At 40.3% G+C, this 103,821-nt stretch overlaps 3 protein-coding genes and 1 long non-coding RNA gene across 4 annotated transcripts; 1 reads left to right on the forward strand and 3 right to left on the reverse strand.

The window, feature by feature from the left end:
* Positions 1-10,994: 10,994 nt before the first annotated feature.
* Positions 10,995-11,261, reverse strand: LOC124263195. The gene is made up of 2 exons (XR_006894791.1): positions 11,153-11,261; positions 10,995-11,120 (listed from the first exon to the last, which is right to left on the reverse strand). It is a non-coding gene; the product is annotated as an uncharacterized LOC124263195 (long non-coding RNA).
* An 8,207-nt stretch (positions 11,262-19,468) lies between these two features.
* Positions 19,469-34,952, reverse strand: LOC124263013 (thyroid peroxidase-like). The gene is made up of 13 exons (XM_046697661.1): positions 34,847-34,952; positions 31,711-31,792; positions 29,968-30,089; positions 29,231-29,395; positions 27,668-27,725; positions 26,903-26,991; positions 25,072-25,179; positions 24,033-24,128; positions 22,943-23,407; positions 22,283-22,481; positions 20,913-21,082; positions 20,286-20,388; positions 19,469-19,584 (listed from the first exon to the last, which is right to left on the reverse strand). Exons 1-13 carry the CDS (start codon positions 34,896-34,898, stop codon positions 19,527-19,529), a joined length of 1,767 nt encoding a protein of 588 aa, XP_046553617.1. The 5' UTR covers positions 34,899-34,952; the 3' UTR covers positions 19,469-19,526.
* Positions 34,953-43,826: 8,874 nt separating this feature from the next.
* On the reverse strand, positions 43,827-63,003 carry LOC124263353 (protein LTV1 homolog). The gene is made up of 11 exons (XM_046697987.1): positions 62,895-63,003; positions 61,187-61,321; positions 60,212-60,367; positions 59,190-59,295; positions 58,430-58,586; positions 50,511-50,694; positions 49,913-50,040; positions 49,555-49,676; positions 48,304-48,362; positions 47,564-47,758; positions 43,827-46,854 (listed from the first exon to the last, which is right to left on the reverse strand). Exons 6-11 carry the CDS (start codon positions 50,640-50,642, stop codon positions 46,741-46,743), a joined length of 750 nt encoding a protein of 249 aa, XP_046553943.1. The 5' UTR covers positions 50,643-50,694; positions 58,430-58,586; positions 59,190-59,295; positions 60,212-60,367; positions 61,187-61,321; positions 62,895-63,003; the 3' UTR covers positions 43,827-46,740.
* A 213-nt stretch (positions 63,004-63,216) lies between these two features.
* On the forward strand, positions 63,217-98,403 carry LOC124263251 (solute carrier family 17 member 9-like). The gene is given in 12 exon segments (XM_046697874.1): positions 63,217-63,305; positions 66,493-66,619; positions 69,586-69,805; positions 79,508-79,607; positions 81,467-81,540; positions 84,789-84,901; positions 84,903-84,955; positions 89,614-89,710; positions 95,644-95,731; positions 96,854-97,060; positions 97,673-97,702; positions 98,075-98,403. Coding segments are annotated over 12 exon segments (1,338 nt in total). The 3' UTR covers positions 98,215-98,403.
* The last annotated feature ends 5,418 nt before the right edge of the window (positions 98,404-103,821 follow it).

Here is a 103,821-nt window from a genome sequence, read left to right on the forward strand (position 1 = left end):
AGGGCAACCTGACAGCTCAACGGTACTGTACTAATCCTACGCCCACACCTCCTTCCAATCATTGATCGCCAGAGGGATTTGTTTCAACAGGACAATGCCAGGCCCCACACAGCACGTCACACTAGAGACTTCCTCCAGAACCACAACATCAATGTGCTCCCCTGGCCCTCAAGATCACCGGACTTAAACCCGATCGAACATCTGTGGGATGCCCTGGACGGACGGGTGCGACGCCGTAACCCTCAGCCCCAGACACTTAGCAACTCGCACAGGCACTACAGGCAAAGTCGGCTGCGATTGGGCAACACGAGATTCTGAGACTTATTCGTTCGATGCCGAGGTGATGCCGTGCAGTTCTGGATGCCCACGGTGGTCACACGAGGTATTGACTTCAGCGCCACCACACGTCTCCATGTGACGTCTCAAACTGACTTTCCTCGAGTTGGTGCCAAAGACGGATAAGTCTGCATTCCCAGTGTGCAATTTCGCTATATTTCATTGACTCATAAACCCTACAAGATGTTCCAAAATAAACTTAAAAATACAGTTGAAATTCCTATATGCGTTTCTTTTTTGGGAGAGTATATCAAATATATCAAATTTAGACTTGGTTTGTTAGATTTAATGATAAACGAAGGCAGGAAAATTTCCATAGATAAGAACAGGAGAATGTGTCCGTTATCTAAATCCGCAGTTGAGAATGAGATCCACTTTATGCTAGTTTGTCCATCCTACTCCATTCTAGGAAGCAAATACATTCCACACCCGTTTTTGTCAAAACCACCTGCTCTAGCTTTTACATCCTTAATGTCTTCTCAAAATGATAATGATATTCTTAATCTGTCATTATTCATCAAACATTGTATGAGACTAACAAATGAACTGTTAAACAATTTAAAACGCTAGAACGAAATCTTACAATAGCCTCTCATTTTGTTCCCTCCATTATATGTATTGTATATAACCTGTGTATTGTATATTATTTACAAATGTTTATTTGTATGTGGGCCGGAGGCCTTAAATATAGTGATGTCAAAAAAAGAAACTTCACAAAATGTAATTTGAAAAATAATGAATAATTTTTCTCTGATGATACATTTATGTATCCGAAATGGGATCCCTATCTTTCGACTCTAGAAAAACGTTAGCAAAACCCACTCAAACCCATCCATTCGTCGTGCAAATGACGTAAGTGCCAAATCAGGTTTTGCACGTGCAGTCGATCACGTGATCTTCGCATCGAAGTTTTCTTCATATGCACGTGTTTGCATTGGCTTCAAGAATTGAAAAAAACACTTTTAAACCACAGTTCTAACGGTACTTGAAATGCCACGATTGTCAAATGTGCAACGTGAACGTGCCGTTGGCATGTTGCAAGCGGGAAGATCAGTTATTGACGTCGCAAGAGCAATGGGATGCAACCGTCGTACTGTGTATGACTTGCGAGGTCGTCTACAACAAACTGGCACCACTTCTGATCGCCCAAGGTCGGGTCGTCCACGTGTGACGTCACGAGCAGAAGACCGTCAAATCGTCCTACGTCACCTACGTGAGAGATTTCTGCCGGCTACACGAACCAGGGCTGAGATGTTTAGAGGTCGACTGTCCTCACAGACCATTCGAAATCGGTTTCGGGCTGCCAATCTCTATGCTCGACGTCCATATCGTGGGCCAATATTGACGCCGTTTCATCAACGTCAACGTCTGCTGTGGGCCCAACGTCACCTCCGATGGACCCAGAGAGACTGGAATCGAGTCGTCTTTAGCGATGAATCCAGGTTTACCCTCAGATTCGCGGACGGCAGGCATAGAGTCTGGAGACGACGTCGTGAACTGTATGCCCAATGTTGTGTACAGGAAGTCGACAGATTCGGGGGCGGAAGTTGCATGGTGTGGGGTGCTTTCTGTGGGAACAACCGTTCCCGACTTCTGGTCATCCGTGGAAACCTCACAGCTGCTGCTTACCGCGACCAGGTGCTCACCCCTGAACTCGTTCTTTTCCTGGCGGCTCATGGCCCAGGTCTACAGTTCCAGCATGATAATGCTCGGCTGCATACCGCGATGTTGACACGAAATTTCCTTCAAAACGCTGGAATCAACGTCATGGACTGGCCATCGAGGTCCCCTGACCGTAATCCAATAGAGCACGTTTGGGGTGCACTTGGGAGAAGGCTTCGTGGTCTTAGGAACCAACCTCAGAATTTGCAGGAACTTGGCGCTGCCTTGCAAGAGCAATGGCGCAGAATCCCCAACCACGTGTTCACAAGCATCAGGCAGTCGATGAGGAGATGGTGTTCGGCAGTGGTGAATGCGCGGTGCGGCCATACACTATATTGACCTGAGAAATTTCGCATTTGTATTCTTGTGACTTGACATTCTGTATACCCATGTTTTGGAACGGCGGTGTAGCCTAATGGAACTGATTATGGCACTGTCAGTGTATCGAGTACATCACACAGATCTCAGCAATGAAATAATAACAATTTAACCATCTTACCCCATCTTGTTCTTTTATAGTGCCCTGAAGAAAGAATGTGAAGTTTCTTTTTTGACTCAGTATACATTAAACTCTTTTGACTTCACTTGACTTAGCCTTTGCTAATATTCCAGCAATTCCAGACACAACATATGGGTTTCACACATTATATTATTATATAAGAGGAATCGAACCCAGGTGTCCGGCGTGACGAGCGAACGCTTTAACCACAAGGCTACCCCTACCGTCTCTGAAGAAGAGGATTCAGGGTTTCACATGTAAGGCAGAATAAATAATGCAAGACAAATACAGCCAGACACTGCTGTGTCGACATTGAAGGGACCTACGGAATAACTTCGAGTTATCCGTAGCTCGACACAAGCGAAAAATTGTGAATACAGTAGGAATGTGATGGGACCTAGCTTAAACTTCGAGATAACCCGAAGGTTGACACAGCAGTCTTTCAGTCTGCTTAATCAGTGAAGTGCGATGATGTAAACAATTAATTTGTTCACAAAAGAAAAAGAGAAAGACTTACGAGTACACTGAAGAAGCGCATGAAGGGACGGTTGGTGTTGTGATTGAGATGGAATTGTCGGAGGCGAACTGGATCGCCTTGTCCCTGAAGGCCTGGTAGGATGGGAGGCCATGGTCACGGCCTCGTTGAATGTTGAAGGACGCTAGGTCTTTGGCCCCGTTTGCTGTATGGACGTGCTCAAAGAGATGATCGGACACACCTGCCAAAACAATATGTCCATGAGCAAGGAAGCCTGTCGATGTTGCTACCTCATTTTAGAGGCCGATTATATATGTCATAGAAAGGATTGGGCAAGGAAGTGAGATCCAAGGAAATCAGGGGATATTCCTGAAAAAACATTTAAAAACCTAAAACAATCTGACAGTCCGTAGGAGGAGGTCATGGTATATGTGGGGAGTTTTTTCAAAATGGACACTTTATAATGTAACCATAAGGCGCTATTTTGCTTGTCCTTTTCGTCTTCATCACGATCATCCAATGTTATGACAAGCAGTGGGGAGTCGCGTTGTTTTAGTATATTAGTGCAATAAACACATCTAAATCCTAGAGAAAGCATCCAAATCACATAGAAATATCAGATATCATCATCTTACAATTTTTATCTATCTGCTTTCTGACCCACCATTAGTAATCTTGTCGTCGGCCTTCTGACTATTGTCCTTCAAGAGCCCTTCGAAGACTTCTTTGATTCCATTGTTTGCATAGAATACATCCATAAACATATCCTGTATCTTGAGATTGGTGAAGTCCTTGACATTGTACGTTGCGCGGATCAGCGAATGACCAAATCTGTTAGCAGCAGTAGCAAAACTGTTGTAGAGACCAGGATTAACAGAAGCATCATAGGCATAAGTACTGCCTAGGTCAAAAGCATCGTAGAAATCGTCACCTAGGATCAGAGGCAACCATTCTTCGTAGGCGATGCGCTGTATGGCTGCAATGACAATCCTGCGGGCTTCCTGGAAGATAATTTCATCGTCCCATTCCGGGTGCTCTTTACCAAGACCAGTTGCAAGCCTATTGTGCTGCTGAACCCACAGTGTATGCATGGCTGTTAAACCAGGGAAGACACTGACCCGAAACTCACCTGAAACAATATTGTTTGGCTGGGGTTTATTTGTTTGTTTAACGCCGCACCGAGTCATTTTCCAGCTTTGGTTTGATATATGTATCCCGGAATACGCCTATTTGTGACAACTAGTCACCGGTCAAGACACAGATTGTTTCAATAACTACCGTCTGGTCGTATGAGAATCACTTATTTCATAGTGTCATAAGTAAGTGCACAGATACGTGACACTGATACCCTGCCAAAATGGTTTTGTTAATGTCAGGAAAATAAGTCTATGTTACTGTTATAGAAGCGCATGTTTTACTCCATAGGTATGAAAGACCGAAATAATGAAAAACATCTATACTGCCATACATACTGATCATATGAGAATCATATGAAAAAGAAACCTACCTGCAATCGGGCACTTAGTATCCCCGTTTCTCAGTAGGCAAAACGACTTCTCGGAAGTTGGGAGCCGGTTTCCCCCAGAAGTAGTTTTCAACAAACCTACATAATGACAAAACATTCGGGGATTTACAGCAACAAAATCGTTCTCATAACCAGAGGAAATATCTGCTTATTCAAAGCAGAGTCCGTTATACGGTCCCAACTAAACTATAAACTTGTGTTTACGAATCCCTATCAAATGGCGATAAGACCAGACATTCATGTGATTAAACCAGGCATTTGCTGAAAGCTGAGAATATCTAGCCTTACCGGTGACATCCGTCACACACACATGCAAAGGCAAGTCAATTGTTCATCTATAAACACCTCAGCGTGAGACACAAGTCAATGGAGGAAATCACACATATTGTTTTCGTCTAATTTGGCAAATAGACACATGCTAGACACTTTTTAGCAAGAATGGTAACAGTTTTGTGGTAAGAGCATGCCCGGTTGCATCACAAGAAGGATGAATTCATCCCTGAATTCAATCAAGGCTGTCACACAGCCTTCGTGATACCATACTGTCACGCTGAAGACAGATGACGTAAAGACAGATGAAACCTCGCTCTGTGTCGGCTCGGGTAACCAGCATAGCGAGCCACTCTTAGCCGAATGAATCACACAGCCTCCTGATACTATACCGATGACAGATAATTTGAAGACAGGTGAAACCTCGCTAAACGGTAAACTTGCTCTGTGCCGGCACGGGCAATAAGCTTAGCGAGCTACTCTTAGCCGAATGTATATATGATCCTGGCACACATGCTCATCATCAGCTCAGGGCCCTTGCCCCTTCTACACGCAGCCCAGACAGCGAATGGGACTTCCCCCAGGAAACGCTGCCTTGTCGAACCCACCAAGAACTTTACGGGGATATGTAGACTCCCCAACACTGCAGCTATTATTATTATTATTTTTATAGATTAAGATGAAAATGCAGCAAAGAGGGTTCGGGTGATCCTGGCACAGTCAGGCTGCTAAGGCTCATCATCAGCTCAGGGCCCTTGCCCCCTCTACACACAGCCCAGACAGCCAATGGGACTTATCCAAGGAAGCAATGCCTAGTCGAACGCACCAAGAACATTACGGGGATACGTAGACTCCCCAGCCTTGTGCATTACCCAGAGTGTCAGCAGGGCTTTGCTCCCGGTGGAGACCCCGGGCACTTTCTTGATCCGGGCACTCTTGGATCATGAGATACCTATACCAAACCAAGGGCACCGAGAACAAGGGGAAGCCTGAAGACAGTATACTTGGAATGCAAGCGAGACATTTCAAAGGCGAGGTCTGCACATTTAGCCTGCTTTTCCTGAATCTTGCCAATCACGTTGCTGTCAAAAGGGACAGAAAATTCAATGATATATATAAAGTCATTCCGTTATCAAAAGGACAAGATCAGGTTTGTTGGCTGGAATTCTTCTGAGGCTGTATACGGGCTGTTCCAAAGAAGCTTAAAAGCATCATTTTCCATGACACCCTGGATATGTTCAGGGTCGTACCATTGATGGATGGACCTCAGAGTCAAAGCCACAGGCATGGCGAAGACTATAGTAGAAGGAACGAGCCATGCCATCGTGTCTTTTAAGAAGTGTGCCAAGGAAGGGCATCCACTGACAAAGTGTTGGACGGTCTCTGTAAATTCATTACATAATCAACATTTCAAGTCAATATTTTCTTTCAGAATCACATTTAGGCGATTGCGAGTGGTAAGTGAATAAAAGCCCATTGTTTCACTCTTAAGATCTGTCGACTTCATCCAGGCGAAGGAGTCGGTTGGATTGCTATTCTGTTCCATACACTGCATGAACAAACGAGGCAATGACTTGATGAATCATTTCACCTGGTTTACTCCCATCGCTGTACCATCCAGCAGAACATCACCACCAACAAAATCAACCTAATATTTCAGATTCTGTACAACAACCTTGGCACACTTAATATAGCTGCTGAATTCCTTGGTTTCATCATGAGTCTTGACATGCATCACAAGAGGATCGTCCGATAAATATAAATATGTGCAAAAGAACACAATGAAATTCTATCATGCAGAGCATCCACATCCATCAAACCCCGACCTCCAGATCTGATTGGCATATATAAACGGTTAAGAGAGGAACGAGGGTGGTGGGCTCTGTTATCAGACATGACCCTTCTGGTCAGGCGGTCAAGACTCTGGATGGATGTCCTGTTTTGTCCAATCAACTAGTCCAAAGGAATAGGAAAGGACTGGCACAGCAAAGGTATTGGTGGCTTTGACCTTATTTCGAGCATTTAGCTCTGAGCTCCAGATTTTATTTAAGCGAGTTTTATACTCGGCCCGATGTTTGTCCTGAATTTAGGCATTCTGGAGCTTCTCTCGAACTTGCATTTCAATAACTTAACCCATCCACCATTAGTTACCTTGACACGTTTGAGATGAAGAGTATTCTATTTTTCGAGTCCAAATGTCATGCCAATATCGTTAGAAAAGGACTCGACAAGGAGAACCTGTTCTTTCAAACTGGTATCTCCGTTAATTTGGCAAGGAGCTCGATGTCATCCATGTAACGGAGATGAGTAAGCGGTGTTGGGGATCTGTGCTGAGGATGGTAACCCTCCTCTATATTGAGAAGAAAGCTCAAAGGGTTTAAAAACAAATAAAAAAGCGAAGGACTGAAGGAGTCCCCCTGGAATATTCCCTTTCTGATAGGAATACATTCAGAAGTCTGCACGCGCGCACCTGTCCTTGCAAGTACATTTCAAGTTGAGTTGACCAGCAACTCATTAAAGACTTGAGTAAATCAAGTATTCGTTTGTAACCGGGTGCAAAATACTGTATTTATTTTGGCATTGTTTTGGTGTTTGGTTTTAATTATAAGCTTTAAAATATTTTTAATTTCATAATGAGGTGGTGACCCTCAGGACCACTCATTTGGAGCCTTGCCACCTATGTAAGGATAGTTCACAGTTCATATTTTATACCAACTGTGCTGATTGGCCTTAAGTTTATGAAGAAGCCTTGAAACTTCTCATTGGCTGTAAGTTGCTGCTCATGCTTTTCATGCAAGGCAAGATGCTCAGTATTTTGCATTCTGGCTGGCAACTTCACCAGGGACACATGTTTTGGTCTTGAAGAAACTCAAGGTTAGTTTCATGTATTATAATGTATTTTATTAAGGATAAAAAATACAAAACATTTCAATTGGTTTATGGTATTTTAAAATATTGTTTAAAGTATACGAGCCACATAAAGAAACTGTGCATTGTCAAAATATTATCCCAGTTGATAAGTACGATAACAATGTCAAAGGTACATATAAACTTTAATGGAGGGATCATGAGACCATAACAAGTCGGGAGAATTTCAATTGAAAAGTCAATCACAATGACGTCCACAAGCGGGACAGGGGGTCAAACGACCATGTAACAAGCTCAAAAAATGGGTATGTCCACAATCGGCATTGAGAACAGCAGTGCATCGACGACGCATAGAGCCTATCAAACGTGCAAGGAAGGCTTGTGGGATGTCACGCTAGATTCTCTCAAGTTCTGTTGCAAGGTCAAGGACGTTATCTGGCGGATGAGGAAGACGGCGTAGACGTCGATCCATCTCGTCCCAAACATGCTCTATCGGGGAGACATCCGGTGAAGTTGCAGGCCAAGGCAGTAAGTCAACGTTGTGGTGTTGAGCCGTATGAGGGCGGGCATTGTCCTGTTGGAATGTTAACCCAGGGCCATGACGTTGCAGAAAAGGAATTGCCACAGGTCGAAGAATCTGATCCCTGTAGCCCACACCAGTTAAGTTGCCCTGAACAATCACCAGAGGAGTTCTTTGGCGTGCTGTTATTCCACCCCAAATCATCACGGAACCACCACCAAGGCGATTCCTCTCCAAGACACAGGCCTGTGCATAACGTTCTCCCACGCGTCTATAGGCACGTTGACGTCCATCACTATGGGAAATGTTAAACCTGGACTCATCTGTAAAAGCAACATTTCTCCACCAAATCAAGGGTCTGCGGACATGATTTCGGCACCACATTCGGCGAGCTTGTCGATGACGTTGTGTCAGGATAGGCCGTATGGCGGGACGTCGTGGTCTGATCCCGTGATGACGTAAACGTTGTCGAACTGCGTTGGGGTGGATACGGCGAAGTCCTGGGATGGTTCGGGCAGTCATCACTGCAGTCTGAAACCTGTGGCGAAGATGGGTCACCCTTATCCATCTGTCCTGTCTTGGCGTTGCTGCACGTGGACGTCTAGAACGTGGCCGATCGATGACGTCATTTGTGTTCTGGTAGCGTCTCACCAGTGCAGAAGTGGTGTTCCGGTGGCAGTGGAAATGTGCAGCCACTTGTCGTTGAGACATTCCCCCACGGACCGCCCCAATTGGCCTCATGACGTTGTGCAGACGTGAGCCTTGGCATGCTATGCGTTTCAATAGCCGTTTAATTTTTTGAACGATCGCAAGGGCAGGGGTTGAGCTTTCCAAAGTGACAGTATTGTGTGACATTCATTTGCTCTGTTTCTCTTTCCTGGAATGCACGTGCAACAACGTATTGCACGTCTTAAGGACGAACCCACTGACGTCACGGAACGTGGCACGTGCATGCATGCATGGATACATGTCACTAATCTCTGAGTTTAAATCCTTATGTGTCTACACAGGTTTGATAAATTTAGATTTTAAATTTTTGTATGCACAGTTTCTTTATGTGCCTAGTATATATGGAATGTTGAGACAAAATATTTTCCAATATCTTGGTGATGTATTTCTGCAAAACAATTTGTACTGCACTTGTGATGTATTTTATACTAGTGTTTTGCATAGTAGTTATAACTTTAATATTGTGTTTAGATATACTAGTGAAGGCGTTCTGATGAAGCACCAGCCATTTGATTCAACCCATAGCTGGTAATTATGTGTAATTTGGTAGTTTTATCCACAATGCTATTTTCAATAATTATGATAGCTGTCACTGGTCACATGTGTATTTATTTAATGTTAATGTAATGTTCCTTAAATATTTAGCTGTATTTATTTAATGTTTATGTAATGTTTAAAAGATTACGTTGTATTTAAATATTATATTCTGTGACACATGTACATGTACTATAACATGTTGCAGAATTGATCGCGGGTGTTTAACCCACCACTGGCTGGATAACTCTGCCCTACGGCTGGCCCTTGTCATCTATGGGACTACCCCGTTTACACGTTCAGGGAGGTCAATACAACGAAGAGACTACGGAATCCATTCATGAGGGACAGAGTCGTATGGTTTTTTGTAGTCAATCCAACACATGGAGAGGTTGCGGTGATATGTTTTAGCCTCTTCCAAAATCATTTTCTGTACAGGAAGTTGATCCTTGCACCCCCAACATCCCTTCCTCGCTCCCTTCTGCTCTCTATAAATTATGTCGTTAGACGATAACTTTGATGACACTAGACTTGTCAAACACCCTATGAAGATTTTATACTGAGTATTCAAACAACTGATAGGGCGGAAGTTTTGGGGATGAGTCAAGTCTCCTTTTTAGTGTATGATCAGTCTCAACTCCCTGGGGATCATACAACTCTTGCAGCCACTAGGCGCACTGGGTTGATGTGGCATTCCCACCCTTACGAGGTAGCCATTCATAGCTGGGTGGACTGGGACAAGTAGTCAAAAGTTTACTGCATGTTGCTGTACCCGCAACTGGGCGTTTGCGCGTATTCTTGTGGCCACCGTCTGGTCATCTACCAACGGATACGTGGGTTCTTTTAAGTGCACAGTGTTGTGTACAGTACACTGTTGGTTGTGACAACACTGTTAGAGTCTGTGCACAAAGTTGACTCCAAGGTTTTCACCCGGTCACATGCGGGCTCGATCCCGGCACCTCAAGCTCGCTGGATCACCAGCCTGGGGCCTTAGACAGTTCGCCCACCACACGCCCACCATATGTGGTACAAATAATACAGTATTCGGAATGTTTTGTGACTACTTAAAAACTAAATGAATGATGTCTCAACGCCTTACATATATACAATAATCACTGGTGTCCAAGATATATTTACCTCCTGATTTTGTTCTCAGTTCCTCCAACTCCTCATCGGAGCCTCCGTAGACGGTGCTGGCGTCGATGTAGGAGGTGAGGATGTTGAACTGTTCCCGAGGTGATGTATCTGGGGACATGACGAGCGGGTGAGTGGATATACATCTCAGATATTTGATTGATAAGGCTGCAGTATATCACTGTTTACAACAAGTTGTGGTTTACTGGCTTCTAGTAAAAAACTATGTACAAGAGCTGTAATTGTTGATTAATTGGGGTCCAGTACAATATTGTTTACAACACATGTAGTGGTTGAATGGCTTATAGGACAACACTGTTTACAACACCTGTAGAAATTGACTTACTACTAGTACAACACTGTTTACAACACCTGTAGAGTTTGACTGACTTCTAGTACAACACTGTTTACAACACCTGTAGTGGTTAACTGGCTTCTTCTACAACACATGTAGAGATTGACTGACTTCTAGTACAACACTGTTTACAACACTTGTAGAGATTGACTGACTTTTAGTACAACACTGTTTGCAACACCTGTAGTGGTTAACTGGCTTCTTCTACAACACCTGTAGAGATTGACTCACTTCTAGTACAACACTGTTTGCAACACCTGTAGTGGTTAACTGGCTTCTTCTACAACACCTGTAGAGATTGACTGACTTCTAGTACAACACTGTTTGCAACACCTGTAGTGGTTGCTAGGTAATACTTACTTTGTGGGGAGGATTGCGATCGGCTAAATGGTAGGCAGTCGTTAAAGTACCTGTCGCCGGACGGGATAAGGATTGGGAAGCAATTTCCGCTGAAAATAGAAAACAGTTTGGTGACAATGAAACTGTTCCCTTCTATGCTGAGACGACATCTTTATTTCTTTATTGCGTATAACCTTTCAGAAACATCTTTCTTGGGAACGAATAAGGTCACGCTAAAACAGGTGTCCTGTACTCTACATTCATACTAAGGGGGGTTAAAGTATTGTAAAATTATTGTCCTCCTGAGAGGGTACGTAAGTCCCGAAACATTCAAAGAAAATTTAAATCCAACAGATTTTTCTAATGTAGTATTTTTGTCATATTACTTTTGACTACATCTGACAGCTGCTGAAGGGTTGATATAAATCCGTCTTGGGTCCATGCAGGTAGCAAAGGTACTGCAAGTCCCAATGGTCTCTAGTATGGATATCAGCCTTCAGTTGCTGGTAATCTATGTTGCCCACTTTTGTATTGTACTGTTGTCTATAGAGATATATCTTTATGTAGCGTACTAGTTTTAAATGAAGGGCTGTGATACTCTGGTAGTTGTACTGTCCTTCGATGGCAGTTTTTACGTTAAAAATTTATTGATTTTAATAGTGATATAATCTAAATCATTCTCGTCACGATATGACTGAAATATTGCCGATGTGACACTAAATATTAACTCACTCACTCACTCTCTATATCCATATTCTGGATATAATATATTATTATCAAGTAAAATGGTAATATTTTTGTATGGTGAGTGGGTATATTCTCCAATGTCGCATATATAGAAATGCCTCACTCTGAGTCATAGTCGGGATGCTTTCCGCTGCTGTCCATTCCTGTACAGCATCCGTGCGCTGTAAACAGATAATGACATGCCAATGAAATGGTTGTAGCAACTCCCGGACCCGTTGGTTAGTTTGAGTGTGGGATATTTTATAAGAACATGATAACAAGCTAGAGTACTACTTGAAGTACACGGAAGTACAACATTGTTGCAGGTAGAAAGAGAACGGGTTGAAGAGACTACTGTTTTGGTGAACAAAAGACAAAACATAGAGACATTTGAAAGACATTGTAAGGGAGATAGAAAGACATATAGAGAAAAGATTTGTAGACAGAAAGAGATAAAGAGAACAGTGCTGTAGACAGAATTATATAATGATAAACAGAATTCTGTTGTAGGCAGGATTAGATAATGATAAAGGGAATAGTGCTGTAGATAAAATTAGATAATGATACAGGGAATAGTGTTGTAGACAGAATTAGATAATGATACAGGGAATAGTATTGTAAACAGAATTAGATAATGATACAGGGAATAGTGTCGTAAACAGACTTAGATAATGATACAGGGAATAGTATTGTAAACAGACTTAGATAATGATACAGGGAATAGTATTGTAAACAGACTTAGATAATGATAAAGGGAATAGTATTGTAAACAGACTTAGATAATGATACAGGGAATAGTATTGTAAACAGACTTAGATAATAATACAGGGAATAGTATTGTAAACAGACTAAGATAATGATACAGGGAATAGCATTGTAAACAGAATTAGATAATGATACAGGGAATAGTGTCGTAAACAGACTTAGATAATGATACAGGGAATAGTATTGTAAACAGACTTAGATAATGATACAGGGAATAGTATTATAAACAGACTTAGATAATGATGCAGGGAATAGTGTTGTAAACAGAATTAGATAATGATACAGGGAATAGTGTCGTAAACAGACTTAGATAATGATACAGGGAATAGTATTGTAAACAGACTTAGATAATGATACAGGGAATAGTATTGTAAACAGACTTAGATAATGATACAGGGAATAGTATTGTAAACAGACTTAGATAATGATACAGGGAATAGTATTATAAACAGACTTAGATAATGATACGGGGAATAGTATTGTAAACAGAATTAGATAATGATACAGGGAATAGTGTCGTAAACAGACTTAGATAATGATACAGGGAATAGTATTGTAAACAGACTTAGATAATGATACAGGGAATAGTATTGTAAACAGACTTAGATAATGATAAAGGGAATAGTATTGTAAACAGACTTAGATAATGATACAGGGAATAGTATTGTAAACAGACTTAGATAATGATACAGGGAATAGTATTGTAAACAGAATTACATAATGATACAGGGAATAGTATTGTAAACAGAATTAGATAATGATACAGGGAATAGTATTGTAAACAGAATTAGATAATGATAGAGGGAATAGTATTGTAAACAGAATAAGATAATGATAACGATAATGCTGAACTTTCTTACGGTTCGTCCCGGGTGTTCCAGAATATTCGTGAGCCATGAACTGCCCCCACTGCATGACCAGCTGGTTCAGCGAGGCCTCCAGGGTGCTGTCACTGTCGTCGGGGAAACACGCAACGCTAACCGCTCTGGCACTGGGTAGACCATTTGACCGAGGTTTACCGGTAGCTGAAAGTCAAATCCTTCAGTTGTATATGGAGATCCTCATGCATGTATGTGTTATTAAACATGGTGAACTATGTTGATGTTGTTGCTTTGAAACGTTTTGAAATCTTTGAAGTTTATTTTGAAATATTTTGAAATTGTGTTTCACAGACAGTATGTCCTATGCATGCAGTATATTTATTCATACATACTATTTAATGTGATTCCATGTATGGGTTTAACAATATTTTGAAATATTTTAAGTTTATCTTGAAATTGTGTTTCACAAAAATTAGGTGTCATGTATACATTAAGTCGTAAATAAAAAATATTTAGTGTGATTTCATGTATGGGTCTATCAATGCTAAATCTACATTTAGAAACATACCATCATCGTAAACGGCATCGATGAGTCTCCGCAGGTCCTGTAGAGGAGCTCCCCATCCTGGGTTGTCGAGGTTGTTGCAGATTCCACTCAGGGGGCGGATGGTGAAGTCGTCGGTACATGTGCTAGAACCGTAATCAATTTTCATATGCATGATTTAAACTAGAGTACAAAAACGGTGTACTTCCGGAAAACATGATTAGTCTCGTATTTATTCCCGTTTTAGAAAACAATCCAGTATGAATTAACGCCACTTGGTGATCAACAAATTATGTTTTCTGGAATTTCGCGAGGGGCTGGATATTAGTTCAATCAAGCCAGAGAACAATAACTCTTTGTTTCTATTTTTTCTAAGCTATTTATATTCATGTATTTTCAACAGTCTTAAAATAGCTACCGTACCATCGTAGCGCTAAGATGCAGGTAGGGATAACAAATAATGCAATAATAAAGGTGAAAAGTCCTACTGAAAGTTTGATAGTCACATTACCATTTCATCCTAAGATTCTTGTCTTCAAAGATTAGACAAATCTAAACGAAGAAAGTGACTTTATGTATTTTTATTAAGATTTCCATCTTTCAAAGCAATGGATACAAATTGTTTCGCGAGAGGATGATGATTTCCATTATCTTCGTGATGTTTGCTTGCTTGCATGTTTGTTTGTTTGTTTGTTGAATGCCAAACTTAACAATATTCAAGTTATATGACAGCGACACGTCAAACTGGAGTTGCGACAATACAAACCCGTTCACTGATTAGTTTTGTCGCCTCTCACGACCAATATAGGTTCATAGGCCCTTCTCTCGATATCAAACACAGAAAAATCTTCAAGAGGAGCTATTTATAATTTTTAAAAATAATTCTGAATTGAAATATGAAACCTTTCTGGATTTATTTCATTATAATGATCGATTGGCGTTACTTCATTTCAGAACGTCAAACCATTATCCACCAATTGAAACAGGACGATGGATCAAAACTCCTCCAAATGAAAGATTATGTACTCTCCGAATTTCACTTTTTTGTTTATTTGCCCTATCTTGGCCCAAGAAGGAAACAATATATAAACAAGTATTTCTGTAGAAACCCGAATATGCACAAAATGAACCAGCTTTTTCACTCTAACAAACTAAGAACAATTAGGAAATTAGCAATATTTTGCAAAATAATAATGTTTCATTTTAAGCAACGCCCTCCTTGTAGCTCTGAATTACTCTGAACAGGTGTCCGTTTCAAACGGCTTTGTCCTTGGCTAAACCTTTCCACCTTTCAAGGGGCATTTCAATGTCAGACGATGCACGTATACATTGGTATTATTTCAACAGTACTATAGATGGTAGTTTAAACAGTATCGATGCGCGTGGCTTCACAAAGTGATTTAAGTACATGTGCACCAGATGATGGGTAGGTTCGTGTTGTAGTTTTAAGGTCAATACATAAAGTGAGTGTATTATGTGATTATATTTGCAATAAAACAACCTTATCAAAGCGGAGATTGGGAAATCGAGACCTGGTTCTTGACATGATACATTTCTTTTGTTTAATGTGATATCTAATTTTCTGTTGATTTAAACGAACATTGTATATTTTATGTTTTATATTCATTACAATCGGGCTTAGGTGTTATTTGGGAAGTCACACGAACATCACATCAGCGACTTCCGTTGAAAATAGTGTTATATATATTCCATGTTAGTTTTGAAAACCTATCTAAACAATTTACACGAGTTTATAATAGCGCTGTTCATAATCTGACGTAACGTATAAAACAATCTACCTGACCCTTGAGCTGAGGTCAGCCTTCTCCCGAGTCAAAATATCCCTAATTTGGGGTCCCGGGTGCCACACCCTAGCAGTAGCTGGGAAAGACAAAAAAATATAAAAGCTTTAGGATGGAATAACAAACAATAAACTGATCTATGAAAACACAATGCAGTTTAGAAAGTGGTCAGATGTAGCATATGTTATATTTGGGATTACAACTGATCGGTGAATATTCTTGTCCACAACCAGGAATATCTGGGGTTGTGTTTACACTCATTAGAAGGGTACACGACCACCAGTTTTCCGAGTTCCATTTCTGTCTACACCGGGAAGCCTGATTCGGTTAGATCGCTGACGTTGTGTGCTGACGATTAGGTGCCTGGCTCTAAGTGTGCTGGTTCGAATTCCGACTGGGACTCAACCCCTTAAAGAACTTACATCTGTACTTAAGTGAGAAAACGTAATCCCAAATTCCACATTTGTTACATTATACAAATCTGCGTTGTACTCATCAAATCGGAAATCGCCGTTTTCTTACGTCTTTCAACTGACTTTACACAAGGAAAACATGCAGGTTTTTTCGCCGTGATGTAGCTGAAGTTTTGGTTTACACACTTCGGCTGACGTACGGATATAATCTGATACCAAAGACAAAGAAACAAGTTAGTTTCTAAACATCATTCTAAGATGCTTAGTTAACAAACCAAAGGCGCACACTGCCACACTTTTTGAGTTTGGTCTTAATGGGATTGACGTCATGAGATTGTTAACATGACCTCCCCGTGAAATAACATGCGTGGTATCAACGTTCTTTCAGTCGTGTAAAGCAGGATTGTGCATCCACAAAGGCATGGATTATTGATAACGAGTGTTTAAAGTGATGTCATTCCATTGTGTGGTCATAGTACTTATTACGTCACAATGGTTTGCAAATATCTGTGCTACTCCTAGTATCTAGGTATCACTTTATTCGCACAAGATAAATCTTCACATCAGGGCAAATGCTTTTTTGTCCAATGGTCAGAAAAAAATCATTTCGATTGATGAAAATTTAATTAATACGACAAAAATACTTACACGCAGCAACAACCTCTAAGAGGAAAACACCGATGAATACGTGGAACATCATAGTGCATAAAGTCTGCAACCACTGGGAGAGGTAAATTCACGCTGCTTATATAGTCTTTAGACAAAAAGCCAAAGATAACGTATCAGTTCATTAAAACTATTTTTTAGCTTATATCATATTCAAAATAATCTATTTTTCTGGGGTGAACAAAATCATGTTTCATAACGAAATATACATATTGTTTTGGAAAGCTGAAAGGACTGATAACGGTGATCTCTAACAATGCCATATCGAATTACTGATGTGTGTGTAAGTGTTCGAGAGAGAGTATCTCTGACATCGCACTGTATGCACCTGGGTTTATAAAGTTCATCAGGGAGGAGATTCGTGCGTTCACATACACAATTGTTGAGCAATATCGTCAGTATAAGTTGTGTAATCAGAGTTCTAAACTGTTAACTAAATACACAAGCTGGTGCTGCTGGTCGCCCAGGACATGATCAACGTTATCGTGAACACCTGGTGTTATCGCTGATTTCGGTGGTCCGTACATAAAAGTTTCATAGCTATATACACATGGAAATAAATTAAATACCGTCTAATATATTCATCATAGTAATATGCGGCTATCGATGATGTTGATCTGGTAATGATGTCATTGTTCAGTCAGGTAATGAAACACAAGGATTCAGTTTAAAAGGGTTTTCCCAAAACGCAGCCTAAATGCACATGAAGCATGCTACCGGCTCATACCATGAGCAGCACTGTCTCGGCATGACTGTTCAAAGGTATAAAACTTGTGAATATGCCATCCGTTTCATCCATACACGTTACCATGGCAAGGAGAAGAGTATAATTGGGACTGAGATGGCCGATAGTGGGTATGCAGGCAGCTAGCATGCCAGTCAAGGCCATCGAGCGTCATCTGGGTTACTGCCACTCTGCCTACAGTAGACGTATCCGGAAACACAATAAAAAAACCAAAACAGGCACTGCCAAGAATCGTTCAAAATAATTCTCACTAATGGGTTTTGTGGTTAATGTTGAACAACTCAGAGAAACAAACTCCGTATGATGGTTAACAGTTGGCACCCACCTTACCCTATTCACGACCTGTGACACCTCTTCATACCTGTCACGTGCATAGCTGACCTACATTGACGAACGTTGACCTTTATGACCCAACACTTCCGCTGTTACAGGTCATTGGCTCCCTCCCTCTGCAAGCAGTCTGCGGTCTGCTGTTTATTTTGTTGACAGTTACATAGACAGATTCTTTAATACAAATGCATAAAATCGGTGATTTACAATGTGATTAGGTTGTCTGACAAAACATCCACTTGCACAGTTTGAGACCGATTGGGTCATTGGCTGAGGAGATATTTACAAAAAACCGGGTCCACATGAATTCATGCCAAACTATAGGTGCCCAACAGACGTTAGTCAACCAAGACCGTGCCTAACCGTTTCAAGGCCCTTGGCCTGACGTGCTTAAGGCGGAGGCTCAGTAATTGAGTGGGGATGTGTCGCCCATGATTGTAAGTTGATATTTGTTTCAGGGAAATCTTAATAGTCCAGCGCTACATCACGGACTTTCTCGAGCAAGTTGCTGGGCCTCATTCTGATAACCAACCATTGGCTACCAGCCCCATATTCATGAACAATGTCAACACCTGGGGAGATTTCATAGGCAGACAGAGAAATCCGGCACTATCTCATCATGCGTCGTGCTTATACTTATCCAATCTTCCATCAGATAATCAGGCATTACTGACTTTCTAGAAGTATTAAGTTCTGACACCTTTCTGTTCAGATCACCGTTTTAAAACAAGGGGAACCCATGTTTGTCACGAGAGGCGACTAACGGGGTCGGGTGGTCAGACTCGCTGATTTGGTTGTTTCGACTTCTCAATACTAAATGAATGAAGATTTTGCCCTTCTTTGTACTTTTGAACTGGTCCTTTTGGCTACTAATCAATGCCTTAGTTGGCACATTGTAACTATATAAACACCTTACACTGATCAATTGATTTACATGTCCGTACAAAGAGACATGTATTGCTGGGTCCAGCAAATGTACCCCCAAATCTCTGTTTCAAAGATTTACCAGAATCCTTAATACTTTCGGGGATTTTCTCTACATTCACAAATAGTATGGAGACAAGCGGAATAGATACCATGAGGATCTCCAAGGATTGTCTTAGATTTGTACAATCTCAGAAACGCAACGAGTGCTACCCTTCTGGTGGCCATGACTTGGGTGTTTTCACGCAAATTACGGGGTCGTGGGGTAGCCTGGTGGTTAAAGCGTCCGCTGGTCACGCCGAACACCCGGGTTCGATTCCCCACATGGGTTCAATGTGTGAAGCTCATTTCTGGTGTCCCCCGCTATGTCAGTGTTGGAATATTGCTAAAAGCGGCGCTAAACCACTCAATAACTAGCAATAACCATTGACAAATTGTTTCATTTCCTGTGCACCAGCAGGTGAAAACCTCACAACACAAAGAATATTTGCTGCTGAAATAGTTTTATTTCTCCGGATTATACATTACTGGAGATTCTGGACACTTAAAACTTGGTGAAGTCAAAGTAGCCAAGGCTGCTGCAACTGGCCTCGATGTTAGTCCTGAAATGAACCAAATTTTGGTCTTCGTCATCAGCATCAAACACTGGCATCATCCACATCGACATAACTATGTACGTGAGTGTCCGTCGGATCTTACAATGACATATTTCTAGGCATGTTTAAAGCCAGTTATAAATAGATTAGTACAAGATCAGTCATTTTTTTTTATATGTTATCATCACCAGACCTGTTATTCACACTTAACAAGGGGTAAAAAAGTAGCCCTTAAACGTTGCAACATATGCAACATACTTTCGATCCGGGACAACACGACGGTGAATTTAACCACCGGCACAAACCAGGTATACTGAGAGGTGAGGTGAGGTGAAATTGGGTTTAACGTCGTGCTTGAGAATATTTCGCTCATATGACGACGTGCATGCGTGTGTATGTGTATGTGCGGCTGCTTGTACTAGCCCAGACTTAAGCTGGTTATATAGTGCTAGCCCACTGAGATACCATGCCGCAGTGAAGCATGAATACCCCACTCAGACACATTATACTGACTCCGAGCCGACCAGTCCTTGTTGTACCCATTAATGCCGAGCGCCAGGCAGGGACCAACAAGTACCATATTTTAACGTCTTTTGGTATGACGCGGTCGGGGATCGAACCCGCGCCCTTCCGCTCTCTGGGCAGACGCTCTAACCACTACAACACGGAGGCGGTTAGGTATACTGAGAATAGTAATAAACGCTTACGCAGCGTCTGTGACGAAGAAGGCGTCGGTCTGGATAGTGTCAATACCGACGTTGTTACAGATCACTTGAGACAGCGTTAATTTCGAGATTTCGTCCCGTTGATCTGTAAAACAGTACAACAATATCTGCATTGAATGGCTTATATACTGAGATGATTCAATGAAATACAACGAACAGTTAGACAAATTATATGCACTGAATGGGATACATGGGGAGAAGGCTTCGGTGAAAGTTTATGAATTTTAGTGAGGATTGCCAAGAAACGACCAACCCACACCAATATATTGGATCTGGGTGAACGTCGATTAGTCGTAAAAACATCCCAGATCTGTCACTCGCGAATAGTGTAACAAAGGGCACACATTTCCTCAAAGGTGAAATACTCGGACCCAAATACATATAAATCATATACTTGAAAGATTATAACTATGTAAATAGGTTTTGCAAACAATCCTTCTCACATTCACAGAATACATATGACTATATTGCCACCTAAGTTACTGAAGATTGAAAATATTTCTTAAGATGCTGAAATCATTTATGTGGGTGATTGTGAAGCAGTATGAATATTCAAATCTTATGTAGGGGACGATTTTAGCGTTTGTCAGAGAAACCTAATGGACCTACCTGATGTGAAGCCAATAGTTGTGTTGGTCGTTTCGTACCAGAATCGATCCCCGGATCGGATTTCACAAAACTGCAGTCCCATTATATAGGCAAACGTTGGCCCAACCAGACCACCAGGTACAGGGGTCTCGCTCATAGCTCCTGCGTATAGGTCTATGCTGGTTGTGTTTCTGAAAGTAAGAGTGAGTTATTAAGTAGGGTTCCACTGCTTGTTTCTGATATTCCAGCAACATATACGTTTCACACATTATATCCATGATGGGAATCGAACCCAGGTGTTCGGCGTGATGAACCAATACTTTAACCACTTAGCTACCACACCGCCCCTGAAAATAGGAGTGAATTGGAGAGTTTGGATTACGATAAACAATATCACAGCAGGGATACGGGTGTCACATACTATTGTCATGTTGGGAGTCGAACTGAGGCCTTGGCGTAACGGGCCTTACGCTATGCCACTGACCCATGAAAGTGAATGTGAAGCGTGTTTAATTAAACTGGTGTCAGAGCGATATAACACAGTTCAATCATAAATCAGTTCAGTTGAAATCAATCGAGCGCCTGCTGAAATAGATAGCACCATCATCGACGCGAACTTCGGATTCGAACCTATAATCAGGAAACGCAATAAACGCAACGACAACGCCCCTTGTTTAAAAACTTCAACCCTTAAGTAGGTTGTTTGAATAAAAAGAAACCTGTGCAAAGCAGGCAGTGTTAATGCTGCTAAAAGAAGTATAGACAGGGTTCAGATTGATAAAGATATATCGCAGAACAAATACAATATCAAATACAGCCAGACACTGTTGTATCCACGTTATAACTTCGAGTTATCCGTAGCTCGACACAACAGAAAAATGGTGAATACAGGAGGAATATGATGGGACCAAGCTTAAACTTCGAGATAACCTGAAGGTTGTTGACACAACAGTGTTGAACTGTTTCAGTCTGCTTCAACAGTGAAGTGTGATATTGTGAACAATTACTTTGTTTACAAAGACAGTGAATTAGAACTTTGATGTGTTCATATACCAAAGTTCCAACTGAATGTGCAGACATTACCCCTTGGAGCCCCTTGGAGCCCCTTGGAGACTTGGGCGATAATGCGACAATCTTGGGTATTATCATAAATAATAATATTTTAAGGTGTGTTTACATTATTTTTCAAACATATGAATCAATAAGATTTAAAACATAAACAGAACCATAAATACATAATGCCATTTAGAAATATGTAAAATGTAACATGTTATATTTGGGATTACTCTTCTCAACCCAGCAAAAGTACTAGAATCTGTACTTTATTGAGAAAGTGTAATCCCAAATATAAAAACAGAACCGCTTTTAAAAGATAAAAGAAAAAGACTTACGAGTACACTGTAGAAGCGCATGGAGGGACGGCTGGTGTTGTGATTGAGATGGAATTGTCGGAGGCGAACTGCATCGCCTTGTCCCTGAAGGCCTGGTAGGATGGGAGGCCATGGTCGCGGCCTCGTTGAATGTTGAAGGACACTAAGTCTTTGGCCCCATTTGCTGTCTGGACGTGCTCAAAGAGATGATCGGTCAAACCTACCAAAACAATATGTCCATGAGCAAGAAAGCCAGTCGGTTTGGGCGGTCAAATGAGGTGGTAAAAGGAAATCAGGGGGTATTCCACAACATCTCTGACAGGTTGTAGGAAGCGGTCGTAGAATATATTCCACACATTTTGGGAGGTTAATCAAAATGGACATTTTATGATTTAACCATAAGGTGCGTTTGTCTTTTAACACGGTAATCACGGTCAACTAAAATTATGATAAGCAGTGGGAGAGGCGAGAGATTTCAATACATTAGTGCAAGAAACACCTCGAAATCCCAGAGAAAGCACTTTAACATATAGCGAGAAATACCAGATCGAGGGTGGAAGCGCAGTGTTTTGGGACATTAGTGCAATAAAAACATCTAAATCCCCACAAAAGCATTCAAATCACAGAGAAATATCAAATATCATCATCTTACAATTTTTATCTAACTGCTTTCTCACCCACCATTAGTAATCTTGTCGTCGGCCTTCTGACTATTGTCCTTCAAGAGCCCTTCGAAGACTTCTTTGATTCCATTGTTTGCATAGAATACATCCATAAACATATCCTGTATCTTGAGATTGGTGAAGCCCTTGACATTGTACGTTGCGCGGAGCTGAGAATGGCCGAATCTGTTAGCAGCAGTAGCAAAACTGTTGTAGAGACCAGGATTAACAGAAGCGTCATAGTCATAAGTAGTGCCTAGGTCAAAAGCATGGTAGAAATCGTCACCTAGGATCAGAGGCAGCCAATCTTCGTAGGTGATGCGCTGTATGGCTGCAATGACAATCCTGCGGGCTTCCTCGAAGAGAATTTCATCGTCCCAATCCGGGTGCTCTTTACCAAGACCAGTTGCAAGCCTATTATGCTGCTGAACCCATAGTGTATGCGTGGCTGTTAAACCAGGGAAGACATTGACCCGCCAGTCGCCTGAAACGAGTTGGTTTCTTTGGGTTTTTTGTTTTTTGTTTATTTGTTTTTTTAGCGCCGCACCTAGTCATTATCATGTGACACGATCTGAGCAATTGCTATACGATAACATGCATCAACCATGTAAGAGAGGCTATCCAATCTATAAGTGACTCTTACGACAAGCATCGGTCCCAACCTTTGTCTTCAAGGAGGGCCTATAACAATGGACTGAGTATCTGAAAATATGCTATTGGGTGTGACAGATTTTTACCGGAATACGACCATCTGTGCAAACTTGTCACCGGTCCAGAAAACTAATCGGGGCGGTTGTTTCGAATGCAATTGTGTATTCGTATGAGAATCTGGCCAAGTGATTAAAGCGTTCGCTCGTCACGCCGAAGACCTGGTGCAATTCTCAAGATGGGTACAATGCATGAAGCCCATTTCTGGTGTTCCCCGTCGTGATACTGTTGGAATATTGCTAAAGACGACGTAAAACATTCTTCACTCACTCATACGAGTCCATGTAACTGCTTTAGAAGCGCATGTTGTACTCCACAGGTACGAAAGACAAAATAATTAGCAAACATCTACACTGCCGTACATACGGATCATATGAGAATGAAATGACAAAAAGACCTACCAGCATTCGGGCACTTAGGATCCCCGTTTCTCAGTAGGCAAAACGTCTTCTCTGAAGTTGGGAGCAGGTTTCCCCCAGAAGTGGTTTTCAGCAAACCTACATGATGACCAAACATTTTGAGATTTAAAGAGACACAATCGTTCTCATAACCAGAGGAAATATCGTCATATTCATAGCAGAGTCCGTTATACGGTTCCAACTAAAATATAAGCTTGTGTTTACGAATCTCAGGCCAGGCATTCATGGTGACAAAACCAGACATTCAGGGTGAGAATATCTCGCCTTACCGGTGGCATCCGTCACACACACATGCAAAGGCAAGTCAATTGTTCACCTATAAACACCTCAGCGTGAGACCCAAGTCAATTGAGTACATTGTATCAGACGTAACGGTTGCATCAAATTTGGCAAACAGACACATGCCAAAAACAGTCTTTTAGCAAGAATGGTAAATGCTTCGTGGATGGAGCATGTCCGGTTGCATCACAAGAAGAATAAATTCATCCCTCTCGTCATACGGTCCTCATTATACTATACTGTCACGCTGAACCGTCGCATGGATCTAAATACCATACTGATGAGGCGGTTCCGTTTGTTTCTTTGATTTAAAGCCATTTGAAACCTCGCTATTTAAATGGTAAACCGTATTCTGTGCCGGGTCGGGCAACCAGCTTCGAGCAACTTTTAGCCAAATGTCGACGATACATGTGATTCAAATCGGTACCGTATTCGGATACAGACGGATATTTCGATGTTATTCTATTAATGTTGGTGCCGTGTTATGTTACAAATGGAATAAATGGTGTCATAACGCCTCACATATACACAATAATCATAGGTGTTCCAGATTGTACTTGGGACGATGGGGTAACCTCGTGGCTAAAGCGTTCGCTCGTCACGCCGAAGACACGGGTTCGATTCCCCAAATGGGTACAATATGTGAAGCCCATTTCCGGTGTCCCCCGCCGCGAGATTTCTGGAATATTGCTAAAAGCGGCGTAAAATCATTATACTTACTCACTCACCAGATTGTACTTACCTCCTGATTTTGTTCTCAGTTCGTTCAACTCCTCATCGGAGCCTCCGTAGACGGTGCTGGCGTCGATGTAGGAGGTGAGGATGTTGAACTGTTCCCGAGGTGACGTGTCTGCAGGACATGGCGAGTGGGTGAGAAGATATACATCTCAGATATTTCCATCATGATGATTGGTTGTAAGAGCCATAATCGTTTGATTCACCAAAGGTAAAAGGTCCAGGGTGCCGCAATAGAAAACCACCTTGGCGCTAAGACTGTCGTAAGTCTATGTTTTATGGCATGGGTGTTACGATAAAGCTAAAATCGCTTTGTGCAACTGCACCTACGACCTGAGTGACCGTCCCCGTAGTGTAACGGATAGAGAGTCTTCCGGGAGAGAGGAAGGTCCGTAGTTCGATTCCCGGTCGCGTCATACTAAAAGACGTCATAATATGGTACTTGTTGTAACCCTGTCGACCACGTGGCATGCCGGGTTAAAACAAGGACTGGTCGGCTCAGACTCTGCATTTTTGGTCCGAGTGAGGAATCTTAATAGTCCGTAGCAGTTCAAACCCAATTTCACTTCACCCGGACCTGAGTTACAGTGGGGTCACCCGAGATACGCTGACACTAATATATAAAGTCATGCTTACAGTATGATAACCTCACTAGCGAGTTCCCCCTGTAACACAATTGACAACACTTTTGCTTGTTAAGGGGTTATTGATATATTGCTAAAAACTCAACAGTACTGAACCTGTAGAGGATAATTGACTGCTTCTAGTCCAGCGCTGTTAACAACACCTGTAGAGGTTAAGTAATTGGGGTCCAGTACAACACTATTTTCAACATTTGAAGTGGTTGACTGGATTCTAGTACAACACTGTTTTCAACACCTGTAGTGGTTGCTATAGTTTGGCATGAAATGCACGTGGACCCGGTTTTTTGTAAATATCTCTTCATCCATTGACCCAATCGATCTCAAACTGTGCAAGTGGATGTTTTGTCAGACAACCTAATCACATTGTAAATCACCGATTTTATGCATTTGTATTAAAGAATCTGTCTATGTAACTGTCAACAAAATAAACAGCAGAACCCAGAATGCTTGCAGAGGGAGGGAGCCAATGACCTGTAACAGCGGCAGTGTTCGGTCATAAAGGTCAACGTTCGTCAATGTAGGTCAGCTATGCACGTGACAGGTATGAAGAGGTGTTCATTTCTAGAAAATAGCTGTCGAATGACATCTCTGATGACCCTGATGTCAAAAGAATCTAACTTTGGATGCCTACCTTTTTGTACAAGGTTTTGTTTATTGGATGTTTTTTTTATTTTTCACAATTTTTAGCACGATGTTCTTTTTCATGCCAAGAGCAAAAGTTGTACGTTTCATGTAATCCGACACCTTATAAATCGGTTTGCTACGTTTGCTCTCTTTTTAAACAAAATTCAACACATTTCTAATTAAACGTTCAGCATCATCTGAATAAACTTTCATGATGGCAGCTAGAAGTAGTCAATGTGAATGATCCAAACGGTCGACCACTGTGCAGTGCACATGTAACCATCATGAACTGCACGTGCATTGACCTTTATGACCCAACACTGCCGCTGTTACAGGTCATTGGTTCCCTCCCTCTGCAAGCATTCTGCGTTCTGCTGTTGATTTTGTTGACAGTTACATAGACAGATTCTTTAATACAAATGCATAAAATCGGTGATTTACAATGTGATTAGGTTGTCTGACAAAACATCCACTTGCACAGTTTGAGATCGATTGGGTCATTGGATGAAGAGATATTTACAAAAAACCGGGTCCACGTGCATTTCATGCCAAACTATAGGTAATACTTACTTTGTGGGGAGGATTGCGATCGGCTAAACGGGAGGCAGTCGTTCAAGTACCTGTCGCCGGACGGGATAAGGATTGGGAAGCAATTTCCGCTGAAAACAGAAAACAAAACAGTTTGGTGACACTGAAACTATGCTGCGAGGAAATATTTAGGAGATAAATTATAGCTGCATTATATATCATTTTCTGGAAATATTTAGGCGATAAATTATAGCTCCATTATATATCATTTTCTGGAAATATTTAGGAGATAAATTATAGCTCCATTATATATCATTTTCTGGAAATATTTAGGAGATAAATTATTTCTCCTTTATATATCATTTTATGGAAATATTTAGGAGATAAATTATAGCTCCATTATATATCATTTTCTGGAAATATTTAGGAGATAAATTATTTCTCCATTGTATATCATTTTCTGGAAATATTTTGTCTTATGAACGAATAATGTCACACGAAAACAGGTGTTCCGTCCTCCATAGCGGAGTGAGTGAGTGAATTTAGTTTTACGTCGCTTTTAGCAATATTCCAGCAATATCACGACGGGGGACACCAGAAATGGGCTTCACACATTGTACCCATGTGGGGAATGGAACCTGTGTCTTCGGCGTGACGAGCGAACGCCTTAACCACTTGGCTACCCCACCGTCCTCCATGGCGGAGGTGGTAATGTATATGAATATATCATTATCAAGTAAAATGGTATATTTTTGTATGGCGAATATCTGTATATTCGCCAATATTGCATAAGTAGAAATGCCTCACTCTGAGTCATAGTCGGGATGCTTTCCGCTGCTGTTCACTCCTGTACAGCATCCGCTGCCTGTGAACAGATAATGACATGCCAATGAAATGGTTGTAGCTACTCGATCATGACGTGGCCGATTAGTTTCTTTAAGTGTTGGTTTCCATAAGGGGCAATGTAGGGAGACAAGAACACGAAAAAGGGGAGAGTACTACTGAAGGTACACAGAAGTACAACGTCGTTGCCGACATAGGGGTTTGGGCTGATATTGTTGCCAGTAGAAAGAGACAGCGTTAAAGAGACTATTGTTTTCGGTAGAGATACAGGGATATCGTTGAATGCATGGAGACATAAAGGTAGTAACAAGGGAGATAACTAGGCATAGAGAGAAATGTTTTGTAGATAGAAAGAGGCAAAGAGAATAGTGTTACAGACACAATTAGATAAGGGTAAACGTATGGAGATAGAAGAGGTAAAAAGAGGTATGTGGAATTGTGTTGCAGATATAATTAGATAAAGGTAAACGTATGGAGATAGAAAGAGGTAAAGAGAATAGTGTTGCAGACACAATTAGATAAGGGTAAACGTATGGAGATAGAAGAGGTAAAAAGAGGTATGTGGAATTGTGTTGCAGATATAATTAGATAAAGGTAAACGTATGGAGATAGAAAGAGGGGAAGATAATAGTGTTGCAGACAAAATCAAATAAAGGTAAACGTATGGAGATAGAGGAGGTAAATGGAATAGTGTTGCAGACAGAATTGGATAAAGGTAAACTTTTTGTAGTTACAAAGCGGGAAAGAGAATAGAGTTGCAGACAGAACTAGATAAAGGTAAACGTATGGACATATTTGGAATTTGCAGAGACTGTCCAACACCTTGTCATTGGATGCCCTTCCTTGGTACAAAAAGCATATCTTAATAAACATGATGGCATGGTCCGCTGCTTCTACTATCGTCTTCGCCATGTCTGTGGCTTTGACTCCGAAGTCCACCTATGGTACGACCATGAACATGTCCAGGGTGTCATGGAAAATCATGCTTTTAAACTTCTTTGGAATAGGCCAATATACACAGCTTCAGAAGAATTCCAGCCAACAAACCTGAACTTGTCCTTTTTGATAAAGCAATGAATTTTCTGTCCCTTTGACAGCAACGTGATTGGCAAGATTCAGGAAAAGCATGCCCAATATGCAAACCTCGCCTATGAAATGTCTCTTGCATCCCAAGTACACTGTCATCAGACTCCCCATTGTTCTCGGTGCCCTTGGTTTGGTACCTCCTGATCTCTTGGCGCCTGGAGTGCCTGGGTTCTCCACCGGGAGCACAGCCCTTCTGACACTCTGGGTGATGCAGAAGGCTGCAGTGTTGGGGAGTCTACATATTCTCCAGGAAGTTCTTGGTACGTTCGACTAGCCACGAAGTCCCATTTGCTGTCTGGGCTGCGTGTAGAGGGAGCAAGGATGATGCGTCTTACCAGCCTGACTGTGCCCAGATTTTCCGACACCCCCTCTGATGCATTTTCATCTTAATCTGTAAAACATAATAAAGTAATAGTTGAATAAATATGTGAACTTTCTTACCCTTCGTCCCTGGTGTCCCAGCATAGTCGTGAGCCATGAACTGCCCCCACTGCATGACCAGCTGGTTCAGCGAGGCCTCCAGGGTGCTGTCACTGTCGTTGGGAAAACACGCAACACTAACCGCCCTGGCACTGGGTAGTCCATCTAACCGGGGTTTACCTTTATCTGGAAGTCAGATCCTTCAGTTGTACATGAGTGAGTGAGTGAGTTTAGTTTTACGCCGCACTCAGCAATATTCCAGCTATATGGCGGCGGTCTGTAAATAATCGAGTCTGGATCAATCCAGTGATCAACAGCATGAGCATCGACCTGCACAATTGGGAACCGATTTTATGTGTCAACCAAGTCAGCGAGCCTGACCACCCGATACCGTTAGTGCCTTTTACGACAAGCATAGTCGCCTTTTATGACAAGAATGGGTTGCTGAAGACCTATTCTACACCGGATCTTCACGGGTCCAGTTGTACATCAAGTTCCTCAGGCATGTACATGTATATGTTATTAAACATGGTGCTTATGAACTATGTTGATGTTGTTGTTTTGAAACGTTTTCAAATATTTGAAGTTCATTGTTAAATATTTAGAAGTATTTGAAGTTCATTGTGAAATATTTAAAGTTTATCTTGAAATTGTGTTTCACAAAAATTAAGTGTCATGTATACATTAAGTCGTAAATAACATTTAGTGTGATTTCATGTATGTGTTTAACAATGCTTAATCGACTTTTAGAAACATACCATCATCGTAAACGGCATCGATGATCCTCCGCATGTCCTGTAGAGGAGCTCCCCATCCTGGGTTGTCGAGGTTGTTGCAGACTCCACTCAAAGGGCGGATGGTGAAGTCGTCGGTGCATGTGCTAGAACCGTAATCAGGTGTGAACACAATTTAAACTAGCGTACAAACACTGTGTATTTCTGGTGAACATGATGGGCACATACGTTGTGCCTGTCGAAAAGTATTATTCTCGTATTTATTCACGTTTGTGTCATTCATTTACGTTTGTTTTCATACTTTTACAGTGTTGTTACAAAATCAAGTATGAATTAATGTATGATCAACAAATTACGTTTTCTGAGATTTTGGCGCAGGGCTGAATATTAGTTCAATCATGCCAGAGATCGATAACATTTTATTTCTAAATCCTGCGCCCATGTTTTCTCTAATATTTAAATTCATCTATTTTTAACTTAAAATGGCTACCGTGAAAGAATGTCAAACTTTAACATAGGCTAACAATGTAGCACTAAGACTGCTTTGTGCACGAGGATCCACGTAGGTGTGGCAAATAATAGAATAATATGGGCCTTGGAAGTTATTCACATTTCCTTCAGCAAGTGGTGTGATGGTGTGACATTGTTATACCCTTGTCAGTGTAGAGCAGTGTGCGCTCGATTGCCATTCTATGATCCCTTGGGAATCTACAACTCAAGCTGCCTGTGAGGCGTTTGAAGGTTGATAGTCGCATTGCCAGTGTTTCTTGTCAATCAAATTTAGAGAAATCTAAATTAAAAAACTGACTTTAAGCTTTTAAAATTTCCTTCTTTTAAAGCCATGGCCACAAAATTGATGTATGAATGATATTTTCCATTATCTTTATGACGTTTGCTTGCTTGCATGTTTGTTGGTTGGTTGGTTTGTTGAATGCCGAATGCAATATTCCAGTTATACCACAGCGACCTGCAAAAACTGGAGTTGCGACCATACAACCCAGTTCTCTGTAGAGCAACGTGAGACGCTGTCGAGTACAGAGATACGTCATCAACTTACATCAACAGACTGACTACCGATCAGTTTGACGCCTCTCACAACCAATATAGGTTGATGGGCCCTTCTCTGACCTGAATACCGATGGGGAGACAAGCCTGGGTTTCTGGGGGCATATTCAATTCAATGAAGTGGCAGTTGCGAATTGGCAAGGATAAACGGGCATGACTGACATGGCTATTGTAGCTCTGACTTAAATCATGAACAGACCTCCATAGCAAACGACTTTGTCCTTGGCTTCTTAGCTTCAAATGTTGGCCAGCCACGTTGAATGTTTCACCTTTCCATTTTTCAATGGGTTTGTCAATGCCAAACGATGCACAGATACATTGGTATTATTTCAACGGTACTATAGAGGGCAGTTTAATCCGTATCGCTTATCATTTTTTCCCAAATTGCATTAACTATATACATATCAAATGCTGGATAGGTTTGTGTTGTTGGCCAAAAGGTCAAAACATCAGGTGAGTAAAAGTAGTCCTTTTGCAAAAAAACCACCAAATCACAGCGGAGACTGGGAAATTGAGCCCTGATCTTCGACGTGATACCTTAAAGCAATGTATTGTATTCATTATGATGTCTAATTTGGTCTTGCTTTAGAAAACCGAACAGTTTATACATAAATATATATTCCATGTTTTTGTCAAGCTTATCTAAAACAATTTTTATAATGGCATTCTTCGTAATCTGACGAATTGTACCCAACAACTTACCTGACCCTTGAGCTGAGATCAGACTTCTCCCGAGTCACAATCTCCTTAATTTTGGTTCCGGGGTGCCACACCCTCCCGGTAGCTGCAAAACACCAAAGACCAAAATAAGCTTTAGGGTTGAATAACGAGCAATAAACTGATGGGGTCAACTCTTGTCCACACCCGGTAACAACTACTGGTATCGCTCAATATGAGTGTAACCGAGCTCGAACTTCCCATGTGGAGTATACATTTTCTCCACACCCGGTAATCTCTCTGAGTAAGAATATGCGACATGGCATAAAGCAGGCGCATATCCTGGGTATGAATTACCGTGTTTGTCCCGATTATTACCCTCTATCTGGACAGCTACATTAAACAATGAATACATAATCCCAGTTAGACATGGTCAAATATATTTATTATTTTCTATTATATATATTTATATAGCGCTAATATCCAGTCTTCAGAAGGCTGCTCAAAAGCGCTGCTGAGCTCCGAATGCAATGCTGAACAAATGAGGTCTTAATCTGGATTTGAATGTACTGAACGTCTCTACTGATCGGAGAGATAGGGATAATTTGTTCCAAGCTGAAAAGACCTATCACCAAGTGTCTTAATCCGGCTGACCACTGTCTGGCACATGTGTTTTGGGATGACCTCAGATGACGGGTTGGTTCATGTTCTTGCTCAAGGTCTGAGAGGTACACTGGTTTCATGTCACCTATGTTATATTCAGGTGAGTGAGTGAATTTAGTTTTACGCCGCTTTTAGCAATATTCCAGCAATATCACGGCGGGAAGACCAGAAATGGGCTTCACACATTGTATCCATTTTGGAATCGAACCCGAGTCTTCGGCGTGACGATCGAACGCTTTAACCACTAGGCTACCCCTTGGCATATTTAGGATTACACTTTCCCGGTAAAGTATGGATTCTAGAATATGGAGGTTGACTTTACACTTGCCATAGGGGTACACAAAGTACGAGGTCCAGACTACCAGTTGTCCGACTATGTTTGTGAAAGCCAGGATGCCAGATTGCTGACTTTCTCTACTGGCTATTAGGCGCATGACACTGAGAGTATCGGTTCGAATCCCGGATGGGACTGGTACTAAAATCTGTACTTAACTGCGAAAGTGTAATCCCAAATTTAACATGTTTTACACTGTACAAATCTTCGTTGGATTCACCAAATTGGCAATCACCTTTTTCTTACTTCTTTCAACTGAGTGAGTGAGTTAATAGCAATATTCCAGCTATATGGCGGTGGTCTGTAAATAATCAAGTCTGGACCAGACAATCCAGTGATCAACAGCATGAGCATCGATCTGCGCAATTGGGAACCGATGACATGTGTCAACCAAGTCAGGGAGCCTGACCCCCCGATCCCGTTAGTCGCCTCTTACGACAAGCATGGGTTGCTGAAGGTTCAATACTAACCCGGACCTTCACGGGTCTTTCAACTGAGTTTCCTAAACAATATGTGTGGCTTACACACTTTTAGTCATTGTTGACTGAAGGAGAGAATTTTGATACCAAAGACAAAGAAACAAGCTAGTTTCTGAACATCATTCTAACTTGCTTAACTAAAACACCAAATGCACACACTGTACTTTACTGTCATAAAGTACACATTTCAGTTAGATCTTAATGGGATTGACGTCATGAGATTGTTAACATGACCACCCGTGAAATAACATATGCGTGGTAACAACGTTCTTTCAGCCGTGTCAAGCAGGACTCAGTGGTACATCCACAAAGGCATGAATTATTGATGACGAGTGTTTTAAAGTGATGTCATTCCATTGTGTGGTCATAGTACTGATAACGTCACAATGGTTTGCAAATAACTGTACTACAATTGTTTGGTACGGATATATCTAGATATCACTTCATATCGACCAAGTGATATCTTAAAGGTCACATGCAACCAAAAAAATCAAACATAATTAAAACACAATTATCACTTATTCATGACATATAATATACATTGCTGGTTATGAAAAAACATATAAACAAAATTATAAGCGTACAATCGCAAATCAAAAGTGCAATATTGTGTACTTCGGTTTACTTCCCAAGAAACGAAGCAGCCGGGATACCGAACCCAGTCAGAGCGGGTGGGTGTGCACTCAAGTGTAACGGCTGGTTCATTTGCAGATGCCCTCACGGCTGATTGTGTGTGTATATATAGAGATGTTGGGTTTTGTAAATACATGCTCATTTTTTTGTGTATAACATTTTGCAATCAACAGACATCATAACATGTCATGTATTCAAGTATCACACCTGCCTGTCTGTGTAATTACATAATGTGACAGAGACCGAACTCGGGCCATAAATCAATGCATTTTGTTTATGGTGTATAGCCTGATTGGTGTTAAGTTCAAATTGCATGTGGTCAGTGATAGCAGCTGTGTATTGAATATTGTCATTAGCAGACAGGCAGGCAGACACACAGGTGTCAATAAAACAAGACATTGAGTTTTGTCTGTGACAACGACATATCTATATCACAGTTGGAAATTCTGTCAACGCTAAATAATGGCATTGCTTTCAACTATCGAACTGAGAAAGTGACTCGGTAAGAAGAACGTGTGGTGAAATAGACAAATGAACTTATATAAACAGTTAATTTACTGTCATAACATAGAAAAAGCTCGCGCCTGTGAGATATCAAAAAATAGCTCACACCAAAGCCTTCACCGAGTATTCACCGGACAACCGCTTCCAAGCTGCGCGAACCTACTTCACTGCGCACGTGCTATAAGCGCTGCCCAGCTGTTGAAACCCGTTTTCCCCAGAAAAGTCGGGGGAAAATTAGTGAAACGTTTGAACTCCGATTTCGCGCGGTTTTTTTCATCGCGTTATTTTTCAACTTTATAAGTTGAATTTGCATTTTTGACGATTTGTTTCGGTAAGTCCATACCGAAAGGTATCAGAATCTGCAAAGTTGTGTTTTACGTTGCATGTGACCTTTAAGATAAATCTATATATCAGAGCTAAATGCATGGTTTATGTCCAATGGTCATCTAACGTAAGTGATACCCTAAGATAAACATTCACATCATGTAAGTCATGGGTTTTGTCCAGTGGTAAGGACAAAAACAGTTTCAGATTATAAAAATGAAATTAATATGTGAAAAATACTTACACGCAGCAACAACCTCTAAGAGGCAAACACCGATGAATACGTGGAACATCATAGTGCATAAAGTCTGCAACCTCTGAAGTAAATTCACGCTGCTTATATAGTCTTTAGACAAAACGCCAAAGGTAACACGTGTCGTTTCATTATGACATTTTCCCTTTTATCATCTTCAAACTATCTATTCTTTTATGACTTGAACATAATCATGTAATAATATGCGCTTAGAGCATGTCCCTGGGTGATGTGGACGAGGCGCTATAAAAGTACTCTTCTTCTTATTATTATTATTTATGTTTTATGACGAAATATATTATTGTTTTTGAGATCTGTAAGGATTGATAACGGTAATCTTTAACAATGCCATATCGGATTGCTGGACAGTCTGTCATACACCTTCGTGCCTATGAATAAATAATGGCAACATTCCGATCAATACTCATAGTACCTTTGCTAATTAGTGACAGAAGAAAAAAAGATATTACGCAGTACATTGTCTGCTGCTTAAATAAGTGAAAAGTTAAGACTTATTTAAAAAATATATTTTAAAAAACATACCAGTACCTTGTTTTCTGTCATTGCGCGTGCGCGTGGGTTTATGCTGTTCTCTCTGCGGTGTGTGTTTGTGTTGGTGTCTGCTTTTGTCTGTGCTTGTGTTTGGTTGTCCTTGTGTGTGTGTGTGTGTGTGTGTGTGTGTGTGTGAGTGCGTGCGTGCGTGCGTGCGTGCGTGCGTGCGTGCGTGCCCGCGCAATTTAATGTGCGATAATTAATAGTCTTCAGTATAATTAATGTCTAAATAGAAGCGACAAAAGCCTTCCACATCCATTACAAATTTCTAGACTATATTATGAAAATGCATGTATATTTGTTTAAGCAGGATTACAGCTCTGCGAAATTGTTTTTAAACAAATCGCGTCTGGACTAGACAATCCAGTGATTGTCACCATGCTATACGATGACAGAGCATGTGTTTATGTATCACCATGAATAGTGATGATACCAAAAAGGTCAGAGTATCCTGCCCCTCCGGTGGCACACGTCATAACATATGCTAAGTCTAGTCAATTGTTCACCTGAAATAATTCGGGAACGTATGGTATAAGTCAAAATAGGGAATTGCATCGGACATATTTTTTGTCACTGATGCATCAAATTTGGAAATTTCCTCTACATGTCTACCATAAAACGTCTTGAAAGCTTTACTGAGGTCTTGGGTATTTTTACCTTGATCAAACACCTTCTGAACAAGAGTGGTTTGACGCTCTTTGAAATCCTGATATAGAGAGCCCACTCGATTGTACCTCAAAAGCTGTGAAATGTAAACACCAAAGGCTGGAGCTGTTGGAATATTGCTCGACATGAACTGGAAGTTGACTATTGGAAAGTTGAAATCATCCCTTTTGTCATACAGCCTTGTGGAGAGGTTGTTGTCACTGTGAATCTTTATGCATAGATCTAAATATGAAACAGTTGAGGCGGTCTCACTTGTCTCCTTAATTTCCAGATCAGATGGCTAAATCGGTGAAAGGCCAGTGGCTATTTGATGGTTATTGAACGATATTAGATCATCGATGTACCGAAAGCTTAAGTTTTGATTTTGCCAACCCAAGCAGAAATTCTGATTCATATGCATAAAGAAACAGATCCGCAAGTAGGGGTGCACCATTGGTGTCCATGGGGATGCCTTCTTGGCGAAATGTGTACAACCAGATTTCACAAAGATGTTATCAGTGAGAAAGTCCAGCATTTCACATATTGTTTTCTCGGTACATTTCAGATCACGTTTGCTTTCATTTTTGATAAATTGTCCTGAACCTCTGAAGATAGATATGTAGGTATATCTCTGTTCTCCACGTTGGTTTACAAAACCCCCATGGATCAAGGAATGAAGTTTTCCCTAAAGTTTGTTATGGAGGATAGTAGTATGTATACAATGTTGAAAAATCAAATCTGTTGATGTAACGGAACTCGGTACGTTTCTGAGATTGTAAAAATGTCAGCAAATCCTTTGAGTTTTTAAGCATCCACATGGTATTAATTCCGCTTGTATCAAAAACTTTCTGTGAACATCAAGATAGTATTAAGGATTATGGTTAATCTTTGAGACGGGGATTTGGTGGAATATTTGCTGGAACCAGCAATATATCTCTCCTTGTACGGATTTGTATGTTGTTTTGGAATCCAGTACAATAGAGGAATGGACATGTCTTTAAGTTTAAGAGTCACCCCAAACGTTGATAGCACCTTGGAATGGTTTAGAAAGATTTCTTCCTCAGTTAACATACTGGCCTTGTATGTGGCATTATTTGATATGTCACGTATACCAAGCTCTTTGATCAAACAATTTATGTAATGATGTTTACATATAATGGTTATGTTATTTGAGACCTTGTCAGTGGGAATAACTTTTCATGTTGAGCAGGGAGACTTTGGATGACAGCAGGCTGGGACAGAAAGGGTTTGTTCCAATTCTGTTTTCTCTTTTTCAGTTTGTGCTATCTACCAATGACAACATCAGGTACTGACTTAACCCACTCTGAAAAACATTCCACAGGTTCTACGATATTGTTGGTCTAAAGACATACCATCGTTGAGACAAGACGTCTTCAGGCTGATATCCTACTGTGTACACCTGGCTTTATAAGGTTCAACAGGGGGGGGGGGGGCAGTTGTATACGTTCACGTTCAAGGTTATTAGAGCAACATCTTTAGCATTAGTTGTGTACTCAGAGTTCTAAACTATTAGCTAAATGCAGAAACTGTTTATAAAATCACCCAAGCATTTCACGGCGAAATTTAATATCAAATTCTTTTATTCAAACCTGCATAGCACACGGTTATTCAGTGTTGAGAGTATCTTTTCTGTTACACGAACCTTACTTTGAGTCAAACAGTTTTATCAGGTACGCAATACATTACCGACGACATCTAAAATATTGTTGAAAGCTGTGTAAATATTCAACAGCTCCATTTCAATGGAAAATGGTTTCTTTTCGTTCAAAATGTATGACGGCACAAAGGTGAGTGAGCTTAATTTTACTCCGCACTCAGCAATATTCCAGCTATATGGCGGCGGTCTGGAAATAATTGAGTCTGGACCAGACACTCCAGTCAGCAGCAGCATGAGCATCGATCTGCGCAATTGGCAACCGATGACATGTGTCAACCAAGTCAGCGAGCCTGACCACCCGATCCCGTTAGTCGCCTCTTACAAGCATGGGTTACTGAAGATCTAATTCTAACCCGGATCTTCACGGGTCGACGGCACAAAGGTACCTTAATAGGTAGACTTAATCGGTGGCCGGTTATTGTTGTATTCTGTACTGTATTTTACACAATTCACTTCTCTGAAAATTGGATGTGTGGCATGGCAGGTATGCAGCATTAGGCTGTAAATTCGTTGTCTGGCAAACTGGCCATGGTGCTACTGGTAGGGCAGGACATGAACACCTGGTGTCATCACCATTTTCGGTGTTCCATTGGGTATACTTTTCTTAGCTATATACCTTTAACACCAAATGGTATCTGTTCTAAGATAGTCAAGTCTTGGAGTTAAACGTTTCATATTTCAAGCCGTAAGAGTGTTTGAGTGCATGCATGAGTGAGTGAATGAGTTTGGTTTTACACCTCTTTTAGCAATATTCCAGCAATATTCCAGCAATATAACGGCGGGGGACACCAGAAATGGGCTTCACACATTGTACCCATGTGGGGAATCGAACCCGGGTCTTCAGCGTGACGAGCGGACGCTTTAACCACTAGGTTGTATTGGTGATGATGTGTGTAAAGACATAAAGTGAGGATGGTGTCAGTGTCGAGGTAATGTGTGTTGGTGTTGGTGGTGTTGTGTAACAACATGCCTGTGTGAATGGTGTGAGTGGTGCCTGTGTTGAAGGTGTTATGTATGGACATGCCTGTGAGGATTGTGTGAGTGTGAAGGTGTCTGTGTGTTGAAGGTGTTGCGTAAGGACATGCCTGTGTGAATGGTGTGAAGGTGAAAGTGTCTGTGTGTTGATGGTGTGTCAATGAAGGTGTCTGTGTGTTGATGGTGTTGTATAAGGACATGCCTGTGTGAATGGTGTGAGTGTGAAGTGGTCTGTGTGTTGATGATGTTGTATACGGACATGCCTGGGTGAATGGCGTGAGTGTGAAGGTGTCTGTGTGTTGATGGTGTTGTGTAACGACATGCCTGGGTGAATGGCGTGAGTGTGAAGGTGTCTGTGTGTTGATGGTGTTGTATAAGGACATGCCTGTGTGAATGGTGTGAGTGTGAAGGTGTCTGTGTGTTGATGATGTTGTATACGGACATGCCTGTGTGAATGGCGTGAGTGTGAAGGTGTCTGTGTGTTGATGGTGTTGTGTAACAACATGCCTGTTTGACAAACCGAAACATGTGTCTCATTAACCTATTCAGACAATGACCTACTTTTCAGCCGACCCAAATTTTCTCGTGTGAAAGTGAAAAAAGACATCACAAACAACTATGGTTACACTGAATTCCATTTCCTTGTTTAATAAGAAAATAGTATTTACAAATGAATTTAAATTTTAAACTTTAATAAAATCGTTTTTCTATATTTTATGGTGAGGTGTAGGCAGTATGACATTAACTAAGTCGTCACAGACTGCCCCTGTTTGATGAGGTCGTAAAATGATTCACAATGCATCTGGCTCACTGGTTACACCTGTTACGTGTTTTTTGCGCTTATTCGGTGTAGTTCTGTAACGCACAATATTATTGATATAATATCAATTGTGTACCAGACCGCCAAACTTTTCTAGCGGCAGAGCCTCGTTTTGAGATTTCCAGGTTTCCGTTTGTCAGTGCTCGCTGTACGACAGAGCACGCAGCACGACGTATGTGCAAGGTTTAGAAGGAGCGTAGTGTTGCAATATACAAGTTCTTAGATGTATGAAATAATACTGATAAATATTTATGTATCCAGTTAAATGAATTGGTCTCAAAATTCTGGACTGGTTATTGTACTAAGTTGCGCAATAGGACGGAACCCAGTCAACAGGAAACGAGACTGTTGTGTAATCAATGTTTCCACAAGTGGTGTGAGTGTGAAGTGGTCTGCGTGATGCATGTGTCAATGAAGGCGTCTGTGTGTGTGTGTGTGTCTCTCTCTCTCTCTCTCTCTCTCTCTCTCTCTCTCTCTCTCTCTCTCTCTCTCTCTCTCTCTCTCTCTCTCTCTCTCTCTCTCTCTCTCTCTCTCTCTCTCTCTCTCTCTCTCTCTCTCTCTCTCTCTCTCTCTCTCTCTCTCTCTCTCTGTGTAACGACATGCCAGTGAGGATGGTATGAATGAATGGTGTGAGTGTGAAGGTGCCTGTGTTAAGGGTGTTGTGTACAGACATGTTTGTAGGCATGGATGGGGCAGTGTGTGAATGGTGTGCCTGTGAAGGCGTCTGTGTCTAGTGTGAGCGTGGTAAAACGGTAACAATGAAACCTAGCCCTAACATAGGTAATGAAATGTCCGGTCAATAGAAACCACATCTGTGTATCACAAACGGCCTCCCGGATTTAATTTAGATTAAAACGACCAGCAACGCATAATACATGCAGCATTTATTACAACATGCATCGCCGCCTCCTGATATATAAGAACAATGGATCCTTTATCTAATAATCACATCCAACCAAATGTGACTTGCAACTGCATAATTCTGTAAAATTGAAAGTTCGCCTTCCACGTGATGTTTGGTATCATTTGAATAAGAGAAAAATGTTTCGGTTTAGCTATTGCTTGCAGGCGGAGAGAAATCCACTGGATTTTATACAAACCGTAAAATGTTGGCTTTCCAAAAATATATTTTCATTATTTAAATAAACACGTGAAGATCCGGGTAAGAATTGGTCGCCATAAATCTAACGGGATCGGGTGGTCAGGCTCGCTTATTATGTAAAGGCTGGTTTATGCATGACATCGTATCCCAGTTGTGTAGATCGATGCTCGTGATGTTGATCAGAATTTATCAATGCGCCTAGAAATGTGGCAATGCACCTCACAATGTGTCATTGCGCCTAGAAATGGTCTAATACACCTCACAATATGTCAATGCAACTAGAAACGTGGTAATACAACTCAGACTGTTTCAGTGCGCCTAGAAATGTGGCAATACGCCTCAGAATGTGTCAATGCGCCTAGAATTGTGGTAATACACCTCCGAATGTGCCAGTGTGATCAGAAATGTGGCAATACACCTCACAGTGTGTCAATGCGCCTCGAAATGGGGTAATACACCTCAGAATGTGTCAATGTGCCTTGAAAAGTGGCAATACATCTCAGAATGTGTCAATGTGCCTTGAAATGTGGCAATACACCTCAGAATGTGTCAATGCGCCTTGAAATGTGGCAATACACCTCAGAATGTGTCAATGTGCCTTGAAATGTGGCAATACATCTCACGGTGTGTCAGTGCGCCTAGAAATGTGGTAATACACCTCCGAATGTGTCAATGTGCCTTGAAATGTGGCAATACACCTCACAATGTGTCAGTGCGCCTAGAAATTGGGTAAGACACCTCACAATGTGTCAGTGTGCCTAGAAATGTGGCAATACACCTCACAATGTGTCAGTGCGCCTAGAAATGTGGTAATACACCTCAGAATGTGTCAGTGCGCCTAGAAATGTGGCAATACACCTCAGAATGTGTCAATGTGCCTAGAAATGTGGCAATACACCTCACAATGTGTCAGTGCGCCTAGAAATTGGGTAATACACCTCAGAATGTGTCAGTGCGCCTAGAAATGTGGTAATACACCTCAGAATGTGTCAATGTGCCTAGAAATGTGGCAATACACCTCACAATGTGTCAGTGCGCCTAGAAATTGGGTAATACACCTCACAATGTGTCAGTGCGCCTGGAAATGTGGTAATACCCCTGAGAATGTGTCAATGTGCCTAGAAATTGGGTAATACACCTCACAATGTGTCAGTGTGCCTTGAAATGTGGCAATACACCTCACGGTGTGTCAGTGTGCCTTGAAATGTGGCAATAGTCCTCAAATGTGGCAATGCGCCTAGAAATGTGGCAATACACCTCACAATGTGTCAATGCACCTTGAAATGTGGTAATACACCTCACAATGTGTCAATGCGCATTGAAATGTGTTAATACGCCTCACAATGTGTCAATGTACCTTGAAATGTGGTAATACACCTCAAATGTGTCAGTGCGCCTTGAAATTGGGTAATACACCTCCGAATGTCAGTGTGCCTTGAAATGTGGCAATAGTCCTCAAATGTGTCAATGCGCCTTGAAATGTGGTAATACACCTCAAATGTGTCAGTGCGCCTTGAAATGTGGTAATATTCCTCAAATGTGTCAATGTGCCTTGAAAAGTGGCAATAGTCCTCAAATGTGTCAGTGCGCCTTGAAATGTGGTAAGTCCTCAAATGTGTCAATGCGCCTTGAAATGTGGTAATACACCTCACAATGTGTCAGTGTACCTTCAAATGTGGCAATATTCCTCAAATGTGTCAATGTGCCTTGAAATGTGGTAATACACCTCACAATGTGTCAGTGCGCCTTGAAATGTGGTAATACACCTCAATGTGTCAGTGCACCTTGAAATGTGGTAATACAGCTCACAATGTGTCAATGCACCTTGAAATGTGGTAATACACCTCACAATGTGTCAGTGTGCCTTAAAATGTGGCCATAGTCCTCAAATGTGTCAATGTGCCTTGAAATGTGGTAATACACCTCACAATGTGTCAGTGCACCTTGAAATGTGGTAATACACCTCACAATGTGTCAATGCGCCTTGAAATGTGGTAATACACCTCACAATGTGTCAGTGCGCCTAGAAATTGGGTAATACACCTCACAATGTGTCAGTGTGCCTAGAAATGTGGCAATACACCTCACAATGTGTCAGTGCACCTAGAAATGTGGTAATACACCTCACAATGTGTCAGTGTGTCTTGAAATGTGGCAATACACCTCACGGTGTGTCAGTGTGCCTTGAAATGTGGTAATACACCTCACAATGTGTCAGTGCTCCTTGAAATGTGGTAATACACCTCAATGTGTCAGTGCACCTTGAAATGTGGTAATACAGCTCACAATGTGTCAATGCACCTTGAAATGTGGTAATACACCTCACAATGTGTCAGTGTGCCTTAAAATGTGGCAATAGTCCTCAAATGTGTCAATGTGCCTTGAAATGTGGTAATACACCTCACAATGTGTCAGTGCACCTTGAAATGTGGTAATACACCTCACAATGTGTCAATGCGCCTTGAAATGTGGTAATACACCTCACAATGTGTCAGTGCGCCTAGAAATTGGGTAATACACCTCACAATGTGTCAGTGTGCCTAGAAATGTGGCAATACACCTCACAATGTGTCAGTGCACCTAGAAATGTGGTAATACACCTCACAATGTGTCAGTGTGTCTTGAAATGTGGCAATACACCTCACGGTGTGTCAGTGTGCCTTGCAATGTGGCAAAAGTCCTCAAATGTGGCAGTGCGCCTTGAAATGTGGTAATACACCTCCGTGTGTCACTGCCCCTAGAAATGTGCAAAGAAATGTGGTAATATGCCTCAGAAAGTGGTAACTTTCCTCAGGTTGATGCATATACTCCAGTTATCAATCATCTGATCACATGCTGCTACAGCCTCTTGGGAGATCGTCTCAACTACTTCTGAAACTAACATTCATCTTATTTTGCCAGCATTAACCTCAGCCTTCAAAATCTACCATACCTGATGCCACATTACACAAATTGTATTCTACATGAACTAGCACATATTGTGAATAAAATCACTATGTAAAACTTAGGACATGACCATGTCTACTGGGGTGTAAGTTATATGAACTATAAAAAAAACCTTTGCTTCAAAATGATAAACATATAAATTCCAGAAAACGAGACTGGTTGACATGGAATGGTGTACAGGCAAAATGCATAACCATATCAACTCCACTTACTGATGACCTGTTCAGCAAAAAAATAAAAACAAAACACTTCGTTTACAGCGTAATTTTCCAGTATATTTTGTTTTATTCCATCTTACTGACCATACACACTACAAGTGAAAATGGGGCTGACATGGTTCAGCATAGTCATGAATCACGTGATCTGCATCAATTAACAACTTGTTTGAAAACATGTGTTATGTTCATGAGGAGAAAAATCACCAAAAACCAGAATTGGTTCAGCAGATAACTTGCCTTCTTTCAAAGGCATTTAGAAGTTGGAGCACTAAGGTAGATAACAATATTATACACCTATTTATCGGCTCATTCACTGTAATAGAGAAGTTGTTCATCCATATATTTTAGAAGCTGTTATGATGAACAAGGGAGGTAGTTCTGTCGACATACTTGCCATTACAATATGTGAAACATTTTGGTGGTGATCACTTGCTTGATAACGGTGATAGCGACTACACCGAAACACTGCATATATTGTAAACAAGTAGTTGCATATCCATAGAACTGTCTTACATGGTTCACCAGATATTTTACATTGCCAAACCAAGCGTATTATGTCACAAGCTCAATAAACCGTTAATCAGAATCGGTTTAGCAGGGGGCGGTGGGGTAGCCTAGTAGTTAAAGCGCTTGCTGGTCACGTCGAAGGCCCGGGTTCGATTCCCTACATGAGTGCAATGTGTGAAGCCCATATCTGGTGTCTGTCACCGTGATATTGTTGGAATATTGCTAAAAGTGGCAAAAAACCATACTCACTCACTTACTCAGCAGATAACTTCTTTGAGTGGCTTATAGAAGTTGGTGTGATGAATAAGGGACATATTTCTATGAATATACTTCTTTATTACAATATATTCAACATATTGGTGATGATCACTTGCTTGATAAAGGTATTAGTATTCAAACGGGAAAAACATCGCACATATTATAATAAAAAAATTGTATATGCATAGAATTATCTCCCCTTTCTCAGTAGACAGTTCACAACTCCCAACAAAGTGTATCATCTCTCAAGCTCCACAATGTGATATAGTGTACTACTGCATGGAGAATTGTTCCAGCGTCACTTACATTATGTACATTCTCCCTGGATACACTTCAGAAAGGAGAGTAACCGCAAACACATAGGTACCACAGCAAGTACTTGTTTATGTTATGTTTCAAACACAAATGTAATAGTCTGCCATTAAAAGTAACACTTTCTTCATAGACAACAAAAAAGACAGATTTCTTCTGACCACAACAATTATTTTGAGTGAATGACACTCAAATGCATATAAAAAGATTTCATGTTACTTAACAACCTAAAACACTCCATAAACCAATATAATATGATGCCTATCAATCTGTAATCGTGGCAATAAAAGAGCAAAATTAGGAATATGATAAATTTAGAAAAATGCATCGTTTCTGCATGCCGACCTGATAACAGTTATGAAACTATAAATGTCTTTAAAACCCCTGATGTGCAAAATAAAGAGAATAATGGGACATATCAAATATGTCATACAGTAGAGTTACAATAGGTGTTCTTGGTGTAATTCTGACTGTAAAATTCCTGCCTTAGGAAACTGGGATCAACACTCCTTTAAACACTATTTCACTCTTACAGGGTTTTAACCTAATGTGGGAGGAAAGCCCATCGGTACAAAGGTCATTAACATCTACCTCTTTGATGAAAGCCCCGAGCGTACCAATTCACCAGCGTGATCTTAGCGCTAAGATGGTCATAACTGCAATACTTTAACACAGACGTACAACAATCATAGCGCTAAGATGGCCATAACTGCAATACTTAACACAAACGTACAACAATCATAGTGCTAAGATGGCCATAACTGCAACACTTTAACACAGATTTACCACAATCATAGCGCTAAGATCTCTTTGTGGAACAGGGATCGAGGATCACAATCAGGGTGAATCAGTGATTTGTACAGAAGATCCTGGCTCATCTAAGGGAGGCAACTCTGCTCAGCAAACCTGAAGACTTTAGAGCACTATGTTATTTCAGTCCAACCAGTATAGCCTATGTGGTGAGTGTGTTTGGTTGGGTCTTGAGAATTATCATCCTGAGAATGTGATCATTCCCCCTTTTTCATGGTGAAACACTCCCACGGTTTGTTCCCACAAGCAAATCAACATACTCATGGCCTTGACCTTCCTAATTACCACTCTCACCACAAATAATGGTATTGACGCTGGAAGGGGCTGAACTGTTGAAGGCTAGTGATGGAGATCTCCAGCAATGAAATGTATTCAGCACTAATCTGCTCTCAACATATAATGCAATATGCCATTTGATATGAAGATGGCCAGAACAGTCACAATATGTAATTTGATATATATATAATTCACATAGCCAATTGTTGTTCACCACAAGATGACTATAATTTGTAAACTTTAACATAAAAGATTTGCATACATAAATTACAGATGAGTATAGATCTGTCCTTCTAGATAGTTACACCGCTGCCACAAACACCAAGGATGCATGGACCTGTAGGTTCTGTAGAGAGTCAGCCAGTCCACTGCCCTGCTTCATCATCGGTAATAGTGTCTTCACACCTGTAGCAAGAGTAGGTTCTGTACACATACTAGACAGGGTCAAAACCTCCATTCCAACCTGGCTGAAAAAATCTCTCTATTTCTGTAGTCTGAGATTTAACATCTTAATTTCAACCTGGGTTAAAGAACCTTCAACCCTGTGGGTTCTGTACAATCAGAGTGTCAAGAGCTCCATCGCAACCAGGGTTAAAGCACCTTAACCCTTGTCGGTTCTGTACAATCAGAGAGTCCAGTGCTCTGTTCAAACCACAGGTAAAGCACTTTCAAGCACACTGGGTTCTGTACAATCAGAGAGTTCAAAGCTGCCTTCCAACTTGGGTTAAAGCAGCTTCCCTACTGCGGGTTCTGTACAATCAGTCAAAAGCTCTCTCCATCCCTGGGTTAAATCATCTTCATCCCCTGCAAGTTCTGTTTCAGATTGTGCTGTTCTTTATCCTGGCGTATCTTCTCCTTTCCAAATGCCACCTTGTTAGCTTTCTTCTCCATTCTTCTGTCCTGTAGCAATACACAGAATGGTATTAATAGAACAGCACCTTCACCTACTTTGTATACAGGTCAAATTTGGGAATGTACTTTCTTGCTAAAGTACAAGCCTTCCACAATGGAAGTTTCACAATTTGAAGTCAAGATCACATACTTTGTGTACCTCTTTGATAAGTGTAAATTTTGGGAAACTCCAACTGCCAAAAGCTACGAAAATGTTTAGGATGTTGCCAAATGAAAAAACATCATGATCGAAACTGCTCTGGTTACAGGTGGTAGTAGCTATTTTATAATTAAACTAATTCTTGTCATACTCAGTACTGCACCAAAAGGAGAGGGGAATGAGAGATGTATAACAAAATTGAACCTGGTGTGCTGCAAACAAGTATTTTGATTGGGTAATTGTCGGTGAAACCATACAGCTTCTATATCAACTGACTTTATCAAAAATTCATATCACTGTATTCTTCCCTGAGATTATCTGTTTGTTCTTTTACCGCATTGATCAACATTTTGAGCATCGATCTACGCAACAGGGATCTGATGATGTGTCAACCAAATCAGCGAGCCTGACCACCCAATCCTGTTAGTCGCCTCTTACGACAAGCATGGGCTGCTGAAGACCAATTTTAACGCGGATCTTCACGGGTGTACTGGTATATATCTGAGCCCTGCACAGCCTATCTCTCTTGTACAATGTCAGGTAAGTATGTACACTGACCTTCCTCTCATCTTTAATGGCAAGCTTCCGGGCCTTCTTCTCCTCAGGCGTCTCTCCCCGAGGCCTGAACGTGCTGGCCCGGTCTGCCCTCTGTGAGTCACGCATCTCCTGCTCAATCTGCTTCTGTGTCAGTCCACGCTGTTCCAGCCCATCTAGCGGAATCCCCAGCTTTGAAGTTAACTTGATGTTCATATTCTGAAAATGGATTGATCCTTTTCTGAATATTCTGAGCTTGAACAGAGAGGCTGTACAGCCTGACCAGTAAACTTGATACATGAAAAACTTAATGTATTTAACTGAACTGGAAATTTGAAGTTTGCAGTCATTTGCAACATGATACGTGAGTGAGTTTAATTTTATGTCACTCTTAGATTTATTCCAGTAATATCACTTCGGGGCGTCAGTAATGGGCTTCACACATTGTACTCAGGTGGGGAATAAAAAACGGGTCTTTGGCATGACGAGCAAATTCTTTAACCACAAGGCTACCCCTCCTCCCCCAATATGATATGTGTTAGAGTGAGTGAGTAATAATATGGAAGCATATGTCAATTTAAATTTAAATGGCTTTACTGTTTGGAGCAACTATATTCATCTACAGAGCAAATAAAATGTTGACATTCTTGTTGTGTTACAGCAGAATGACGTCAGAAACTTCTCACTCCCAGTCTCAGTATCAGTACCGATAAATCAGACTATGGATCAAGCACAGTGAACATGATGGACAACCATCTACTTACATTTTTACTTCTTGGTTCTGATATCAACTTGGGATGATTGTAAAGATTGGAGTATGTGCCTGAAGAAGAGACGTATGCAGATTCTCAATCAACAACACATCGACAGGAGGGGGCTCTTACTCTTGTCTTGTCAGGACATAAATATGTAGTCCCCTTTAATTTAGAATAAAGCTTGCTGTACCCCAGGTAATGGATTGAAGTTTAGTTTCACCTTGTTTAAAATAGACACAAAAGAGACACAGGGCACTCCTATAACTATCATAATTAACAAAGAGCAGCAGGAGCTCAGGGAAATCCCAACAAAGAGCAGCAGGAGCTCAGGGAAATCCCAACAAAGAGCAGCAGGAGCTCAGGGAAATCCCAACAGAGAGCAGCAGGAGCTCAGGGAAATCCCAACAGAGAGCAGCAGGAGCTCAGGGAAATCCCAACAGAGAGCAGCAGGAGCTCAGGGAAATCCCAACAAAGAGCAGCAGGAGCTCAGGGAAATCCCAACAGAGAGCAGCAGGAGCTCAGGGAAATCCCAACAGAGAGCAGCAGGAGCTCAGGGAAATCCCAACAGAGAGCAGCAGGAGCTCAGGGAAATCCCAACAAAGAGCAGCAGGAGCTCAGGGAAATCCCAACAGAGAGCAGCAGGAGCTCAGGGAAATCCCAACAAAGAGCAACAGAAGCTCAGGGAAATCCCAACAAAGAGCAGCAGGAGCTCAGGGAAATCCCAACAGAGAGCAGCAGGAGCTCAGGGAAATCCCAACAGAGAGCAGCAGGAGCTCAGGGAAATCCCAACAGAGAGCAGCAGGAGCTCAGGGAAATCCCAACAAAGAGCAGCAGGAGCTCAGGGAAATCCCAACAAAGAGCAGCAGGAGCTCAGGGAAATCCCAACAAAGAGAAGTGCAGTAACTATGGCTATGACAAACTCAATGGGACCACTAAATTTAGTTTCTTATAACCATAACTCAGAATAGGCATTTCAACTAACATAAACAGGAAGAGTCCAGGACTGAAAAAAACCCATCAGTTCAGGATAAGCATCTTTGTTAAAAATGCAGTGCACAACAAAGGGAAGTAAGTGCTCCTTAATCCCAACAAAAGGGAGTAAGTGCTCCTAAATCCCAACAAAAGGGAGTAAGTGCGCCTAAATCCCAACAAAGGGAAGTAAGTGCTCCTAAATCACAACAAAGGGAAGTAAGTGCTCCTTAATCCCAACAAAAGGGAGTAAGTGCTCCTAAATCCCAACAACACAAGACAGGTTCTCACTAAGTATAGATTCACAGTCCCACTTCTCCCCAGGCTCCTCAATGACCATCTTCACCAGCTCTGTGTCATCATCGCTCTCGGAATCGGCCACTACATTATTCCCCACTACATCCGACAACTGCCTGCAAAAACAGAAACAGAAATCCCATAATAAAATGGTGATAAAAGCATTGGGTACAAGACATAATTTTGGGCAGTGGTAAAAATACGAACACGAGAAATGAAACATTACTCTCCTGCTGTTGCTGTTGTTGTTTGTGAATCAATGTACATCATTACTTACAAAAAAATGCAACATAAACTTTGATATCAGAACCAAGAAGCACGAGTGCAACATGGCCAAGTCTCCGTGACTCACACTTTAGTCTGCTCCTTCTCGAACTCATCTAGAACACTGTCCAGTATCTGACTGCTGGGTTCAACTCGGCCATCAATGTCCTCATGGTCCAGTGCTCCGATCTCACTCTCATCATACGCCTCGAACAGCTGGAGCAGATGGGATATGAATATACACTATAAGCATCAACAAGCTAATCATTATAAAGCAGTGAGCATGGTGAGTGAAATACCAGATATCCTTATAACATATCAAAATCAATAGATATTTACCATCAAATTAGGTTTCTCACAAAAGGGAATCATTTAAGCTGAAAAATAACATTTCCAAGTTACATTTCCATTGGTTGAGAAAGGGCCAAATTGACCTAACGTGCAGTGATCAAAAGTGTCTGATTATGCACTTGACTCTAAAGGGAGAAATATATTCAGCCAATCAACGAGAATATCACACAAGTTTTCTGTAAAACAGCATCTCCAATGTAAACACAATGACTACTAATTTGATGTCATAGGGTAAAAAAGACGTCCTTAACCATTGTCAGTTTCTTGGAGCCCTGAAACAAAGTTCTTCCTTCATGAGTTGTCAATAATTTATAAGCATTGCTAGGCTACTCCACCTTTTCAAATCTATCATCAAGCAGCGTAAGTCCCTCCGTTCTGCGAATCACAGAAGATGTCATGGAGTACTGAGTGAATCGGGACTTTGTCTCCTCATTCTCAAACATGTCACCATCGCCAAGCTGGTCCATGGCCTCATCAGAGAAATCTGCCTCATCAGATGCGATATCTTCATCATCTGTCCTGGAAAACATCAGTATCAAGGTGTCTTGTAGTGAGTTGGGTTTCATGCATCCCTCTGAAGATCCGGGCTAGAATTGATCTTCAGTAACCCATGCTTGTTGTAAGAAGCAACTAACGGAATCGGGTAATCAGGCAGGCCGACGTGGTTGACACGTGTCATCGTATCCCAAATGCATAGATCGATGCTCATGCTATTGATTGGATTGTCTGGTCCAGAGAGACAGCCGCCATATAGTTGGAATATTACTGAGTGCAGCGTAAATCTTAACTCACTCATTCAACAAGTGTTGACAAAGGAATATGCCATACTTGAAAATATCACTGGATTTTGAGTTCACATAACATCATTTTGAACTTGACATGTGAAATGTGAACCTGGGACGCCATCTGAAGACTCAACCCATGCCTTTTCTACAAATACATGCAGTAGAGTTGCTCAGTAAATGAAGATCTCTACATAAATACAGGTACACAAGGTGAGCAACCCACATCTGCTAGACACACAGAGTATTGTTAAACAACTGCTTTTTGAAGTCACTCCTGCATATTTGTCAGCCACTCATATTATATAAAGGCAATTTATTTGTCTATGTTTACACATACACCTATCTAAAGGTCTGAGTGAGTAGTTGTCTTATAACACTGTCACAGCAAATTCTCACATCTTATAGCATCAGCATGAACATGCCACCTTCCCAGGGGGGGGGGGGGCGGTAGGGTAGCCTAGTGGTTAAAGCGTTGGTTGTCACGCCAAAGATGTGGGTTCGATTCCCCTCATGGGTACAATGAGTGAAGCCCATTTCTGGTGTCCCATGCCGTGATATTGCTGGAATATTGCTAAAAGCAGCGTAAAACTAAACTCACTCACTCCTTCCCAGAATGAGCATGTATGGTTCTGAACAACTGTTAGCAATATTACAGCAGTATCGCAAGACAACCCAAAACTGGTTTCACATATTGTACCTATCCTAATTCTGGGTCTTCTTTGTGCAGCACAAACACTTTAACCCCCAGTCTACCCCACCAACCATCCTACTTCATCAGCCATTTTCATGATCATAACAACCACAATAGCTTGCGTTAAAACTAATGTGACACGAGATCAATATACAAAAAGGAAACCAAACTCCACATAGTATTTAGCATCAATAAGAATGTAATTTTTCAAGTAAAATTGATATTTTTTTATTTATCCTGACTCATGATCTTTTGCTTATCTCCCTTTCCCTTGCCAATGGTAGTGGAACACTTGAATCCCTTGAAGTTCCTGAAGCGGATGTAAAAATACACTCACCCACGAGTTACCTGTCTTTTGCCCTTTCCCGCACAAACAGTCATGTGACCAGCCTTACTTGTCAATCTCTCCTGATTTCCTGCCCATGCACTTGGATCTGCTGTGAAATCCGCAGTGTTTCCAGCGGGAAGGTTGGGAGGGCTTCTCGTCATGAGTCAGGATAAGTATAAAAATATCAATTTTACTTGAAAAATTACATATTTTTTCTTATCCTGACTTATGATCTTTTGCTTATAGAATCCGGCGGATTGGTGGTGGGTCAAGCCATATCGTGGATTCATCAGCTGTCCTTAGATACGTCCTGTATCCCCCCCATGGGAACTGTGAAACGGCATTTCCGTTATTCTTTCAACTTCCGTTGTAACTCGGGGGGACCACTTTCTTGTCTTACTTCCATCTCAGACAAGTTGAGGTGAGGTGAGGTGAAATTGGGTTTAACGTCTTGCTTGAGATAATTTCGCTCATATGATAACGTGCATGCGCGTGTATGTGTGTATGTGCGGCTGCTTGTACTAGCCCAGACTGAAGCTGGTTTTATAGTGCTAGCCCACTGAGATACCATGCCGCAGTGAAGCATGAACACTCAATGCCGACCAGTCCTTCTTGTACCCATTAATGCCGAGCGCCAGGCAGGGACCAACAAGTACCATATTTTAACGTCTCTTGGTATGACGCGGTCGGGGATCGAACCCGCGACCTTCCGCTCTCCGGGTGGACGCTCTAACCACTACAACACGGAGGCGGTCTCTCAGACAAGTTGAATCATCTAGATTCATGTGGCTTAAGATATACTACTATCTCCTTTTTACTAGATATCTATAACAACCCATAGATTATGATAAGGTCTTTATCATAAATGAGTTGTGACCCCTTCATGTACAGGTAAGATCTTTACCCGTACAGGGTCTTTAATCACTCATGCTAGTCTGTCCAGATGTTTTGTCAGGAATCGTTGCAGCGGCCTTAGTTGTAAGCTTCCTGTGCGAGTCAAGTCCTGCGCCAAGGTTAGTAGACCGAGCAGACATTGCCATGTTCGTAGTGTTAACGGAGAGATGACTGCTTGTGGAATCATGGCTTGTATCTTGACCCAATGATCTTCTGGGACCACAATTCGATTCTGTGTTGTGATAATTCTATTCCCAGCAATTGAAGATCTTGTTTGATTCTAACTCCAACTTCATCAGGTTCCCTAGCGATCCTAGTTGCGTGCAACTTAATTGTGAAGTTCAGCTGCTGTCTAAGATGATTGGCACTTTGAAGAACCTGTATGTTGTCGTCCAGATAACCGGCACTGCGTAGACCTCGATGCTGCAGATAGGTGCCGATAGGCTTGGTTATTCGTATGAATAATCATAGAGCCGACGATATTCCACATTATCGTGGTAGGACGTTCCATTGGAAGCGCTAACCTCTTATTGCAATGATGATATATCATTCTTCCCCTTATATACGCAGGTGATCTGTGTTGAGCAGCATACATCGAAGCATTGTCTATTTATAGCAAGGCTGGCTCCAGTGTAGCATCGCAGGGGACAGGTACTCATACCAACTTTTATCAGCGACAACTTCCAAATAAACATCGTTTATCCTGCTGTCAAGGCTAGACATCTATTAGATTCCCATGATGATAACAGGCCGTAGTTGTATACTATTTCCAAGGCTGCCGATGAAGTATTCCCCCGTACCACGGGTTTGTTTAGAAGTCAGTAAACTTGCTTGAGCCTGCTCTGTCCGTGGGAGGCGTTGTCTGACGTGGACCAATCAGCTTCCAAGCATGACGTCACCGGTGTTGTAGTAAGTTGGCCTCCCTAAAATTTGATGCAATTAGTTGGTTGAGTAGAAGCGTGCGTAATTCTACGCCGCTCATATAAACCGCTTGAATAAGGGTTGCTCCAACTGTAAAATCTTGTTCAGTGATATAAATCACGTATTCCCATTGTGGATAATATAAGCCAGCATGACGAAGGAGGCTGTCGAGACGTATGTCTGTATGGATCTTGAAGAAATACCGATGTTGAATCTAGTTGATAATTGATCCTAATCCCCATGCTGAGTGACGGAAGTTGTTAAGGCGTTGTTAACCTTAAGCCCTTTACAAAGGTCGTCTTGAGGTTCTCCAGTACTTGAGATATCGGCTACATAGGTGATATCATATTGGAGTTGAAGTCATCAGCGTATATGCAGTACGTCTCTGTTGGGTTAGAGTGAGTGAGTGAACGAAAATATCCGCAGGCCATCTGCTACCCAGTATAAGACCTCAGCATTTGTATAGATGAAGTGATTCCTTTCATCAAGTAGGTTGTCGTCCGAAACTGAACCTATAGAGGTATAAGGTTTGTGCAGGTTGTAGAGTTGTGCAGGCTGTAAACTGTAGAGATCGAACATGTTGTAGATCTTTTTGTTGAGTTATAAACTCTGACAAACCATCCGTTTTCATCCTTGTAGATGTCTACATAGCATGTAAGTCGCCGACCCTTCGCCCAGATGTTACCGCCACCAGAAATACGGCCTTCCATGTCAACAGCTGAATGGAAATAGCCGATAGACGTGAGAACGTAGGACCGGACAGCCAATCTAGCACGATTGACAAATCCCAAGGTGGGCTGGTTCGCCTGACAGCAGGTCGAACCCAATCCACGCCAGCTAAAAAGCGCTGCATAAGAGGGGGGCTGCCCAAGAAGAGCACCATCGACAGGGGTGTGGAAAGTGGAAATAGCGTGGAGTAGCCACGAATGGTCGAAGCCGCCAAGCCTTCTTCCAAACAAGCTTGCAAAAACTCCAATACTCCAACTAAATCAGCAGAAAAGGGATCTGCAATCCCCCTATCTGAACACCAGTGCTCATAGCAGGACCACCTATCCTCATATTGAACGTTTGTCGAATCCCGCCTCGAAGCCAGAATTGAGTCTGCAACTGCTGCAGGAATTCCGCGTGCTTCAAGGCTAGACCTGACAGAGGCCAAGCCACCCACTGAATCCTTGGATTGGGGTATGGCGCGTCGTTCTGAATGAGAATGTCCGGTCGCAAAGGTATTAGAACAGGAGGCTGAGACAGAAACCTGAGAATTAATGGAAACCAGCTCTGTGACGGCCATAGCGGTGGCAGTAGCACAAGTAGCCGAGCTGGCTGGGTGGACAGCTGGGAGAGGACCCGGGGAATGAGTGGTAGAGGCGGGAACGCCACAGCACCTTGCCCATCCAATCCAGCAGGAAGGCGTCGGAAGCCAACAACCTCTGGTCTGGTATTCGAGAGAACACCGGTAACTGATTTGTCCTGCCGGACGCAAACAGATCCACCTGGAACGATCCGTACAACTGGAAGATAACTCCGACTATCTGCCGGTCGAGCATCCACTCGTGCGGGGCCAGGATCCGGCGAGAGAGAGCGTCTGCTCGCACGTTCTCCAGCCCCGGGAGATAAACAGGAAGCACCTGACAGTCACACTGGTCACACCAGAGTAGAAATTTCCACGTCTCCCGAAGGAGCTCTAGGGACACTGTGCCGCCTTGCTTCAGGATGTATGTCATGGCCGTACGGTTGTCCAACTGAAGACGAACCACCTGGCCCTGAACATGCTCCCGGAAGCGCTCGAAAACCAACCCCACAGCTCTCAGTTCTAAGATGTTGATGTGAAGGCGGGCTTCGGCTTGGGACCAGAGTCAGACAGACTGCCCAGAACACACCCCCAATGGTATGCGCTCTATTGCGGACTTGTCCATCAAAGCCTGAACTTCCTCTCGCAGTATACCCGCCTTGACCGGACATGACGGCACCGGAGTGCGACATATGCCAGTGAACTCTGGCGGGCCTCGTTTCCACAGTGGTAGATGGCCGACACTGACGGTGGATAGCACCCAAGTGTTGCTGGTAGCCTTCTCCCACTCCGGCAGGAATAGAGAGAGGCGGCCCCCCACTGGGACGTGCGGTAAGAAGGCGTGAGTGGTCCCCTGCAGTTGAACTGACTGGGACGGACCCACGGCGACAGCTAGTGGAAACGGTGGAACTAACCGCCCTTGCTTAGCAGCCGAGCCTCCCCCGAGGGCGACCGAAGTGAACACGCACTCGTCAAACACCGGCACAAAGAACAGAGAATCATCCCCCAGCTGGTACCTCTTAACGAGTTCGGGTAAATCGAGGGGTGACCCAACCAGGAGGGGATACATCACGTCCTGCACCAAGGAAGGCAAGATACGGAGCTGTGTCTTCGAGGGTTGCCTAGGGGCAAACGCCTCGCCCGGCAGGCGAAACTCAGTTGAGTCCAAGCGACATGTTGGCACCGAGGCTTGGGGTATATACTCGGCAATACGTTGCCTAACCTCCCGGAGAGCCGATGAGAAACGGAAAGTACCCTCCGACTCCTCGACCTATCCAACATCCATAGACTCAGCACCCGAGCCAGAGTCAGAATTCGGGTCTCCTCGTGATGAGGACCGAACCCCGACCCGGTAGGAGGCCGAGCCACAGATGCCATGGGAAGGGAAGAGCCGAAGGAACTCCCCGCTCCGGCAACCGACACAACACTCGAACCCCGGTCCCGAGACACGGGAAGAAGACCGGGCAGAACCGGCTCCTCCGCTCTTATGGGGCGGGGTGGCGCAGGGACCGGAACCCCAGGAATCCTCAACGGACCCTGCGCCAGCACTGAGAGGGGGACTGGGAGCGAACCCTCCCCTTCCAGGGTAGCCGAGGCGTCTGAACCCGAAGCCAAAGGCAAAGGATCAACAGTCGCCTCCAGGCTAAGGGATCGAGCCGGGCTCGGCCATCCCACCCCCGGACTCTCAGTCCCCTGTTCAGAGTGGGCGAGGAACTCCTGGCGGAGACCTCCAACGGACTCATGAACAAGGGACTTCACGGAGTCCATGTGCTGCTGAAACAATTGAGTGATTATTGACATCAAAACCACTAGATTGGGATTGGGAATGCGACTTATGCGAAGACTTAGGGTTAGCTTGTTTAGCCTTTTTGGCTTTGGACTTGAAAAAGAAAAAGAACAGTTTTATTGACTTTGCAGTCTGTTATTTCTCATTTCTGTGACTTTGCATTAAATTTTTAAGCTAGCTTTCCCGTGTTTTACGCACATGTTGCTATTCTATGGCGGGAAGTTTAACCTCCTGGGTTAGTTCCCTTCCCGCCTCTCGCAATTCCTTATAAAAAAGGAAATCAGCCGCCTGTCTCTTCTGGGCCCAGGCGGAAAAGGCCAGAGAGAGTTCCCGGATTTCAGGGTTATGCCCCGCTTTCTCTAAACAGCACAAGCATTTGTCATGCCTATCAGCTCTCGGGATATTCTGCCCGCAGACAGTACACCCAGTAAACGCCTGAAAGCAAACACGCAAGCATGTAGCTGACGGCGGAACACAGCAGCATAAATATACACGTACAAAACATTGAAAATTACGTGAATGCGACCACGCGGCATGAAATACTTTGTTAATAACGCAATATTTCAACCACGTGGCACGCTAAACTTCCCGCCATAGAATAGCAACATGTGCGTAAAACACGGGAAAGCTAGCTTAAAAATTTAATGCAAAGTCACAGAAATGAGAAATAACAGACTGCAAAGTCAATAAAACTGTTCTTTTTCTTTTTCAAGAACGAATAAAAACCATACATACAGTTGTTGAAGTCTCAGACATTCTTCACAAGTGAAGTAAATCAGCTTAGTAACTTGGAACACGTGTGAACGCTTGAGTGACAGCAGAAGAAATGATGATATGGGCCTAGGTGCTTAACTGGTTGGCTGCGCATTCGTGGCAGGGAGGTAACTCCACGTGGTGGGGCCGTATAATAGATAAAAAAGATTTTATTTATTGTACTTTGTTTACATTTCATGAAATCTTGCAGTGTTGCAGGCACAGGTTATCCGTGGCTGATCCTCGCCCCCAATGCCCTTCGTGCATCAAACCATGTTCTTTCAGCTTGCTATACTTATTGTGTTGATTTATCAAATCTACATTCTTTTTCATAGAGATCATCCTTGGGGTACATATATGCATTTTCTGCGGCTGAAAATGCCATGTGACAGTTGTATCAATGTTTTAATAAAAATATTGTTACATAACGATGAAATTATGACACAAATACAAATAATTTGTACAAAATTTGTACATATAAAACATAGCAGTTATTGCCAAATCCATACACAGCGTAAGTTTGAAGAATAGGACCTTTATAAAAAGGATATAATGCTGTATACGGGACTCCAGTGCTCGCCCAAGAGTGAGTGACAAGTAAGGCTGGTCACATGACTGTGTGCGTGGGGAAAGGGCAAAAGGGAGGTAACTCGTGCGTGAGTGTATTTTTACTTCCGCTTCGGGAACTTCAAGGGATTCAAGTGTTTCCACTACCATTCGCAAGGGAAAGGGAGATAAGCAAAAGATCATGAGTCAGGATAAGAAAAAATGAGTGTTCATAGAAGAGGATTTATGATCCTGGACTTACCATTCACCTTCCTCCCTTTTTCCCTCCCCCTGTCCCCCTTCAACTGCATCATTAGCCTTCAAGACAAAGTCATCATCCAACGCATTCTCGGGGTCATCAAAATCGAAATCTTCATCCAAGGCTGCAACAATGTCTGGATCCCAGTCTAAACGTGGGCCTGAAATCGATCATCGAACATTAGCCGTCCATGCCAAAATGTTTAGTCTGTTCAGAATATCAAAGAAGTGTTCATGTTATAATAAAAAGCCTACTTACTGATATGCAACAGAAATTCACAAAGGCTGATAATTTGACAATAGTAACAGATCTAACTATGAGGTGATTGCTATTATATCATGACAATTTAGAGAAATCCTTCTGGGTATATTACCAACTGAGCCTTTTGACAGGTTAACTTATGCAATTGATCAAAAAGAATTCAGTGGAAACTACTACAGGAAGGGATATGACCAATGGTCACTGATGGAGCCTGGCCCCCTGTTCCTCTTTAGTCTGCTGTTATAGCGTGGAATATGAGGGGCCTACTGCTGCATGGAGATTCACAGGGAGTGAGTAAGTGAGTTTAGTTTTACAATTCTTTTAGCAATATTCCAGCAATATCACGACGATGGACACCAGAAATGGGCTTCACACATAGTACCCATGTGGGGACTCGAACCCGGGTCTTTGGCATGACAAGCGAATGCTTTAACCGCTAGGCTACCCCAACACCCCGATTCCCAGGGAGACGTTGATGTAGACAATGTAACATTAGGATCACCTGACACAGGGGCTGCCTTGTTGAGGAGGCCGACCTCTGTCTCAACTTGAGAGGCAAAGACAGTTGATGGTAGCTTCAATTTAGGATCCTTGGCTGTGGCATCAGACTAAGGGAAGAGAAAAAATTATACTTTAACTGTTAACAAGTTTAGTTGCAAATGTTGCATCAATTTTGGTACATGATAAAATAACAAAAGTTGAGCAAGTGAATAAGGTTTATGCCAACTTTGGGCATTCGAACCACAAGGCTACTTTCTGGCATGCCTATGATGTACATGTCAGTACACACCAATCGTGCCATAGAAATGATGTCTCAAATAAACTACAGATTGACATCACAGTCTTCCAGTTTTCAAAACTGAACAAGCTAAAGTGAGTGAGTGAGTGATTTTAGGTTTACGCCGCACCAGCTATATTCCAGCTATATGGCGGCGGTCTGTAAATAATCCAGTATGGACCAGACAATCCAGTGATCAACAGCATGAGCATCGATCTGCGCAATTGGGAACCGATGACATGTGTCAACCAAGCCAGTGAGCCTGACCACCCGATCCCGTTAGTCACCTCTTACGACAAGCATGGGTTACTGAAGGTTCATTCTAACCCGGACCTTCACGGGTGTACATGCTAAAGACATAAATCATCATACGTTCCAGGGGTCAAAACCCAAAATTACAACAGACAGACTTGAACACCATGACAACTCAGACATAATGTTTTGAGCTTAAATACAACAGACTGTTCATCCAATTAGAAAGATCTAATATTGTTCACAAGTTATAGATATAATACACTGATTATTATTCCTGAACATAGGCAGTTTATTAAATGACCATTGAAACTCTCATGAAAACAAGTGGAAATGAACTGTGCCCCCCTCCCCCTTCTCTCAAAGGCTGTATCCACCCCTGTCTGAACATTGAACATGAACAGTAATAACTGTTCAGAAACAAATGTTCAACAGCAATGTTAACCATTATCATCTATCTATCATGTCTACATGGAATGGTGAGGTCAACAAACCTGTTTAGCTCTTTGTGTAGACTCCTGAATCCTGAAACTGTCCACAGGTTCAAATTCCACGGTTTCATCAACATCTTTGAGATGTTGAAGGTAGTCATAATCATCTTCAAAGAACACTCCAAACTCACGTTGAGTATTCTTACGTTTCTCTGCTTCCTGCATCAAAATACAATACACATACATTTGTATTTGCAATTTTTTACATGCTCTTTATACTAAAAACTCTCACTGATCACTATTTGATAATACACCTGACCATGCTGACATACTAGGAGAATCAGTTTTGATAATCATGAATATATAAAAATCCTTATCAAAATGAAATAGTATAAAATGGTGATAAAGAGGTGAGTGAGTGAGTGAGTGAGTGAGTGAATAAGGTATAAGGCCACTTTTAGCAGTATTCCAACAATATCACAGTGGAAATGGGTTCCACATATTATATTCATGTTGGGAATTGAACCCAGGTCTTCGCGGTGATGAGTAACCACAAGGCTACCATAATGGCCTGATGATAAGGAGGATGTTAACTTGGTTGACATGCATTTTTATCTCCTGGAAATGCTTTCTTCAACACGTTTTCATTAAGCAATGAACCCATGATCATTATGATGACAATCAATAAGTCCTGAGTTCACTATTTTATTTTACACATTGGAAGACTCATTGTAATGTTATGTGCTCACTTCCTGGTTTCATGGTTAATACCCAATGTGAAACCCCAGAATATGCATACGGGAATGAACATGACGTAGATGGAATATATAACACAAAATCACAAAGCTTCAGTTAACAGGCTGCTTTTTGATTGGCTAATCGAAACGTGCTGTTAGTATGGTTAGTCATTTCATTTTGTACCTCAAAGTTTGCAAAAGGTCATTCTGACATGACCTAGTATAACTGAATGTCCTCAGAGCCTTGTGTTGCAGTAAGGTGCAGTAAGTTCTTGTTTTATGAGATAGTTGTCACCAATACCTTATCTTCAACAGGCAGAAGAACTCGCTGTCCGACATCATCGCTGGCCTGTAAGGGATCCTTCTGACTTCTGTGAACTAAGCGGAATGTTTACGCATTCTTCTTATCAATAAACTTCTTCTTCTTTCTGTGTGGCTAAAACATATGACATGTTTATGAGAAAAGTGTTCCTGTTCAAAGAACATTATAATAATCAACATGATCAATCTATAATCATGATAATACAAAAGCGCTTGTATTTTGTTTACTAGTTACAAAACATGACTGTACCAAACATCACCAAAGAACGTGTTGACTTACATCTTTAACCAAATCATTTCAAAAGTATGATTATCATTGTTGAAATATTTTCCTGTGAAAAAAAGATCAAAACAGTTCAAGCCTGTTTAATCATCCTCTGATCAATCAGATCCCAACAGAAGATAACAGAGGACTAGTGCGGCGGTCTGTAAATAATCGAGTCAGGACCAGACAATCCAGTGATCAACAGCATGAGCATCGACTTACACAACTGGGATACAATGACATATCTTAACCAAGTCAGCGAGCCTGATCACCTGATTCCGTAAGTCGCCTCTTACAACAAGCATGGGTTACTGAAGATCAATTCTAATCCGGATCTTCACGGGTCTTTCAATTTGAGAAGGATGAAGGTATTGTTGCCTGCTTGAAGCTGAGCAAATGAGTTAATCTAACTGACAACACTTTAACATCGGACCACTGGCAATATCATAAACAATAAGTGCTCATTACCAACTTTACCATTTACCAGCAATATCACAGCAGGGGACACCAGAAATGGGCTTCATACATTGTGCCCATGTGGGGAATCGGGCACGTGTCTTCAGCATGATGAGTTAATGCCTTAACTACTACATAGTACTAGGCTACCCCACGGCCCCCCATTTACTGAGTGATCAGCAACAGATGGCTAACCTTCATGTACAGATGAAACTCTAAAACTTGATGAAACTCACTATGCATTTTCCTCAAATTAGATTAAGAGAATTCATCAAAAGTTCATAGCTCAACTATATCATATCTTGCAACTAATTACAAGGACTTAAATGGGTATTTGATAGGAGAGGGGTAACTAACCCTAACAATCACAATGGGGTTTTGGGTTAGGATAATCCATGGTTAATTTAACATAACAGGTAATCCATGGGGATCTGTGGATACCATTGAAGCCTGAGTCAGTTAATGCTATATTAACTTCACCTGCAGAACCACTGGTATCAGAGCAATATTCCAGCAACATCGTGATCCGTGAAGCAAGCTTCCACATTGTACAGAAGCCTGAGTCAGTTAATGCTATATTAACTTCACCTGGTAAACGTATTACGTTGACACAATAAAGTCAGTGGGGTATAACCGTCAGATACATATAAGTACTCCAATCAATATGGGAAAGTATATACAGCTCTACTGTTCAAAAACATTTGAAGATATTGGTGTTAAAAAGCTGCGACAGTGCAACTGTCTTTAACATTTTTACATTTACATTTATATGATTGCTAGTAGTCAACGAACCTTTGAACAAACTGAATCCTTAATTTAAAGTGCCCGATTCTGTGATGACCTAGTGATTGCTAAGACCTAACGTGTTTGGAATTATCGTATTTATTATTGGTATCTACAATATAGTTATCTTTTGATTACACAAAATTTATAATCTTTAATATCGTAATAATAAGTTCATTCTCACCATGTTGACAGCAAAATAACGACAAAACCATTCAATTTAACTTCAGCCCTGAAAACGGTAAAAACAACACAACGTGTTTTCCAACCGGAAGTTGCAACCACCAAGTATCTTTAAAGTAAAGCACAAAAATAAAACGAAATGAGAGTGCCACAATGCGCTAAAAACTCCAACAAATATTTTTCATGCTTGAAAAATGGTATGTAAATTGCCAACCAGTAGTCAAAGTAATATGAGAAATTATATGATATGTATATTTCTCAAAGAAAGTCACGTTTAAATTATTATATTCCGACTTCATATTTTTAAGCCAACCTTTCAAAACATGGCGAAAACCGAAGATGACGTCTACAAACCAGACATCACGATTTCGATCAAAGACAAAAAGGTTCCCGGTGGAGTGTTCTGGAATAGGTACAGTAAACTACATTTTACTCACGACTGTGTTTATTATAAGCTATTTTGATCCAAATAACTGCCACCATGTGTGCAGTCGGCACAGATCCGAAAGGTTGCGGTTCGAATTCTTATAAACGGAGTTGGGAGTCACGAAGTGTGTTGACAACTTGTTCCGGTTCACTGCGTCAATTGATTCCTAATTATTTAAAGAAGGTCCAATCTCTGATTTGTATGTGGTTGCTTGGTGACATCGAAGCTGTGTTCATGATTTATATAGAAGATGCTGTGACACGAAAAATTTAGTTGGATGAGCTTTAACATGTTTCTTTAATTGTATCTGAACATACTGAAAGACATACCCAACTTCTAAAAATGCCGCTCATGGAGCCGCATATAGGATACATTCGCCACCAAGGAAGCAAAAGAAAGAAAAGCTAACCCTGAGTATTAAAGGAAAGGATTATTGGTTAACAATAACATGGTAAAATAGTCTCAAAATAAGGTGGCAAACATATTCTATAATCGCACCCCCCTCACAAGAGACCACATAACATGATGTACAAGATCCAAAGTACTCAGGTTTTGATCTAAGCATTTAGAACTTGCTCTGGTGCAACCTGAAACTCTAAAATTCAACCTCATATCAGACTCAGAATAGTTTTGTTTTAATGATGTTTTAAATCATCCTTACCAAAATTCAGTTGTGTAAAAGTGTATATTGTGCAGCAGGTGCGTTTTTGTCTGGTGCAACAAGGTTATTACCTAGCGTAGGATTCATTTCCTTAATCTTTGTTAACTCGTGCCCAGGTACTGGTCCGTATGTGGTCTGGTGGAACCAGTAGCAGCAGGTAGGCATTGTGAGATAGCATTTGTTCCATGCTTACTGACTATCGATGTGAAGTATAACAACAGTTCTGTATTTCAAAAGCCCAAATTTCAGAGCCAGAGCACATTGTCTTATCTTTATCTAGAAGATTACTTGGTGCCTCTTGTGCACTTCATATACTACACAGTACACTATGACCTTACCCTCAAACTAAAATAATAACCTGTTTGTAAAACTTCATAAATGGCTGATGTAAAATCTGATACAAGTTATGTTGATTCTTAGGTTAGTTGTGTTAGAGTGAGGGCACCCCATAGACCCCTTTTCCAATCTCCAATAGAAGACCCCTTTCTGATCCTGAGGGTTGGTCACCACTTGCAATCAAACTCCCCTTTACAATCCTTAAGTTACAATTCTTGGACTTTGAGGTAGTGAGGTCGGGTATGGGTACGATATCTCTAAAACAGATTAGGGGCGCTGGGGTAGCCTAGTGGTTAAAGCGTTGACTCGTCACGCTAAAGACCCGGGTTCAATTCCCCACATGGGTACAATTTGTGAAGCCCATTTCTGGTGTCCCCCGTCGTGGTATTGCTGGAAAATTGCTAAAAAAACTAAACTCACTCACTCACTCACTTAAATAGATTAATACAGTGTAATTTGAGGAAACCCCTTAAAGTTTTGTTAAGTTTCAAATTTCGTCATCATGGAGAACATGGGTACTGTGCATGCACAAACAGGTAAGGATTTGGGTGTTGATGACTTGGTTAAGTCACTAATTGTTTGTGATGGCCCATTTGGTCCTATTTTAACATCTTGGCTACCGTAATTGGATTACCTCATCAGCCAAGCGTAGCTTCAAGCTGATACAGTGAGTTCAGTCTTCCATGAGTCACTCATTGATATGTGAAGTAGTGAACCCAGTACAGTGCACTACAACTGCTATGTTCAGCTCATCATTGATCATTATCTGTTGTATTAGATACATGTTTTGAAATGTCTTTTATGGATACAGCTGTCACAATGTCTGTCTTATCACATCATATAATTAGTTTCTGTGGTATTAAAAATTTGGATGCTGTAAATAATGGCCAGTTCAGTCATCATCGGCAATCATCTAACAAAGTCTCAATAAGTAATCTAAAGTTCCTATTGTAAATGTAATTATTACATCTGAAAGTACAGTATACTACACTATTTCTTTACTTCACAAGACCCTCAATATCCTCTATGGATTCTTGCAACTAATATTTTTGGGGTCCTCTTAACCCTTAGTTTTGTAGGACAAAGTCAAACCTTTTACATGGTATATGTCATAGAACTGCCCACTCTCATTCCACAGAATGACAGAGTGGCAAAATAGAACTGTTCACTCTCATTCCTCAGAATGATAGAGTGGCAAAATAGATTCACTAAAACCAAGTTTTTGAAAAGATATTTCCTGAGAATTTCAGTAATGAAAACCTCCAAACTCTTGATAACATGTTGTTTAACTTGACTCTATAGTGAAAATGTCCACTTTCCCTCAATGAAAACATTATCTAATGTTCTTATTCTGAAATGACAAAATATGACCTAGTATGTTTTGTTTGCTGATATACACTACTCAAATACTAATCAGCACTACTAGAGCGTGACATGGTTGAAGTTACAGGACAGGCACATGACCAGGCAACTATTCTATGTTTATAATGGACTATGTTTAACTGACATAATGTCTGGTTTACAGCCGGACACCTATGTAAACACTTAGTTATAATTTAGTGCTCTGTGGATTAAGTAATGTCAGTGATTATCACTATAGGTTAATACTAAGAAACAAGGCAATGTTTGCCTCAAAGGTTTACCATGTGGCTCTATAAAGCCAGATAGAGTATGATATCAAAATACCAAGCAAACCATGAAAATAGGGTTTTTACAAGGTGAGATGATGTGAAATGGGGTTTGATGTCCTGTTCAGAATATTTCGCTCATAAAACAACATGCATGCGTGTGTATGTGTGGCTACTTGTACTAGCCAGGACTTAAGCTGATTTTATAGTGCCAGCTCACTGAGATACCATGCCGCAGTTAAGCATGAATACCCCACTCAGACACATTATGCTGACTCTGAACCGACCAGTCCTTGTTGTACCCATGAATGCCGAGGGCCAGGTAGTGATCAACAACTACCATATTTTAACGTCTTCTGGTATGACGCGGTCGGGGATCGAACCCGCGATCTTCCACTCTCTGAGCGGATGCTGTAACTACTTCAACAAGGAGGGGGTAGGTTCCCATAAGGACAGGTTTTAGGAGTGTTATTATTTTACAGCATATATATGTTTAACATATATCCCATGAACATTTTTCTATCTATTTTCAATGTTTGTGTTACAGACAAGAAAAACGACAATGGGCCATGGCACTATTTGCCGGGACGTCTATGTTGTACGCCTCTCGTACAATCATGCCAATGGCAGTTGTTGCAGTGTCAGAGGAGATGTCTTGGGACAAGACAGAATCAGTGAGTTTGTTTTGATAACCTTCACATGTACACCTGATTAATGTACAATACTGTATCTTTACATTTTTGCTGGTCATTTGACATATATGGTTTCAAACTATTTACACCACCTTGCTGCATGACTGTGTGTTGCCATGAAAATGTTTCTTGTTCGACTGTGAATTGAGATATCAAACGTTGACATTCCAATGATCGTCAATACTAATCTTCTCAGATTTAACACTGTGTAACTCATATTTTGATACAGTGCCAAGATTGCAAGGTATGGTTAGATTAGTAAATTGGTGACCACACCTCTTGCCCCTTTGCGGGAGGTTCGCTCGTCATGCCGAAGACCCAGGTTCGATTCCCCATTTTCTGGTGCCCCCCGCTGTGATATTGGTGGAATATTGATAAAATCAGCGTGAAACCAAACTCATTCACTCACTCTCTCTTGGCCTTTTGCTGTCATCATGGTCAAATTTTGAGTATGCACCCAAGTGAATTACCAATTTTGAAAAGAGATCTGAACAGACTTGTCAAAATACTTTACTTTTCCCACTGTATTGGCATAAGACTATTGATGTTTAGTCTGCAACAGATGTGTATTTTGTTTTGCATATTTGTATCCACTGTGTGCCCTGTTGTTTTACCATGGTGCTAGATACTTTGTCACAGCACAGTTTAACATTTTGTTTATGATGCTGTTAGACAGAAAATAATCATAAATAACATGTGGGAAGACAACTGTGATCTTTATTGGGTATAAGTTGCATATATCATGTATATAATCAGGAAGTTCATGAGCAATGCGCCAACATTGGCCAGGTTCAAAGTGATCGACAGTGATGTCCACTTCTTCATTGTTTAAAGCTGTGCCACTATTCCTTGACCTTATCTTTAAGGTCACCACCACTTTTCAAACTTATGTAATCGTGTTATCTTATAAAACGTTGCACCCAAGGTCTTCAATTATGTTGACAGCCTACATTGGGTGATTATGCAGACACCAGTCATTTCAGGAATCGTGACCAAAATGTAACACTAGTAAATATGTTATAAATATTTCATTCTTCTTTAGCGGCAGGGGACATTGCCATATTAGTTGCAAACACTTGTTTTATAAGTACTCACGAGTCAGGTGAATTGACTGACCATGTGGATGAATTACCCTAGCCCTTTCACATTTTGTCAAAATGGAGATTTCAAAAGTGTGGCCTTGACATCAAAACATGATGCCATGTTGTAAACTTTTTGTGCCAACATCGCTTTCACATGTGGTAATTTGGCGCGCCAGTTTCTATTCATGATGACATCTGTATCTTTATGCTTTTAATTTTGATGTGTTATTCTCTTCAATGAAACTGTGATAATGGCACTTTGGTTTGGTAGAAACAACATTTGGCAGCTTCCATATGATCATTTAGCTGGAGTCGTATTTCCATGTCGTGTGAACATATGATATATGCTAATTCTGAATGGGTCCAACACATTTTCATTACCTAGCACACGTTAAAGGCACAATGTCACACATTTTGACAATATTTTGGCCTTTATTATATATATTTGGGCATATGCACTCACATTAGCTCCATATTGAATTTGAAACAGTAAAACTTATTTTACCAGCACTTTCACCAATCACTTGGCAATGCATATATCTTTTGGACTTTTGGGTTTAGAGACTGTTAAAAAAGGCAATAAACCTAAGATGAACGTAATAGAATTTGGTTAAACTGTGTGTAGAAATAAGAACATTTTAACTTTCTCATATACAATGTACAGTCCCTTGAACCCACAACATCATCACAAGAATTTACAGTGATGTACACAAAGCCAGCTGATGGCCATGTACCACAAGGGTATGATGATTGAATAGCACAAAACCGTTGAATGTCCTTGTTTTCGTAAATCAAAAACTGTTTTCACTATTGACACAATTCAGACTGGTGGGCATCAAACTAGGGCACCAACCAACATTCATACAAGTAAAGTGTGCTTATTTAATCAATCCTTTCAGTTTGTTTCATGCTTCATAGGTAGATATTTTGTGCAGGAAGACCTGGTAACCATAGTAATCTCGTAACTTTGATACACTTGGTTATTGTGCATGGTCAAACCATTCAGTGCTCCATGTTATTGATCTGGATGCTATTGGCAAATTATTGATGACCAGATTCAGCATTCAATAGTTTGCTTCATAAATGTGGTACATTATAGCAGCTAATATCTAGGGATCTAGCGGTTCACCAAACATTCACCTAATATAAGATGAAACAATTTGTATATGTATACGAATGTGAATTGCCCTATATCAATGATTAATAAAATATGTTATCATTACTATTAGATTAGGAAAATGTTTAAATTTCCATCTTGGCTTTTTATTTCATGCATTTAACAAAAAACCAATGACTATAATATAGTATAATATATGATCATGTTGACTTTTTCTCTACATGGATCTTGTTTTTCAGAGTGACACCTTCAGTTTGTCATGCATGACATGAGAGGACTGTTCTTGTACATTCGGCCTCTCTCCCGAATTTTTTTTCCCTGAGGAGCATTTCCCCCTAACTTTTGGACTTCATGATTTATGTGCACCCCCACTTCTCCAAAATGCTGGATCTGCCCCACTGCAATGTACTGGTATTTATTAATAACTCTTAGCATGGTTAGTAGTTTAGGTTTCTGGAAGGGCAGTAGGCATAGGTCTCATTTAAAGGGGTGTTCAATTGGTGAACTGTTTAATGGTTAATTGGTTTAGAGTCGGGGATTTTCTTCCAGAATCTTAGGATCATGGCACACTCAAGGGAGACAACTCAGCATTTCTGTGGTGATTGGGTAACCCATGTCCATGTAATTGATGAAAACCACGATGTTGACATGTTCTGGAAAGATTATCCAGAATATTGGTTTTCATTAGGGAAGTTCCCCGAAATGTGTTCATTGATATATATATGGTGACTTGGGAATTTTCCTTTCAGGGAACTGTCTTGTCTGCCTTTTTCTGGGGGTACACCATGACGCAGTTTCTGGGTGGCTATCTGAGTGACCGCATCGGTGGAGACATTGTCCTCCCCATAGCAGCTTGTCTGTGGTCCCTGATCACATTCTGGACACCACAAGTAGCATACCTGTCAACAGACAAACACATGTCTCTCTACATCGTTGTGCTGTCCCGAGTCCTGTTGGGAGTCTGTCAAGGTGAGATTCTACAAGATTTTATAGTTTGTTTAACTTTGTTTAAAGTGGAGTCTGAGGTTTAATATGGAGTCTGTTGTAAAAAGTAACCATGCTGTCATAAGAGGCCTCAATGCATATCACAATAAGCCAAAATGCATGTCATAAGAGGCCACAATGCCTGTCATAAGAGGCCACAATGCCTGTCATAAGAGGCCACAATGCCTGTCATAAGAGGCCACAATGCCTGTCATAAGAGGCCACAATGCCTGTCATAAGAGGCCACAATGCCTGTCATAAGAGGCCACAATGCCTGTCATAAGAGGCCACAATGCATGTCATAAGAGGCCACAATGCATGTCATAAGAGGCCACAATGCCTGTCATAAGAGGCCACAATGCATGTCATAAGAGGCCACAATGCATGTCACAAGAGGCCACAATGCAGAGCCACAATGCCTGTCATAAGAGGCCACAATGCCTGTCATAAGAGGCCAAGCCTGTCATAAGAGGCCACAATGCCTGTCATAAGAGGCCACAATGCATGTCATAAGAGGCATAAGAGGCCACAATGCATGTCATAAGAGGCCATGCAATGCCATGTCATAAGAGGCCACAATGCCTGTCATAAGAGGCCACAATGCATGTCATAAGAGGCCACAATGCATGTCATAAGAGGCCACAATGCCTGTCACAATGCCTCATAAGAGGCCACAATGCATGTCATAAGAGGCCACAATGCCTGTCATAAGAGGCCACAATGCCTGTCATAAGAGGCCACAATGCATGTCATAAGAGGCCACAATGCATGTCATAAGAGGCCACAATGCATGTCATAAGAGGCCACAATGCATGTCATAAGAGGCCACAATGAGCCCATGTGCATGTCATAAGAGGCCACAATGCATGTCATAAGAGGCCACAATGCATGTCATAAGAGGCCACAATGCCTGTCATAAGAGGCCACAATGCATGTCATAAGAGGCCACAATGCCTGTCATAAGAGGCCACAATGCATGTCATAAGAGGCCACAATGCCTGTCATAAGTGCATAAAGAGGCCACAATGCATGTCATAAGAGGCCACAATGCATGTCATAAGAGGCCACAATGCATGTCATAAGAGGCCACAATGCCTGTCATAAGAGGCCACAATGCATGTCATAAGAGGCCACAATGCATGTCATAAAAGGCCACAATGCATGTCAGAAGAGGCCACAATGCATGTCATTAAAGGCCACAATGCCTGTCATAAGAGGCCACAATGCATGTCATAAGAGGCCACAATGCATGTCATAAGAGGCCACAATGCCTGTCATAAGAGGCCACAATGCATGTCATAAGAGTGAGTGAGTGAGTTCGGTTTTACACCGCTTTTAGCAATATTCCAGCAATATCACGGCGGGGGACACCAGAAATGGGCTTAACACATTGTACCCATGTGGGGAATTGAACCCGGGTCTTCGGCGTGACGAGCGAACGCCTTAACCACTAGGCTACCCCACCGCCCCGCCTGTCATAAGAGGCCGCAATGCATGATAAGAGGCAACTTTGCCTGTTGTAACAGGCTCCTAACAGGACTAGGGGGTTAGGCTCATTGACTTGTTTGATGTGTCATTGTATGATTCTTATAATGTCAGCCATGTAATGTCTGGTCCTCACTTGAATATTGATGAGTGCCATATGGAACTAAAATAAGAGGCATTATCACATTTCACATGACAGATGATATGAAGTGTTTTGTTTCAGTTTTTTTGTCAATATAGTAGTTGTGTATTCATGTATACATTTATCATACTAATAACGAAACTACATTATTCATCTCCAGTGAGACAGATAGATACTCACACTATCGTTGTATAATCTTCCCCATGTGAATCGGCTTATGTACCAGCACATAAATTAATAACACTATACGTCACACAGTGATATGGTATATAATGCTATACGTCACAATGTGATATGGTATATAACGCTATACGTCACACTGTGATATGGTATATAATGCCATCATAGATCGTCTTCCTTTCAGCCACCATTACTGCAAAGGCTGAAAGTTCACATGCACTATAATTTCTAACTGTTTTAATGTGGTAAATCTTACTTAACTTAGTTATTAAGGGATTTATCAACACAAACACAGAGGTCAATTTTGGCCGTAAGTCTAGCAAATGGTGTAAACATATAATTCCCTTTAAAGCTGTTATATTTTAGATAATGATAAGGTTTTGCAAGGTGAATTGTATTTCATTAGTAACAGGACCAATAGAGTGGATTAGGTTTAAATGCATAATTTAACATAATCGCATTGAAAGCAATGTTAAAGTACCTCTGGATATAGGAAAACAAGAACTTTACAGAAATCCAAATTTTTAACACACACAAAAAAAAATTCTTGATTTTACTGACTAAGAATCTCACATATGTCCCATTTTTTATGTTGGTTATAGAATGTTCATGTTTTCCTTGAACCATCAAGAATACAGAATCAGGTTGTGAGTGATATTCCTGTTCAGCTCCGACTGAGAGACAGAGACAGCTGTTCACATGTCAGGATTGTGATGCAGTCATGGAAAATCATTGTCAGGCATGGTGATCATGTATTCTGTCAGTGTCACATCTCATTTGCATCACAATATAAATATGTGGCTAGTGAGCAGAGGTTTGGTGTCATGCGCTATCAATCTGGAAATGAATCCATAAACACCATGTGTTGAAAAAATATTATTTCAGTCATGTCCAATAAAGTATCATGTTATTAAAGGTTTCAGATTCGGTACAGTTAACAACTTGTTTTGCAGAGAGAGAAAGTTTTGAAACGTTTCAAAAGAAACTGTTTCTGTTAATACTTTAATAGCAATTTCATTTTGAGTTACATCTTATTCCATGGCAACAAAATTCAAATCCACCAAAACCATGTTTTATAACACAATATAAAATCAAAAGAGTTCAGCAATATGTTGGACACAACAGCCTGCATGGTTTAGTGAAAAAAGCTTCTGTCCCAAGAAGATTGAAGGTTCAATCCACAGGTGCTTCACACCAGAACATGTTACTTGTTGTTACCTTGCCTGATGCTAGGCATTGGGGTGATAATACAAGGACTGGTTGGCTTGAAATCAGTTTGCTGTGTCTATGATAGAGGAGATTCAATGTTAAGCTGCAGCATGGTATCACAATTGAGCAGCACTATGAAACTGGCATTGCAAGCATCCCACACACAAGCATGTGAAGGCACATCACTATACAATTACAAGTACAAGTACAATAATCTTCATTGTAACATTAAATTCCATTTCACCTCACCTTTTCATTCACATGATAAAAAGGCAGTTTCACCAGGATTATTGATCGATTAACTGTGAATTTTGAATCTTTCTCTTGATGTTTAGGTCAGTCGTAGGATTTAACATGTATCAGTATAGTATAATCAACTACAGCTATAATGAAACTCTAATTTTCTTTCATTATAATCATAGATCATTAAACAGATTTCAACTAATATGTATACAACAAGGGTGGAAATAACCCATTCCCCGACGTCCGAGTCCAGTGTTTTTTTCTGTCGGGCAAGCCAATTTGTATATCACACTGTACCTATGTCCAGTTGACTTTCCAATGTTTATTATGTTGTTTATTTAAAAAATCAGCAAGAAAACAGTTGGTATAGTGAGAAAATAATCATGGCAAGTGACTTTACATGTGCCACTGTACCAGAGTACACTATCAATTTTAAAGTTATTTCCACCCCAGTACAAGTGGCCAGGACTAAAAGAATAGTTCCCTATGTCCACAATTTCATTGTCAATATGTTCTCTATAAACATAGTTTACTGTCGCCATTTTCTACGCCTTACTGTATGACTGTTTACTTGAAGACTTTTAGTTAAGTTTTGTTGTCTTGCTTTTGACAATACAATGTGTTTTAAAATCTTCTAGATCAATCATTGTCCATGATAACAATCCCTATGTATCTGGTGATGTCACTTATTCCCAGGAATAATGGTCTGTTAGATGGGGTTTGACGGTCTTGAGATTTCACTTTATGCAAACAATATGGACATGTGAATGTCATGTAAGGTGAGGTGAGGTGAGGTGAAATTGGGTTTAACGTCATGCTTGAGAATATTTCTCTCATATGACGATGTGCATGCGTGTGTATGTGTATGTGCGGCTGCTTGTACTAGCCCAGACTTTAGCTGGTTTTATAGTGCTAGCCCACTGAGATACCGTGCTGCAGTGAAGCATGAATACCCCACTCAGACACATTATACTGACTCCAAGTCGACCAGTCCTTGTTGTACCCATTAATGCCGAGCGCCAGGCAGGGACCAACAAGTACCATATATTTAACGTCTTTTGGTATGACGCAGTCGGGGATCGAACCCGCGACTTCCCGCTCTCCGTCATGTAAGGAGATTGCCATCAGTTACTGTCAGGCTGTCAAAATCAGAATGTGTCTTTAGTCCAAGGCTTGAAAATTTAGGAAGGATTAGTGACTTCCTGACCTTTTTACCATAGACTATCATTTCACCATCAGGCAGCCTTTAGAATTAATGCTAGTCTTCTATGCAGGGTGTACTTAATGGTACTAAGGACAAGTAAAAATCCAATGATGACAGTTCTCACTGAATTGAAGGCTTAAGTTCTTGGATTTTGTTACAGAATGGAACTGAATAAAACTGAGAATAATGTGAACATAGTTTTTCTTCTTCAAGCAGGGCTAGATACAAATTCTGAGAACTCAGGTTCACTGAAGTTCTCATGACACTAGGCTTATAAAGTGAATGAGGCTGTATAGGTTGATGGTAACTCTGTAGTATTAATAAGCTTTGCGTGTTAGTGACGAAAACAACTAATGTCTAATCCACTTCTTTTGTAGTTTTAGCAGGGTATCAGGTGTCCTTTGTTCCACCAGCCCTTTTAATCCTACTTGGGCATATTTCATGCATTAAGTTATTATGCTTTTAGATAAAAGTGTTTTCTTTGTGCTGTAACTTTAGTATATTCCTTCACAAGCTAACAGAAAATAATTGAAATGCCCTCATATTATTAGATATTCATCCCTGCCTGTCTGACTACCAAACACCCTGGCCCAAAGCTAATAACTATGCATGTTCTCTTTGCATATGAAATGCACCATGTAGATACTCCTAAACATTCCAGCCAACATCAATTGTCATGTTGGTAATGAATAACAATTAACACAAGGTTACCGTGGTTACAAGAAGTTATATCAGCATGTTGCCTCTGTGTACTGATGCTATGGTGTATTGGCCTGTTGTAAGGTGTACACATGCCAGCAACTACCAGTATGACCTGTCAGTATGTTGCAAAGAAAGAGCGGTCAGGATACTGCTCTCTCGTGGTCGCTGGTACATACGGGGGGTGAGTACGAGGGTTGTTGCATCCGCTAGTAGTCTAGAACCTGGCCTTCACCACAACCACTCTCTCTTCCTGGCCCTGCCTTTGTAGACAAGATCGACATCAATCTTCAAATCACTGCAAAACTGAATATGTGTTCCAAAATTTGGACAGTACATGTACTTGAAATGTATTATGTATCAGTGTCATATGTACAATGCCTATCATTACAGTCCTTTGACATGGATCATAATACGAAATAGTTTAACCGGGAACTTCAAGTTTTCATGAACATCATTATTATGAAAATAAATTCATCATTCACACATGACATTGTTGTGTGGATCATTAAATATTCAGAGGTGAATATAAAGAGTTTGAAGTGGTGATTTAAGGATTGATTTTGAAGAGGTGCTTGGTATCTTGTGTGGAGCGTTCACCAGATGATCTGTACAGTATATGATCAGTAGCTTGTCTAAATCTGTCATCTTGGTAGTTTTAAAAAGTCTATAGACAGGCTGAGATTACTGATAATAGCCGATATTCTCTCTCGACAGCAAGTCAGGCCATATTTTTCTTGGAGTAGTTGTTAAGCAGATTCTGAATCTAATGGTTTTTTGCTCTGAAGTTTATGACAACTCTTTATCAGCTGATCAGTCTGTGCATTTCAGATTTGTGGTTGAATGATTTCTGATAGAGGCATGTATGTATTTCAGAATAATTTACTGTAGGAGAGTTAGTTGAAGGTGTATACCCTGAAACATTGTACCATCCACTCAGCTGAGAGTAAAACAATCTTAATTCTAGCTCCTAGGGAAGATTGAGAAATAATGTCAAGATGTCCAGGTATTGTAATATTGTGCTGATAACAACTCTGCAGGTACATGAAGGTGTCAAGCAATATATTCAGAAGAATCAGGTGTTGCTTAACTAAGCATACCTGTCTCTAGCTACTGAACAAGTTATCAAGGTATTGCGAGTCCTGTTTACATCAATGAGTCTTTGGCTTTTGTGCTGAGAGCGGAGTTAATTTGATACTTGAAACGCCCCATGTAACATGTTTTATGAACAAATGTAGGCATTGTTATAGATGCTTTTCATATCAGTTGACAAAATACCAGACTTTGAAACCCATGTTTAATATCCCATATGCTATGCATAATTAGTCTCTAGTTGTATTGTGTACTGTTGTGGAATGTGAGCTTATCTCACAAATGATGTTTCTATTGAAATGACACTTAAACATGAGCAGGAATCTACAGCTGTTGTGAGGGATGGTAACAAAGTGATAATTGCAATATAGATATTACCTAGCAACAGCTGTTGATGCTTGGTGACAGCCGTTACCAGTATCAACATTCTGCATCATTAGGCTCATAGGAAGAGACAAAGCTATTAAACTCACCTGACTGAAAGTCCCCCAGGCCCCGATTTCTCGAAACAAACTTAAGTTTTTACTCAAATTTCAAACTGAGTTTGACAATTTGAAAAAGCTGAATTTTTAACTCAACTGCATTTTTTAAATTAAAAAAAGCCCAAACAACTTAAGTAATCTATCCAACAAACTCAAATGTTCTACTAAGTTTGAGTTCAATATTGATTTCAGTTTATTCTGGGAAATGCATTTTCCTGCGTTTTCTCAAATTTGAGTAAAAACTCAGACTTAAGTCAAAACTCAGACTTAAGTTTGTTTCGAGAAATCGGGGCCAGGGTACTTACGTTGTGAATTGTTTGTTGTTAACTTTGGCATTTTCAAATCTCCGTACCTACAAGGCTTATGTACCGGTAATTGACACCTTGTATGACGACTACAGTATCCATGAAAACAGCTCACATTATTTGGATCCTATTTTAAACATGACCGTGATGATTGCTACATTGAAAGAATTTAATTTTTTGAGATTCACTGCTATTTTTGCACTTTTGATGAAATATAATAGGCAACAAATATGTGTGGCTCTTCATTCAGCACCACTACATGGCCTAGGAATCTGAGTGAGTGAGTTTAGTTTAATGCTGCTTTTAGCAATATTCCAGCAATATCCCAGCGGGGGACACCAGAAATAGCTTCACATATTGTACCCATGTGGGGAATCGAACCCGGGTCTTCTGTGTGATGAGCGAATGCTTTTACCACTAGGCTAACCCACCGCCCCTATGAATCTGAACATTAATGGACTTAGCTATGTTGTCGATAAAAAATGCTCACAGGATTTTGATTAGATGTTAGTAATGGCCGCCAGCAAGTATGTTTAGGAAGACATTAATGGCCATTAATCAGCAATATCTAGACATTTAGCATAGCTGAAGTGAATAGGTAAATGGTCCTAATACACATGTTCCATGGGGATATTAACAATTTTGACCTTGATCCAACCTTTACAGCATAATGGATGGTGTCACCATATGAAAATTCTAAGTAGGGACAAAATTGCATGTATTAAACTAGACCATACATATGCTTGTATGTATGCACAAGGTATGGTGATTCAGGCTGTGATTTTGCTATTTACAACCTGCACTGGTGTATGTTAACAATGGCAGGTACAGGTTACCTTCAGTAACAGGTTGCACTCGGTGCAGGTAACAATAAATCCTCCAACATTATTATAGCTGTCATCGTGTGTTAATTGGGAAGTAAGTGACTGGAAGTAATATATGTTTTGCTCCACGTGACTTGTTACAAACATAAACATTTGTGTACTCATAAATTACTCTCGTAGCAGTAATAATGTAGTTGATGTTCATAAATAATGCAAATGCAAGATTGAAAGATAATCGTTCATAATTTATCATCATGGGATCTGATTCTGTTGAATGTAGCTGATACCGAGTACTTGTTATGAAAACTCCTAAACAAATATTTATGTTACTTTTTTAGAACCAGTGATGATTATGTTCTGGTGTCTTCACATTTTTAATGATAGTTTAATAATAATATCCTTTTTCAACTTTGAATTTACATAATGTTATGTCTTGTTATTCGTCTGTTTGTCTGACCAGCCTCATGCAGAATTTTTGTGATGATCTCTATAAATATCAACTAAATAGGATATACATTGAATAAGAAATAAATGGAAAAAACACTCATAAAAATAGGGCTGTGTATTGACAGGTAAATTGTATTGCAATATTTTGCGATTCAGGTATTGTGCATTGTGATAAATTGGGAACTTAAGTAATTGACAGCATGTGCCATTAACTGTGCATGTTGATCCTTTTTTTTACATTATAAGTCCTTAAACATATATGTTATGGTTCTGATAACAGCAATCTCAAAATTAGGTTGAATAGTCAGGGATTCTATTTTCTTTTTTATACAGTTTATTGTATTACAGTATGCTGTCTTGTCATTGAATAACGAAGGAAAACATTTGTTGTGAATGAATGTCTGTGTAGATTTTAATTTAAACCATAAAGATAATCACAAAAACTTCATATATGTTCTTTACCCGATATACTGGATCTCATAAAAAGATATTGCAATATTTTGTTTGAAAAGCGTATTGCTATATACTGGTATACAGGTAATACATAAAAACATAAATTTGATCAATGTGATGAAGGCATGCATTGTAATATTTCATGAAGATCTTCAGAAATAAGCTTTCAGGAATATGGCACTGTGTCAATGAAATCACTTCATGTTTGACAAACCTTGGCATTGTATGGACAGTGGGTCTATTTTCTTAGCCTTCTGCTAAATAGTAATGAAATTTGGGAAATCATGAGAATCTGTTGATTCTACTTCAGTTTCAAGTGATTCCTCTGGCTTAAACCATCTAAAGTTTATGTATGGGTTAGATATATAATTTCTCTTTAGAGTTACGTAATGACCTATATTTGCATCAGTGCTTCCTGTTAAATTACACATTGGAATGGCCAGTGAATTCCTGACTCAGAAGCCAATGCCACAAGAATACCCTGACATCATAATAATGGTGTCATATTGGCAAACTGAACTTTGAAGAAGATTGATTTCGGTGAGCTGGCAAGTAATAAGTATTTTCCTTGCCACAGTATGCCTGAATGTCAAGCATCAACACGATAGCTGTAACTGAAATCTCAGGTTAATTTGCTGAGGTAATTAAATCTATACCCTACCAACCACAAACATGGCAGCGACTAGACAAAATCCTGAAGGACTAGTTCAAGTTGTTTTCAACCAAAATCTAGCTTTTTCACATAAACTATTGTCCGAAATGAGCTAGTTGGTTTTAGCCCTGTCAGCTATTACCTATTTCTGTGACAGGGTTCCATTATCCAAGAATGACAAGTTTCCAACCCAAATATTGTCTGAAATGAGCTTGTTGCCTTTGCACGACTCTGTCTAGCCCTATCTACTATGACCTATTTTTGTGACAGGGTTCCATTATCCAGGAATGACAAGTTTAATATCAAGGAAGGTTGTGGAGCAGGAACGATCTCTCACATATAGCTTTATAGCCTCGGGATCCCATTTTGGGTAAGGGTCTTTTCTTCTCACGTCCCATAGGTGGAGAAAACAATGTCAAAGGCTTCATTACCACTGAAACATGAATGAAATATACTACTGAAAAAATATGAGGACCACTCAATTCTTTCACATTGCTGTAGTTAGTCAGCCATGAAAAATGTTGAGATGAGCCGACTCTTTCAAATTTCTATGGTGTAAATGACATGATGTGACAGATTAATTATTGTCAATTGATAAAATTTGTTGTCCTTAACTTTTTTGCGTAGTATTATGTACATTTTATGCTGAAACATTATGAACATGCAATGTCTGTAAATTCACTGACGTAATAATGGTTCTACAACAGTCTTCTTCATGGTGCACAGGTGAGTTGCCATCATGGTTCAGAGTTGTTCCCCTTAGGTGTGACAGAAACCTATGATCATGGATTTAAATTCCCAATTTGGAGTTAACTCCCATACCTGTCAACATAGTTTGAACAACTGTGATGGCTTACATTTTACTTATAACAGGAGCAATGAGAAGGAAGGGACTTGAACACTTCAGTTTACGTTATTGCATTAAACCCAATGTTAGAATACAATATTGAAGTTTCTTATGAAATAAGAATGAGAAACTACACAATCAGAGAATACCAAGCAAACTGCATTTTTCAGGGTGTTTCAGCATGTTTGAATCAAGTTACGTCAGTGGCGATATTTTACCTAATTATTGCATTAAACGCTCATCATCATCATCACTTATCATCATGATGTTGACGCACTTTTATGAATGTGCCGATAGTGTATCCTCTAGCAGTGATTCAGATCACTATGTTTTCTCCATCTATGTGTCTTCCTGTTTCTATTAGCTAGTGCAACAAAAACAGATTTCATACTTCTAAAATATTTCTTAACTGTTTCTCCATCTACTAATATTGACATAACTGCTACATGAAAATGTAATGTTCAGCATTTTCAAAATTTGTTTATTTTTACTTTTGACAAAGTGTCTGAAGTCTGTTTCTGTAGATAGTTGACGAAGCTCATTTTTTTCCAGAAAGCCAACAAACATGGTGTTTTTTGATTTGGTGGATGATTACTATTGTTGTTCATGATGTTAAATGGTTCATCAGAACGCACAGGTGCATATATGTTGTTTACACAGTTTAATTGAAAATTTATAGTAATGAAAGTAAAGATAACAGGAATATTATTAACCTCAGCCTACATAAATAAATCTGTATGTTGCTGGAAGGCATATGTTAGAAGAAATATCATTTTGTTTAGATTGTACTTATTTATATAGTCTTATTAAAACAGTAAACATCTGGTGGAATGTGTACATTTCATGTCAGGATTTATGTACATGTATCAATGATCATACATAAATGAAAAGTGCAACTCTGCCTATACATCTAAGCTATATTAGCAAACTAACTTGTATGTATCCATCTTGCACATACTGAATCTAATTTCTAAACGATTTTTGCAAAACCAGCTAACCATGTTTGAAATCATGATTCATATTCAATAGAAAACTCCTTGGTTTGGGGTTGGGTTTTTTGTGTTTAGAACATTGAAATGTTCCTTAGGTTACAAGCTTATAACTTTTCTGATATTTTATTAAATATAAAATTGTTTGAGAAATTTTAATAATACATGTAGTAACAGTTAAAGAGAAATATTTTGCAATCTTCATAACTGATTATAGAGTTCATTTAAGGAGAGTCCTATTGTGTGTATATGATATGATATATTATAAGTCTCAAATGCAGTTAATATGTAATTTTTACTGTGTACGCATGATAAGTTGTGCCATAATAATTGTATGTAGATCTACATCTGCAGGGTTCAAACTCACTCACTCATTCACTTGTTGTGTTGTAGCACTCTGTTGACAGGCAGTGTGGGATCTCTCCTCTTAGACCGGTATGGCTGGCAAATGCCATTCTATTTCATTGGTAAGTTATCAACATGTTACTAGCATAAGTTCAAGATTAGAAATGAACCTGAGAAGCCTTCTCGCCCAAATACTAATAACATAGAACACCCACTAAGAGGATAGTGCATAAGGAATTATTAAGTACAGTACAGTACAATATGTTGCTGCATGTCTTTCATTTAATATAAATGGATAACGACATTGAAGCAAATAATGGCCATGAGTCCTGAGCATAATTGTGTATGTTTTGTAACTGAGGTTAGTAGATATCTAAATGTTAAATAACATACTGCTGAAAGGAAGTAGTATACACAATGGGGCTATGGGACCAGGTCCCCCCCAAGGAGGAGTCCCTAATCCCGTAGCCCCATTGTGCATACTACTACGGAGGTGCATGCAAAATTTGATGAAATCGGTCAAATAGTTTCTAAAATATTGACTTTTAAGTGAGCATGGGGTCAGTCGGGAAAAGGCAAAATGTCCAACTTTTTGTCGTAATTAAGTCTTAATTAATCTAATGAAGTCATCAAGAGTGTTCCCAATGCCGTTTTGCTATAGCGTAACCATCTGCCGGGATGCATGCAAAATTTTCACGAAAATCTGTCAAATAGTTTAGGAAATAATCACTTTTTAGTGAGCATGGGGTCGGTCTGGCGAAAAGCTAACAATCCAATGTATTGTCGTACTTGTTATATATTATCGAGTCGAGAGGTGTTTTTAGCTGAATGAAATGCAGGTCTCGGAAGTCATCACCTCGCTACCGTCTCGGGGGTTGCTTTGAGCGAGCGCCGTGGACGAGTATAAGTGTGTGTGTCTCTCGGCTCGGCTATGATGATGATGCACGGCCAGCTGACTAGCGAGGCTTCAGATGTCTGAAAGTGAATGAAACACAGCTCTAGGCAGTTTCCCCCACAGGTTGTCTCGGTATCACCGAGCGAGCGCTGTGGGCGAGTCACAGTGTGTGGCTCGGTTTGGCTTGTACAGCCGACTGGCTGGCTGGCTGGCAACATTATGTTGATTTCCACTAAAAAATACCGCAACTCTCGGCAGTTCCCGCGGGTCGACTCACTGCCGTCTTGATAGCATTGAGCGAGCGCTGTGGGAGAGTCGCAGTGTGTTTGTCTCGGCTCGGCTATTTCGCTCGTTGCCCACGGTGTCGCCCATGAACGAGGTGTCCATGGCTGCTGCATCATTGTCGTTCAGCTGGTATACGTCAAAATTGTCCATGGGAATATCATCAGCCATTTTTTTTTTAATATTAAACTTTTAATATACATAGTTTCAATATAAACAATGTCGCAAAATGGACGAAAGCTAGATCCTCTCCGAAGATCGAGAGAGCCCATGGGTGTCAAAGCCGTGCGTCAGTCGGTGAGGATCACCAACAATCTGAGCACGATCGACAAAACCAAACGCTGCTGGTTCGATTCCCCAACCTGGTTGCGAACGACGTCATTGTTCCTGGCACGACTCGACAGGCTTTTCAGATCACGTTGGAGTCCACGCCGATCGCCGAGTACGTTGGCTTGATACCCAAGATGTATTCCATCAAGAAAGCCGACGACGATGAAATCCGAAAGGCGAAAGGCGTGAAAAAACGTGGTGAAAAAAACACATCAAGAATGCCAGATTCATGGAAGCCCTGTTCAATAATAAAACGTTCAAACACCAAATGAACATGCTGAGAAGCGACGGACACAGGATATACGGACTGAGAATCAACAAGACCTCGCTGTCTCCCATGGACACGAAACGATGGATCGCCATCGACGGAGTCACCACTTACGTGTACGGGCACAAACACGTATCGAATAATTGAACGCTTATGCACACATGCGTACATATATCATGGAGAAAATGTATTACAGCCCGTGAGAGTACTGGAAAGGCACGGACGCCATCCCGAAACTCGCCAAAGCCATTCAAGTCTCGGAAGAGAAAGCCAAAGCCTGGCTTAAAAAACAAGACATCTGACAAGTCTACAAGTCTACGAGGGAGACAGCAGAAAACGTGCCAACGATCCGATATGGTCCATGAAACCGTACAACATAGACCTTGTCGACATCAAAGATGGCGAACCGAACTTGTCCTTCTTGAAAGACGGACAGCCGAGAGCATTCGTCAGAGAGGAGTCACGACACAGTCCCTTACACATCACCCACCGTGTGATGATAGTTTCTCGTCATGATTTTTTATCAGTCTTGCATACCTATTTTTCTGCTTAATGTAGCCAACCAGCCAGCCAGCCACCCATACACCAAGCCGAGAGAGACACACGCACTGCGACTCGTCCACCCACAGCGCTCGACCGACCCCATGCTCACTTAAAAGTCAATATTTCAGAAACTATTTGACCGATTTTCATCAAATTTTGCATGCACCTCAGTAGTAGTATACACAATGGGGCTACGGGATTAGGGACTCCTCAAGGGCTCAATTTTTAAATTGAGCCCTTGGGGGGGACCCGGTCCCGTAGCCCGATAACAATAGTTTCAAGCTGAGAAATCTACTGCTTTGTCAAATCAAAGATTATATTGTAAGCATCTTATTCAGAAGTGGTGTACTGTTATCATATTGAATCAGGGCTCCAGATAAGGGCCGTATCGGCGTATGTACGGATATAAAATAAGCATGATACTGATGAAATAATTTAGAAAAAATAGCAGATATGCACCACAGCAATGGTGTACAGTCTTACTGAGTCTTAGAATCATTTACAGATGTATTTATCTGAAAAAGCATTGTTTTATTGTTCACTGACCAGTTTACACAAGAGTAGCAATGTTGTGGTGCATATATGAAACAAAACACAAGATTACTGATACTCCATTAAATTCCATTCTATACTCTAAATGTACTCTTAAGGTTTTCCAGTACTCCTATATTGAACAAATGAGGAGTACATACTCCTGATGTTGAAAAATTATCTGGAGCCCTGTAGAATATTATTGCCACTGTAGTATATTAGACCAGACAGAATGTTACTGGACCCAAGCTTCTGGGTAGTGGGACAACTCACACAGTAGTAATGGAAAGGACTTGTCAGGTCATATGAAGCTGATGAAATGTGGTTCTTAGAATTGAATTTTATTTTTATTTTTACATATCAAGAGACATGGCACTTTGGTAGTTTATTCATGGATTCAGAATAGCATCACTTTTCTCATCTATACGTGCATAAATACTTTTTGAAAGTGTTTTCAGTTCTTGATAGATAATTTTAGCTGCATGTACCACAGGAATGACTGACTTTATGTATGTTTTCAGGTCTGTGTGGTCTGGGGTGGATGTTGATGATGAGATACTGTCTTGTAAACCATCATAGGAAAAAATATATCAACCTACATTTACATGACGGGTCTGGGTACCCAGACAAAACAAAAAGAAGTACATGGAGTTCCATGGATCACATTATTTACAAAAGCTGCATTCTGGTAAGTAGCATCAAACTTAGATAACAATATTGACACTTGATACCTCATCGCCATCATTACCATGGTTACCATTCATTACCATCAAAATTACAGACGTTTGCTAACAGTCATGTTTGACATTTACGTAATATTAATTAAGTGACACTGGCTTAATATGCTACTCAAAAGAAGGTGACGAATATTCGATTCTTTCAGAGGCCTACAGTTCATTTGTCATGGCACGACAACTATATGCCATGTATGATTTACTGTAGTCATATAGAAGTGGACGTTCTTCAATTGTTTTGAGTAGTATACAACAAACAAAACCCTGAGAGAAGTCCTTGCAGCAATTCTAAATCAAAGCTATTGTGTGTTGATTGCCTGTGAATCACTGTCACACCGCCATGACATTCTCTAGTTATATACTGTCTCTGATGTGTCAGCCAAAACTCTCTGTCAAAGCTTTGTTATGTAAGTTGATTCATGGATGTTACCATGTAACATCCTCCCGATAGATGTTTCAAATGATTTATAATGTCAGGTCTACGTTGTGACGAGGCCAGGGCTCCAGAAATATGTTCCTGCCATTGAGTGTTTACTCATGCTACCATTAACACTGGGTATTGATACCTTTCTTTGGTTATTCAGTATTCTGTATTCTCCCGGGTCCAGTCTGATGGGTATAAAACACCAATAACTTGTTGAATAAGGGTTGTTAAATCATTTAAAAGGGGCAGTAGGGGAGCGTGGTGGTTAAAGCTTTCGTTCATCACGCGGAAGGCCCGGGTTCAATTCCCCATGTGGGTACAATGTGTGAAGCCCATTTCTGGTGTCCCCCGCTGTGATATTGCTGGAATATCGTTAAAAGCAGTGTAAAACCATACTCACTTAATTTTAAAATGCTGATTCAGGGATTTCTAATTTGTGTCTGTTGTGTGCTTCTCCTGGTTTGTAACTTGTTGCCTAAACTTTCCTTTTTAAGCATTATTGACTGTAGTGGAGTTTGTACATGTGTGATGCATGTGTTCGTTCATTTCGTGCATATTTGAAGTAAGCAGTTGAAAATATATTGTATAATGTTGATATATTTATGGAGCTCTGGTAGGCACAAGGACTTCACAGACATTATCTGTTAGGGGCTCTTGTTGGTTCTCTCCAAATATTGTTTGTGACAGTATGGCCATCACTTCATGAAGTGTTTGGACTGAATTCTTCTTATTAACCATTAAGGAAACTGTTACCAGCATTATACTCAATGTGTTTAAAACAAACAAAAGTTCATTACAAGCCAAGTCACACTATGATGGTGGTCATGGCTAAATATGTTTTTATTTCATATTTTGATCTATGAAAGTTTACATTCAGTTCGGGTAACATGCAACTGAACAAAATTCTGTATCAGCATATTTTCATTAAGAAATAATTAAAGTATGCAAGGACTATTTCATTCAGGGATCAAAGTAAGATATTGGTTGTGAAATCAAGTAGTGCACTTTTAGTTCTATTCTGTTTTGATTTTTATCATTTCTTTGCAAGAATATCATACATTAATGAGTAATAGTATATTGAGAATATCCAAAACAGCATGCATGTGCTGAAAAGTTGGAACCAGCCATAGAATGACCAGGTTACTGAAAACAAACAAGGTTTACTCCAGTGTTTGACCCACACCACCCATGTACATGTATAAGATACAGCATTACTTGCCGACAGAGAGGATGTAGGTTTCCTGATTGAGATTAATAGCATTAATGTCATGTAAATCGTGCAGTGAAGCAAATCTTCAATTATAATCGATAATCGTTCACCACAATCCTCCGATAATCAATAGTGGATTTGGTTTCCATTCCCAACACTAGTGGGTCATAAGGCTGGGTGTGTCATATTACCTGATTTTGATATTTTCTCTACATTTGGCGTAGGAATAAATTAGTTCTGTGAACATTCAATATAATATTGTAATTATCAGTTAGCCCGTTTTTATCGGTGGTAGCCCAAGTTGTTATTTTGAATAATCATGTGTTTTGCATTGCATTTGAATGTTCATTATCTCATAACATTCCATCATGTATATCATATGACCAGTGTTTGTACACCAATCTATCTCTAACTTTACAGCTTTAACACCATTGCTCCTTTTAACATGCTTAACACGTGTCAGAAAACATGACTGCAATGATTTCAGTAACACAGACTCTGCACTTTGTTGTACTTGTTTAAGAAATGGCAGGCTTTTCACACAGTATCAGTACTTATATAGTTCTGTTTTCAATCACACAAGTTGCTGTTTTACACCATATTAGATTGTAGATTAGTCACTATGATTTTATACTTTCCAAATTTTTGTCAGTTTGTTTACTATCACACCACTCTATGTTTTGGAATTATTATATCTTGCACAATGAACTTGGTGGAAATTTTCTGTGAAAACTTTTAGAACAAATCAAGAGGATTTTATTTTTAGTATAAGTAAAATTCGGAAAAAGTTTCACTACCTGTCATACTGTGCAGAAAGTAGAAATTCCCTTGGCAAACTTTATTGATTTCAGGTAGTTTCTTTTGTGTTTGAACATGAAACTGTAAAGTGAAGCATTTGGTTTTTTATTTTCCAAGAAATTGAGAAATTTTAATTTTTTCGTCTTGATCCTGCATATGGGACAAATTTGAATAGGAGGAGAATAAAATCTGAATTTCTTATAAATATTTCTTGAAACTAAAATATACAACATATAAACATGGTAATAATAGAGATTTTATTATATTGACAAATGTTAACAGTATGTTTGTGTAATATTTTGTAATTGTGTAACTATACTACCCATCAAAAGTTTAGACTCACTAGTGTAAATGTAGCCACTTACTTGTCCACTGTTCTAAACTAGCTTTTTGCAAAATATTCCATACTGTTTAAAGGTACTGTTTAGTTATGAACTGGTGTATTGTAAAACATATTCGTAACATTGAAAAGATTATTGTCATGAGTTCAGTAAATGATTAAAATCTGTGAAAATTGGCGAATTCTTAACAAAACTTTACACCAAAACGCATCTGTTCACATGCACGACATTTGCTCATGCCTTTCGCAATTTGAAGCATCATCCTTGTGCAATTCATCTGCATAAGGTTTTCAGTTGGTTCCCCCAAGTTGGTGGAGAAATTCATCTTCGATGTACCCACATACATATACATAACATATAGTGAGTGCTTTCAGTGAGTCTAAACTTTTGATGGGTAGTATATGATGCTTGAGCGGGAATTGTATACATATGGATATGTCATTGTGATTTATCTGCTGTCTATACCCTGCATATTAGGCGATGTCATACCGTGTCTGTGGAACAACATGGAGCATGTAAATATGCTCTGGCATCACCAGTGCTTACATCATCTGTCTGAGGGTTTCCAGCCTATGTTTCCAGCCTGAATTTTGGTTAAGGCTAAGATATTATGAGTACTTTTAAAATAATTATCTTGTGCCATGCTTATAGTGATTACATTGATTTAAACAGATTGCATGACCATGTTTACAAAAAATACAATTTGTGGACAAAAAAGTATTCTTTTTCTTATTAACCTTGAAAATGTCACTGTTTTTAAAGAAGAACAGTGACATAATCACTAGGGGTGAAACGGTACGCTCTTACCACGGTATGGTACGTATTGCGGTACAAGACCTTCGGTTCGGTCCGTTCTGGTTCGGTATATGAGATATGATCATAATACAGAAAAGAGAAGAAATGCATAGATTTTGTCATGATGATTCAATTTCTAGACATTTTGGAAAATGTTTAAAAAGGTTAATAAAATGACGATAAGAAAACCAAAAATACAGATTTTTGGGATTGCATTACAGTATTCCGAACTGAAGGCAAAATACCGCGGTTCTACTAATATTTCCCCCTAATAATCACCATTATCATACTTTTATAGACATGTTAACTCTTATTGGTTCCATTGTTATCATGAGCAGTGACCGAGTCATCATCTGTCATTTGCACCAATGCTCTCAGCCTGTCCATAAACAATGGAACAATGGGTGTTAACTAGCCAATCAGCATAAATAAGAAAATGGACAATTTCACCAATATCTGTATCTTTATGGGTAATATTCTGTATAAATACAGTAAAACTCTGGTTATAACTACTTTTAGTTCTTTCTAATCATAGTTTATAAGACGAGTATATGGATGGCAACTTCTTGTATATTGTATATCACAACGTTTCTGGGCTACTTCTTTCCCTTTCTTCAGGTGATTTAAGACAGATGTAGAAAACAAACTATATATACCAGGGCCTAGATTTTCGACGCTCTCTTAGCGCTAAGATAGTCGTAAGTGTCATACATTAACATTACCTTACGACTATCTTAGCGCTAAGAGAGCTTCGAAAATCTAGGCCCAGATTTACAGGAAGCCAGAAACACATGTAAAATTGGAACGTTGTGATATACAATAAACAAGAAGTTGCCATCCATATACTCGTCTTATATATTCACCAACTTCCAAATGCCTCTGAAGAATCTAATCATAGTTTATTATACATATTTCCACTTAAATATACAGCTAGTTTCCAGGACCAAAACATTTGTTATATCCGTCAGTTGGTTATGAGTGTGTTCGTTATAGACGTAGTGTACTGTATTTTAGTTGATCTGTATGTTTACTTCTTACTTCCAGGTCATTAATTGTAGGCCACTTTTGTGAAAACAATGCATTTTACATCCTCTTGTCATGGCTGCCCACATATTTTCATGAAAATTTCCCCACAGCCAAGGTGAGTTTTGTCCACCAAATTTAGTTGCAAGTCCTGCCCTATGCTTGACTGACCCTCTGAATGCTGACAGGACTTGTTTTGAAGGGTTTGCAAGACAGGGAACTGTTGGTGCGAACTTAAGTTTACTCAAAATTAGGAAGGAAATTATTCTTCAAAGGTTTACATTTTTACCTCATGCCCTAGCTCAGTACACATAAATGAAGGTAAAAGGTTTAAGACAAGGATGTCATCTGCTTTCTTTCTTTTTGTTGTAATTGTTCTAATTGTTACAAAGGGTCATGTTTCACTTTGTCATGACAGCCAAAGAAAGGATGTTGATTGTCATGGAACAATGATCTGTTTCTGATAGAAAAAATCCCAAATATAGAAATCTATTTGCAATTTCACCTGGAAAAATACATATTTATGCCAGTCCCTTTGAAACCAGCTGTCAGTGTTGAGGGTGTCATTTGTGTATTTGGCTCTTCCTTGTCTTGTTTTGCATGTACCACAAAGTCACATGACCAACAGATGTCACAGGTGCAACTCCCAATCAATACTGAACTTTATAGAAATACTTGGACAGATGTTGAGTGAGTGAATGAGTTGAGTTTTAAGCCGCATTTAGCAATATTCCAGCAATATCACGGCAGGGGACACCAGAAATGGGCTTCACATATTGTACCCATGTGGGGAATCAAACCTGGGTCTTCGGCGTAACAAGCAAACACTTTAACCACTAGACTACTCCACCTGGACAGATGTTGAAGTGTGATATTGCTGGTGTGTGTAATACAAGATGATTGTACTAATTCTCCTGCATGGTTTACTGTAGATTGTTCAAGGTGCTGTCTGCATGCATGTTGCACTCTAACCTGTCATGGCTGACGACAATACCCATTGTAGCTGCAACCATTGTTCTGACATTTGTTTTGCTTTCAGGGCAATGTTGGCAGGGCATTTTTCTTCAGCACTGATTTTTCAAATCCTATTATTTTGGATGCCAACATACTTCCATGATAATTTCCCTTCTGCCAAGGTAAGGATTTGGGAGACCGACCTGCAATCGTTGCATCCTTGGATTCCATGGATATTTTGTCGTCCGGCTGGTGTCATTGATAAGTTTGGATGGCTCAGTATGTTTGGCAATAGAACTGTTACTTCCACAGGGCCATCTTTAGACTTGCTGATATATGGCCCCAAGTCCTCTTCAGCCAATGTCATTATAAAATCCCTATTCATTTAATATCTATAAGTATAACAAACAACACATTTCATGGTTGTGTAGCTCTGTATTTCACTGATAACAAGACCAACACAGGACAAGAGATTTTGATGTTTAGTTTTATATGACCTTGAGAGCCGTCTGAATATACAGCATAAAAATACCTCAGAATTTTACAAATAGGAATATGTTAGAAATCCCAGTTCCAACCAGAATAGTAATAAACTTTAGTAGGACCCTGTGGGGATTCTAGGTTAGAACTGAGCAAACTATGCTTGTTTAGATGGTGACTGAATGGATCAGATGGTCAGGCTCAGTGACCTGGTTGATTGCAGGTCATCATGACCCAATGGGGTGGACCATTGCTCACAATGTCAACCACTGGATTGTCTGTTCCAGACTCTGTAATATACAGAAATAATACTTCTTTTCATGCTAATCCCATGAAGCCTTACTTTTGCCTCAAGTGATTGAGTGGACGTGTACAAGTTGTGGCGGAATATTTAACAAAAGACCTATGAGGCTACAAGTCATATTGTACACTTGTTTAAGTCCAGGCATCCTAATTACTACCATTCACTCTACAGAGTTACATCCCTTGGCAGTGACAGGATCCACAAGAAATATGATCAGATTCCCAAAAATTGACCCATATATAAGAGATGGTCAGTCATCATGAAACCTTTCATCAAATTGTAGTTATCAAAGGTAGTTATCAAGGAACATTAAACCCAGACAACTCACCCCAGACAGGTTCCTTGCCTTCAGAAGATTCATGCAGAAATTCCACTCTTTGCACTGCAAGAAGCCAGTAAGCTAGCAGGTAAATTCGAATGAATCTAGTTCCTGTTCATGAAAAACAAGTGGCTGGCCTGTATGTTTGTATAAGTTGGAAATATCAACAGTGACTGACATCATCAGCATAGAACTAAAATACCAGGGAATCCAAGGATACTTCTATCAGGGATTCATGAACAATAAGCCGTACATTTGTGTTATTTCAGGGCTTTAATAACTGGACACTTTTGCCATTCACTGTCATTTCAAATCCTTCTATTCTGGGCACCAACTTACTTCCATGACAATTTCCCATCAGGCAAGGTGAGAAGCTAATGCGTTAACCAGAAGAGGGTGTTTGTCATGTGGGCTCCTACTCATATCTCTGCTCACACTGTCAAAGGGCTTACAGGACCACTCTTGATCGGTTAACTGTCCAAATGTATCCTGTGTACAAAAGGATATATTGAGTTGTACCCAGACTCTTTGTGCATTTTGTTTTTTACCCACACCACATGCAAGTATACCCCAGTGTTTCGTCTTGAGATGTTATGACATCAACCTGCTTTGTGTTAATGGGATTTGTGTTTTCTTGCCTGTTTCCATGAAACTGACTCAGGAAAATGTTGGTATAGCATGTAAATACACAGAATCTTCTTTAGGAATTCGTAACAAGAACAGTCATATTGCCAGAGGCCATAATATTATTGTGGGTCCCTTCAGGTCATAGAAACCGGTTGATTTTCAGTAACCCCTGCTTGTTGTAAGAGGCGACTAACGGGATCAGATGGTCAGGCTCGCTGACTGGGTTGACACTTGTCATCGCATCCCAGTTGTGTAGATCGACGTTCATGCTGTTGATCACTGGATTGTCTGGTCCATACTCGTTTAATTACAGACGCCGCCATATAGCTGGAATATTGCTGAGTGTGGCATAAAACTAAACTCACTCACTCACCCACTCACTCTTGACATAGAATACGGCAAAATGTCCAAAATCATTGTAAACTTATGTATGTTCTGGATACGAAACCCTAGGTGCAACTCAGTATAAGTTTTTGTACTCAGGGTACATTGTGATGGTATAGATCTACAGTGATCCTATCAACATCACTAGGTATAGCACTATAACCATGGTTACGGAATGATCCTGGCGGTTTATGAAGAATCTTATATAAAGTGTTGCATGCTTCTGTAACTGGAAAAGGGGCATGAGTAGATTGAGGATCACTTTTTCAGCCCCTTTGCTTGACTGGCAGTAAAAGTTTAACCTTTAAGAGGTTTGATGTCTCATTACAGTAGAACCCTGATGGAGCAGACACATGGGTCAAACATTTGTAAAAACATCCACAAAATAAGGACACAATGCAAATTTCCCTCCTTATTGATATATATATGGATGTTTGTGGTAATTGATGTATCAGAATAATGTTTCCAGTAATTAATACCAGAGGTCCAGATAAGATTTAGCTCATGTGGGTACTGTACCCACTGTATTTTTTAGGAGTGGGTATTATGAATGTTGAGTGGGTATTTCATTTTCCGTTACCCACTGCTTTCAAATATGTGGGTATTTCAGTCATTTTACTCACCTAAGTAGTAGGGTAAGTTTACTAAGCAGGTATGTTCTGCCTAATGTCATACCTAATCAGAACCAACTTAAATATAATGAAAATGATTTCATGTAAAAAATCACTAATCCTATACTGGCAGTACAACGCTTGTCCTATACTAACAGTACAACTTGATAGCAATCGTTGTCTTTTTCATTACACAAGCGATTTTTATAAATATATTCTGTACGCATTTGTTTTAAACTTTTTGCGTATCTAACATTTTAAATGCGTAATTGCTACGCAACAATTATTTTTAAATGCGTAATTGGAAATTTTCTATGCGTATTTTACCCGGATACGCAACTTATCTGGGCCTCTTAATACTATGCTTAGAAATTACACACAAGTTTGGTGTACAATTTATTAAAACTGCTCAACTGTCTGTATGGAAAGTATCATAGCATGGGAAGCTTGTGTACATAATTATCATCTCAATATTATATTTTGTTTTATATTATATTGGTTATTAAGTTTCTCCTGTTCTTCCTGGCTTTTTCTCTCAACAACCAATTGACAAAATTTGTTAAGTGGCACCTGAGTTGTCAGTGTGTTTAATGCTGCACTCAGCAATATTCCCACTACATGTACGCACATGTGATAAACAGAGTCTGGACAAAACAAACTAGTGACTAATATTGAAGGAAAAATGAAACATCTTTGAGATCTGACTAAGTATATACCTGATCCATGAAGTTACGACTAATAATAAGCCTAGTTTGCTGTGACCAATTTTAATGCTATGTGGATCTAATCCTCGTTATCAGTGAGGCCCTGTGCTGTTCGTATCTGGTACTCACCTGTTTGTGGTCATCGTATCTGTTACTCACCTGCTTGTGGTCATACATCTACTTATTTCTGTGCAATTACGTATTAAGACAGTAACTCTGCTCTGGTTAGGGGAGTGCATCATGCATGCAGACTGAACATTGAATTACATGTATATTGATGCATGCAGAACTGGTTCTCCAAGATTTCTTGTTCGCTTGAACCAAAGGTTCATGCGAGACTAATGTCACGGCAAATTGTCATTTGTAAACATTTTTGACATCGACATTGAAAACTTAAGTTGAAGTTTGTTTCCAATGCATGCAAACATATGTACGGCAAATTATCCAATGTGAACTCTTTTGCTATCCACATTGAAAATGCATGTAGAATTTTTGTCTCCATTTATACAGGCAAATGTCACAGCAAATTGTCCAGTGTGAACTCTTTTTATATCCACATTGAAAATTCAAGTCAGAGCAAATTGTCCACTATAAACATTTTGGCTATCCACTTTGATACCACAATTTGTAATATTGTCTCCAGTACCTTCTCACCAAACACAATTTGTCAATGGCAGTCATTCAAGGTTATAACTATTAGGCCTGCATATACCACTGTGAAAGTTAGTGTACAGTATTACATATACATGTATATTATTTGCAGTTGCGTAGTATTTTTAGTATTCTTTTGTGGACATAACTAGGCTATGGAACTTTCCACTTCTCACCAAACACAATTTGTCAATGGCAGTCATTCAAGGTTATAACTATTAGGCCTGCATATACCACTGTGAAAGTTAGTGTACAGTATTACATATACATGTATATTATTTGCAGTTGCGTAGTATTTTTAGTATTCTTTTGTGGACATAACTAGGCTATGGAACTTTCCACTCATCTGTGTAACACTATCTACTTCTATATTCAGTGACATCTGTGTAGTAAGTGATCTGTATATTTAGGTGTGCTACAGAATCATGGTATATTACTTCTACTGTTAGTAATTCTCATGTATGTTAATGTCAGTAGTGAGATGAATCTTTGTACAGATCTTATGCAGAGTCTGATGTTTGGATCACTGAATTTAAACTGGTCCCAATGAATATACTCTCAGTGACATACATGAAGTGATTCTACTCTCTGTACAGAGTTCTATCTCTGCCAAATATTTATAATCTTGAATTTGAATCCTAAACTCACTGTAATTAAGTTTCAAGGTTTGGCAGCACCATTGTTGAGATTGTTCTCCTACCAAAGCTGACACACTGCAATTTATCTGAAATATCGTTCAAAGCAATGTTAATCCTGATAACTCCTTAAGTTTCTTGATCCTAGTAGAATAAGAATTATAAGGGCACCTGTCGTCACAGGGTCTCACTGCATGCCTACGGAATGAATTAGAGAAAGACACAACCAATTCACATTATGATAAGCTGATGAAATTTCTTTGATTGTTTGTTTATGATGTTGGAAATGGTTGCTCCAAGACAAAATATATATTAGAAATATTACTTGACTGTTTGTGTTACATACTTGTTGTCTGTGGACTAATGTCAGTCTGTGTTTCAGGGATGGGTGTTCAATGTAGTGCCTTGGGTCGTCACAATACCCAGCTCTATATTCAGTGGCTATCTAGCAGACAAGATGATTTCATCAGGTCAGTACCACACAACGGTAGCCAATGACCTAACAACATGGATTATCATTATGATTATGATTGGAGCAGTGGGGTAGCATAGTGGTTAAAGCTTACGCTTGTCACGCCGAAGTCCAAGGTTTGATTCCCCACATGGGTACAATGTGTGAAATCCATTTCTGGAGTCAACCGCCGTGATATTGCTGGAATATTGCTAAAAGCGGCATAACACTAATCTCTCTCATTCACTCACTATGATGGTGATTACAATGATGATTACAGTTGCTCTGAACAAGCTCCTGTTATGATCCCAGTTATTGCAGGCTATTTTAAATGGTATCATTCAATCATCCAATTGGTCCTTCTAGGTACCCATTCTTCAAATGGATATATTCTGTTTGAATATAAGCAGACATGTCAGTATTGAGTTCCCATACATTTCTGGGCGATGGGGTAGCCTAGTGGTTACAGTGTTTGCTCGTCACGCTGAAGACCCAGGTTCGATTCCCCACATGGTGTCCCTGGCTGTGATATTGCTGGAATATTGCCTCAAACAGCGTCAAACTAAACTCACTCTCTCACTCTCATATATTTCTCATCTCTGGATTACAGCCTTGTTTAACACTGTGTCCTCATGCTTGAGGAAAATAAACTTGGTCAGACTGTTTTGCTTGGTTGGATGGGCTGGATGGTATGGCAATTTCTGAAATTCATGCTGGTCTGCAAGCCTGAGACTAGTAAATAGTGCTGAGGACACACAATAATCTGTGGATGGCAAAATGCAATCCTCATTGACTTGTGGTATGAGGACCATAATTCTGGACCAGTTCTTTTGCCTCAGTTGGAGCTGAATAAAACTGACAGATAATGTAAACATAGAACATGCTTTTTTGTTTATTAAATCAAATTATCTCATGGGTAGACAGTAAGGCCTGTTTCCTGTACGTATTAAAGGGATCCTATGTTCATTTGTTCAGATCTCAGATTGGCTAGTGGGTTTTACCAAAATGGTTCACATCTATGACTGTTATCTCTTCATCAGAAGTTCCACCTTATCCTTTGAACTGACACACGATATAACTGATATATTGTTCAATGTATTGTGAAACCCAAAACACTCACTCACTCACTCTATGTCTACAGGTTACTCAGTGACATTTGTGAGGAAGCTGATGCAGTTCATTGCCCTCGGCGGCACAGCGCTGTTCCTCGTCATCATCACATACACCACATCGTACGAGGCGGCGCTCACCTGCATGGCCCTCTCTGTCTGCTGCTGTGGCTTCCACAACAGTGGTATCCTTGTCAACCCACAGGACATCGCGCCTAAACATGCAGGATCAGTGTTTGGTAGGTGCCCGCCAACCTCCGCTCATGTCTCCTGCTTTGATTATCCATTAACTTACTGTTTGAAAAGGATTCAGATAGTTTTGTATCCCTGTCATAAGGCTTCATATGTTTTTTAGTCAGTTTATGAGAAAGACATAAAAGTCTTTGAATAGATGAATATGATGAAAATATTTTTAAAAAAACTTTTGACAAGTTATTTACCTGCTGTGTTTCATTTAGGTAATATAGAAAAGGGGCAAAGATTTTATCATTGCTGTTAATAAGAAATGGTATATAGAAAAGGAGCAAAGATTTTATCATTGCTGTTAATAAGATATGGTGTATAATGATGTGAAACAAATTTAACTGTAAGAAACAAAGCATCACTCATGTTTGTTAAAACTGTGATATTGTATAGTTGACAGGGTTAATTGGTACAAGTATATTACTATAAAGGCATAGATTTGATCAGTGCTACCCTTTCCTAGATGTGATCTGTGGTGACCCATAATCTCACTTGGCTGTAGAATGAATATCTGTATATAGATCGCATTGATTTCTCAGTTGTGCCCTCTTTGTTGACTTAACTCTCAGAAACAAATCAATAAATTGAAGTGATCTTCTTCTTTTCAGGTATAATGAACATGGCTGGGGCCATTCCAGGTAAGAAATGTTGATGACCCTTAGTTACCGTGGCAACATTAAGTGTTTATTGAGATATCTTAAAATTCATTGTAATACATACATGTTTCTAGTACTGGCTGGTAGGGGACCCTAGTGGTTATACGGTTTGCTAGACATGCTGAAGACCAGGTTCAATTCCACCTCATGGGTGCAATGTGTGAAGCCCATTTCTGACGTCCCCTGCAATGATGTTGCTGGAATATTGCTAAAAGGTGCGAAAACCATAAACACACACTCATGTTACATGGGACATAAACAGCAAACAAACATATAAACCAAAGAGCTTGGTCATTGATGTCCTAGACCTTCAGTCCCAATGTATTCCATGATTTATTATGTTTTTCATTTCAGGTTTCATAGGAGTATACATGGCAGGTCATATCCTAGAAGTGACCAAGAGCTGGAGTGCTGTGTTCAATCAAACAGCTTTGGTCTGTATATTTGGACTGATTGTCTACACCCTCTTTGGTACAGGAAAGAAGATCATTTAGACATCCCCAGCACGTTGAAACAGCAACTGACATTGAACCATGGGAGCTAACTTCTCTGAACAGGTGCTTCAATATGAGGGAGATAACCAACCTCTCAAAAACATTGTCCATGATTATCAGTTCTGACCAGATTTCTCTAGCTGCTGGATTCCATTTCAAGGGAAAGAACTCTGTTGCTTTGATGTCCTCTTGCCCAGGAAATCCCCACATGGGCACAATGTGTGAAGCCCATTTCTGGTGTCCCCCGCCGTGATGTTGCTGGAATATTGCTAAAAGCGGCGTAAAACCAAACTCAGTCAGTCAGTCAGTCTTGCCCAGGATGTGTGTGTGGAACAAACACTGATATATACAAGTTTGAGAGAAGGGAGGCAACTCCTGTGACATACTTGACATGATGAGAGTTGTGTGTGAGGCAGTAATGGCAGCAGCTATGTGATATAATGTGTGTGATAGGCAATGTATGACTGGCAGTGCAGCTGCATGTAACATGAGGCCATAATTCTGTATGTGTACATTTTGCAATGTGAGAGAGAATATCAAAGTCAATATAATAATTTTATTTATACATTATTGATAAATGGGTAACTCATAACACAACTTGCATGTACAATGGAGCCATATGTCTGTCTACATTTTTCTCAGCGATTCAGTTCAGCCAGTTCAAGGTAGTTCCTGTCAACATCACATCTCAAAGAAGTCGAAACTTTGAAGAGGTGAAATAGGAAATTATTGTCATTGGTAATCTCGGTGTATGAAATATGTTTATATGTTATGAATGTGATATGTCTAATGCATTTAGGGGGCGGTGGGGTAGTCTAGTGGTTAAAGTGTTGGCTCGTCACGCCGAAGACCCGGGTTCGAATCCCCACATGGGTAAAATGAGTGAAGCCCATTTCTGGGGTCCCCCGCCGTGATATTGCTAGAATATTGCTAAAAAGCGGCGTAAAACCAAACTCAGTCAGTCAGTCAGTCTAATGCATTTCAGAGCTTGTGGGAATTGGAATACTATCAGTACCTTCATTCTGTCATGGTGTAATACAAGGAGTAATGTTTCAGGTATTCTTATAATAAGGGCTTATAGTTAATGGGGAATCTGAGTTTATGCTGACTTTTGCTGCATCTTGACAAAAATGTTTTTGTTTCATCGAAGTTATTCAGATTGAGATTTAAAGTTAATTGATTCTTTATATGCACATTATTTATATAGATTTCAGGCTTTCTACAAGACCATAGTCTCCAGATTTAAACAACATTTGACATTTGACATTGTCAACATCATCACAAACAGCTCTATCATAGGAATCTCATACAGTTGGATGGCTGTACATGGCATGATACTTTATGTGATTTGTACACTGTTGAGTTGAGTAGAGGTGACATTTTGGGGTATTTAAACTAATACCAGGGGATGGATAATTTCATCTAGAGTCAGCTTCCAGCTTCAGTGAGGGGGGAGAGGTAGTAAAAGGACACACTGGAGGTGATTTTCTGAATATGTTGGGGAGAGATAATATTTTAGCTGGTTATTGCTGAGCCAGTTGTTGGTATATGGTTGTATGTTATATTTTATTTGAGGCTGGTAAGGAGTGAATGTTTACATAGTTGTGTTTTTTTCTTTAAATTATTTTTCAACTCATTGTGTCATGTGTCTCCATCTGTCTATCATCCAGACCAGACACCTATGGGGTGGATACAAGCTGTTATCTAGAGGATAGTCCCTACAGGGTGGATACAAGCTGTTACCTAGAGGATAGTCCCTACAGGGTGGATACAAGCTGTTACCTAGAGGATAGTCCCTACAGGGTGGATACAAGCTGTTACCTAGAGGATAGTCCCTACAGGGTGGATACAAACTGTTACCTAGAGGATAGTCCCTACAGGGTGGATACAAGCTGTTATCTAGAGGATAGTCCCTACAGGGTGGATACAAGCTGTTACCTAGAGGATAGTCCCTACAGGGTGGATACAAACTGTTACCTAGACGATAGTCCCTACAGGGTGGATACAAGCTGTTACCTAGAGGATAGTCCCTACAGGGTGGATACAAACTGTTACCTAGACGATAGTCCCTACAGGGTGGATACAAGCTGTTATCTAGAGGAGAGTCCCTACAGGGTGGATACAAGCTTTTATCTAGACGATAGTCCCTACTGGGTGGATACAAGCTGTTATCTAGAGGATAGTCCCTACAGGGTGGATACAAGCTGTTATCTAGAGGAGAGTCCCTACAGGGTGGATACAAGCTGTTATCTAGAGGATAGTCCCTACAGGGTGGATACAAGCTGTTATCTAGAGGATAGTCCCTACAGGGTGGATACAAGCTGTTATCTAGAGGATAGTCCCTACAGGGTGGATACAAGCTGTTATCTAGCTGATAGTCCCTACTGGGTGGATACAAGCTGTTATCTAGAGGATAGTCCTATAGGGTGGATACAAGCTGTTATCTAGAGGATAGTCCCTACAGGGTGGATACAAGCTGTTATCTAGAGGATAGTCCCTACAGGGTGGATACAAACTGTTACTTAGAGTATAGTCCCTGTAGGGATGGATACAAACTGTTACCTAGACGATAGTCCCTACAGGGTGGATACAAGCTGTTATCTAGAGGATAGTCCCTGTAGGGTAGACTGGTGTGTCCAACTAGATACAAGCTGATATCTAGAGGTTATACTGCAACTCGTTCAGGGAGCAAGTGTGCTATTTTTTTGTTTGAAAGGTTATGATCATAGCGTATTTGGGAAGTGTGGTAATATAGATTTGATTCCTTCAGTTACAATTTTTGTCTAGATTTCTTAAAAAGGGGCATTCTCTGTTTAGCATGATTGATGAATAATGTCAATTTGTGTGTAAATGATTATGTATATAATATCCACCAGAGATAGATTCACTGTCACCATGTGTTACACATCAATAAGTATCAACTTCCCACGGGACTCAATGGCACATGAGAAGGTTTAACATAGTTAGGCTAAAAGAATAGGAATGGCTGTCAGGCAATATATCTTGTCAGGAAGCTTGTTTTCTTTTAGTCTGGACATTTGAAGAATAGTATGAGGGTGTGCTGATCTAGAATATATTGAATCTTTCTCTCAAAGGCTTAAATATTCTTGGATATAATTTTTTTCTAATTTGAAAATGACAATCGGATTAGCAAGTAACATGAATAACTTCTGATTATACACATAGAATAACAATGACCTGGCCTGACAACGTATGTTTCTTCCCAGGGGAACTTTTTGAGAGGAGGGAGGGGTGATTAATATGATGCTTCAATGACCAGGGCCTCGTTCCACACAGCGATCGTAGTGCTACGAGTGTTGTAAGTCTATGTTAAAGTAGGGAATTTACGATCGTCTTAGGGTTACAATCGCTTTGAGGAACGGGGGCCCATTCACCTTGCCTCACAACATATGCAAGTGTATTTACATTAGTTCCAGTGTTTAAATGTATGCTTTGCTTAGAGTAAAGGGGCCATCTGTGGTGAATAGGGTTGAACTGTACACTGATCTCCACAGCAGCAGCTTCGGGGTGATCGCCATTACAGTAATTCTTCCATTTCATGTCATGGTACTTACTAATGTTTTTTTCTTGATTATATATCGTAAAGAGTTCTATTTATAAAATCCTAAATGCATATGATCAAATCATGGTGATTGTGAGACTGATTAAAACCAAAACCAAACATGGATCTGTCATTACAACCTGCTTAGCCTGCTTCAGACAAGGCAGCCATTGTTTACACCAAATGTTTCACTAGGATCTGGACTTCTTTTCTACTTAAAAGAATGAAACAAATAAATATGGTATTTTTTTTGTCATAGAATATTTTTGTATTATAGAATTTGTTGTTAGGTTATTGTAATGAAAACAAGTTGTTTCTCATTTACTTATGTTTATTTTTATGGTATTGCATAATTATGAAGAGGCAATGAAATGTATACAGATTAATCTGTTTTTCTTTGACATTTTGGCATATTTGTCTTGCAAAAGTAAAATATGTATTTAGTAATTCTGCTACCATTATCAAATAGAAATGTGACTTACGAGATTTGAAAATTCATATTGTGAATTATGAATACACAATGCCATTTATTCAGAAAGTGCAGTCCCAGATATAACGTGTTAATTGTAAAATATTCATAAGCCTTGACATAAGTTACAGATTATGGTGGGTATATTCACTCATGCATCCCACATGTTCATAGTGATACTCTGTGGGAATGTTATTTACCACTATCACAGTGTCTGTTACCATGCATGGCGGCTTTCACATTAGTTTCACCAGTATCCATCACTGTGGGCTTTATCCCACATGCTACACCATGACATAACTGGAATATTGTTCAAACTGGTGTTTAACATAAGTCACTCACACACAACACATTCTGTTGTGGCCAGGTATCTCGATTCAGATCATTTTGTTACCTTCTGTACAACCTCATCCTAGATCTAGAAGCATGATGTGTTTCAGATAGGTTGAAGGTTTTTCTGTAATTCATTATGTTCATCCAGTGAGGATTTCCCATGTGTTATATCACCCCAAGCTTATCCATCCTTTACTTATAGTTAATTCTTATATTTACCAGTGAACACTCACAAGATGCCATATTTCGGGGTAATTCTGCACAAACAATCTTAGTGTTCTGGTTATTGAAACTCTATGTTATAGAGTGGGACTTCGTCCTCACACGTACATCTGTGATCAATATTGATGATGGGAACAATAAATGCCAGTGAATCATGAATCATGGTGAAGTGAATATTTCATTTCTGTGTGGGTTTCAGGGATCGTGAATTCTAGCTTCTGTTTGGCCTTTCAAATCAGTTTTTGTACCCAAAGTTTGTGAATATTAAAAATGACTCTGGTATTTATATATCTGGGGAAAAGATATATGTTCATTTTGACGGAAATACTTTTTTATACAATGTACAAGGGACCACTACGCGCTGTTCTCCAACAAAAGTTAAATCTACGTACCTTTGTAATTCTGTTCCCATTAAGGCAGGTCAACATTGTGAGGTTTGAAGACACAATTATCCTGAAGATATTGTTGACTTTGTTTTGTTATATTTATTTACCTTATGTTCTCCAGTATTATTTTGTTTTCTGAGCACAATGTAAGAGGTTAATGACTATTAAAGTCAAACACATATGGTTGTTCAGAGCTGTTTGACTGGCTTTTTAGATGTTGGTAAGTAACAGCACAAGACAATTTATGGATGACAACTTCTTTTGAATATTATATAGATACCGTTGCAGGTCATCACTCTTGCTGGACAGCAATTATTGTTGAGACTCTAGATTGTTATATTATTGTTGTTATCGAGGACATCAAAAGTGTATAGATGTTATACAAAACGAATGATATGGGAGTGGGCACAATGTTGTGTCAAGAGTATTATCTTGAGAGACATTTTGCACAGTCGCTTGCATTACATGTAATGTAGCTAATGAAATAACAGTTTCCTACCTCACTATTCCACTTATACGTGAATCTGGAATAGAGATACTATTTTCATGACAACTGCTTTTTTGTCCCTGTATAGTTTAGTTGAAATGCACATAACTAAAGTACTGTCGGAAATAGAAAAAAACTGTTTTTAGGC

The sequence above is a fragment of the Haliotis rubra genome, unplaced genomic scaffold, assembly GCF_003918875.1.
Source record: "Haliotis rubra isolate DU_JTF1 unplaced genomic scaffold, ASM391887v1 Scf10, whole genome shotgun sequence".
In the NCBI taxonomy this organism is placed as follows: Eukaryota; Metazoa; Mollusca; class Gastropoda; order Lepetellida; family Haliotidae; genus Haliotis; species Haliotis rubra.

Coding starts and splice junctions, on each gene's coding strand:
- LOC124263013 (XM_046697661.1), bottom strand. CDS start 34,898: ATGATGTTCCACGTATTCATCGGTGTTTGCCTCTTAGAGGTTGTTGCT. Junction 27,726..29,230: donor TGGGACACCAGGGACGAAGG/GTAAGAAAGTTC, acceptor ATCTGTTCACAG/GCAGCGGATGCTGTACAGGA. Junction 20,389..20,912: donor AACTATTGGCTTCACATCAG/GTAGGTCCATTA, acceptor ACTGTTTTACAG/ATCAACGGGACGAAATCTCG.
- LOC124263353 (XM_046697987.1), bottom strand. CDS start 50,642: ATGGACCAGCTTGGCGATGGTGACATGTTTGAGAATGAGGAGACAAAG. Junction 48,363..49,554: donor GGACTGTGAATCTATACTTA/GTGAGAACCTGT, acceptor TCTCTTCTTCAG/GCACATACTCCAATCTTTAC. Junction 47,759..48,303: donor CAGAACCAAGAAGTAAAAAT/GTAAGTAGATGG, acceptor ATCCATTTTCAG/AATATGAACATCAAGTTAAC.